At 50.2% G+C, this 132,729-nt stretch overlaps 3 protein-coding genes and 4 long non-coding RNA genes across 10 annotated transcripts; 3 read left to right on the forward strand and 4 right to left on the reverse strand.

Moving 5' to 3' along the window:
* Window positions 1-3,424: 3,424 nt before the first annotated feature.
* On the reverse strand, window positions 3,425-6,721 carry Ppp1r3d (protein phosphatase 1 regulatory subunit 3D). Its single transcript, XM_013116597.3, has one exon. The coding sequence runs from the start codon at window positions 6,412-6,414 to the stop codon at window positions 5,575-5,577; it is 840 nt and encodes a 279-aa protein (XP_012972051.1). The 5' UTR covers window positions 6,415-6,721; the 3' UTR covers window positions 3,425-5,574.
* A 73-nt stretch (window positions 6,722-6,794) lies between these two features.
* Fam217b (family with sequence similarity 217 member B) lies at window positions 6,795-14,006 on the forward strand. Of its 3 annotated transcripts, XM_040732814.1 has the most exons (5): window positions 6,823-6,958; window positions 8,828-8,939; window positions 9,746-9,831; window positions 12,574-12,601; window positions 12,711-14,006. In XM_040732814.1, exon 5 carries the CDS (start codon window positions 12,719-12,721, stop codon window positions 13,727-13,729), a length of 1,011 nt encoding a protein of 336 aa, XP_040588748.1. In that variant the 5' UTR covers window positions 6,823-6,958; window positions 8,828-8,939; window positions 9,746-9,831; window positions 12,574-12,601; window positions 12,711-12,718; the 3' UTR covers window positions 13,730-14,006. The 3 variants fall into 3 exon arrangements, with proteins under 3 accessions (XP_005074563.1, XP_012972052.1, XP_040588748.1); XM_005074506.4 differs by having other exon boundaries at window positions 6,795-6,958; window positions 12,574-14,006; XM_013116598.3 differs by having other exon boundaries at window positions 6,795-6,940; window positions 12,574-14,006.
* On the reverse strand, window positions 9,136-13,578 carry LOC121134469. The gene is made up of 3 exons (XR_005871562.1): window positions 13,493-13,578; window positions 10,838-10,962; window positions 9,136-9,306 (listed from the first exon to the last, which is right to left on the reverse strand). It is a non-coding gene; the product is annotated as an uncharacterized LOC121134469 (long non-coding RNA).
* An 8,350-nt stretch (window positions 14,007-22,356) lies between the features above and the next one.
* Window positions 22,357-73,661, forward strand: Cdh26 (cadherin 26). 2 transcript variants are annotated; one of them, XM_021229726.2, is made up of 16 exons: window positions 22,357-22,673; window positions 34,487-34,591; window positions 37,594-37,755; window positions 44,446-44,593; window positions 47,823-47,989; window positions 48,560-48,688; window positions 50,068-50,253; window positions 51,568-51,836; window positions 54,532-54,674; window positions 57,290-57,535; window positions 59,460-59,675; window positions 60,198-60,328; window positions 62,566-62,643; window positions 64,659-64,718; window positions 68,297-68,371; window positions 71,705-73,661. In XM_021229726.2, exons 1-16 carry the CDS (start codon window positions 22,617-22,619, stop codon window positions 71,855-71,857), a joined length of 2,325 nt encoding a protein of 774 aa, XP_021085385.2. In that variant the 5' UTR covers window positions 22,357-22,616; the 3' UTR covers window positions 71,858-73,661. The 2 variants fall into 2 exon arrangements, with proteins under 2 accessions (XP_021085385.2, XP_040588816.1); XM_040732882.1 differs by lacking the exons at window positions 62,566-62,643; window positions 64,659-64,718; window positions 68,297-68,371; window positions 71,705-73,661 and adding an exon at window positions 60,984-61,415.
* A 36,915-nt stretch (window positions 73,662-110,576) lies between these two features.
* LOC121134552 lies at window positions 110,577-114,115 on the reverse strand. The gene is made up of 3 exons (XR_005871642.1): window positions 112,993-114,115; window positions 112,717-112,852; window positions 110,577-110,815 (listed from the first exon to the last, which is right to left on the reverse strand). It is a non-coding gene; the product is annotated as an uncharacterized LOC121134552 (long non-coding RNA).
* Window positions 114,116-118,965: 4,850 nt separating this feature from the next.
* LOC121134522 lies at window positions 118,966-123,022 on the forward strand. The gene is made up of 2 exons (XR_005871611.1): window positions 118,966-120,873; window positions 121,475-123,022. It is a non-coding gene; the product is annotated as an uncharacterized LOC121134522 (long non-coding RNA).
* On the reverse strand, window positions 122,590-125,390 carry LOC121134523. The gene is made up of 3 exons (XR_005871612.1): window positions 125,199-125,390; window positions 124,889-124,997; window positions 122,590-122,720 (listed from the first exon to the last, which is right to left on the reverse strand). It is a non-coding gene; the product is annotated as an uncharacterized LOC121134523 (long non-coding RNA).
* Window positions 125,391-132,729: the final 7,339 nt, after the last annotated feature.

The raw sequence follows: 132,729 nt of genomic DNA on the forward strand, positions 1-132,729 counted from the left end.
CGAGGCTAAGGGAGGCCCAGGTCTCACGAGGGCTGAGGGACCCACGTGGCAGGAAGCGCTCAGACAGGAAGTCCTCGGACAGGCAAGACCTGCCACCACCCCGCCAGAGGCCAGCCAGCCCCGTGCTCCCCTCCCTCCCGTGTCACCTGTCACCCGGCCCCCGCCACCCACCCACGCCGTCTGGCTCCTTCCCACAGCCCTCGCGGCTCACAAACTCCCGGGACGGGACGGAGGGCCGTGCCCACGGGGCCAGGCCGCCCCTCTGTCCCCCCCGCCACGCCCGCCACGCCCCTGTCCCTCCCAGCACGACCCCCGCCACGTCGCGCGGCCCCGGGGACCCCACGCCGCCCTCGCACACCCCAGCCTGGCGGCCGCCTCCGCCCACGGGCTCCGGACGTCGAGTGTGGGCTCCGCTCGGCTCCGCTCCGGCTCCTCCTCAGCCGCCCCGGCTCCCAACGGAAAGCGGGAACCGCTCGTCCAATCAGCGGCCGCCCAGCCAGCCAGGCCACGCCCCCTGCCCTCGGGGGAGAATCCCATCCCACTTCCGATGACCCCTGCCCTGTCCGCCGCGGGCCGGCCGGAAGTGACGGAAGTAGGGTCTGTGAAGCTGCTTTCCTACTCCTGAGACACTCTGGCCCTCACCCCATGCGGTGATGCCGCGCTGCGGGGCCGCCCGCCGACAGGGGGCGCTGTGCGGGCGCCGGCCATGTCCCACCTAAAGAGAAGAAACACCGGCCGTTAGGAGACAGAACCTGCACGCCCTGGAGGCCTCCACCACCACCCTCAGTGAAGCAGCCCTATGTTCTTTCCAAAGGGACAGCGCTGGGACTCGTCCATTTTCTCTGCGCCCTAGATGTAGGGTGGCCCAGCCTTTTGACAGGTTGCACGGGCATGCTTTGCACACCCGTGAAACGCTGCCTTATTCATTCAACACTTGGGTTATTTCTGAGACCCGGTGGATGCTCTGCAGCAAATCAGAGGGCAGCAAATCAGAGATTAAATGGTACTTTCAGTAACATCTTGATTTCCTATCTAAAAAACAAAAAAACAAAACAAAACAAAAACTATGCTTGTCTTTTTTTTTCTTTTTAATTATCTATATGATGACTGGGCTAGGGTGCACCTCAGCCGGGGTCAGTATGCAGCAGACCCAGGCTTCAGCGGTGTCTTCTTAACTTTTCCTGGGGGATGAGATCGAATGTCTACTCACCCCAGATAGGGCTCCAGTGACAGAGACCGAAGGCAGGGTTCCACCCACATCTAGCTTACATAGCAGAGCTTTCTGGGCTTACAGGATGCAAGTGACCTCGAAGCAGCAGCGTCACCGAATAGCCTGAGCCTAGCATGGACAATTGATGACAGCTTCCCCATAGCCGCAGCACCAGAGACGCACTACTTGGGGGCAACCCTCCACTCCTTATATAATCGAGCACCACCCAAGCCCACGAGACCGCGTGTAATTAGAGCTGAATTACATATAGCTGGAGAGGGGCGTGCAAAGGGAGCGACTGGATTCCCGGGCGAGGGCTCCAGTGAACCATCCTACCCAGTCAGCAGCCTGCAGGTCAGACGTTCTTGGGTCTTCCCAGTAGTAACAGCTATTCTCGCGAAGGTGATGGCTGTTATGCTCGGAGGGTAGCCTTCCACATCAAGTGAACAGCACACATGATCCTGACTTAAATGTGCTTTGGAAAACGCTTGGAAAATACACACACACACACACACACACACACACACACACACACTGTGGACCAAGCCGTTCAAATCACACAGAAAAACCTCGGTGTTTCTAATTTTGGCTTAGCTAGAATTACAGACATCATCACAACTTTGTGACTTGTTAAACTGAATGTTGAGCTAATTCCTCCCTGAACCCCGGACCTCATGCATGCCAGAAAAGTAATTTACCATTGAGTTTTACTTCCATTCCTCTTTGTACTTTCTGACACAGGATCTAAGTTGCCCGGGTATGTAACTTGAGTTTGAGATCCTTCTGTCTCAGCTTCCCAAATGGCTGAAATTACAGGCCCTGGGAGATCCTAACTTAAAAAAAAAAAATCAACATTCTCAGTTGACAGGCTTTTATTGGGTACTCAAGACATTTAGCTTCCATTGAATTAGTTACACACAAGTACTAGGAGTATATTATTATACAAAAACGTAAGATCAGAGTGTGTCTGCCTCATGACCTGAGACTTGCATCATTATTTTCACACTCTGCTTTCTTGTAACAGACTTACCATCATCCATGATGCAATCTAGTGGTTTCCCAACTAGCAGCTTGTTAGTAGCTTGCTAGTAGAGACACAAATGTGTCTTTAAACAGTAACATGAAGGACAAAAGTATGTTACTCCTGTCCGGAGGTTTTTTGTCAATTCAACACAAACCTAGATGGGAAGATGGAATCTTACTTGAGGAAATGTCTTCATAAGATTGTCCTGTAGACAAGTCTGTGGGGCATTGTCTTAACTAACAATTGATGTGGGCGAACCTAGTTCAAAGAGCAGTGCCAGCCCAGAACAGATGCTTCTGGGTTCCATAAGAAAGCCGGCTCAGCAAGCCACGGGGGGGGGGGCTGCTGCACAGAAGTCACAGAGGAATATAAGAAAAATACAATTATCACAGCCCCTGAACTCTGGCGTATAGAGTAAAATGTTTTCATTTTATAAACACACACCGATGTACAGGACTGTCCTCCAGGCCAAGCTGTTGCTATCTTCATGAGTGTGGTTGAGCCTGCTTGCCAAAAAAAAATCACCACAGCTGGGTTTGTTCTTCTGGGAAGGGGGAGGGGCAGGGAGGGTGATAGGATCCTGGAAGCCAGTCCTAAGCCCTCCCAGCCAGCTGCTTGCAATTCAGCCCCAATTGCAATGGCCTCTGAGTCTCTGGGAAGGGCTAGAGCAGTGGCTCTTGACCTCTGAGTGGAGACTCCCACAGAGGTCACATACTGGATATTCCTGCATATCCGGTATTTTCATTATGACATGAGGAACTGTATTAAGGGGTCGAAGCGTTGGGAAGGATGAGACCCACTGGGCCACAGGTTAAGGGTGGGGAAGGACTGTGGGAGGGCACTCTATCCCCACAGCACAGCTTGGAGTCATCTTCATCACTGCTGTGTGCAAATCACCCAGTATGGTTACTCCAAGGTCACCCCTGCTCCTGTCACAGCCCCAGAACTCTGGCAAAACTGCACCTTGCCTTTTTACTGAGGTAGGAGGAGGGGTGGACTTTAAGTCTCCCCAGACAAGGAAATTTAGCAGCACACGTACAACTCCACTGTGGACACAGGAGTCCCTCCCGAGAAGGCCCAGTACTCATCCATGGCTGGGGAAGGATGAGACTTCCACATGAAATGGTCCAAACAGCAAGATGTTCCAAAACTTTGTCTTCTACAGGACACACACCAGCTTAACAAAGGGATACTTTTGCAGTGTACTTTAATATTTAGGCTTGAGTAAAATAATTTTAAGTGACAGGCAGTTAAATACATTTTGGGGACACAGCCCAACAAGTGCACAATCCATACAATTTTAACATCTCAGCAGTCTAGGTGCGTCTCAGGGTCAGAAAGTTCACCCAGAATTGTCTTACAGCTTTTATTATTTTTTTTTTAAATCAAGCAAAATTGTCTTTAAGCTGTAGATTTCAAATTGTTGGTAAGTCTTAAAAAGGCACCTTAGGGTTCTCTCAATTTTGATGATATATCATTTGCTTTTCTGTAACTAGACCCTTGGACAAATGATTGGCTTTCCCACGGACTATAAAACTCTCTGTGTTCCTTGAAGCAACACTACTCTGAGCAGTCCTAACCTTTACCTGGAGAGTCTGGGCCATTATCTTACATTCTGAACAGGGGACAAGGACAGAGCAGCCATGACCCCTGGGGTTTGCTGACCCAATTGGACAGTTCATTAAGCAGCAGAAAAAAAAAATGCCTCTGGGATGTCTCACTCTTGAATGTAAATGTAGTGCAGAGTCCCAACAGCCAAAGGCTGTGTCGTTTTTTTATCATGGTGTTTTAAATCAAAACGTGTCTTAGTCCAGGAGGTACCAGAAAGCCAACACTGTTCTTGGAATTTTAAAAGGCAGAAGTTTCAAGTATCAAAACCAAACAGGTTAAAGGGTAAGATGCATCTTTTCCATGCTGATTTAACAAACACCAACATTCAAAAACTAACCGGAGACAGGTGTCACACCAAGTCCATCATAGGACATCCACTGTCTCAAATGCAAAGGTCACATCTGGGAGGCATTGCTCACCTCCCTTGGTTTTGCCTCCGTACTAGCACCTACTATCAGAGAGACCACAGCTCAGCACCGGAAAGAATGCCAGCCCCTCCATGGGGGTTTTAAGCAGCAGGGACATCCTGCAAGGAACAGTAAGTGGTCTGGACTAAGTCGGAGGTCTTGGTTGTTGTTTTGTTTTAAAAAAGCATTTAACATTTTAAAACTGGGGGGCCGGGGGCCCATAAAATGTTAGCAACTTTCCTAACTGAAGGCACAAAGAATAAAGAGGTGGGTAGTTGTGAGGCCTGACATAACTGTACAATTTAAAACCCATTAGGTATATAAAAATCTGCGAACTGTTTTTCCTCCAGTGTCCCGGCTGTTTCTGAAAACACCATCCAGGTTCACCGGAAAGCTGACTTCCAAAATAAGAAGGCTGGAACCTTCCCATACTTAGAAATAAAAAAGTCATCTCTTTCGTGGAAAAGGGTCACTGGGAAGGGCACCCCTGCCCGGATCCCCGTGGCCACTTTGAAAACGGAAATAACTTAAGGCAAGATCTTTTCAAAGGTTCAGGTAGTTCCAAACATAAACAGAATGTGGCCTGTTAACGTGCAGACCCAGTACCAGACCAGGAGAAGACAATTGCGTGAACAGGTAGTCCCCAAAGAAAGCACTGTTTGGGCTAAACTGCAGGGCTGGAAGCTTTGCAGGCCACTCCTTCCGGGCTGTTGATGTGAGAGGCATCGCCTAACCAGGGCAGCCCCGAAGCCCAGAAAGGGTTGCATGATGACAGACGAGCAGTATGTTTCTTGACTATTAATAGTCTCCACTGTTGGAAGGCTCCAAACATTGGCAGGCAAGCACAGTCTCAGGTTTTTACCGACCTAGGGCAGAAATGCCTCGAGGGACCATAACACAGGCCACCCTGTGGGTGCAAACAGCCGACAGGCTTTCTTTTAAGCTTACTAAACAAACCTAGAGTACTCCTGAGAAAACAATAAATAACAGCTACTCGTGTTTAGACAAACTTAAGTGTGACATGCAGAAGGCCCTCCCTTACAACACACCGACCTGGGTCCTCCTGTATTTAAGGACCACAGCCCCATGCGACCGCCCTCCCACACGCTCCCCCCCACACACACACACAAATGCACTACACAGGCTCCTGACCCTCTGGCCACCAAGCTCTCCAGACAACGCGCTAGAAGGCAGACCAGGCCACGGCTGCAGGGCTGCACAGCCAGAAACCAGGCCAGACTACCGGGAAGGAGGAGTGATGTCTCCAGACATCGACCGCAGTTCTGCTGAGACGGAAGCACGCCCGGTTCGCAGCCAGACTCTCAGATGAAGTGGATCCAGCTCTCTTCGCACTCCCCGCGTGGCATGTGCAGGGCATGGCGGCGACAAGTGAGGCCATAGTCACGGCCGTCGTTGTTGTCCCAGTACTCAGCACCAGCCACACGGTAGCGCAGGGCGAAGAGTACTCGGGAGCCGAGCTCCAGCAGGAAGGGTGGCACTGGAAAGCCGAAAGCAAAGATGTCCTCGGTCCCCTCCGTACCCGCAGACCCTCTCCAGCGTGCCACTGCCTCGTGCGCACTGCGCCAGCCTGAGAAGGTGTAGCGCACCGCCACCTGTTTCTCGAAGGCCACGTTGCGCACGCGCACTGTGCCGCTGATGCCCAGGTCCGAGCAGGTGACACGTTCCAGGCACACCAGCTGCCGTGCCAGGCGATCTCCGAAGTCCGGGGCTTCGATGGGAGGCGGGAAGTCGGGAACCAGGCACTGCAGCGTGAACTCCAGGTCCTGGCTGCTGCAGCACAGGTCCGAGTTGATGGCCAGACGCGACAGCACGTGCAGCGGCACAGACGGGTCGTCTCCTGCGTTGAACACCTTGACCTGAGTCAGCTCCAGGCCCAACGCGTCAGCGAAGCGCACACGGAGCTGCCGGTTGCAGCCGGCTCGGCACGCAGCGCCGGGGGCTCCTGCAGCCTTGGCACGGCGCTCGGGGGAACTGGGCAGCGAGCGCGTGCGCCGGTGGATGATGGGCTGCAGCCGAGGTTCGCAACCCGGGGGTCTGCAGGGTCGTGGATCCAGGTCCGAGAGGCAGCTGAGGCTCCGTGGCGCGGGTTTCCGTAACCCCGGGGTCGGGGGCAGCAGGGTAGAGCCAGGGCCTCTAGACATGGCCCAGCCGGGGGGCAGGGCGGGCGACACAACCTAGTCCTTGGGCGTCTGGGCTGCACAGCCTTCCGGAGCCCCGAGGCGCCGCACCCTGCGGGGAGGCTGTGTGCTCGCGGCCTGGCTCGGGTCTCAGCAGCTGGCGATCTTGCAGGGCCGATCGCACGCTCCAGGACGGCTTCCCCGGAGCCTTGAGCCCTGCGAGGCGGCGTCTGCTTGTCCTTGCTCTTCCTAGCGTTGACGAAAAGGCAGAGGAGCTCCACCGCTCTGAGACTCAGCTGCCCGCAACTTCTCCAGGCGCAACTTCCCGGCGCGCCCCCGGCGCGCCCCGCCCCTCGTGACGCCGCCCGCGGGCGCGTCCCGCTAGCTTTCCCCGGCCGCCCCGCGTCGCCCCACGCTGGCGGAACCCCGCTGTCCGCGCCAGCCCCGCCGCCGCCTGCACCGCCCCGCCGCCGCCACCGCCTCGCGCAGGAGTCACACACCCACCCCCACCTCCGGGATCCCCGTCACGTGCGCTCTGGCCGCGGAGCAGGTCTGATCGGCTTCCTTGGTGCGTGTGCCCGCGCGCTGCACCCATCCATCAGCGATGGTTTCTGCCGCAGCTGAGGACGCGCTGGGTGCTTGCTGCGCGGGGCCTTGGGCTGGAGGAGTGCCGGGTGGGGGCGGGACAGAGGCCAGCCTAGGTTGGCCTGGCGGCGAGCCTGTCCCTAAGACTATGGTAAGCGTCCAGCCAGCCAGCCCTGGCCACCTATTTCCAGCAACCTGGACCAGCGAGCGGCCAGACTGGGGAAAGCTTTGCGGCGGAGGGGAGCATCATGCCCACACCTCCTCAACCATGCTATGCCTCCCCATTGGCCAGGCAGCCAGTTCCCTGGGGGAGGGAGGTGGAGGACGTTGCTTCCGTTTGCCGGGCTCGCAGCCGAGAGGAAGGCACTGGGAACAGGGGCTAATGCCCAAGATGGATTGTGCAGCTGCCGGAATCCAGCGTCTGGCTCTTGAGGAGCATTTTTGTAGCCAGAATGTCTTGACCTTTAGTTTTGCTGCTATTCAAGCTGAAAACATGCGTTCTCTGCCCCCCCTTCGTCTCTCTGACCGCTCCCCACCCCTCACCCCTGCGTCCTGATTACACCACAGGCTTTTATTTCTCCGATGAACTTCACATAGACACACACAACTCCTGTGTGTCAGGTAAATGGGGAGCCAGAATGGCACCGCACATTCTAAAAGTGAGTGCTCGGGTCGGTCACAGCAGACCTTCTTGGGTTCTCTTCCACTCCACAACAGAAAGGACAGAGTAAAGAAAGAGGGTGGCCGACGCACACTTTCTGCGTCTAAAAGGAATCATTAACCATAAAAGACCACGATACGATTTTTGTTGTCTTCACATGCAAACCTAGAAGTTTTTCGTGATGGTGGTAGTTCAGGAAACCTCCCACAAGCCCGCCTCTTCTCCATTTGGTAGAGGCTGGGGTATTATGAGAGAGAAACATTCTCAGCATGCTCCTCAATGTAATGGTGATTATGAGTGTCTGTGGTGTGGGGACCCGACTTCACAGTGAGGCAGCTTATAACCCATAGTGGGAGTTAACGGATGGTCTTTTACATTAAAAAAATGCATGTATGTGCCCGCTCACACACACATGTATACAGGCTCTCTGGGAGCCAGGGGAGGGTGTCTGCCTGGAACTGGAGTTGCAGGCCCCTGGGAGCCACCCACATAGTGCTGGAGCCTTAACTGGGGTGCACTGGAGAATCAGTAGCGTTCTTGACCCCTGCGCCATCGCTCCTGGCGCCCACCGATGATCTGTTCGTGGTTTCCTATGATGGAGAAGTTAGAGGAATTCGGACCCCCCCCCCACTGAGGTTTTGTCTCTGTGGGATGAGGGTCTTGTGTGCAGTCTTTGTGTGTTTTAGGCTGTCTTGTGTCGCTGGATTAGTGAATGAATGGACTCGGGAGCATTAGGGTAAGAGGTGAATTTAATTGGCGTCATTTCTAGAGTGTGTGTGTAGGTGGGACTTCAGGGTCCATTCACAGCACTTGTAATTCTGTGGTCTTATGCTTAATAGGAGGTAAGAGTTCTCAGCACCCATGTTGGGCAGCTAGCTCACAACTGCCTGTTAACTCTAGCTCGGGGAGGGGGGCTGATACCCTCATCTAAGGTCATTCACACTTGCTTGTGAACATCCCCCCATCACACACATATAATGTATGATAAATGTTAAAGCTATCAAACAGTAAACATACAACAGTACATCCCCCCCCACCCCTACCCCCATTCCTCATTGTGTAGTAGAGTTCCGAGCCACCGCAGGGCCACCACAGCGAGGGTTCCCTGTGGTACAAATACAAAGACCAAAGACACATGGAAAGGCAGTCAGTTGCCATCAGTACTTACTGTCAGTGTTCTGTCTTTTCCAGTTCCGGTGGCCGGGCGTCCTCTCCAAAGATAAGGGGAATAAAGAAGTCACCCCCCCAGCTGTCATCATCTGGCAGCAGATTGAGCAAGGCTGTTCTGAGCGCTGCAGAGAAGGTGATGTAACTTTGAGAGGAAATCCTACTTAGATTTGTCTCAGTACCCTCCTGTTTGTACGTTTCCAGTGTGCGAGGGTGTGCGTGTGCGTTCTGTTGCACTATTTGTATTATTTATGCAATGTCTAAATTATTATTGTTCTACAAACCATTAGAAGGGGGCGTTAGTAATGTACCAAACAAATAGTTTCCGTCGAGTCCGTTCTGGTGAACCAGTGAATTTATTGGGGGTCACTTAAAGGGACATGGGAGGCCAGCAGTCCCACTCCAGCATGAGGGACGACTCAGAAAAGTAGCTTCACTGGTCCGCCCAACCCCAGTCAGCCTTCCACCTCCTAGGTGCTCTGCCTCTTCTGAGGCCACACATGCTGTTGGAGAAGAAGGTATGACATGCTGTTGGCTGGCAAGGGCAGGAGGGGAGGGGGACTCTCAAGTGCAAGTCCGATGACTTTCCTCCCCAGCTCCTTCAGTGGGGGAAGTGATGATAGGCCCTGTCTCTTAAGGGTGTCCTGTGACTTCTTTCTTATATTTTTGGTTGTGAGCCTAGCCTTTAACAGCTGAGCCATCTCTCCAGCCCCTGTGACTTCTTTCTACTAGGGAAATAGGCCTGACCTTGCAAACATCTCCTGTGGATGGTGAGGTGTTCTGACTCAAGACAGTAACAGTCATGCCATGGGGGTAGGTCTGCTAGTGTGTGTGTGTGTGTGTGTGTGTGTGTGTGTGTACGTGTGTGTGTGTGTGTGTTCTTGCACAGGCATGTGAGTTCACAGCACTTTCTGATCAATACCCTGTTGTTTTTTTTTTAAGACAACCCATCAAACCTCCGATGATGAGCAGCCCTGTGACCTGTTCAAGAAAAGGAATAGGATGAGTGACTGTCATCAGAAAAGCAGGTAACTAGTTTCCAGATCCTGTCTCCTCATGCAAAAGGCAGATCCTTCTGCTTTTCCTCATTGGACTTCATTCGCGCTTAGTCCACAGCAGAAATGTCTTTAAGCATCGTTAGTTGACATTAGTTGATCTCCCAGCTTCCTTCTGGACAGGAGGCAGGGAGGCTACCGAAGGCTGGTGTGTGTGGTGTGCAGCTGGCTATGAACTGTACTCTTTTAAGCCTTGTTTATTTTTAATGCGTATGTGTATTTTGCATGCATGCACCTCCATGCCTGGCACCTGGGAGGCCGGAAGCAGGCATTGGATCCCCTGGAGGAACTGGAGTAAAGTGTCCCTGAGCTGCCCTGTGAGTGCTGGGACAGAACCTGAGTCCTCTGCAAGGACGGCCAGTGCTGTAAACTGCCAAACCACCTCTCCAATCTGCAGACAGTTCCTAACGGCAGACTTCTCATTTGTCTGCACTGCCTGCTTACGCTGACCTGACGTCCTCTGTGTGTGTTAGGCAAGCATGATGCCTTTTCAAATAAGTCATCGCTGACTAATCTAGAGAACACTGCACAGATGAACCTCCCTGCTTCCTAGAAAGTACCCACTTTTTTTTTTAAGATTTATTACATATACAATGTTCTGTCAGAAGAGGGCACCAGATTGAATTGTAGATGGTTGTGAGCCACCATGTTTTTGCTGGGAATTGAACTTAGGACCTCTGGAAGAGCAGTCAGTGCTCTTAACCTCTGAGCCACCTCTCCAGCCCAAGTACCCACTTCTTATTCCCCTTCCGACTCTATCATAAGGAAGAACTATTAACATTAGTTAAATCATGTGTGCTTGGGAAAGCAAAAAGAAGGTATTTCAACTCCCGTGAGAACCACCTCAGTTTCAAGTACTCTAGACAGGGCAGGGCAGGTGTCCCTTCTTTTTTCTTCGCCTGCCGATCCCAAGACAGCATCCATCCTGCTTTCCGTCGTTGAATTAATTATCTGGGTGCCATGTGACTTTATTTCTCACCTTATTGCGTGTGTGCGTGTGCATGCATACATTCCACAGTCCATGTGTGTTGAGAAAATATGTTAAAGGAGTTGATCCTCTCCTTCCGCCATGTGGGTCTCAGGGATGAAACTTCGGTGGGCCTCCTGCTTGAAAAGATAGCAACAAACATTTGGAAAGAACAGTGAGAAACTTCATTACTTCAGTATGTAAGGACTAAAGTACACATATCCGTTTGCATACTTTTACATACTTTGGTGTGCAAATTTTTGTAGTTGTTTCAGAGTCTCCTGCAGGTTGGTGATTTAACAGTGAAATCAACCCAGGCTAGGGATGGCTTAATGGTGTAAGTATTTGCTGGGCAGGTATGAGGACAGGAGTTCCCCAGAAACTCAGGTAAATACCAGGTCCATGTGTCAGCCCTCCTGCAATTCCAGCCTTGGAAGGCAGAAGCAGGAACCCAGAGCAAGCTGACTGGCAGGACTAGGCACGTCTGTCTGGAGAGAGGGGCTCAGTAGTTACGGGTGCACACTACTCTTGCAGAGGACCTAAGTTTGCTTCCCAGCACCCATATCAGGTGACTCACAATGTTCCATAGCTCCAGCTGAGGGATCTGATGTCTCTGGCCTCCTCGGGCTCCTTCAGTCGTAAATCATGCACATAACCACTCACCCACCATACACATACATATAATTAAAAATAATAAAAACTAATTTTAAAGGAAGACTAGCCATATGGATGAGCTCTGGGTTTGATTGAGGGACAGTGACCCAGTGGGTTAGGTGGAGGAGTGATCAAGAATGATTCATGACACCACTTCTGGGCTTTCACATGCATGTGCGCACACATTGAACACACACGGGAAGACATGTACATGCCCGCACATTAAAAAAAACAAAAAACAAAACCACCAGCACCAACAACAACAAAAAAGCAGCATTGAGCCATTGTCAAGGTGTTTTTAGTACCGGGGATCAAGCCTGGGCTTTGCATGTGCAACACAGTCACTCAGTGATCTGCATCCCAGCCACTAAACTCGAGTTGACAGCGTGTCTACACTTCCCCTAAAAATGCGTCTACAAAAGGAGGCTTTTCTGAGCATTTCCCAAGCAGATTTTTGTTTTGTTTTGAGACAAAGTAGCTCTGGCTGGCCTTGAATTCACAGGGATCTGCTTACCTTCTGTCTCTAGAGTGTGAGCATTAAAGGTGTGTGCTTCCAAGCCCAGCTGCTTTTCTAAATATTTTCAAACACTGTTGATCACTAATAGGATATCTTACAGATGTTTTTCCTGGTTTTTCCGAGACAGGGCTTCTCTGTATTGTTTTGAAGGCTGTCCTGAAACTCGCTCTGTAGACCAGGCTGGCCTGGAACTCACAGAGATCCGTCTGCCTCTGCCTCCCGAGTGCTGGGGTTAAAGGCTTGCAGCACCAATGCCTGGCCTACAGAAGATTTTTAAGAGTGATTTTTTTAAAGGTATACACAATTTCTCTAAAATTACGAGACAGAACACATTGGAAATGGCTAACTCTTTAAATGCTCACTTTTGTCATTAAGTAGAATATGTGTATCCACATTTGGGGCATGCATTCTCTGAGGCCTCTGACTAGAGTACAGGGTGGAGACTGGTTTGCAAATCCTGCTTCTGTAAAGCACCTGGAAGCCTCATATTAGTAATAGCTAAAGTGTCTGCAGGGGAGACTCCTGTTTCTCTAATCCTCAGTGACTAGACCACTGTTTTATTTCTATTTTTCGGCAGTGTGAACGCTGGCCCATCTTGGAATCAGGTACAACACTCAAAGACGTCTTCGGGAAAAAGGCAGGGTAGATCCCGAGGACCCCAGGTCTCTTCCCACCTGGGAAGCAGCCTCCTTGACATCTCCCATCCTGCACCAGATAAGCTCATGGGAACCATTTCCATGGAGGGAAGACAGGACCAGGAACGGAGGACCCTGCTCAGCCCCAGGTGTCAGGCTGCCTCTGGAAGCAAGCTGTTCCTTGACTTTCAGTCCATGAAACTCATTAAGGACGGTGCCAACGACGAGGACAGTACAAGTGACCTGTCGGACTCAGAGAGAGTGGCCATTCCTCCTTCTCCATTCACGCCCCCTGACCTCAACCTTCGAGCTGAAGAGATAGACCCAGTTTCCTTCAATCTTCACCCAGACCCGAGCCGGGCAGAACCTGAACACCGCTACCCTGACTTTCTTCCACCCCCGTTCAGCTCCTGGGACCTCCGGGACATGGCTGTGGCCCTGAACTCAGAGAGCAGGAGTGAGGCCCCGCCTCGGGCCACGGGGTTCCTCGGGAAGTACATACACAGGCTTCTTCAGCTGGAGTGGCTGCAGATCCAAACCGTGCAGTGTGAGAAGGCCCGAGCTGCCAAGGCAAGGCCCCCTGGCGCCTCTGGGATGCTGAAAAGCCCCAGGCGGGGCAAACTCCTCACCAGTGTGCTGTCCAAGCCATTATTGTCCCCTGAAGGGATTCCAACGCCAGGAGTCCTTTCTAGAAAGAAAGGTTTTCACCACGAAGAAGCCCACCCATCCTATTACACGTTTGAGACCTCACCCAGATTGGATGTGGACAGGCCCGGTCGCCCCAGGCTGTGTTCTCAGAAACAAGCCCCTGGGGTGAGGGTTGAAAAGAGGAAGAAATCGAGCAAGGTCCCCAAGCTTCACCTCCGTGCTGCACCCTGCGCTGAGGGCAGCCCCGCGTTGGAAACCAGTGGGAACATCCGAATTCCAAAGAAGTCCACAGTGCCGGGCCCACTGGACTCCTGTGGGGCCTCCAGGACACAAGCACTCCTGGACCTGGAGAAAAAGGGAAATGCACATAACTGTGGTCTCGCCTCTACATCCGGCGAGAAAAAACCCAAAACCAATGGAGGGAAGCAAAGCTCGCATAAGTTAAAGTGACCCCTGGGGTCAAGAATGCCAAAGACCCGCAGGTGTCTAAAAGTGGGGGGCTGGCCCCAGAGTGGTGGTGAATTGTAATCCAGTTGTGATAACCGACTCTCCAGTTACTCCACCCCCCCACCCCACCCTCACCCTCTACCCCGCCCCCCTCCACCCCCCCCACCCCGGCGCCTCAAGGCTTCTTTTCAGAGGTCTCAGTAAGGCCCAATAAGCTGTTCTTGGTATGCACAGCCTTGAGGGACCTAACGGTAAAAAATAAAATAAAAATAAAAACTTGTGTCTGTGACACAAAGGATTGAAACGGCGGTGCCAGTCCGCCAGCTTAGAACTGGCCCCAGTGTCCCTGCCTCTGGAGCATGGGAAACAGCATGTACCGCCTGCTTTATGTGAGGAAAACCCTGGTGTCTCAGAGAAGAAAGGCCCTGCTGGCTCACTGCCTCTTGGTTTTGCATAGACCCTCAAGCGGAGTTTCTGTAGTTGAGTCTTTGTCTCTTGTGTCTGTCCACCCTCCCCAGCCTCAGTTCCTCTGCAGTCAGGGATCACTTGAGTTTCTATTTTGAGTGTCATTTATCTGAGTCAGTTCCTTGCCAGAGGCAAACGCGTCTAGATTGCCTATCTGGTGCATTTTAAACGGCTTTTTTTTTTTTTAAGTCCAGGGATAGTGCTGTAGCCCATTTCTGAGTTCTCTTCACTGAAGTTCAAATCACTTGTGGGTTTTCCAGAGGGAATGTCAGCAGGCCCAGCCGTGGTTGCTGCTGCCTGGTAAGGCCAGAAAGAATGCCCTGACACCTTAGACTTTTGGGTAACATGAACAATGTATGGGAATACTCCAATGTAAGTTGTCAAAGGTACTGACTAGTGGCCCTTATCCTGTTGTTCTGGGCCAAAACTAATGGTCTATTTCTGTTTGCAGGAGCAGGGTTTCTAATCACGCCTGGAGAGGGAGTAGACTCATTTGCTGTGAGCGAGTGCGTGCCTGTGTGCACGTGTGTCTGGCTGTGCCTGTGTGCGGGTGTGTGCATCTGGATACTTCCCAGAGTGTTCTTATCTGCTGTGGCTTCCTGGCTGTCCTGACTCAGCTGTGCTTGAGTCTTATCTGCCTGCCGTCCCTGTGTTTCTGCAAACCTCTTCTTGGCTCTGTCTGCTTCTCAGGCAGTGAAAGAACTATTGGACTTGTTTTGGGGCGTCCATGACTCCATTGTTTTTTTTTTTCCCCACCTTTGGGGTCAAAGGGCAGCTGGAACTTCCAAACAGCCACAGGTGCCATCAATATCAGCAGAAGGTTGAGACCAGGCTAGTCTTAAAACCAGCTGCTGAGGTCAAATGTCAGGCTCTCTCTGGAAGGCCTGGTGGCAGCCATGACAAACAACACGGGGATTTTTTTTTCCCCTCCAGCCTTTTTCTTTCAGGACTTTATTTTCTGATTCTCTTTGCACTGCCCTCCTGGAGAAAGCACATCCTTACATGGCAGTCTCATGGCTTTTGTGTTTGTTTGTTTTCTTGTTTTTTTTTTTTTTTTTTTGAGACAGGGCTTTTTTTGTCCTGAGCGCTGGGATTAAAGTCATGCTCAACCACTGCCCAGCGTGTCTCATGCCTTTTTCCGTGACCAAAATATGTACAGTTTGCAGGCAGCCCACAGAGCCACTGTCCGCATTTGCCCCGTGGTGCGCACCTTGTTTTGGGGGAACGGCCCCGTTCCTCACCCTCTTCCCACCCCTGCGTGAGGCCCTGTGTACGGTGTGTTCACTTTCCTTGGAGCACAGATGATTTGAGCCATAACTGGTTCCTCTCTTACTCTTTCTCCAGATTTTTATGCAGCTCTTTAGGAAGCATGACTTGCATACACATACGCCTCATGCCTTTGTTCCCATCATACTTAATGGAAGTTGACTCGAGGTCTGGGGAGTGGAATTCCTGTTCTGCATGTAGGCAGCTCTAGCAGCCCAAAGAGGTGACTTCCTTCGCCTCTTTGCCCAAGTTGATGAACCCCCCCCCGTTAAACAGTGTTATTGGATAGGACCGGGTTCTATTGAATGAGGCAGTTTGTTATATTGCCTGCAGTTAATCAAGCATAGCTTTCTCTGTGATCTCTAAGGACCTATCTCACGCAGACAAGTGGGTGTCGTCAGACGCTGACCTTCAGACTCATTCACATCAAGGCCAAACCAGACTATCCGGCTACAGTGACAAATCAGAGCACTTCCGGAAGCACCTCTCATTTGGGAGGTGTTTATATAGCCCTCAGATCCAGTCAAACCCAAGAATAGCATTAGGAAAACAGTCTCTCGGGCCTGGTGACCCCAGCGAGAGGAGAAAGACCACAAGGAACTCTAGGTAGTCTCTGATGGCAGGACTTTGGACTCTCCCGGATGACCAAAGGGCTGAAGACCTGACTTGAAGGCTATGGAGTTCCTGGCTGCCCCAGGCCGTGGGGGAGACGAGAAACGGCACTGGTCTTCATGGAAAAGGAGGGACAGCACTGTCTTCGTGGAAAAGGAGGGTTTGCTCTGATCCTTTGTCCTCTTGGGCTCATGTTCTAGAAAGACCTATGAACGGCTTCTTACATGGCCTACACATTTGGTTTTCATTCACATACTTGGACAGTTTCGTAGAAGTTCGAACCCCTGGTGGTACGGCATTGAAGGTGACAGTGTATTTATCGTCCTGTGTGATGTGGCCTGAATCTATTCAGCGTGTTCATTTGCTGTTGTAATGCCGTATGTTTGGTTTTGTATGTTTTTGTGGACTCGGACTTTTCTTTCCTGGAGACTAATTAAACAGAACACCTATCTGGATTTTTTCCTGGCTCCGTGTGATATCTGTTGTTTTTTTTTAAATGCGTTTTTTTTCCAGTTTGTCTTTCCTTTCTCTGCTGAGGATGGGATTCTGTTACCCTGACCTTCATGCCATCACTGTTGAGGAGCAGGCACGGACTGTTGTTGCTTCAGGCTGTGAATGTTGATGGGGTGGGCAGGTGGGGAGCAGGGTGCAGATTCACCGTGTGCTTTGTACAGGACTAAACTCCCTGCTGCCATCCTCACGAACCCAGCTGCGCCTGCTTACAAAGAATCACTACAGCTGGGCTGGTTGGCTCTTGACTTTCCCTCACAGAAGGAGCCTGAGGAGGCTGACGGGACCCTCACTGGAGGAGCCAGACAATCCTAACCATAGTTTGGGAAGGATCGGGGAAAGGGCTCCATCTGTACCACCTTGGTGGGAGGGTAGCCCATGCTGGGTGAAGACCCTTTCAATGGAGCTGCTTTAAGGCCACCAACACTATTGCCTGCAACCAACATCGCCCTGTAAGGAAGCCTAGTGAACTCGTTGGTCCTCCTCAGTGAACGCTGGTGGCATCCTATCTAGGTTTATCGTTGGGACTTTCGGGATGAAACTTTAGCAGCAGTGTGGCACAATGAGCTTAGCCGGTCCATCTGGAAGGGAGTCAGCTTTGGAGGGAAGTCCTAGGAGAGGGCAGGGCCTGCTGGAAGCCTTCCCAGAGGCCTTTGCACCTCTTCCTAAGCTCACTTCTGACAGTGAAGTGTGTGACTCTGAGGATGCAGTCGTGGTGGTGGCTTAGAAACGGTTCTCTGGTATTAGCCAAGTTAACCAAGTTGGGGATATAAAATCCAGGCTTAGATTTAAAATACCTTGCATGGCCGTTATTTTAGCGGCTGCTGCCCAATCATCCACTAGGTGGCGACCAAACCTTTTGAGACCCTGGTGGATTTATCTTGTTAGGGTCTCCTGATGGAGCAGACCTTTGAACTAAGATCAAAAGGAATGGGAGAGAAAGGGACTGCTTGGTTTCTGACACAAGCAGGTTCTTCACTCACCTCTGCCGCCAGAGAGTAAATGAACTGTTAGGTGTACAGTGGAGGAGTCCCTGGTGTTCCGGAATGTTCCCTGATCACAGGCCCCGCCCAGCAGATGTGAAGTAACATAAGCCGTTTGTAAAGTCTTCACAGAGAACCCACTTCCATACAATATCATTGGATGTGCCCACCCTTATCCACTCAGTAATTTGCAGTAACAGCACCATAAACCTGTGGGAAATGTTCAAATGGATCACTGTGAAAGCAATTGGGAAGCCTGAAGAGTGTAAACTCGTGGCCTTAGGAAGCGACTCCCTGAACTGTGTGCTAACCGTCCTGTAAGGGAAAGGGGTTCCTAGGCAAGACCTTTCTGACCTCCTCTCCCCCCACCTTCTCCCCACCCTCCAGGTGAGCCATGAAAACTAGAACTGCAGGAACCAACCCAGAGACGATGTCTCCTGTCCTTAGGCATCAAAGACAGACCCGGGTCGTCCTCACGCAAGCACTTCCGCATAACAGCATACACGGGCTTCCTTCCACTGGGTCCCGGGGTCTTTTGTTTCGTGTGTATGTCCTGACCCTCACTGGGTGACCATGGGATCACACATTTTGCCTCCGTGGGGAAAACAGTAACCAACGCTTCACAGTGGCTACCGTTAAGCCCGGGTTTCATGTCGCTCATGCTGTGACCCTCCCCAGACCTTTGGGACTACTGCCTGCATTTTAATAAAAGCCCCACACACTGGAGCTGGAGAAGCCCACCTTCCTGGTGCACAGGTTTGCCTTGCTGCTCTTGCAGAGGGTCTGGGTTCTGATCCTAGCACCCAGGTGGTGGCTCACTATTATCTGTAACTCCAGTTCCAAGGGAACCAGCCCTTCTAGTCTCCCTGGGTGCTGCATGCATGCAGACACCCATCCACATACATGTGCATGCAGTCAGACACCCATCCACATACACATGCATGCAGGCAGACTCCCATCCACATACACATGCATGCAGGCAATCACCCATCCACATACACACGCATGCAGGCAAACACCCATGCACATACACATGCATGTAGGCAGACTCCCATCCATATACAGGTGCATGCAGGCAGACTCCCATCCACATACACATGCAGGCAGGCAGACACCCATCTGAAGATGGAGTTTCTGTCCCACCAGGTCTCCCAGCCCTTTAGTCCCAAATAAATACATAGAGGCTTATATTAATTATAAATTGTTTGGCCAATGGCTCAGGCTTCTTATTGGCTAGCTCTTAATTATTAACCCATTTCTAATAATCTGTGTCTTACCGGGGGATACCCGGCCCTCTTGCCGAGGGCGGCAGCTATATGGCATCTCCCTGTGACTTGCTCTCTGTCTCCTCTTCCCAGAATCCTCCTACTCTTGTGGCCCCGCCTCTACTTCTTGCGGGGCTAATGGTCAATCAGCATTCACTCATCAACCAGTAAGAGAAACACATATTCACAGCACACAGAAGGACATCCCCATCCACATACAATTAAAATAGTAAATCTTTTTTTAAAGAAATATATTTTCATGCAGAACTCGATACAGGGAAGTCAACTGGAAGCCTCTTAAAACCCCTTCCTTCCTGTTAGCCTTCTACTGCCCCCTCTGAAACCCTTCAAGAACTTTCTCTGACAAACGACTAAAGAGTTTACCAATGGTATTGTTAGTATAGAAGTATAAAGGCCAAAGGTGAGAAAGTGGGCCAGGCGATGGGTGATAGCTTAGTTGATGAAGCCCTTGGGCCTACGTTTGGCTCCCCCCCCCCCAGCACCTCTGTAGAAAGCCAGGCATGACGGGGCACACTTGCAAACCCGGGTCTTGGTGGGGCTTGGGGACAGAGGTGGGTGGGCCCTCGAAGCTGACTGTCTGTCCAGCTAGCTAGGTGTGGGTGAACATATTACTAGAGTGAGGTCCATCCCTGAGTGCTCGGCAGGACTGCACAATGAGCATTTTCGAGCCTACAGGAAAGTTGGAATGTGTACAGCAAGCACCCACAGGCTCCCTGTGTACACCCCATGGCCAGCAGGCCACCTCATCTGCTCTGTCCCCTCCTGGCTGTAGCCTCCAACTGCTGATTCCCTAGGGGCTCCAGGGGCACAGTTATCACCCAGGAATGTCTCCACCTTGGGGACCCATAACCTTCTCTTCGTGGTGGTCATTGTGCATCTAGGCTCATATTTACAGTGCTGCACCTCTGTTAGGGAAAGCAGAGTCTCCTTAACCTTTGTGTGTGTTTTTGCTTTGTTTTGTTTGTCAATTCCTGATCCGGGGAGACAGAGCGGTCAATATGTTGTTTACCACACAAGGATGAGGACCTGAGTTTGTACCCACAAACCCACATAAATGTTCATGCATGGGCCAGTGAGGGGAAGTTCAATGGGTGAAGGCACTTTCTGTCAAGCCCAGAGACCTGAATTTGATTCCTGAGAATTAGATAGTAGAAAGAGAGAACCAACTCTCACAGGTTGCCATCTGACCTCCACATGTGCATGGTGGGCACATGTGTGCCTACAAATGAACACATACAATAAATAAACACATAGATAATTGTAATTTAAGCAATTTGGAGCCCGTCATCCTAGTGCTGGGAATAGGAGACAGAAGGATCTCCGGGGCTTGCTGGCCAGACAGCCTAGGATCATCAGTGTACTCCAGGCCAATGAGAAATAAGGTAGACAGGGCATGACAGCACACACCTGTAATCCCAGTAATCCATAGACAGGCAGGCAGATCTCTGTGAGTTCAAGACCAGCCTGGGTCTACACAATGAGTTCCAGGATAGCCAGAGCTACACAGCGAAACTGTGTCTCAAATGCCACTACCACTGCTACTAACACTAATAAGGTAAATGGTTCTTGTGCACCCACACCCATTCTTCAACAGCAAATCCCAGATGCTCCCATCTGGCTCTTGCATAAGGACATCCAGGCCTCTCATCTGGGGCCCAGGGTGGAGCCCTGAAATTGCATGTCAGAAAGCAACACCTCTTCCTTCGCTCCTGCCTGGGGCAGCAGAGGTGGGGAGATCTGAGGCTGGGCTGAGAAGCAGGCGGGGACCTGGCAGGGTCAGTTCTGAAGCCCTAAGGTATTTAGTCCATCCCCGTGTAGCTCCCCTCCACCCCCCTCCCCTCCACCCCTCCCGTTGTTGCTGGCTCCCAGGATGTGATACATTGTACATTTGATGCTTCTTTATTCTCATTGGTTCTTGTCTCCAACTCCTAAGAAAGTGGAGACCACAAATGACTGTGTCCAAGCCACCTTGTCCAATAGCCCTAAAGATAAACCCAGTGAGCGACACTCTCAGAAGTGGGCTTGCACGGACTGTCTGGGGCAGAATTATTCCTCTGGGAAGAAGCGTTGGTTGTCGTCATTAAACAAGCGTTGAAACGTCTGGGGAGAGCTATGCTCCCCTGAGCACCTGAGGTGAGCATGTTGAGTTACGGGGGCCAACAGTAGCTCTCACCTTCCTTCTCTTCATCCCAGAGGAGCTTCTGGGGAGCTGAGAGCAGCCACCAAGTGGCGGCTAAGCTAATACTGTGCTTCCAAGCCCAGCAAGGTGCACTGGCTGGCTGTCATAGAGGGCACTCATTTCCTAGTTCACATCAGGGTGCAGCTGGCATGGCTGGAGCCTGACACTGCCACAGCCCAAGGGAGAAGGGCTGCCTAATGCCCAAATGGCACTGTGCCCAGGCCCACAAATGTTTAAATGTTTAAGAGCACTGAAAATTGGGTCTCTCCTAATTGATTAAAATGCCTTTTTTTTTCCCTAACTCAGAACAAATGTAAAGTAGAGCCATTCCCAGTATCCTTGGATCCCCTCCCAGAGCACTGTAACCCATAACCAAGCCTCATTCTCCTATGGGGCCTGCACAGCACTCGCCCAGGCATGGCTCATGAGACTTGACAAACTCCAAACCAGTGGCTCTGCCTGGAGGTCTCACGGGCCATGTACAGAACAGCCCATGTACTCTGAAGTGATCACAAACTCAGCTCAACCATTGTTACCCTCTCTCTCTCTCTCTCTCTCTCTCTCTGCCCCCCCCTCCCTCCCTCCACAGGAACACTAGCAGCACACTGTAACACACAAAAAAATAAAAGACCCAGAGACAGATATTGGGGTTCAACCTGGAGGAGAAGCAAAGCAGATCTTATCTCTGCCCAGCTGAAATGGCAATCCCGTCTCCAGAAATCCTCAGAAGCAAAAGCTCTGAATTCCTGTCTCCTCCTCCTCCTTATATCCTTACTCCGCCCAGCCATATCACTCCTGCCTCCACCTCCCTAGTGCTGGGATGAAAGGCATGGGATCCCAGGTGCTGAGGTCTCCTTTGTGTGAGCCATTTCTTTCAGGACTGGATCAATTTTGTGTAGTTACTATGGCCTTGAACTAACACAGATCCATCTACCTCTTAATCCTGAGTCCTGGGATTAAAGATGTATGTACCACCACCACCTAAGTTTCCATAGCTAACTAATATGACTAGCTACTTTGCTGTTTTGATCTCCAGTGGCTTTAATAAGTCATAAACAATAGATCACCACAGTCCACACCGCATACACACAGAGTGTGTGTGTGTGTGTGTGTGTATGCGTACTCACACGAGCACACTCTCTACAGTTTCCTGGGGTTGTTTTTCCAGTTTTGAGTGATTATAAGAACTGTTAATCACCCTGCTATAGAGGGATTATTGGACTTCTATTTAGAAACTGAAAACCAACCCAAGAAACAGGAAAACAAACCCCGTTTTCCTGTAGGCGTGGGCTGTCTTTCCTCTGGCTGAGCTATAATCCCTGAGGTTTCTGTGTACACACAGGACTGGTGTTTGGTATCTGAGCACTTGCTTCCCTAGACTCTGCTGGCCACAGATGAGGTCACCCCTTACCCATCAGCCCACCTGCTCCAAGAAATGCAAGCAGGGCAGAGAGGACAGAAGAGTGGGACTAAGTGTCAGGGTCCAAGTACTCAAGAGTCACTAGAACAGATGTCACTGGCTGTGAAGCAGATGCCTGGCTCCTGGTGAGGCCAACAGATCCCAAAGACTGTCCAGTACCCACCCAGACATGGACATAAGAGGCTGCACCTGGCTGCCGCTGCTGCTGCTGCTGCTGCTCCTGCAGGTGAGCTGGGAGGGTACCAGGAACTGTGCGTTGCATAGGTGGGCTTTCATATTCTAGGCTAAAGTAACTTGGCAGGATGATAACCCGACTGAACTTGGTGAGAAGCCGGCATTCTGCTGAAGCCAGGTGCTGTCCATGTGTGGAGTAATACACAGAATTAGATAAATGTGGCTCCAAAATTAGATGAATGCAGGATTGAGAGCCACATCTTACAGGGAAGCAGGAAGCAGCTGAGGGATTTGATGCCAATTTACGAAACACACAGTTTCAGGTTAGAGTGTGTCAATATGAACACGTTTCCTAACAATATTTCCACCCCCACTTGAGAGGGATTGAGGAAATCTCAGAAGTTTGTATTGAAGACAACTGGGGAAAACCAGGAGAGGGCATTGAATAACCCAACTGGAAACAGGATGAGAAAAGCAGGGGCCACCAGTGACAGTCAGCGTCCTGTGTCCCGGTGACAGTGACAGTCAGTGTCCTGTGTCCCAGTGACAGTCAGTGACCTGTGTCCTGTGTCCCAGTGACAGTCAGTGACCTGTGTCCTGTGTCCCAGTGACAGTCAGTGTCGTGTGTCCCAGTGACAGTCATTGTTACATGGAATTGTTGGGTGTAGCCTGCTGGATTTGCTTTCTGCTAGTAAAAAAGAGAAAATTGTATTTAAAAATTAATGTTTTAAGTTAGTATATGAAGCTATTGGTTTCATCCTGGCATTTTCATGTGTACTCTGTTCTTATTCATCCTGGCTCCTCTCCTGTAGTCTCTTCCTCTCACCTCATAAACCTCCTTCTGATTTCATGTTACCCATATCCCAGTGCCTTCCCAAGGTTGCTTCACACACACACACACACACACACACACACACACACACACACACACACACGAGAGACAGAGACAGACACACCACCACATACTACACACACACAGACACATACACAGAGTGAGACAAACACACACACACACACACACACACACACACGAGAGACAGAGACAGACACACCACCACATACTACACACACACAGACACATACACAGAGTGAGACAAACACACACACACACACACACACAGAGAGAGAGCGAGAGAGGAGGCAATAATCGTGGTTGGGAGTAAACACTTTGGGGTCTGAATTCCAATGCTTAAGTAACAGAGGCAGCCACTTCCAGAGGGGTCTGGGCTCAGCTGACTTGGATCCTCAGCTCTGCTCAAGCCCACCTCATGGGCAGGGTTTGAAAACCGAAAGTGTAGGTTGATTGGTTTAGTGTTGCAGCTGGATGTGAGGACTTAAAACAAAACCTTGTTATTGCGTTTTCTTTACTTGCCAATAAAGCTGAAATTCATGCTCCACTGTCTTGGTGGACATGACAGTGTGGAGGGGACCCCATGGGTTTCTCCTACTTAGTCAGTGGGTGTCTTCAACACTCCATCCTGTGCTCCTAACCACTGACGAGGGGGCTACAGTCATTCCATCACGAGTTCGATGTCCGATGCGCTGGACATTTGGATGGACACTGAATAAAGCAGCCAACAGAATAGGGAGGGGTCTGTCTTGGCATACCCACACTCTAGCTGAGCCCCATTTTTTAAAGTGGGTGGATGCCTCACCTTATGCCAATTGTCTGGAGTTAGGAGGGTTACCTGGGTTGTATTTTACCATGTCAGGAGCTGAGCTGTTAATCAATGCTTCCATCTCATCTGTAGTTTTTTTTTTCCAGAACCCTGCTTCATTACCCCATGTTAGCCTGGATCTGAATATATTGCAAATCAAATCCCATCTTCACCCTTCTCTCACACCTGCACCTACCCCCAACTAGTCTCTCAAGGAAATGGCAATATATCCCCACTCTGTTGTGCTAACACAGTGCCTGAGTGGTCACTTCACCTCCATAGCCAGTGAGGGTGGCTAGCTGGACAGTGGGGATCCCACTGTAGACTGCACCTCAGCATTTGTCTGAAGGAGTTTAGCAGCCTCTGGGGAATTGTGATAACTTAGGAGCAGGGGATTCTGGGAGGTTTCAGCAACGACAACGCAGGGGCTTCCCCTTGGTGAAGAGCTACATGTTCAGAAGGTACAGGACTAGCTTGGGAAAAAAATACGCAACTCCTCCATACCTTCAAGATGCTTCCAAATTCCGTTTGCAAGTGTCTTTGACGGGCATATCTGCCCCACACCTAATCCCCGCGCGGACAATCAGTGCTGCTCTCCTGGGGAGGTGTGTGTGTAATGGTTTCCCTCTGAAAGCCCATTGCCCTTGCTCTGCCATTCTTTTTTTTATTTTTTTTTTTAAGATCTGAGAATTTCACACGTGTTTTGATCATAGTCCTCCTTCCCCCACTCTTCCCAGGTCTGTCTCCTCTTCTCTTCCCACCCAGATCTGTGTACCTACAAAAAAAAAAAAATCAAAGGAATTTGTGCTGCCCAAATATTTTTGGATATGTGGCCTTCCACTTGGGTGTGGTCAACTTGCCAGGGGCTACATGCTTGTAAAAAAGCGGCTTTAACATGAAAGCATGAGGACCCAAGTTCAGATCTTTAGTTCCTACACAGTCAGGTGTGGAGGGAGGTTCATGTCGGGGAAGGCACAGCTCCCTCGGGCTTGCTGGCTGACAGCTTCACCTGATAGTTGATCTGGTTCAGATCTATGAGGCAGAAGAGATTTGAGAAGGCATCTGATGTTGACATCTGTCTCCTACATGGACATACATGTATACCTACATGAATGCATACAAACACACATACACTAATAATAACAATAACGATAATGATAATAATACACTAATAACAATAATGATGATAATGATAATGATAGTAAAGGCATTGCTCACAGCTATGCTCTGGCAGCTGAAGTCATCTGGGCTTCACCCAGGAACACGAGAGTTGGGGTGCTGCACAGGTGTGTGCTAGAGCTGTCCCTGATGAACCTGAGGCAGGCCATCTGGGGAAAAAGCAGCCAGACTCTGCCCTAACAGCAGCGGCTTCCTAGTGGGACTTTCTGCTACCGTATAACAAGAACCATGTTTTCCAAATGATCGCATGGGCTTTAGCACAGTGGGTTAGAAAAGCATGTGCCCCAAGCTGGGTGTCTTGAACTAAGAGGAACGTGTGGTCATCTTTCTAAAGTTCTGGCGTCTGCAATTGCACTGACCGCAGGCTCACGGTCCCTCTGGTGGAATGCTTCAGAACCGCCTCCTGGCTTCTCCGTTGCTAAGGCGGCCTGCAGCTTCCTCACTCCAGTTTCTGCCCTGGTCATCTCCAGCCTTCTTCCCGGGTGTCTGCTTCGTCTTCCTGTCGCTGATCAGGGCGCACCAGGGAGTCTTCATTGTAGCTTGATTAAACCTGAACTTTCAAGATCACGTTCACAGGTGCCAGGGACTAGGACTTCTGCATCCAAATTTAGGATGCCATTCAACTCCCAGCAGAGGCATAAGAAGGGGCAGTCTGGAGAGAAGGGACAGGAGTAGCCACTCCAGAGGATGCTCCAGTGTCTCTCATAGAAATGTGGGGGCCATCACTCCTGGAGGTTGGCACAGAGGGCTGGAATGAAAAGGGACTTGACTGTGGGGGGAGTAAGGGGGTAGGGCCTGGAGAGCCAACAGGTGACCGTGTTCTGTTGAGTTAGAGAGTCCCAGAGAAGGGATACTTTGTGAGAAAATGAGCTAAAAGGATCAGTTTTGATAAGCTGAGTCCAAATAGACTGTTAGGTATAAGAGGAACTAAAGGTTGCCTGGAGACTTTCACAGGAAAAGGCAAACACTTGGCCCTTCCTGTTCGAAGCACTTTTTATTTATATTGTTTATTTGTTTGGTGTGTGTGTGTGTGCCCACACGCGTGTGCACGCCCGCGTGTGCACAAAAGTGTGCACAGGCCTGTTCCTGCCTAGGCATGCATGTGGATTCAGAGGACAACTTTAAGGAATATGTTCTCTTCTATCACGTGCATCCTAGGGATCAGGGGTAGGTCATGGGGCGTGGCACCTTTACCTGCTGAGCCATCTCACTGACCTCCTCAAGCACTTAAAAAAAAAATTAAACAGTAAGAAGCTGGTGCTTTGAAAACACAAAGCTGTACTTACAGGGCACCGTGTAATGACCCTGTTGCTGAGTGCGTAGCAGGGTGAACATGCGTCGTCTCAGTCGTTATCATTCTTTTATGGTGGAAACATCCAACAGTCTTTCTTCTAGTGGAGGTGCTTGCACCCACAGATCTCCAGGGAACCCAGGAATGCTAAGCATACAGGGTTGTCTTTTCAATGGAAAAGATGTAAAATATGTTCTTCCGTCCAGAGAGCTGAGCGTTGGAGGTGATTAACAGCCTGGTGACCTGCATTGTATGGTGGGCCAGATCAAGCTCCACACCCAGGACTGGAGGTAGCTAGAAATCTAAATGACCCTTACATTATCTGTACAGCCAGGACCAGAGGTGGCTAATAATCCAAATGGTCTCTACACTTCTGTGTTGCCAAGACCATGCCAGACCCTTTCCTAGCCCTCAAGCTAATGCAAGATCCCATCTTTTTGGAAGAAATGGCATCTACCTTGAGTTGAGTTTAGATGTAGTTACACTTTAATGTTCACTGGAGGATTGTATTATACAAGGAAACTTTTTCCGAATTATATTGTCTGTAGCTTTACTAGCAATAAACTGCCTGGCATCGGACTCCCTGAAGTTTGATTCAAGTTGAGAGAGAGAGAGAGAGAGAGAGAGAGAGAGAGAGAGAGAGAGAGAGAGAGAGAGAGAGAGAGAGAGAGAGAGAGATGAATTGATTTATTCCAAGCATTTCCAGAAAGAATATTTCCTATTTAGGGTCTTAGTTCTTTGTTCCTTACTTTCTTCCTTCCCCCTACATTATTCTGAGAGGTGTTTTTGTTTTTGTTTTTGTTTTTTCTAAAAGCTATCATGGCTCCCCTGACCAGGTAAGCCTGAATGACACTGGTAACCTGGTCCAAGTCCTCTTCCACCTGTGAAAGGGCATGTAGGGTGGAGGGGAGGAGCTTGCCCGCCTGCCACTCCGATAAGACAGCCTGGTGTAGACTGCAGCTGGGGAAGCCAGCTTGGGGATGGTCCTATCAGCATGGCAGAGAGCATTATGCAAATTGCTGTGAGTGGCGTCCTCTCTGGAAGAACTGCCTCAATTGTCCTGGATGGAGGTGTAATAGATGCTCTTACAGGCTCATTTCAGCAGCAGGGACCACTTCCCTTTTCCTGCATCACACGGATGCAGCTATTCTCAGGCTGCACAAAAAAGAAGAGAAAGCCAACAGGAGGGAAGGCCGTGTGGATTTCAGATACCACTCTGGCAAAGTGTAAACCCTCAACTCTTTTTGAAGACCCAGTTGGCCTTCGCTGCCTGTTGGCTGGGCCCATTTGTGCTGTTATCACAGAATAAATCTGCAGAGCTGGAGAGGGGAGCAGTGAAGACTCCATCTTAGACTGAGGGACTTGAGTGCGGCGACAGGAGACTTCACACAGTCCGTGCCAATGCCCGAAAGCCTGGAGAAGAAACAAAATCAACTCCTGCATCCATTTGCAAGAATTGTAATTTCTTCTTTAAATTATTTTCATTTTCCATGTGTAGGCATTTTGCCTAGATGTCTGTTTACCCCGTGTGCCTGGTGCTAATGTCGGTCAGGAGAAGGTGTTGGATCCCCTGTAACTGGAGTTTTATAGAATGTTGTGAGCCAACCATGTGGGTGCTGGGAATAGAAAGCAGGTCCTCTGTAAGAGCAGCCAGTTATCATAACTGCCCAGTCACCCTCTCTCCAGCCCCTAGGCTTGTGTTTAAATCTCCCAGTATTAGTCAAGAAACACTCAATACCTGAACATGCTGGCTTAAGATTTGGAAAGTCAAAGACTTTTTCTTTGTGGCAAGAGACATAGTGCACCACCACTGACACGATCTCTGGGCATACACGGGGACTTGAGTTCCACATAGTGCACGCCTGTCATCCCAGGGCTTGGAACAAGAATACACACACCACACACACACATACACACACACACACACACACACACACACATATATATATATATACATATATGTATATATATATGGGATGTACAAAACAACTCTTTTCCTTTAGGTAAATAGAAATAGAAACGCAGTCTGTGGCAGGTAAAATGCCATTACTACCTTTGACATGAACAAAATGACCCAGCAGTGTCACACACCAAAAGGACACATGTAGAATGTGTCTTCATCTCCTGCGAAACCCCAAAGCCCACTGTGTCACCCCATGGTCCCTAACTAAGATAGATCCCACGTGTTCTATGTGGCCACACTCGGTGGTGACCTGGTCGAATCTGGGCCCACTCACAGTGACACTGGTGACTTCAGGTCCAAATCCTGGAAACTCTGAATGCATGAGTTATGTTCACTTAGATATGGTGTTAGAAACGAAAACTGACAAGTTTTAACCATGTTTAATTCACTAAAGAGAACAATAGCCCATCACACACGCAAATATGAATAATATAGTTTTACTCAAAATGACTGTGTTTTTCAGATTGTGCCTAATGAGAAGAGTGGTGCTGTTTCATACTTTGTCAAGTCGCCCGAGCGTCTGGCTTAGCGGCAGGCAGCTGGGCTCTCCTCCTAATCGGCTGTGAATGCTGCTCGGTTGAAGGATGTCTGGAGAGTCTGCCCTTTCACATGTTTGTACTTGGAGGGATCTGAATACTTAACAAAGGGAATTTGGGGCTTTTCTCTTTTGAGACGACACGAAAACTTGACAGTGTCAGTGTCCCAACCGTTACCTCTGATGCAAAATCTGAATATAATGGAATGAACTTTCATTACTGCCCTAACTTCCCCAGGACTACAGGAATGGCTTGGACAAAGAGGGCTGCAACATACAAAGGAAAAATTCCCACCAAGGCCAGCTCAGTGAGTCTGTGAAATTACTGGAGTCCCCCCACGGGAATAACGTGGGTGAGGGATTGCACACAGGAGCTTGGGTGACTCTTGGGCGGTTGTATCACCAATAAGCCCAACCCCAGCATGAGTGACAGCCCGCTAAAGCGGTATTACTGCTGTTCCCTGAGGGACGTGCAGTGGGCTCCACAGACCTGTCCTCTGCTCTGGCCCCTTCGGCCATGATCGGCTTCAGCACCCTCAGGCGAGATGTGTCCCGAGGGTTTTGTGATTGAGTGCATGTGTGCATGTTCATGTGTGCATGTGCTTGTGTGTGTGTGTGTGTGTGTGTGTGTGTGTGTGTGAGTGTGTCTTAAAACTTCTGTTGCAGTGATACACACCAGGGCCTGTGCAGCGAGTGCCTTTACATTCTGAGCCATCTCACTGGACCATCAAAATACCTTATATGAGAGTTTATCAACTGTTAAAACTTGTGTCCCATTTGCTTCACCATACCTTCCCCGAGTGCACGTTTTCCCCTGCTTCCGCCTTATCTGAAGTCAACACCCACTTTAGTTTACTGCTAGCTTTGGGCTCCATTGCAAAGCTTGTCTTTTTGTGTCTCCTCAGCCTCGGAAATGGTTTTTTTTTTTTTTGAGGGGTGGGTGTTTAAGGCTATTGGAGTGCAAATCACACACTAGGAATGCCGGAATGCCCAGTGAAAACATCAGGATCTGTTATTTTACTAATTATTGTAAACAAAAGAACTGGAGAGGACACGGAAAAGCCCAGTTAAGTCGCAGGGCCAGCTGACATTGGCTTCTGCACGTGCCTATTAGGCTCTGTGCTGACCCTGGCCAGAGGAGGTTACCACTGTCTCCTTCAGTGGCAGAAGAGCGGGGTGGTTCAAGGTTGGGCATCCCCACCTCCCCTGCTGGCAACGACACACCAGAGTCCTCTGACTCTTTCCCTGTGGTTAGGGACAGGGTGATGGTAAATTGAGATGCAGTGAAGAAGACATCATAACCACTGACACCAAGCACAGGGACTGGGATGTAGCTCGGCGGTGCAGTCCCTGCCTAGCACCCAGGAGGTGGCCTCTGGCTTCCACCTCTGGAACCGTGACCCAAAAAAATCTAAACGCAGAGGTTCTGTTCCGGTATTTGTGCTGCCCCATGCAGTTGCTGTAGGACACTAACGAGGAGGACATTAGTTAATGACACTAATTAGCTACTGCCATTGACAGCTTCCGATAGGAAGCCGATGGTTGTCTCCGTCCCATTGGTGGGGGTTGGGAGTCAGTTCTGATGAAAGAGGCCAGAGTCTGCCCTTTGCCCACAGACAGGAGGGGCTGCGTTCTTCCGTGCCGTGTTCATGTTTGACTGCTGAGCAGAGAATTGCAGCTCCATGTGGACTTCTGGAACCCCAGGCACTGTCAGTGAGGCCAGCGAGGTTTCCATGTCTAACTAATACGTAAGAAGCCAGGGAAGAGCAGAAAACGGTCAAAGGGGCGAGCGGGCAGGCTTGTCCTTCCTTGTTTATTAGATTACATTGTGCCACGCCTGATCCCTTCAGGGTTAGGGTGGGCAGACTGAACTACTACCTGATAAGCGTAGTGTTCCTATTTCTAGTCATTCACTTTATAGGTAAGTCACCTAAAAAGAAAAAAAACGTTTTATTGCAGATAAAAGTGAATGTGAAAAAGGGTAGTATGGCCAGAATCCATCTTGACGTATAAGGAGATGGTAGCCGTGGAATGGATATGTGAGGAACAAACCATGGGGTTAAATTCTGTCTAGATTTCCTTGCCTAGTGAACACCTGATGCCAGAATCAAACCCTAACACTGTCTGTCCAGTTCCGGTAACTTTCTTGGGAAGATGTGAGTAAGTAACTAGATAAGGGCATCAGTGATAGAAGCAAGAAATGGTTCTACCCAAGACCAGCATGGGCACCAGTTGCTCATTGAGCTCACGGACAGGAGTGTAGACGATCCACAAAGGGCTGCATCCCTGAGATGCCCCCCAACCCCAGCATGTCTAACAACGTCTCCAGAGCAACATGGGTGGAGCCGCCTCAGGTAAACGTCTGCCCCCCAGAGCAGTGGTTCTCAACCTTCCCAACGCTGCAACCTTGAATGCAGCTCCTCATGCTGTGGTGACCCCCAACCATAAGAGTCTTTTGTTGCCACTTCATAACTGTAATTTTTGTGGTGTTGTGAGTTGTAATGTAAATATTTTTGGAGATAGAGTTTGCTGAAGGGGTCGTGACTCACAGGTTGGCGACCACTACCCTAAATGCTATAACTTCCCCAAAGACTGTGTTCAGCTAGGGCACAATTGCGTGGATAACAGGAAAGAGTGTAAGGAATCTCAGGTGAGCATGCGGAGACCTTCAGGCCTGGTCTTGTTGAGGGCCTCCTCTACATATCTGGAGCTGTTCTTATTACGATGGTTCTGGCTGTTATTTCTTGAAGACCAGATTCTCCAACATGAGTGTGTGTGTTTAGTTTCTTTTGTTTGTTTGTTTTTTCTTTGAGGGACCTACCACCCAGCTCCCAAATAAATATACATGAAGGCTTATTCTTTCTTATGAATGCCTGGCCTTAGCTTGGCTCATTTCTTGCCTGTTTTTCTTAAATTATCCTGTCTATCTTTTGCGTCTGGGCTTTTGCCTTTCTCTATTCCTATACCCCTTTCTTTCTTTCTTACTCTGTGGCTGGCTGTGTAGCTGTGTGGCTGGCCCCTGGAATCCTCCTCCTCTTTATTCTCTCTGCCTGCTGGCCCCATCTAGCCTTTCTCCTGCCTTGCTGTTGGCCAGTCAGCTCTTTATTGACCAATCAGGCGTTTTAGACGGGCAAGGTAACACAGCTTCACTGAGCGTTAAACAAATGCAACATAAAAAAAGTGCAGCACACCTTTGCATCGTTAAACAAATGTTCCATAGCATAAGCAAGTGCCACAGTGTGTGTGTGTGTGTGTGTGTGTGTGTGTGTGTGTGTGTGTGTGTGTTCATATCGTGTGACACTATTTCTGGGGTGACAAGAACAATTGTCTACATACCCCAAACAGGGAACCAACATCATGCATCCTAAAGTAATGATACCACCAAAGTCCAACTTGAGTTTGTTGGAGTTACTTCCAAGAGTGTGGGTTAGGAGTACTTACAGGCAGGATGACTCAAAGGCAGCAGTCTCATTGAAAGCCCACCCCAGTGTGCCCACCCCGGTGGCGCATGAAAGTTAGAGCCCTGGAGCTCAATGCACAACTTACAAGCAGCTCGATGATGAAGGGTCTCCTCTCCTTAAGCCCTCCCCACTGCTTATATAACCTTGAAATCAGGGACGGGCTGTAAATGGAAGTTTCTCTGTCTCACCTGGTCTCACGGGCACTTCTAAATAATCACTCAGAGGCTTAATATTAATTACAAACTGCTTGGCCTATAGTTCAGGCTTATTGCTAACTAGCTTTTAAATTAACCCATTTTTATTAATCTATGTATTGCCACATGGCTGCAGCTTTTAGCAGTCTGCTGGTACCTTGTTTCTTGGGTGGCTGGTTTGCGTCGCTTCTCGACTCTGCCCTGTTTTGCTCCCTGTCTTCGGTTTGACCTTCCCACCTAGCTATATTCTGCCTTGCTATAGGCCAAATCAACTTTTATTATCAACCAGTGAGTGTTGTAGAGTATTGTTTTAAGGTGTGTTGCTTTTGTTTACGCTGTGAAATGTTTGTTTTAATGATGCAAAGATGTGTTGCTTTTGTTCATACTGGATATTTTTTTTTAACTCTGTGAAGCTGTGTTACTTTGCCTGTCTAAAACACCTGATGGTCTAATAAAGACATGAATGGCCAATAGCGAGGTAGGAGAAAGGATAGGCAGAGCTGGCAGGAGGAGAGGATAAATAGAAAGAGCAAGACAAAACAAGGAGAGGAGGACTTTGGGGGACAGCCTCCTAGCCACCCAGCCAGCCACGGAGTAAGAGCGAAAGTAAGATATACAGAAGCAAAAAACAGGAAAAATCCCAGAGGTAGTCTGGTTAATTTAAGTTAAAAGCTGGCAAGAAACAAGTCAAGCTAAGGCCAGGTATTCATAAGAAAGAAAAAGCCTCCGTGTGTGTGTGTGTGTGTGTGTGTGTGTGTGTGTGTGTGTGTGTGTGTGATTTATTTGGGAGCTGGGTGGTGGGCCTCCAAAATAAACAAAAAGCCAAGAAAGAGGAAAGTGTAAAACAAGCAACAACAAATGAGAGCAACATATTCCAGAGTACAGAAGGGTATCCCTTAGCAAGAGACTTTGTGTGTCCTGTAAGTTTCAAGGATTTCCTGTGATTTATGGGTTGTTTCCTTCCTGAACTTAATGAGCTTCATTTCAGGATGAAAAGCTTCAATTCAGAGGGATGTGTGTCTGTGTGTCTGTGTGAGTCTGTGTCTGTGTTGTCTATCTGTGTGTGCCTGTGTCAATGTGTATGTATGTGTGTGTATATGAGTGTGTATGTGTCTGCGGTGAGTGTGTGTGTCTATGTGTGTCTGTGTGTGTGTTAAAAGGGAAACTAGTAGACATTAAAACTCTGTTAGCACCAAATAGAAACTTATTTGTCAATGATTTCAGGAAAACTGAGAGACTAACAAAGGGAATGACTCTCTCTTAATTAAGTTATTTGCTTATTGTTGAAGACCACACATACATCCCTGGTAGTTAATGGTCTTCAAAACCTGCATAACACCTAAGGCTATTTCATAGACCTTGTGAAATCAGTAGGTAGCCTGGGCCTCCCTCTTGGGAATGACAGCAACCGTCAAGAGGACAGACACTTACAATGACCAAGCTCAGGTGGCTGCTGTGGGTGCGAGAGACATAACACTCAATGCTGAGTCAGCTCAGTGCCTGGCTATGAAGCTCAGATATCACGGATCCAGGCTGCTGGCCTCGCCACCATTTTCACTGACATTGTTATCCTGTGTCCTGTAGGGACAGAGCCACCAGCCTCTACGGAGATCCAAAAGAAGATGGGTTCTCACCACCCTAGAACTGGAAGAGGAAGACCCAGGGCCCTTTCCCAAACTGGTTGGGGAGGTAAGGGCATACTCTTATTTCTGTGAACAACGTGTCAACGCGTCCCTTCTAGAAGGAAGAGTGGGTCTTGAGAGGATTCCTGCTGGCATTTAATTGATTATCTCTTCAGGAAAAGAACCCGGGATCACACCACTCATGTTACAAAGGGCCTGACTCACAGCCAGGCAGGGAAGATGAGCAGCAGGACACTGGCTGCGACTCTGATGCCTGATTTCCGGGGACCATCTGAGTTTGTACCTTTGGGCTGGTGGCTTCTCCCTGTAACTCTATGAGAGTAACTCTAACATACAGGTCCACTGGTCCCATGCAGCCATTTATTTTTTTATTTCATTCTTGGCTGTAGGGAGAGATTATTTAAAGACCCACATTACGATAGGGTATGGTGGTGCACACCTGTAAAATTCCATCACTTGGAGCGAAGGCGAGATGGGTCAGTGGGTGAAGATGCTTGCTGACAAGATTGACAACCTCAGTTTGATCCCCAGGACTCAGGTGGAGAGAACTAGTCCCTGGTAGTTGTCGTCTGATCTCCACCGGCATGTGTACACACACACACACACACACACACACTCACACACACCATACACACACACTCACAAATGATGATGATGATGTAGTAATTTATTTTAAAAAGAGTAAGAGTCAGTCATGCTCATAGCTTCTCTTTGTGAAAAGTTAAATGCGACCTTTCATTCTCTTTCTCTCAAGAGAAACTGCAAACGTTTTGGACGGATCAGAATGGGACAGGTATTCTGGCACTCAGGAGTCACAGGATACTGAGTGTTGCACAGCTCAGATGGAAAGATATTCTGGAGTTCGGGAGCCAAGGACTACCACAGGTGGAATCTTAGCAGCTTACAGCCCTGCCTCAGGGAAAGGCTCCCCTGTGTAGCAGTTTTGCACCAGCAGGAGAAGGGGAAGTTGCAACAGTTCAGCTCTGCTCCCGGGAGAGTAGAGAGCAGAGAGCAGAGCGGAGCCTGCCAGGGGAAGGTTTCCCTGGCAAAAGTGTTACATCCCTGCTTGCTCTGCTCTCTCTGTTCACTCTTCTCTGCCCAGGGTCGTCTCTGCTCTGCTGCGAAAGAAGGTCTCCACCCAAAGCTCATCAAAGGGGTTTGTTGGGAGGGAAGAATCCAGAGAGAGTGGCTGCCCTTTGTCAGAGTGGCAGAGGACTACAGGGTTTGTATAGGGCTTCAAGGGTGGGGATTGGTCAGATTTTAATGCTGACCTCAGATTGGCTAGAGGTCCTGCTCGAGGATTGGTTAGTTTTCTGCACGGGTTAGGGTCAGATTTGGCTCTTTTTTTTTTTTTTCAGGGCCAAAGTGTGTTTCTTTCTCTGGTCCTTTTTAGCCTTTTGGCTCTAGTTTTAGGGCCACAGTGTATTTCTTTCACTGGCTTGATTCCAGGGACAAAGTGTGTTTCTTTGGCACTGGTTTCTGGGTCAGGATGAATTTCTTTGGTTCTGGTTGCAGGGCCACAGTGTGTTTCTTTGCCTCTGCTCAGGGTATGTTTCTTTTCTGGTTCCTTTTCCCTACAGAAACCCACTAACAAATTGGTATGTGTTCTTCCAGACACGTTGGTGCAGACTTAGGAATGTGTGCAAGGAAAAGGGACCAACCAAATGGAAATCTCCCTGGAAAAGCTCTGCCCCTAAGAATGCCTATATAAACCCTGTGTCTGTTCAGCTTGTGGCTGTTTGGCTGCCTCCTTTACCATGGCAGAGGTAGCCACCCTCCTGGATTTTTTCCCTCCCAATAAATCTTTTGATTGAGGTTTGGGTGAGACTTTCTTTTGCAGTGGAGCAGAGCAGGGCTGTAACCTTCCCCTGGCAGAGTGGAGTTGTTACACTCTGCTCTCCACCCTCCTGGGGAGCAGAGCTAAACTGTAACAGCTTCACTGGGGAAAGAAACCCTGTCCTGCAGGAGCAGAGCAGATTCACTGGGGAAGCCTCTTCCTGAAGCAGCACTGTAAGCTACTATGCTTACTGTGATCTGTGGTAGTCCTTGGCTCCTGAGCTCCAGGATACCTTTCCATCTGAGCTGTGTAACACTCAGTATTCTGTGACTCCCAAGTGCCAGAATATCTATCCCACCTGATCCACCCAAATGCTTACAATGTGAGTGTGTATTTATTAAAGGACCAAGATCACAGCTCACATGCCCTTCTGTGACTTGCCTTTCTCATCGAAGGGTGTGGCTACCAGACTGTCCAGGAAGTACACACCCTCAACCTTCTTGAGGGCAGCAGAATGTCCAAGGCAATGAGATGGGCATCCTGGTGTGTGGGTCTTTCTAATCCCATAAACGTCCATGCAATTCCCAGGTTCTCTAGTCCAGTCCAATGTGCAACCTACATCTTCATTTTTAAAAAAGACTCATTTTTATTTTAATTGTGCGTGTGTGTGCATGTGCACGTGCACACGTGTGCACCCATGTGGATGCACAAGTACATTCATGCCTATGGCTGTAGGTGTCTGTGGAGGCCAGAGGAACAGAATCTCCCTGGAACTGGAGTTACAGGTGGTTTGTGAGCCTCCTGAAATGGATGCTGGGAACCAAACTCTGGTCTTCCGCAAGGACAGAAAAGTAAGCGCTCTTAACCACTGAGCCAGCTCTCCAGCCCCAGATCGTATTTTTGTTATTTGTAATGACGTGTGTCTACGTGTCCTTGTATAGGTTTGTGCAGGATGCAGTTGTCTATAGAAGCCAGAGGTACCTGATGTCCCAGAGCTAGAGTCACAGGTAGTTATAAGCTCTGTGGGAACTGGAAAGCAAACTCTTGTTTTCTGGAAAAATGTGGTGCCCCTCTCCAGACCCCACCCCATTGTCTTTGTTCCCACACCCCTGCTGAGCCCTCTGCCTCCTTAGCACAACCCCTCAGAAGCCTGACAGCTTGCTTAGACTCCCTGAAGAGGCCTTAGTTCTTAGCCTTGGTTTTTGAAGATCACCATGGTTTATTAGCAGGTTCCTTTAATTTTTTTTATTCTGCTTTCCCCCCCTTTCCAGCTGTTCAATAATATGTCAAATAATGTGTCACTGATGTACTTGATCAGAGGACCCGGCGTGGATGAATTCCCAGAGATCGGTTTATTCTCTATAGAGGACCACCACAGTGGAAAAATATATGTCCACCGCTCTGTCGATCGAGAAGTGACACCATCTTTTACGGTATCTAAAATGGGATGTAGTCTAAGCTTGTGTTTAGTGAAAAGCTCTTGTAAGACATTGAACTTGATAAGCACTTGTTGGCTAACTATGTTGGGATCAGGGTAATTAGTACGTTTTCCAGGGTGGCACGTTTTGGAGGTGTATGTGGGGCACAGCTAACTTTGGAGTCGCCGTGGGAGTGTAATACAATGGAAATGAGGTGCTATTGACAAGTTTTCAGACCAATATCTCAACAGGACGGGGAGACTGGAAGTCACTTGGGGGATGCAGTCACAGAGCACCTGCAGAAATCTGTGATTTGGTTTCTGGTGGCTAGCATTTGGAGAGTGGACAGCAGCTATACATAGACCCCAGAGGTTGCCAGGTAGCTTTTGTGGGAGGATTTGCTGACCAGGTCTGGGTGCTCAGTGACTTCATCATTCCATGGCCTTCAAGGCGGTTGAAATTCAGGTTCCAAACTAGGAAAGAGAATTACAAAGAAAAGAGCTTCAAGCCACAGGGTGGTGTATCATGTTACAGCCTCCCCTGGCTACACAGGTTGCCATCCTTTGTTCTTGTGCATTGTGGGAACTGAGCTCTGCTGTCAGTTAACCCCTTCAGGGTGGGAATGCGATGTTTAATATCTGAGAAAAGCAATTTACGAGCAATATCTGAGAAAAGCCTCAAAATATTTACTGGCACAACAAAACAATAAGTCTTAAAGTCACTGGAAGGCTCTGACTCATTTTTAAAGGCACAGGAATGCTCCCCAGACCAAAGTCCACAAGAGGCAAGGTTGAACCTGGGCTTCTCCTGTAACTCCACCGTCTTTGTGTTCTCCGGCCTCCCTGCCTTCAGGATTTATGATGCTATCAAAAGGGGGAAGTACAAGAGGTATGCTGAAGGAGTTTCTCAGTTCTTCATAAAACAAACCAGCCACCGGAGGATCATGGCGAAAAGCGGGTTCCAGGGTGGGGAGGGCTGGCTCAGCGGGCAAAGTACTTGCTGTCCAAACGTGAGGCCCCGAGGTTGAGTCCCAGAACCCGTGTAAAAAGCTGAAAGCTGTGTGCCCCTTGACGTCAGAGCTGGGGATGCAGAGACAGGAGGATCCCTAGGGCTGGCCAGGCAATAGAGCAAAATTGGTGAGCTCCTGGGGAACGGGAATACTGTGGAGAGACTGAGGCAGACACCTGATGTAGGCCTCTGGCCCCCATGCACAGGTGCACACGTGTGCACATAGACATGAACACGCGTGTGCAGACTGCTCATTCATTTGGACGGGACCAGACAGTCTGTATCTCTAACGAGCCTTCTGTCCTGGGCTGCTGTGCTGAGGGCCATGGTCCCGGTGCCCTGTAGCAGCAGGAGCTTCAGCAAGACTGAACCAAGCGTTTAGCCCCAGCGTGGTTGTTGTTCGCTGTATGTGTTGGACACGTCACGGGCTCCGCAGGATGTTTGGTACCCGTAAGCCGGTAACACAGAGCCCCGACCCTAGGAGCTTTTTTTTTGTTGTTGTTTGTTTTTTTTGTTTGTTTGTTTGTTTTTACGGGTCAGGGTTTCTCTGTATTGTTTTGGAGGCTATCGGTCCAGCCCAGCCTTGAACTCACAAAGATCCGCCTGCCTCTGCCTCCCAAGTGCTGGGATTAAAGGCGTGCGCCACCAACGCCCGGCAGTTAGCCAGATGCAGTACAGCAGAAGGCAAAAAGTAAGGCGAGTACCCTCAGGGGCTTTCCCAGAACCGTGGTCTTTGATGGGGTAATTAGGTCTTTGTTCTGCTTTGGCCATTGGTGCCACCTGTGTGCTGGGTTCCAAGGCCTGAATGGTACTTCCATCACGGTGTCAGTTTTGCAGAGGTCTGGGGCGTGTCACACCATGACACCAAGATCACGCTTGTCTTTTTACCTTTACTGTGTGTGTGTGTGTGTGTGTGTGTGTGTGTGTTCCTGTGTATGTGGAGGTTGCATGTTTTACTCTCTTACTCTCCACCTTATTTTTGAGATAGGGTCTCTCACTGAACCCAGATTCACCTATTTTCTAGACTGGCTGCCCAGCCAGCTAGGAGGGCCTCCTTATTTCCACATCCTCAGGGCTAGTGTGCAGATGTGTGCCACTAATATTGGCATTTTCTTGGGCCCTGGGAATCCCAACTCTTTTTGCATGGTAGATATTTTACTAACTAAGCCATCTCTCCAGCTCCCTATAATGGTCCTTTGTATAGGTTTATTTAAATATTTATGTAAATATTCAAATGCTACTAGAAATCAAGCCACCTGGTCCTCTCATTTGACTGTAAACTTTCACAAGGGAAAACACGGGGCGGAGATTCTGAGCTGGCACCACCCATGCAAAAATCACCCTCTGTTCCACGACTCCAATTCCCTTCCTCTTTAGTGTCAGAATTTTCTGGAATTTGGGCACTTGTGCTTGGTTTTAAAGGCCATCTCTCCCATCAGAATGTGTGTTCTAAGAGGTGAGAGACCCTGGCTTCCCTCATGACCCATCTCTCCAGACTCAAGAGCAGGGATCTTTGTGTACTGGTGTCTCAGATACACATATTGTTATATAGGTGAGGTGCCGGGCTGGTAAAATCGAGTCTTCTCTCCAGGGTGTAGGAGTCCTAATCACTAATCACACCTAGCAAGCAGATGGGCTTGGATCTCAGTCCATGGCAGCTGTGAGTGTGTTCTCATTACACCACGGAGTCCTTGAGGTGCAATGAAGTTAAGACGAGGTCATACTGGACCAGGACTGGCCAATGCCCTGATAGGAGGAAGGCAATTTGGAAAGGGAGATGGAGGCAGAGAGGGAAATGGGCATTCGTAAGATGAGGGATCCTTAGACTCACAGTGGCCAGAAGCCACATGAAGAGAACCCTGAGCAGGCTCCACAGGGTCCCCTGCAATACTGCACTGCAATTCTAACCTCCAGAGCATGAGGACAAACTCCACTGTGATGGTGAGATTGTCACCCTCCCGAGGCAGAAGCATATCGGATGGAGATCAGCAGGCGTGGAGAATGGCATAAGCCAAGTGTCACCTGGCAGGTTTTACTCTAACCAGCCGCTTCTCTGCACAAACACTGGTTATTGTTTTGTTTTTTTTTTTGTTTGTTTGTTTGTTTTTTCACAGACTGAGAAGAGGGGACACACCATTACAAACCTAGCAAACACACCGAGGCAGCAAAGAGAAACTCCAGAAGCATGCTATTCCTGAGGAAACTTGGGGGGGGTCCTCTAAAATTAGACAAAGCATGTAGAATTTGGGTTTGGGGGTGTGAAGGGGGTGGACTAGCTTGTTAATGTTGTAAACCAAAAATCTGTAGAAATCTGACGAGAATTGCAATGTGGTTTGTGATAGATTTATAAAGAGAAGAATGTATTTTTTTTCCTGTATAGGAATCTTCTCTATTTACTTTTAAATCTTCTCAGTTTCACAGGACACAAGTGCCCATGCCAGCCCATTCTTTTACATTCTTTCAAACACTGGTGTATTGACCATCCCTTCTCCGTCGCCCTGACCCAATTCAAAGTCATGCATGTAACCGATTTCCCACTGTGCCTCTGGCATATAAGAGGCTTCCTTCTGCTAGTTTGGGTGTGAGGCTATAGCTCTTGTGCGTGTAATTACAAATGGCCATATGGTGGTCCATCATGCAAGTGCCGCGTGGTTTGTTTATCCAAGGGTGTAAATCTCCGGGCTATAACAAAAGGCTGAAAACCATTCCAAGCACAGAAAGCACCGGCGGTATTTCCTTTCTGCGCTGTGACTGAGTCCCCTGGAATTTCTTAGCATCTTGCCAATGAATAAACAGCACTCACGCTCCTCAGGCATCTGTCAGAACTAAAGGTCTCAGATGTAGCTTTTAGGATAATAAATGGAATATGAAATAATAAACACAAAACAAACACACGGTTTTATTTAAGTGGGAGGATTACGGTTGGCCCAGTCTGAGAGCGAGGAGTCAGGGTGATTAAGGAGCAGAGCTGCCAGCCCAGCCATGAATTATGGAGGACCAGGGAGCAACAGTGTGGGAGAGAGCCAATTTGCTTGTGAAAACTTTAAAAATGCATGCCAGAGTCCCTGAAGCGGAACAGCTCAGGAGTAGGCGCCCTGGAGCATCCATCAGCCTTCCTGGAGGGGGAAGCTGACCGGAAGGAGACCGAGGCTGCCCACGCTGGCTCTGAGATGCCAGGTGAAAACAGAAAGACTAGGGCCTCGATCCTGCCCTGGATGAAATGACAGACTCTGGAGATCCACCATGGAGGGCCTCACCCTCCCTGGGTATCGGAGTGGAGATTGGGTAGGGGACTGGGGGGCCGGGTGGAGAGGGCAGGGGAAGAGGGGAGGGAGAGGGAGCTGGGGTTGACCATGCTTCAGGCTCTGTCTGTCTAGCTGGGGTCTAGGTTCCTCTACCTCTTCCAAGGGTTAAGTATCCAGTCACTCTCTGGTGCAGAGGAAACAGGGCGCTCCCTAGGGCTTCTGCCAGGTTGCACAGTGTTCATCTGCCCACGCATTCCCGCTCTTCCTTAAGAAACTCGTTTTTCTTGACACCTCTAGCAGGACCCCGTGCTCGCAACCAAGGTCCTGTAGTGCAGTGCCCCTGTACTTGAGAGCACCTCCACACTGTAGCTCATGGGCATCGGGCGCCTCTTGCTGCAACTGAATCCCTGCAGGCTCTCGGCAAGCTCTGCCGCCATAGCCTGTGGCGCAGGCGCCCCGGGCAATCTAATGTATCCTGGCCTAGAGATTTAATGAAAGACAAGGCGTCCAGCCATTTGTTCTGAGAGAGAGAGAGAGAGAGAGAGAGAGAGAGAGAGAGAGAGAGAGAGAGAGAGAGAGAGAGAGAGAGAGAGAGAGAATATGTGTGTGTGTGTTTATTGCAAGGAGGTAGCAGCCTTATATATAGACTACCAGCACAGTGGAAAAAACTCAGATGTAAGAGTTCATGTTTTCATAATTAAAGGTTGATGCCAGTGGGGCAAGGCGGAGGCTGGAAGCCAGGACTAGAAAACAGGATGCACCTGTGGTTATTGGCTGACAAGCAACTCACAGAGACCATGTGGGGGCTGGGGCCCAACACCCTGCCAGCCTTCAGCAGATCAGACCCTTGCATCCTAGATCAAGGGAGACACAGCGGTGAAGCAGTTTACAGTCACTTAAAAATAAACATACAGCCCTTGCAATAGATAGAAATGTATTTGCCACTATCCAACTTTTTATTTTATAATTGATGGCATATTTTAAGTTATGTGGTCATCATTGCCTTGTTTTAATATTGTAATTAGGAACACCCTGTAATTAGTGGGCTGTGCGTTGTATAACAGTTTCAGACTTGTGAAAAGAACAGGACAGCAAGTGGCAGTTGAGTTCTCCGAGTTCCCCGCTGTCGGCCTCTTGCCCTGGCGTAGCATATTTCTGCCGTTACTGGTGAACCAGGGTTTTACATCATCACAACCAAAGCCCGTTGCTTGGCTAGTGTCTCTTCATTCAGGTGTTCTCTTGATGTTCTGCATTACATGGGTTGATAACGGTGCCCCCACCACAGCCTCCTGTAGAGTAGTTTCCCTGATTTAAAATCCCTCATGTTCCACCTGCTCACCCCTCCCTTATTGAGAACCCCAAGCTTCTTATTCTCTCCGTAAGTTTGCTGTTTCCCAGGCTCTTATGGAGTTACACTCCCATAGCTTATAGTCCTTTCAGACAGATTCTTTATAAAAAAAAATTACGTGCACATGTGTGTATGCATGTGTTTGCACATGTGTGTTTCTCATGTGTGTTTTACGTGTGTGTATGTGTATACACATGCATGTGCACATGTGTGTGCAGGCATACATGTGCATATGCATGCATGTGTTGGTGTGTGTGTGTATGTGTGTGTGTTCTAGTTTCATTGCTGATGCAGTGACAAAATACCCTGACAAGAAGTAACTTAGGGGAGAGAGGGTTTCTGTCTCTCTTACAAATGTAAGATCTTTGGAAATGTCTCTCCTTTCGCCTCTGATCTTGATACCCTCTTTCACCCTCGTCCTCTCTCTGCCCCCATCCCCCACATCAGCTCTTCTAGAGCATTGTTAATTTAATCAGTCACTTAAAGAACTGCTGTCTCGTTCTACGAAGGCTGTTTGGTGTTTTCCACTTCACTGATAATGTACTCTGATCTTTGTTATTTCCTCCTTTCTACCTGGGTTAATTAGCTTAGTTTTCACAAATGTTCTCAGCATGCAAGCTTCACTTACCAGTTTGGTGCCCCTAGGAAGGGAGGACTCCTGGACGTGCTGGAGAGGTGTGGCCATTCCTCTTCACTACATCAGAGAGGACAGTGACCCTCTGTTAAACTGACTTGTCAACAATGGCTGTGCTGGTTTCCCTGGACATCCCTTTCTCCAAAGCCTATAGCAGGCTACTATTCTAAAGGCCCAGTAATAGCCACTGTGTCTCCTTTCTCAAGACAACACTGATAAGCTGTAGAAACAGCTCACCTGCATCTTGCTTGGGTCTACTCAAATGGCCTTGATAACAACTTGAAGGGTTTCACCCAAATCTGGGCATAGCTAATCTGCCAGAGCTGGTGCTCAGTCCCTAGGGCAGCTTGGTACATGGTGCTTAAGCAAGTCCTTGGGACTGCACCACACACCTTTGCATTAATAGGTTCTTTGATCAGTGCCCTCAGGTATAAGCACACACACTATTTACAGAGTTCTCTTCTCCCCAGGTTTACTTTGATGCTGTGGATCGATCCACAGGAGAGCTTGTGGACGAATCCCTCATTTTCAACATCAGAATCAGAGATGTGAATGATCATGCACCCCAGTTTCCTGAGAAGGAATTTAACATCAGTGTTAAAGAAACCCAAGCTGCAGGTGCGTTGGGTGTGTCCTACGGAGTAAACACACCCGTCTTTGCCCTGTGTGGCTCCTGGCTTCCTGCTTTGATAACAGTGAGGACTTTGATCAGGTAACTCGGGAAGACTTTTCACTGCTCACATAAAAGGTCCCAGGCCCAGAGTCACTGGAGGCTTTGCTCTCTGTCAGCGGCATTTTGTGTTGGCAGTGAAAGGATGTGGAAATTGTGCTGTCTGGGGAAGAGCTGGTATATAAATGCAGCCTAACAACAAAGCCACACCTACAGGGACAGAGAGGGACCTGTGGGGGGCTCAGTGGACTCTGCAAGTGTCTCCTCTGCAGAGGGGCAGGAAGATGACATCTGTCCTCTGGGTTCCAGAAGCTAAATCTCTACATGATACACTAATTTTCCTAGAAGAATAATCTAGTTTTATAACAAAAGCAGTGTTTAATATTGTAAAATAGCCTTTGGAAAATTCCAAGAACTAAAGCTGTGGAAATAGAAAGCATTTTCGGAAGTTTGTGAAATTTTAGTATTTTTTTCCCTTTGCGTTTTATATGCATGTTTACACACAATTTGTGTTGGGTGTGTTCACGCATCATCAGGTTTTATATATGAGTGTAAATACACGTTTACATACTATGATAGCAGAAAATATACATGTGTTAGTACTTAAACATTTATAGACACTGGGTAATTTCTTTTTTTTTTAATCATTTATGGAGGATTCAGACCATTGATTTTTTTTTTTACAAAGATAATAAGCCAGAACAAGTAACAGAAATGCCAGAACAACTTTCTAGCAAACTGAGGGGAAATAAAGTTTTGTTTTAAACTTTTATTTTTTAGTTAATCAATTTTACATACCAAGCTCAGTTTTCCTTCCCTCCTCTCCTCCCCTCCCATCCCCTTCCCCCCTCCCTCATGCAATTGCCCCATTCACTCCTCCTCTGTCTCCATTCTGAAGGGGTAAGGCCTCCCGTGGGAGTCAGCAGAGCATGGCATCTCAACTTTAGGCAGGACCAAGCTCCTCTCCCTTGCATCAAGGCTGGGTGAGGCATCCCACCGTAGGGAGCAGGGGTTATTTCTTCCTCTATGTGCCTGCTTCCTCTAAAAAGCCGTGTTGGCTCAGTGCGATGGCTCAGTTGTACTCCAAGATCTGTCCCCAGAACTCAGACCAAGGTCGAAGGAGAAAACTGACCCCACAGAGCTGACTGTCCTCTGACCTCCACACTTTTCCTGCGGCACGAGAGCTCCCATCACACAGACATGGAGTAACAATATAAGTACTTTACCTACAACGCTTCCCTGTACATCTCGTGATGGGAGATGCCATTCTGTCAATCTGTCTCTTACTGGTTGTTGAATAAAGCACTGTTGGCCAATAGGGAAGCAAGATAGGTGGGACTAGGAGTCAAGGAGGATTCTGGGAAGAGAGGCAGAGGGACACACTGTAGACCGCCAGAGTAAGAGGTCCGGACCCTTTCTCTGTTAAGAGAAATACTTAGATTAACAATTATGGGCTAACAAGATCCTCTGAATGGATGGGGAACACGGCGAGGGGTGGGGGGGAGTGGGAGCTGGGAAGAAGAGAGGGGGAGAAGAGGAAGAGAGAGTAGGTCATGGGGGAACAGGAAGTTGAGGGGGTGGGGGTAGAATAGGGGGAAGAGGGAATCATAGGTTAGAAGACAGATCAGGCACCAGAGTGACCTGGAGTGATATAAAGGGATGACACCAATTGGCAAGCTAAGCAATAGTGGAGAGACCACCTCGAATGCCCATTCCTGATAATGAACTTCATGTCTATAACCATCTGGGAGCCTTCATCCAGTGATTAATGAAAGCAGAGGCAAACACACAATTAAGCACTGAACTGAACCCAAGGAACCCAGTGACAGAGAGAGGAGTGATGAGCAAATTGGCAAAGAATGGGTTGGCAAAACTAGCAGAGACAGCTGATCTGAACAGGGGAGAGCTCTTGGACCCCAGACTGACAGTGGGGAGGCCAGCATGGGACTGATCTGGACTCCCCAAATGTGAGTGTCAGCGAGAAGGCCTGGGCAACCTATGGGGCCCTGAGCTGTGGATCAGTGTCTATCCCTGGAATACAGTCATCGTGTGCCCATAGCACAAAGAGGAATGCTCTCTCAGCCTGGACTCTTAGGGGAGTGCCTGGACCCTACCCAGAGTAAAATGACAGACTCTAGATATCCCCTATGTGGAAGGATTTGGCAATAGGGTGGGAGGCTGGGGGGGGAAGGGGAGTGCACGAGGAGATGAGGGAGAGGGAACTGGGATTGACATGTAAAACAAGCTATTTAAAATTAAAATAAAAAATGATAAAAGAAAAAAAAAAACAATTATGGGCTAAATACTTAAGTCAGAGATAGCCAGTAAGAAACCAAGCAAACAGCCAACAGCTTCATAATTAATATAGTGTCTTGTGTGTTATTTGGGGACTGCGGTCGCAGCAGGGCCCAGGCGACTGGCAGGGAAAACTATACTCTACAATCCCTTATACCAGATATTTTGTGGACAAGTCCTGAGGTCTCTTCCTTGGTCTCCAGCTGATGAGTATTTTGTTGATGCCTCTTAAAAAATATTTTTGTGAACTGTTTGAGTTCACTTATGCTGCTGCTGGGCATCACTCATGACGCATAAGCTCAGGAGAGAAGAGTGGCCGGTTCAAACGGGCCACGGGATTGACGTGGGTCAAGTGCTCATTTGACAGCAGCACTCAAGAGCGTACCAAGTGTTGTCTGGGTATCTTTCCTATTATGGCTGAGCATTTTCACACAGTTCTCAGCCTTTTCTTTTGAATCCATGGCTTGCTTCTTTGTTTTGTTCATTTTCTGTTACTGTGTTTTGCCATTTTCTTCTGGATCACAACTTGCTCCCTCCGTGTGAGGAACGCTTCCTCACCACATGCATTTCAGATGTATTGACTCAGTTTGTTATTTTCAAATTTTGTCTGTGGTTTTTACACACTTTAAAAACTTCATGAATCTGTTGTGCCCCAAACTCTTCTACAACAGCAGCCATAGCTAGAAAGCTCTTTGAAGTTTGCCCTTAGTTAAACATCCAACTTCATTTCATGTAGTGCGTCTGTAAGCTGATTTCTCATTTAATCATCCCTCCCATTCATTCTGGTGTGTGCCCTGATGGAATTTGCGAAGACTCTTCCCTCTTTCTACTTTAGCAAACTACCTTCAGATAGCAATAACATTCTTAAAAACTTCTTTCTAGGTCAACCTGTTTTTCAGTTGTCAACGGTGGATTTGGATCAAGAAAATACTCCAAATTCTCAAGTCCTCTATTTCCTCGTTTCTCAAACACCATTACTGAGAGAAAGTGGCTTTCAAATTGATCTCATCAGTGGGGAAGTACGGCTCTCAGGATGCTTAAATTATGAGGTTATGTAGATTTTATTATTTTAAAAGCACGAGGGCCAGTGAGCTTGGTTCTGTCAGCAAAGAGCTTACTGCACTAGCAGGAACACCTTGGTTCCAGCCCCAGCACCCATGTGACCTGAATGCTGTGGCAGGGTGTCTGTTGTCCCAGAGCTACAGAGGCAAAGAAAGGCACATCACTGGGGCTAGTCAGGCTAGACAAATTGGTGAGCTCTGGGCTCCATGAGAGACACTGAATCAAAAATGAAGGTGGTCAATGCCTGAAGAACAGCAGAACAGCATGCAAGTGCACGCACGCACGTGCTCTCTCTCTCTCTCTCTCTCTCTCTCTCTCTCTTTCTCTCTCTCTCTCTCACACACACACACACACACACACACACACACACACACACACGCGCGCGCACACACACACAGTGTTGCTTATGCTTGTGCCCCAGATTGGGGTCTGCATTTGCAGCTGGTAGTCTTCTGTGTTTAAGCCTTGCTCTGGAAATTGCTAGAAGGAAATACCCTTGTCAGTGTTCCCCTCTCCTGTGTTTGTGGGCTTTAACATTCCTTTTCCTTCCCATGTAGACTGCTCCTTGGTTCACTCTGATGATCAGAGCGACAGATTGTGGAGAGCCATCCCTGTCATCCACGGCCACCATTCACGTCAGTGTGGAGGATGGCAACAGCCACAGGCCCACATTTATGGAAGACCATGTAAGGCATAGGCTGCCTAAATTGTAAGCCTCTACAGATGGTCCCAAGTCCCAGTCTTAGGCACTTCTTTCCACTGGGTCATGAGTAAGATATATGCAATTCTCCAAAGTGACATAGACCGGAACTGGGAAGTCCACCTGGGCCTGGAGAGATCGGCCAGCATGGTGAACACTTGCTCCCCACCCTCATATGAAACTCTGGTCGTGGTGGTATCCACTGAGGACAGGCAGGGAGAGTCGTGGGGTCCATTGGCAGCCATCCTTGCCTTATTTGTGAGTCCTAGATCTCGGCGGAAAACCTGTCTCCAAAAGCAAGGTTGGAGCCATCAAAATGACGCAGTGGGCCAAGCAGCAGGCTGCCATCCTAACAGCTTGGGTTCCATCCTTGCAACACAGATGGAGGCTAGATCTTACGCTTTCAAGTTGTCTTGGTAGTGATGATGGGGGCAGGGGGGGGCACACTTCTGCATGGGTATGCTTGTGCGCACACACAGATTGATTCTGAGAGGAGTTTTCTTTGATGGCCCCTGTGTCCCTCCTGGACACTGTAAGCCTTTTTGTTCTTTCGTCTTCTTTGTGGTGTTCTACTTAATGAATCTATTTATTCTGGTTTCTACCTAATCTCCTCCCCCAACTCTTGCATTCAATTGTCAGCTCATTATTATTATTATTATTATTATATTATTATTTTGGGGCCAGGGAATAGTAACTGTTGCATTAATGATTCAACCAATTAATTTTTAAAAATGTGCCATTTAAGTTTTCTTTTTAATTACATAAACCAGCGTAGAATATCTTCAGATGAAAGCACCTCATCCAAGAGTTTATACAGGTGGCAAAATAATGTCACAGCGAAATCTTGTGTCAGAATCCCTTCCCCGGCTTAGGGAAAAAAAAAATCTATGCACTCAGAAGTAAGTCTGGAAATACAAGTACCTCACTGTCCTGCTGTGCTGGCTTAGAGGCTGTCTGTAAAACTACTGGAAAATGAGCTGATTTAAGGAGCTGTGTGTGCCAGAAGGATGACCACCTTGATCCAAGTAAATATCTCCCCCATTGTGGAAAAGCTAGGATACTTAAGGCACATGGGCTGGGGTGTGTATTGCATCTTAAAATTTCTCAGCAAAATAATCCACTGAGTTGGATTTGAAGAATACCTTTAAAATCACCCAGCTTTAGACACAGAGTCTCAGGGAATGCCATTTATAGGAAGGACCAAGCCCCTGGCTTAATGTTTTTTCTACTATACCTGGAGGAATTCAAATGCTTGAAGGTCAAGGGTGTCTGGATGGGGACCCAGCCCTTCCGTCTTTCCCTGTCCCTCTTCCCCATGGTGTGTCTTTGTGTCTGTGATGTGGGAATGGTGATTATTTCTTCCAGTATAAGATTCAGATCTCTGAAGGTCAAGTCGAATGGGGAGTGTTGTATCTCCCTGTTCAAGACCGAGATTCGCCATTTACACCAGCTTGGAGAACACAGTTCAACATATTGGATGGCAACGAGGAGAAGCATTTTGACATCATGACTGACCCTGAGACCAACCAAGGGGTATTAAATGTCATCAAGGTAAAGCCAGGGCCGGGTGGTGTGGGTGCTGTGGTCCCCGTCTGAGGGACAGCCATCATGACTGAAGCGCTAGTGCCTGCTAAGCACTCACTGTGTGCTGAGTGGATACTGTGTCCTGTGTCGCCCTTATAAGAATGCAGGACCCTCTGAGCCCTTTGCATAAAGGCTGAGGGCTCCTCCTGCAAAAGCCATAATAATCAAACCTTTTTATATTATTCTTTGAATTTTTTTTTGCTGTTATTGAAGGCAAAATTCACCACATTCACATAAGGCTGGAGTTTTTGTTATTATTGTTTTTCTGATGTGATTAGAAAGTGAACTTAAAAGACTATTTATTTTTGGAGGGCAGGGTCTCAAGTATTAGAGAGTGGCCTTGAACTTCCGATCTTGTCTCTAGAGTACCGGGATTATGGGCGTGCAGCCCCGTGCTTGCTTTATGTGGTGCCGGGGATCGAACCCAGGGCTTTGTGCATGCTAGGCTAATGTCTGACTGGTTGGCCACACTCACTCTCCCTTTAAATTTTCTCTAATTTAAAAAGTTCTTCTTTTTATTCTACTGGGTTTAAGACATTTAAAACTTTGAAGTGTGAATGTTGGGGCATTTGTGTGGGTTTGTAATGCGTGATGACCATGAGGAAGCTGGCCCTGGAGGGGATTGTTATGACCTGGAGGGGATTGTTATGGCCATAATTGTGGGTGAGGAAGTCAAAAGTCAAGGAGATCCTTTAGGTAAAGTCACATAGCTGAGAACAGTGGGCTCTGACAGGGCCGGTAGATGCTGTCAAGGAGACCTGAGAATCGCCAGCACCTTCCTCACAGAGTGCCAGCCGGCTTCTGTGTGGAGCCAGGAATTCTGCCTGTCAGCTGGACAAGCTCCAGGAAATATTGAGGGGCCACAGTCCACACTGTGAATATCAAGTATCTGACAGCACGCTGCATGGTCACCTGCCACCAAGTTTGCCAACCTCCTGGCTTCTTGGTCCTTCTAAGTCCCTGGCCTCTTTGTACCCAAGTAGCGATGATCATTAGTATCTATATTTCTCTAAGTTCCTCTGATTTTTTTTTCCTGTGGCATGGTTAGCGTTTTAATGTTTCATGAGTTCTGGGTTTTGTTGCATTTTTCATCACCTTCTGATGGAGGGCAGGCGGCTCTGTGAGTCGGAGGAGGAGGAGAGTGAACCCCACCAGTGATTTGAGAGGGAGCTGAGGAAGGGCTTTTGATCACCTCCCTCCTCAGCTGGGTTTCTGATGACTCTGCTAAGCTTCCCCCAGCAGGGAGCAGCGGGAGCTAATCAACCTCTCTTGCCTCCACAGCCTTTGGATTACGAAACTCAAGCAGCCCACAGCCTCGTAATTGTCGTGGAGAATCAGGAGCAACTCTTCTCTTGTGAGGAGGGCCAGCCACAGCCATCCACGAAGGCGATGGCCAGTGCCACCGTGAGCGTTCAGGTGGTGGATGCCAATGACCCACCAGCCTTTCACCCCAGGAGCTTCACAGTCAGTGAGGAGGATGGAGCCAGGCCTGGCATCCGCTTGGGAGGTTTCAATGCCACAGACCCGGACAGGCCCGCCAACCAGATAAGGTGGGCACAGAGGAGCGGACAGCAGGCCTGGCGACAAGGCTGGCTTCCTGGCTGTTAGAGAATGTTGCTGAGACAGGTTCAGTCTCCGGGAGTAAAAATGTAAGAAGCTACCTGGTGAATGGGCTGGGTTAATCCAACTTGCACCTTGACCCTCCTGGAGTACCCCCACCCCCCACTTACTCCCCTTTGACCCTTCACAGTCCTTTTCTTCTACAAAAAAAAAATAGATTTGTTACACATTTCTACATCTCTCTCTTTGCCAGATGTCATAGCTCTCTTGCTTCTGGATTGAACACCTTTAGCAACGTTTGCTATTTTAAATGAAATATTTAATAGTCGGCTCTTTGTGATGATGTATATATGTGTTGCCAACTTTAAGAGTTCAGGCTGTGGTGCTGAATGCATTCACACGCCACCCAGGACACCCTTTGTTCAAACAGAATGAGATCTGTACCCAGTAAAGCCAACTCCCCCATCCCTTCCCAGACTCTCTGCCCACGTCCCCAGATCCCATCACCAAGCCCCTCCCCTCAGCCTCTTTTCCAGTCCCTCACTTCCCTCCCCCAGACCCCTGGCTACCACCACTATCAGTATTTCTTCTGGTCCCTATGTCTCGACCCCTCTGGTGATGGAGTCCTACAGTGTGGCCTCAGACTCTGCTGGACCAAGCTGGTGGTTGTGTGTCTTCTATGACAGGGTAGAGTTGGTTCTAATTTGTTCTGTCTAATGCACATCAGTTGAAGTTAGTTATTTTTTCATGCCCAGATTTGCCTGGAGGGCTCTTTTGGCTTCAGATGATCTGTGGATGAACTCTTTTGAGTTTCTAACCCCTGGCTTGTAGGCATTATAAAACCACAGAAACCTCTAGAACCTTCCCTAATGGCTAAAGTTGTGCACAAGAAAACAGTCTCTTTAAAAGTTACGACCTACAGACTATCAAGGAGGGATCGTGGTGGACCCCGTTGAGAGCATTTTCCCAGATTAGGAAGACAAAACCCCACGGAGAAGCTGTCCTTCTCTGCCCCTTTGCCTGAGCTTTGTGCTGCTGGCTTGAGTACAGGAACCCTCCAGAGGCATAGCGGTTGGTAACCTGGCATCGTTCCAATGGATACTGTCTGATGCCAGCCATTCTCAGGAATCCTGGAGTGTTCTGCTCACCTCCTTGTTTGTTTGGTTTTGTTTTTCGAGACAGGGTTTCTCTGTGTAGCTTTGTATAGACCAGGCTGGCCTCGAACTCACAGAGATCCGCCTGCCTCTGCCTCCCGAGTGCTGCCCTTAAAGGTTTGCACACAGCTGCTGCCGCCGCCGCCGCCGCCACCACCACCACCACCACCACCACACCACCCGACTCTGCTTACCTCTTAAATGGCTCCGCTTACCCCTTAAAATGGCTCCAGGTTTACAAATGGAGGGGTAGAAAGATGACCCTCAGGCAAGAGGATCCTTTAGGAGCTGCTGCAAAGCAGACACGCTAAGAGAAAGACCCGAGCTTCCGTGACGCACTGTGCTGGACAGGAAACCGCCGCCCCACACCTGCAGACTGGCTCTGCCACTGCACCAAGTGTTTCCCCAAGGCAGACACAGTTCTGCTCAGGCCACGCAGGAAGAGGGCACTTGCTCTAATGACCCTGGACCTGGCGCTCCACAGCAGTCTCCACTGACACCCCAGAGCCGCCCGCCCTCTTTTTAAGCTTATGAGCACTTGGGGAGCACTTGTGTGACGTGTAGTCTTCCCCGCCAGCCAGCCGCCTCTGAACCCCCAATAACACACGAGACACTATATTAATTACACTATATTAATTACACTTATTAATTACGAAGATGTTAGCCGTTTGCTTGGTTTCTTATCAGCTAGGCCTGACTTGATTATTGACCCATAATTACTTGTATATATTTTACAAGAACTTACCTTTGCTAGGACGCACTCCTGCCGCATCCGTTCCTCCCAGCTCCTTCGTTACATATGGTGACCAGCTCCTTCGTTACATTTCCCAGGATCCTCCCAGACTCCTAGTCCCACCTATTTTTGCTTTCCTATTGCCCAACAGTGCTTTATTGACACACTTGGATCTCAATTGTCTTTGAATCCCCAAATTTCCTGTGAAGGGAACTGTAGTTGTTTCCGTCAGTGTTCTGTTGCTCTGAAGGGACACCCTTACCATATTACCGTGACAGCTCCTGAAAAAGAAAGCATTTAATTGCGGCTTGCTTACTGTTTGAGAGGGTTAGTCATTGTCGCCATGTTAGGCAGACGTGGCCGTGGTCGAAAAGCTGAGAGTTCTACATCTGGATCTACAGGCAGCAGGAGGTCAGAGAACCCCTGGGCCTGTCTTGGGCTCCTGAAACCTCAGCTGTCCCCTCCCAGTGACACACGTTCTCCATCAAGGCCACACTTCCTAATCCTTTCAAATAGCACCACTCCCTGGTGACCAAGTATTCAGAGCTAGGAACCCGTGGAGGCCACTTGTGTTCAAACTGCCACAGAAGCTCCATGATATATTTCAATTTGTCATAAAAAATGTTTTTCCAGGCAAGGTCTTGAACCCTCTGTACAGTTAAAGATGGTCTTGAACTCACGACCCTCTGACTCCACATCCTAAGTGGCATGGACCACCATACACCGCCATGGCCATGATTTGTCTTTTGGTAAGGCTTTCCAATTAAAACAAAAATGTGTCTGTGTTCCTTCTACAAGATACAAACTGGTTCACGACCCAGCAGATTGGATGACCGTGGGTGAAACATCAGGAGTGGTCACCACCAAGAGGCAAATAGACCGGGAGTCCCCTCACGTGAACGACAGCTTTTACACAGTCATTGTGCACGCAGTTGACAGCGGTGAGTACCCAGGCAAAGCTGGGCACTAACAGGAGTGGCCCCTCCCTCAGGAGGCCATTTTTTCTTTTTTAGCATTGCCAAGGAAATTATAAAGTAAACCTTGTTTTCACTTTGCCTCGATGCCGGAGATTATTTTTGATAATAACTTCTGAAATGGTAAGCTAGGGAGCAATACCACCGAAAGACGGGCGGTATTCACTCTGCAGAGATGATTAAACCAGCGAGGAAGCCGCCATCGGGCCCGCCATTTTCATCTGTTGGTAAGATAATGCAGTATCTCTTTGTCAAGCCCAACGATGTGTGATAAATATTTAGCAGTTTCCTGTACCTGGGATGGCTCATAAGCCCCAGCAAATGTGACTGAGTGGAACACGGCTGTCATAAACTAGGACTGGTGGTTTTAAAAACATGCCTTGGCGCGTTTCTCCAAATCCCCACAAGGCTGAAGTTAAATGCGTCAAAGTATAAAGCTGCCTGTGAGAACATTTCAAGTAGCTTAAGAATTGCACCTGAAGAAGTCTGTGGGTGAAAACCCCGGTTCCAAGTGCTGTGGGCCTGGTTAGAACGTCGGTGACGCAAGATCCTACTCCATGTCCAGGGAAGAGAAGCGGCCCAACTGGAACTCCAGGGTGTCATGATTCCGTTGCGGGAGGTTTTGTGATTGGCATGACTTATTTTTAACTTGGAAAGATGAGTTTTAAATAATGGCAGATTTGCTGCCATCATCCCTTTCTGTCCTCCCTTGTGCTCCCCTGGTCATTGTGGTTTCTACCAGAATAATCCAGAGGCCGTATGCTCAAATGTAGAGATAGATGAGCGTGTCACAGAGGAAAGTGGGGGACCTCACGCAGTGAGAGTGGATCGTGGCCGTAGGGCCCACGGAGGAGAAACACGTGCTTATGGGTTGAGGAGAGAATGGCCAGTGGCCAGAGAAGCCACTCACTAACTTTCTCTTTTAAGCAAGCTCCATACTCCCCCTAAAATGTCTAAATAGACACTTTCCCTCCCTGGTAACTGGTGGGTCTTTGTTCTTTTACCATATTTGTGCTATGGATTGTAGTCGGTTATTGCCAAATAGTCACAATCTCTCAGACAGTTGCTGTTGCTCGCCAGATCTCTGCCTGGGGTTCGGAGACCAGAGTTTCAGTACCTGACTTTAGCAACCTCTGACTGTGAGGGAAGATCCACCCTCAGTGATACCCAAACCTGCTAGCAGATTCATGTGAGGCTTTAGCATCCTGGTACCCTTTCCCCAGCTTAACCCAGTACACCTTATATAACTGTGTAGTCCACCATCACAGGCAACATCCCCACCAGGTCAGATCTGACCCCTCTTCCCTGGGGATCCCACATGCTGCCCTTTTACAGGAACGACCTGCCCCCAACACCTCCTTCAATGGCTGAAAGGGCATGTGGCGCTTCTACACGCTGCCTCATCTATAAATGGCTTGAGATGACCAGGAATTGGACGCTCTTCCTGGATGGCTCTGCCTTTTCATATGGGCAAGATACAGCTTGAGCACAGGCCTAGGCAGTTCTTGGCATTGAAAGAGAAATGGCCAGATGTTTCAGTGAGTGGATTTATCTTGGCAGACCTGAGCATAGTCATTTACCCGGCCTGCGTGCATAAGGAGGGCTCTCTCAGTGGATGGACCAGGTCTGGAAAGCTCCTGCTACCTGATCCTTCTCTGTAAATAGAGGAGACCGTGCCTGTAGAAGAGCAAGCTTGACCCAAGTTTAGCTTGGGAAGTGGGAGGGAGAGTTGTCTGTCTTAACAGAAAGTGCACCCTGTCTTCACAGGTCAAGTCTTAGGAGCTGTGATGGGGTTATGGGTGGAGGGGACCCTGCTTTCCTGCTCCTGGGGAAACTGGGCCTCCTTTGGCTTTTGGGAAGGATTTGTAGGGCAGAGACCTGCTACAGCTTCTCCTCTGCAAGTCAGGCTCCAGTTCAACCTCCTGTGTCCTGTTAGCACACCCATTTTGCAATTTAAATAGAGAGGCAGAAGGAGGAGGGAGAAACACGGGTATGCTCCCCACCTGAGGACAGGCAGAGGCCGGGAAGGTGAGGGCAGTCTGTCTTGCTTTGCTCCGAGCCTCCAAGCTGGGTAAAAGGCTGGGGGGAGGCGGTTTCTCCCACTTTAAAACACTGCTGGGTTTTGTTCGTTTGCTTGACTTAAATTATTCATTTGGTCACAGTTCTATCGGTTCTTTGGGAATTCCATGTAGTGTGCTTGGATCATGTTTACTCCTCTCCATTACTTCCTCTCGACTGGCACCCCCTCCCCTCCACACCTGACTTTGTGTTCTCTTCTTAGCTTCTTAAAACCCATCGGGAACAGTTGGTGCTGCCCATACACTCGTGTGCTCGTGTGTGTGTCTGTCTGTCTGTCTGTCTGTCTGTCTGTCTGTCTGTCTGTCTGTCTGTCCACTAGAGGGTAGTCAACTAACTACCACATCCTGACTGGAAATTGACTCCATCTCCAGAGAGCTAGCAATTGTCATGAGTCCTTCTAGCGCAGGAGCCGTGGACGCTGCCGATTTTGTAAGTTCATTTTCGTTGTCCAGCTTTAGTATTTTAACCCATTCTGTTATCCTTGGGACTCTTTCCTTCCCAAGGCCTCCCGCCGCTGACTGGCACAGGGACCCTGATGCTCTTCCTGTCTGACGTCAATGACAACGCTCCAACTCTCCAGTCCCATTCTCGATACTTGGAGGTCTGCGAGTCTGCCAGGAACAAGCCGCTGCTCTTGGAGGCTGAGGATGCAGACCTAGACCCCTACTCTGACCCCTTTACTTTTGATTTGGACTCTGCCCAGAGAGATGTAGGCGCCACTTGGATGCTGAGGACAAAGCAGGGTGAAGGTTTGTATGAGTTGCTGGCTAACCCAGACTGTAACAGTGATTTTAGGGTGGGGACACTGGGCCACAGTTTCAGGTGACCCTTGGAGATCCTAAAGACCAGAGCGTGTTTTGTGGGAGGCCATCCAGGTTTACTTACCAAGTCGCAGAAAGGTCTCTGGGCATAAGGACTGGGTGAGCTTGCTTAGATGAAGTAATGCATGCATGTTGTCACTTGCGGATTTCCTGACACCATGGAAGAAGATGACTGTCTGCTCTGTGCTCGTCTGTCCCCAGCTTTCATCTATGCCCTTGTCCTTGTAGTGAATAGCAGTCATGACCGTAACAGTGTGCATGAGGCTATGTGAGCCCCAGAGCATGTCTCCATATGACTTTTCCTGGGAAGATGTAAAGCAGTGTCTACGTACTCTGGATAGAGAGACTGAAGACCAGAGAGAGGACGCCATCCCAGTTGAGCTTGGAAAACTGTGTTGTGTGTACAGGAGCAAGGCGGACTCCAAGGGCAGCTGCTCATCAGGGCATCTCTGGGCAACCGTGAGGCAGTTAGTACCTGATGTAATCCCACCCTCAGTCAATCTTGCATCTCTCACATAACGGTGCCAGTCCCCAGGACCACACACAGTGGGGATAGGAATCTCAGGTCAGGGTCTGGCAGCCCCTTCATCACCATAGACAGACCACCACTCTGTTACTCCACTGTATTCCATTGCTGGGACCAAGGACGAAAGACTCTACTAGGTCACTGGAGCTCTCTGCTGCCTGGTGCCAACGGGCGTATTATGCCTGGAGGACATGTCTCCACTTCAGTTGTCAACCCTGGGTGTGGTCATGACGGGATGTGAACTGGGCGTGGTCATGATGGGTGTGAACTAGGCATTGTCATGATGGGATGTGAACTTGCAATTGCTATCAGAAGTGAAACTGATCTTGGGACTTTCCCTCTAACGTTGCCGATGGCTCCTTTTGCCAGTGGCAATGATGTGGTAGCTAATATGGGGGTAGGTATGATTGAGGCATAGATCCACATTGTTAGGGAGAGAAGTTCCCTTCTCCCCTAGGGACCTTCACTCATGCAAAACCAGGATTCTTAAATTACCACAAGAAGGACTTTCAGGATGAGCCAGAGTGAAGGAGAGCTGGAGTTGATTAAAATTTTGAGAGCAATAGGCTCTTGGGCAAGTCTAAGATATACCCAAGTGTGGGTATGGGTTTCTCAAGGCAGAGTCCCTGTTAAGTGCTTCTATAGTGGGTGTAGACAAGATCCTGTGGGTCTAGGTAGGATCCTGCATGGATGTAGGCAGGATTCTATGGTCCAAGTCAAAACCCGTGGGTATTGGCAGGATCCTATATGTATAGGCAGGATCCTGCAGGTGTGGGAAGGATCCTGTGTGTTTGGCAGGGTCTGTGGGTATAGCATGGGTCTGCAGATGTAGACAGGATCCTGTGGGTGTAGGCAGGGTCTGTGGGTATAGCATGAGTCTGCAGGTGTAGGAAGGATCCTGTGCGTAGACAGAATCCTGCGGGTGTAGGTGTTTGTTCAGATACTATAGTTTACAGTAAGGTTTAAAGGTTACAGACTTTTCTTCTGACAATAAAGTTGTAAAGTAGGTTTATGAGGGGCGTTGTTTATGTTTTGGAATGAGGGGTGCTAAAAACTCAAGGCTGTGGATCATTTGTGCCCTAAGTTAGCACAGTTATCTTCCACCCTCATTTGGGGTGCCTTTAGGAAGGCACACATGGTCCTCGCTGTAGGAAATTTGGCTTTATAATGGTATCTGAGAGACCTGGGACAAAAGACCTCTTTTCTTTCCTACGTGTTCTTAGCTTTCTAATTTTCTGTCCCATGTCCTTGCAGAGCTGTGGCCCTGGAGGAATGGGGAGATACACACGGGCCAAATAGTCTACTCATGTCTTTCTGCCTTTGCAGGCCGCTCTGCTGAGCTCGTCATGCTGAGAAGCCTCCCTCCCGGGGATTACGTGGTGCCACTATTCATAGGAGACAGGCAGGGCCTCACCCAGAAGCAGAGGGTCCATGTGAGGGTCTGCTCCTGCCCCGGTGGATCCGAGTGTGAGAATCGCTCAGACGTGGGGCTCCCGTGGTGGGCCCTGTCTCCTATCTGTGCAGCGTTCGCGGTTCTGGCAGGTCAGTGCTGCCGGGAGCTCAGCCCCACTTACTGACCACGGGACAAGGGCACGGTCTCTGCATGGGTGGGAGAAGGATGAACTCTGGGCTTGTTCAGGTAAAAGGTGGCCAGGTACCACCCAACTGACCGAAATTCAGTTTCCGTCGGCAGGCAATTGTGTAAACAGTGGAATCCACAGAGGAGCACGGTCCAAGGGTGAGCATATGTTTGTAGTAACCATGGTTACAGCAGTACACAGGTGTCTAGGCATCTAGGTTCCTGGGCTTAGCTAAGGTTATTAATAAGGGCACTAGTTATTGCAGGAAACAATGGGATATTCCTGGCCAGTTAATATCAATTCAGCAAGAAGCATTGGCATCTACCTGAGCCCTGCGTTGCTGCTCAGCTCCTAAGATGCTTTAGGTGGAGCCTGACCCTGTCAGGTGGCAGTTGATTGGAAGCGACTGGAACTTGTTCCCCTGCAGTCTCTGACAGGGGTGAGCTTGCTCAATCCTTTCTGTTTTTTTTTTCTTTTTCCACAGCTGCTCTGCTTTCCCTGCTGCGGTGCCACTTTGCTTTTGGACCCAGGAGGCTCAGAGGCTTCATCCCAAGTGACAATGGCCACCAGACACTGATTGTGTACAACGAGGAAAGCCAAGCCCTTTCAGCCCAGGTAGGCACTGTGGAGCAGTGTGCTACATGGCAGCGATGTCAACAGCGCAAATCTGTAGAGCACACGTTTCGTAGATTAGCTTACTTCGTGTGCATATGTGAGCGCCCGCACGCATGTCTAAACACCAGGTATGGGCACTCCCTGCAGAGGCCAGAAAAGAGTATCGGATACCCTGGAGCTGGAGTAATGAGCTGTGACTGTTCGGGGCTGCCATGGGGATGCTAGGAACTGAACCTGGATCCTCGGGAAGGGCAACCAGTGCTCTTAACAGCTAAGCCAGCTCTTTGCTCTTAATTTGTCTTTGAGTGACACACAGGAAAGCATTTCCTCCAAAATTGTGTATCACAGTCAGATGCATTTGTGTTTTCTGTCAGTGGTTCTCAACCATGCTCAGTTCGTCCCTGGGGGGGGACACTTGACAATGCCTGGAGGTACTTAGGATGTTTGCAATTAGAAGATGCCATGGGCCTCTAGTGGGCTGAGGCCAGGGCTGTAGCCAACTATCATCCAACACAGAATTATCTGGCCCAGTGTCCCAAGTGCTGGCTTGAGAAACCAAGCTCAGAAGAAAAACAATTCTGCCAGGTTGTGACTTTCTGGGTGGCATTGCTTTGCTCCCTGGTGAAACCTGAACTCACTTCTCTACCCCCGTCAGTTATCCTGTAACAGAACCACTGCGCCCTCCTCCACAGAGGGTGAGAAGAGATCTCCCTGGTTTTACAGCAACAAGAGTTGACTCTCTTTCTGCCTTTACATCGTACTAACTTGGTGTATTTGAGCCAGCCATGCACTATTGAAGCTCACATGCCCATCTGCTGTCTGGAGTGATGGAGACGGCTCCCCAGGTACTGGATTGGAGGACAGTGCCTAAGGAAGTACCCAACACAGCTCGACTTGCATGGAGTCAGGACCAAGTGACAACCGGATGTCCCACCTGATACTGCTGAAATAGAGCCTCTTGTCCTTGCAGCTACTTTGGGCTGGGTTGCATGGGCAATGAGATGATGGTATCATGAACTCTCCTGTCTGTCTTCACTGGGAACTGAGAGTGGCTGATCTAAGAAACAGAGAAAATGTCAAAATGGAATCCTGTCTCTCTCGGTCACTGGACGTGCCTTGTATTACTTTCTTTTTGCTGACACCAAACACTCAGCAGAAAAAAAAAACTTAAGATGGGCTTCTGTTTTATTCGTTTAGTTTCTTGTTTTTCTTGACTCATGGTTCGGGAGATTTAACCCATGTCAGTGAGGAGCTCATGGCGGCTGGAGTGAGTGGGTCCATAGTGGCCGGGGCATACAGCAATGCCTTCTCTCACGGTGAGAGAGCGCAGGTCAAAACCCAGAGTCATGTGTGACCCTCAGAGGTCCACCCTGGTGGCCCACCTCCACCCGCTGTGTCTTTCACCCCCTAGATTCCATAAGCTCCCCCAAAATAGCAGCTGAGAAACAAGTGTTCTGCCCCAGTGTATTTAGTGCTCTGAGACCTGAGATCTAACCAGTCTGAGTTTCGATTTCACATTGGTGAGCATCAGCTAAGTTATTTTGCTGGCCTTGGGTTTTCCATGTATATAGTGAAAGGGAAGTCAATGTTTCTACTCCTTTGCTGTTGATTGGGCAATTTAATCAAAGCCATGTCCTCAGCTGAGCACCGACAAGCATGTAGCAAATGGCAGCAGCTGACCCCATTGGTGCGTAACACCATTTCATCAGGCACATGTCTGTCCATTTCACCTTGACAAACGACAGTCACTACAGCCCCTACACCAGGCATGTTCTGTTTTGGGGAAAGATGCCGTCTGAGATGCCACTCGCCCGCACTGTCGCCTTCTGCTGCCGCAATGATCCTGTGGAGGGCCTGCCTGTTTGTGGGGAGGCTGGTGGCAGCCAGCAGCACTTTGGGGGGTCCCTTGGAGATGATTCCTGCTGAGTGAGGATGGGATGAGACCCTAAGGGCCGTTGCTGGTGCCTGAGGAAAGATTTTTGAGATCCAGGGTCTCGTGGTATACCATGACATGCAGAGTAGAAAGCTCAACCCCCACCCCACCCCCCAGCCAGCCATTGGGGACGACGAAGAGCAAGACACCCCTCTCCCCAGACGCATCACCCGGTGTGTGGAATAAATGGCTCTTCCCAGACGACATTGCCGTTACGTGTGTTTTGGGTTGTGTAGCTCTTCGTTAGCTGATTTTCAGGGCTCCCCTCCGACCTCTGTTGTATCTCTTCTTCTGGTTTTTACAGATGCAGCCAATTAGGGAAGACCCGAGGCCTGCTCCGTCCTTCAGCACAGCTACGGCCAGAGCCAAGCCTGACGCGAAGGTAACATGTCTCTGCAGACTCTGTGTGTCTGCTGTTAGCTCTGCGGGAGAAACACCCTGGCTGCTTCTCCGGCCCACATGCAAGGTTTCTGGACGAGGAACTGGAGAGAGGGAAGGGATTCCTCACCATTCAGTTCACAGAGTAGCTTAGAACTGTTTACACACATGCCCAGTCTCCCTTTGACTAAGTAGTAGGTGCCTCCGATTTTGGAAGTCAAAAATGACTCTGGGCTCTCTGCTTAACCCTGTTCATCCAGCCCTGCTAGTCAGGGAAGCCCGCCTTGTCCCCATAACTACAACCATGGCAGGTGGATTGACTGGCATTGCTTTCTCTTCCGTTCTTTAGTCTGGAAGTTTCTGGAGGGCAGGTAATTACCTCGGTGTGACTTATGGGGCAATCCCCGGGCATGCCCACTCCCACTGAGTTCACACTAGAACTGTACCTGGGAGGGGGGAATGTATGTATTCGTTCTTTTTCTGGGACAAAATGCCATGAGCAAAGGCAGCTTACAGAAGGAAGGGCTCCATCGTGGTGGGGAGGCACGGCAGGGTGAGAGCTGAGAGGTCACAGCTTGACCGTACACAGGAAGCAGAAGGGGAACTGGAAGTGGGGCGAGGGTGTAAACTCACACAGCGCACCCCCAGGGACACACTCCCCCTCCTAAAGGTGCCGCAGCCTCTGCAGACAGCAGCACTAGCTGAAGTCTACGGGGCTTGTTCATTTAAACCACCACAGCACTGGCCCCTACTCTACAGGGGAGAAAACTGAGGCCTTTTGCCCTCAAGTGCGCATAATCTCTGGGCTTCCTTCCCAGGGTCCTGCATACACTAAGTGCATTCACAGTGGCCGTAAGATCAGCCTCTGTTCGCACTTCTAGAGTCAAGGAGCCCCTTGGGACTGATTGCTGGTGCGATGCTTTGAACTCTGTGGCAAACAAGGCGGTATCTTCAAGCCAGTGTCAAGATCCACTGACATCTGCATTTCCTTTATGGTGTGTGTGTGTGTGTGTCTGTCTGTGTTTGTGTGTGGCTATCTGTGTGTGTATGTGTGTCTCTGTGTGTCTGCATGTGTCTATGTGTGTCTGTGTATGTATCTGTCTATGTGTATATGTGTGTCTGTCTGTGTCTATGTGTGTATGTGTGTGTGTGCTGTGCTTGATGCACATGTGTACACTGTGATTGGAGGTCAGAGGTCAACCTCAGATGCCCTTCCTTAGGATCCATCTCCTACGTTTGTTTTTGTTACGGAGTCTCTCACAGGGACCTGAGCCTCAATTAGTGTAAACTTGCTGGCAGGCACCTCGGGGATCCTCTGCTTTCCACCTCCCCAGGGACTGGAGTCAGACAGACACCCACTGACCCATGATAGTCTCTCTCCCTCTCCCCCTCCCTCCCTCCTTCTCCCTCTCCCCCTCTCTTACACATATCTGTTGTTTGATAGCCCTCATCAAACGTGACACAATTCAGACCTTCCACAAACAGAAGCACTTTCTTGTGTCCATCTGAGGGCACCAGAGCTCAGTCTCTAAGATTAAAGCCTGTGAACGAGCCCCACAATGCCTGTGAGCAGAACCCTGGCTCCCACTCCACAGAGCGTCTGTATTTACCCCATATCCCAACTCTATAATTACAGCCTTGCTTGGCAAAGTGATTTTTACGGAATACTTTCAAAGTCAAAAGAAGCTATGAAGTAAAGGGTACCTGTGGACTCTCCCAGGCCCCCTGGAGAACACCTTAATATGACCATAGCATATGTCCTAGCTAAGGGGTTACCTGTGCTCTCTCAACATGAGTCTGGGGTGCACATGTCATTTGAACCTCACCCATTCAATAAGTTCCTGTTTTAATAAAAGTTTAGCTTTGTGGTATATGAGGGAGACATATTTAAGGTGTACTGCTATCTTTAGGACCCTCCCCTTCAGCAATGAAAAGTAGCATCATCCCAAGGACCACTAGCCTTGCATTGACCTCTGTCTCTGATTTATATGAAATCAACAAAACCTCATTCTTCTTCAGTTTAAGGGTCATGACATGTTCCTCGAGCCAGGAGGTATGAGAAACCGATCTTCCACCCCAGTAAGTACAGCCATGCACGGCACCATGAGCATTGCCTTGCTCAAAACCCACTAAAATAGGTGGTTTGGGAGACAAGGGTGGGGTGTGCAAAATACAGTCAGCACCCAACATACCTAGAGTGGAGTGTGTAGCATGGACTGGAAGTGGCTGAAACAGGCTCAGACTGGGAGGGGTCCAGGCAAGCATGAAGATCCCAGTGCGGGAGGGGACGAGACAGGTACATCCTGGAGCTCTCTGGCCAGTCACCCTAGCCAAACCGACGAGTTTAAGGCTTGCTGAGGGGCCGCGTATCAAAAAGTAAGGGCTGGGGGCCAGTGAGATGGCTCAGCCGGCAAAAGTGATTGCTGCCCCAGCCCGATGACCGCAGCTACGTCCCAGGAGCCCACGGGATAAACGCTAGGAGAGAATCGACTCCTGCAAGTTGCCCTCTGACCTCCACACACGCTCCGTGGCATAGACAGGACAGCAATCCCACAGAGGCATGTGCACACAAACAATGAATTTTAAAGATTAAAAAAGGCTGAATGGCCCAAAACAACTGACATTAACTTCAAGCCGTCACACATACATGCACACTCACGCATGATAGTCTCCATTCACATATGCGAAGCGAGTAGTTAAAGCACAGGTTTCCAGGGATGTGAAGGCATGTGGGCATCAGTCCTGGCTGCTGGGTTGCTGCATGCTTGGTCCTAGCGGATGTGTATCTGCGCTTGTCTTTACCCTGACAGGCGTTTTGAGAGGTTGATCTGCTGGAGATGGGGTGGAGCCATCCCTCCTCTGAGCACGTGCGGTAGCAGATTCCTTTTTTCCCACCAAAATCCTACCAAGTGCCCACTCTAAATGAGGCAGATGAGTGGCTGTTTTAAAGGGCTGCTGGGAGCGGGTATTGACACAACTCACACTTGTTAACCGGAGTGATGGATTCGGATAATGATCAGGTGAAGCCAGACGCCACAGAAATGTGGGTGCTGAGGTGAAGTTGCAGGAGTATGCTTCCCAATGCCCAATTCTTCTCTGGAAGTTGCTTTTGGAGCATCGGGAAATGTTTGATACGTTCCTGGAGTCATCCCAAATATCAACACTATTTAGACAGCCTTGGTCATCCTGTGAAAATTCTCTTTGATTTGTTAGACATGGGACAAAAAAAATCCTAATTCAAGTTTCATAAGAAGCCAATTGGTGTGGCATCCCAGACAGGGTTCAAAACGATGAGGACTGCCTTCCGCTATATTGCAGAAGCTAAAGTAGTCTGCAAACACCTAAGCTGAGATGAAACGTCCTTTTGCTGAAGACTGTTGCACAGTCTCAGACCTAGAGATTTGTCCCGAGGCCAATGGCTGAGACTAGACAGATGCCCAGTCAGGAGATGGTACCGTCCTGGTGGCCGGAGGCGCCTCCTCTAGTGCGGTGTTCGGATGCTAAGTGACTCAAGGCAAAACCAGCTTGAGTCCTCTTAGGGAAGAGGCCTCCTCTTCTGACCAGGAGTAGAAAAGACCTGAAGTTCTATGTCACACAAAGCCTGCATTCCTTCCCTTTTTTCAGAGTGCGTGTGTGTTCGTATGTGTGTGTGCGTGCACGTGCATGTGTGTGTGTGTGTGTGTGTATGTGTACATAACATATAGCATGTGCTCTGGTGTGCACATGCCTGTGGACTTCTGTTGACATCCAGAATCATCCTCCATCACTTTTCCACCTTACTCCTTCCTTTAAGGCTGTGTCTTTCCGCCAACCCAGACCTCACAGGAGTGGCTGCTCTCCCTCATCGGCTTGCTCTGCGGATCTCATCTCTACCCTTTGAGGCTGGAAGTGTAGACAGACTGCCATGCCCACACAGAATTCACACAGGTTCTGGAGATTTGAACTCTCACTGCTTTCTTGCTTTGCAAGTGCTTGAACCCCTGAGCCTTCCCTCCAGCCCCGGAGCTCGAGTCTGAAGGAGAGTTCTTAGAGAAGCACGTGGAGCTAAACTGAGGGCAGTAAGCAGTGGTGACATTTCTAATCAAGGGCTCCCAGCCCCGGGAGCAGGCGGGCAGTGTACCCAGGACTGTGGTGGCAGCCCACGCTTTGTCACTGTTGTTGAATGTGTTTAGTTCTGTCTACCTTGACGTGGTAAAGCATACACACACACACACACACACACACACACACACACACTACACACACACACACATGCCACTATATATGCATATATGCTCATGTGTAAGTGTATATGTATTGAGGCGGGTCTGTTGAGCTTCTGTGACACAATGCCTATGTGTGCCATCAAAGAGATGTAAAATTGGCCTAGACGTTATCATATGTAGGAATGGCATTTGGGACTGGGTGTCTCCAAACACAGGATGGTCACAAATCAGCTCAGCCACAACGTGCCACACGTCCTTCCTGGGCACGGGTTAGCATGCCACCTCTGCTTTGTAGTCCCCAGCAGCTTGTCATCGCCCTGTGACACCCTCCGCCTCCCCACCTCTGCCCGTGTTCTTCCCCTCCTCAGCTCCACTCACGGTGATCTCTGTCCCCACCTACGTGAGGACCCGCCAGCCTCCCTCCTGACTTGGGGCCCCCTAGAAATACCTGCCCCGTGGCCCTTCCATTCCCCCCTCATGTTCCTCCTCGTCCTAAGAGGTCTTCCTGGCTCCAGCTAGGTGAAGGACCCTCCTGTCACCCAGGACTCTTCACCTTCCTGGCTCTCTCGGGTACTGGCCTAGCACATGCGCGGATGAACTGAGAGCAAAGGTGCTTGACAGCCGGAGCCCAGGACCTGGCCTGTGGTAGTGTAAAGGGAAACCTTTTCCTTGAGAAGCCTTCCCGCCAGCCTGGTTCTAGAGCCGCATCAGTCCCAAATAAACACACAGGAGGCTATATTAATTATGAAGCTGTTGGCCTTGCTTGTTTCTTACTGGCTAGCTCTGACTTAAGTAATTACCCCATAATTGTTAATCTAAGTATTTCTCTTACCGGAGAATAGTTCTGGGCTTCCTACCCCATGGCGTTACATCTTGACTTTCCTGTGTTTCTCCTTCCCAGAGTTCTCCTGGATTCCTAGTCCCTCCTATCTAGATTCCTATTGGCCAGCAGTGCTTTATTGACAAATGCACAGGACTTCCCCCCAACAGGTAGAGCTGGAGAACCACCAGGTACAGGTTCACTCTTTTCTCTCCCCTGTACATGTCCTCCTTGGACAGCCCTTGGAGGTCAGATCGATGCATTAACACAGTGAACTCCACCCCCGTGTGCCCACCCTGGGCTGGCCACGATGAGCAAGGCTCAGGGGGAAAGATTATAAGCGGGGATTTGGGGAGCACACAAAGGTCCCCCAAGGAAAGGAGTTTTTGGAAGAGACCTTAATGCTGCTATCGGATGGACTCAGCCGCTTTCCCTGCTGACGTGTTTCTATTCATGTGTGGAAGACCTCGTGATGCCACGTGCAGGACCTCCCTTCTCCCAGCACGCAGAGGGGGAGTGTGAGCACCTGATTCTACCTCAGTGTCGAGCCTGTGCTGAGGACAGCGTGTGCTGGTGCAAGGAGCTGTATGGTAAGGGCTCCTCAGGCTAGATGCCTCTGGTTCATCTTGCAGGTCTATCTGGATCACTTGGTACCCAGACGCCCCCTGCAACTGATGGAAGGAAGGGTGGTGGAGACGTGGAACCGGGTACGTGCTCTTTTTTTGTCCTTGTTCTGGCTGCCAGCCCCTCCTCTTTTCCTACATCGTTCTGCGTCTGACCGGGGACGCCCTCTCCTAAACCACTGTATGGGTCAGCAAAGGCTGCCATAACACAGTGACTCAAACCACAAAAGATAATGGAAAACATCATCGGAGCCTCAAATCTGAGGTTTTGTGAACCCTCGTGGTGTCGTGAGCATGGGGTGCTCAACAGGGCTTCTGAGATTAGCCTATGGGAACTTGTCTTGTGAGAGCCCTCTTGATGGCGCAGACAGCTCCATCTCCAGTGCCAGAGTGGACAAGAGGCAGGGCTTCAGGGCATCAGGGCCTGAGGAAGTGAGCCCAGACTGTGTTTAGACGTAGAGCCCCTGCCAGGGTCTCCCAGCATCAGCGCCTCTGCATTTCCCTGGTTGGTGCTATATATCTGAAGCTGCCATAGACTCCAGCTTTTGAGTTCTGCAGTGTGGGCAATGCCCAGTGGCTGCTGGAATCCACCAAAGGCTCCTGAGCGGGAGACTTTGTGTCCAGATCTCTCTCTCCTCTCTCTCTCTCTCTCTCTCTCTCTCTCTCTCTCTCTCTCTCTCTCTCTCTGTCTCTGTCTGTCTCACCCCCGTCCCTCCCTTCCCCTTTCTCCTTTTCTCTTTCCCTACCCCCTTCTCCCTCCCTACCCCCTGTCTCCCATTCTCCCTCCCCCTCCCCACCTCCCTCCCTCCCCTTCCCCCTCTCGTTCCCTTCCTCTTTCCCTACACACTCTCCCTCCCTCCCCCCCATCCCTTCCCCCCCCTAGACTAGAACTTCCATAATGGAACCCTCTATCCTTACAGAGTGCCAGATTTTCGTTTCTGGCAAAATACCTGGCAGGAAAAAGGGCCCTGAGTAGGAGGAAGGACTTATCCTGTCTCCATTTCAGAGGCGTCGGCCCCGGTTGGCTGTCCCCATTGCTGTGAGCCTGTGGTGTGAGGACTCCTGGCAGTGGGGGACACATGGCACAAAAAAGGTGGCCAACTCGGGGCTGCCATGAAGCCGAGCGGGCGGAGTAACATAACAGGGAGAGTCAGAGGCAGGAGAGGGCAGCACAGCCCCAGGAGGCCCCCTTCCTCCTCCCAGACCCCGCCTCCCGTCACGACATCATTTCCCATTGGTGAAGGCGGGGAGTCTTCAGCATCCAATCACAGTCCCGAAGCTTCAGGATCCAATCACAGTCCCGAAGCCCTGCCCCTGAACCTCGCTTCTGTATACTTCAAGTCCTGAAGGGAGTAAGCAGTGAAGATGGAAAGACGGACTTGTCACGAAAGCTCCAGGAGAAAGGCGGGCCTGAAAACCGAGGCCCAGGGAGTTAGTCCACACGGCAGAGCCATGAAGGCAGAGCTCGGGGTGGACGTCGTAGGCCACCGACTCATCCATCCACACGGTGGAGCTGAGCCTTTGGCACAGGCCGCTGGCTCACTCCCACTGTCGAGCTTCGAAGGCAGAGTTGTGTCTGGGGCCAGGGCCACTGTCTCCTCCTTGTGGCAGAGGTGCGGGGACTGGATCTGGGCCTAGAACAGAGTCCAGACCAGCCCACGTGGCTATTGAGCAATGCCACCAAAACCCGTGCTTCTTAACCATGAAGGGTGGCTGGTCGGTTCCACCCCATCTCCAGAGATGCTGTCCACCTGCCACATACGTCTCCTGGTGACCATGACACCCGGGGCCCATCTTCATGCGTGCACACACCTAGCCGGAACCAAGTAGGCAGCACACATAGGGCCACGGGTCCCGTGCATGTAGGGCAGGAAAAGACTGCGTTCCGGTGCGAGAACGTCCCTCCTCCCGCACCAGCCAGGCAAGCCGCTTTGTGCAGTGCAACTTAAGCCCCGAGTTCCATGGTGTGAGAGGGAAAGGAAAGAGAAAAGAAAAAAAAAAAACCCAGATGCGAAGAGCAGTTCTTTCCCTCGTGTGAGCCTTCAGACTTAGTTGGTGGTTTGTGATGAATTATTGATCTTAGGGGACTCTGGAATCGCTGAATCAGGGCGCAGAGCCCTGCTGCTTGGCCGCCAGCCTTGGGGGTTTGAAGTTGAATTCCTGAGGTGCAGCCCCTGCTGCTGATTCAGTTTTGCACTGCACACACCAGGTTTGTCATGAATTATCTATTTAGCTTTGCCCAGAGGACGTGACTGGACTCCCTGACATCTGGGCCAGGTTCGGACCTTCCCCTCTCGGGCGCGAGAGAGCTTCCTCTCCTCTCCACCACCCGGGGCGTGGAGTGGATAACGGGCCCGGCAGCCGTATGGGATCCACTCCTGTCTGCGGGCACCAGATTCCACGCACGGCAGAGGCTGGGTTTCTGCTGTGAAGGAAGCAGACCCTCCTGTGAGACAGGGAACCAGAGAGCAGCTGGCTGCAGCTGCGCATGCACCAACCGATGATTGCTGTTAGGAGAGCACGTGGGGGGGAGGGGGCGCTGGGGTCCCACAGCTTCCCCTTCCCAGGCCTTTCTCCAGCCCCCATGTTGTGCTCTGAGCCTCCGTGATCCAAATGCTTTTGTCCTTTTGGGTAACGACATCCGGGATGGTATACTTGAAACTGAGCCACCTCAGTCAGCGATGGTGGGAGTGGATCTAGTGGAGGCACCCTCAGGGATGTTTAGTGTGATGCCTGTGTGTGTGTGTGTGTGTGTGTGTGTGTGTGTGTGTGTGTGTGTGTGTGTGTGTGTGTGTGTGTGTGTGTGTGTCTGGCCCTGGATGTGATGACAGGGGGTGTCCCAGACTGAAAGTTACGCCTGTTACCTTTGTTAGGGAGAGGGTGACACTGTGGCTTGCGCACGTGTGGGAAACCAGGATACGGTGAGAGTGAACAAGGGTGACGTCAGAGGGTGCAACGGGCTGAGACCACCCTTTCCAGGAGGCTGTGGTGGGGTGGGCAGAAGGGAAGGACGTCTATGAGTTAGAGAGGCTCCCCAAACAGGAAACGTGGTAAGCGTGAGACAAGACAGGGCCCCGGCTTAAGCGGAGACCCAGGTGAGTTATAAGTAGGACGTGTCCAGGATATGCAAGGCTGAGGATTGTGCCAAGGAGGCACACACAAGGGAGAAAGGATGGGTGAGAAGCCCTCAGGAGGCCCTCTGTCGGGACCTAGGGTGCTCACCATCGTGGTTGGAACAGCAATGAAGAAGATAGCATCTCCCCCTTCAGGTTGACCACCACAGTTGAGTGTGCAGGGCTGAGGCCTCCCTCCTGCCCCCCACGGTACAGAAGCTTTCCTCGAGTCCAGCCTAGAGGACACTGATGCTGTCCGGGAGCCCGTGACAGTGACTGTCCCCTTCCCTGGCCTTCTCCACAGAAGCTCCACACTGTTGATGTTCTGGACGGTGACACCGGCTACCAGCCTCATGTCTACAGAGAGGAGGGAGAGAGTGAAGGAGCTGAGACCCTCAGCTCTCTGACCTTCTTGGAGCAGGACCTCTCCCCTGAGCTGCCAGACTCCTTGAGTTAAAAAAAAAGTCCTCCTTCTGAAGCAATGTGTTCTGCATCAGGAGTCCCTTCTTAAAGGCATGTGGTGGGCTTGATCTGGGAGGATGGTCGCTCCTCATGGGTCCCCTCCTTTTGTTCTCTGTTCTTCAGGATGTCCTAATTCACAGTAGCTAGTGCTGCAAGCTTGGCAATCTCTTGGGAAACATCTGGGAGATGTCCCTCTGGCCTGCCGGTGAGGGGTTATCTTGTTTGCATTGGGATGAGGAGACATGTCCACTGTGGGTGGCACCATTCCTCGACCCTGGACGGTAAAAGTGGGGACAGGGAGCCAAGCCTCAGCTTTCATCCCTCCCTGCTTTCTGATTGATCCGAGCACGTCACATGACCGGCTGCCTTAGATTCCTGTCACCTTGACTTCCCTCCTCGATGGACTGTACTTTTGAACTGGGAACCATAGCAATAAGGGAGAACCTAGGACATGGTCCTAGGATGAGGGTCAACCATGGATCCAAACACAGTGTCTTGAAGCAAAGCAGAATGGCGGGCTATGTGCATTGTAAATTTGATTTGTCACGTTTTTCTGGAAAGACTTAAATCTTGTATTCTTTTGCTTCTCTTGGTGACCCAGCTCTGATGGTGAGTGAGAATACAACCCATAGATCACCTAGCTGTTTTATGAGCAGTGGGTAATTCTGGAAGAAGATGAAAACGAGTTTTTAAAAGATTATTTACATTTCCATAATTGTTGCTCTGCTTCATTTTAAGTGGGTAAAGCTAATAAACGGGAAAGTGCTTCCTAGAGCATAGGTAATAAGTACTCTCTGTGATTTAAAAAAAAAAAACGATAACAGCCCCTTCCACGCTTTGATTAGCTAAGCCAGCTATGTTATTTTGAGAAAAATAATTAAGTTTGAAATCATGTAAACAGAGCGTGCTTTGAGAATCTAAGACGTACCATGATTTAACTTCCCCACATCAGTATAGTAAAATAATTTAGCAAGTGTTGAAGGAATATGTTATGATTAGATTTCTGTTTATATAAGACCATAGTTTTTTTTTTTACAGGATTTTGTTGTCCACTTAGTGTTCATGTAAATTGTATGGTAGAAGTGGGGCAGGGTGGGACAGGGTGGGGCAGGGTAGGAACATTATTTCAAACTTATTTACAAGGACATGCGCCTTTTTAAAAGTCTGAGCAGGTAATGAGCATTGACTCAGCAAAGTTGTCCTCCGAGCTAAACATGCGCACCATGACATGTGTACCCATGCACGCTCATCATGCATGCACACACATGCATTTTTTAAAGAAAAAATAGTTTTGAGTCTGAGTTATGGACTCAGGTTGGTAGATGGTCATCAGATCTTTCTAGACCTAAGCCAAGGGAAAAAAATGAACACCATGGGGGAATCTGGCCCCCTTGTCTGTTCTTGTAAATAAAGTTTTATTGACACTCAGTACAACTTGTGGCACCAGGCTGCTCTGGGCTCTGACAGCAGAGTTTCATAGCTACAACAGACACCTCCAAGGCCAGCAAGTCTTAATATGCAACACTGGCTTCCAGGCTCTTCTGAGGAACCCAAGCTTGGCACATTCCCCTAAGCATTCTTCTTGGAAATCCCAGCTCACAACAAACACATTATGATGCCTCCATGCCTTGTGCTAGGAACACATGACTAGATGCTCCCAAGAGGTTTTAAGTTAGTGCATCTCTGATGGTGGCTCATCTCGCTTTCCCTTGGTCTTGTGGTACACATTTGCAAATTCTTGCCTTGTAAGATGCTCTCCAGCACATTGTTTCCAAAAGTAATAAAATACTCATGTGATATTCATGAATGCAGATTCAGCAATTAACAAGGAGAGCAAAGTGTTACATTGTGTAGATACTTAATTAGACATCTCTTAACACTTACCTTGCCAACCTTTTTAGATATTTGTCAGAGAAGTCCCAGCATCCCCATGCCACCAGCTCATGGTCATTTCCCCAGGCCATATACCTTGGGGTTCTGACATCCAGTCCTCTTGGTGTCTTCCTGCGTATTTCCGAAGTGTGACATGACCCCTGTTTAGATGTCAATTGGATACTGGCATCCTCTTCCTCTGCTGATGTCTGCAGGAGACACTCCTGGGTGTCATCTGGCTGGTTCTTCCCACAGGTTCCTGTCCAGTCATGAACAGAGCAATCCTGGGTTCAATCCCCAGTGCCACCAAGCAAACTTTGAAACAATGAAATCTATCCGCACCCTTGAGGTGTTTCTTACTGGGGATGCCAGCACCAGGAGGCTTCCTTGAAGACCACCCCCCTCTGGTGCATCTCCGCCTCCTTGTGAGGTGTCGATGGAGTGTGAAATAAGACAACAGTGGCGAATATTTTCAGGGAAATGTGCTTTTATTAAGGACCTCAGCTTCCAAATGACTTGCTAATCCAAAGTTAGCTACAGTCGCTGGAGTTAAAAATTCATTCCGTGCTTCATTTAATTAAATGCATTTATATTTATTTATTTTTATGTGTGCACGCAGTAACAACCTGGGCTGTTGAACTCCCAGCTCGGGCATGCGTTCTGCTGGACTTTAGGGTTGCTGCGTGCAGAAGCCCTTGTCGTCGGAATGCTTTCCTTTTCTGCCAGACGTGGTGGGGGAGCACATCTGCAATTCCAGCCCTGGGAGAGGGGACTGTGCGAGCAGGAGTTCAAGCCAGCCTGGGCTGCAGAGTGAGAGCCCATCTGAAGCACAAATGAGCAACTGTGCAAGCAAACATGCACACTTGGGAACAACAAACCCTCACTAAACTTCCCTCCTTGACCAGGGAGACATCATTTATGTCCCTGTGAAGAGCGGCGGTGGCCTGCTTCACGGATGACCCAGCCAGCTAGCTAGGATCCAGGGCAGCACTTGGTGGGGGTGTTTATGAGAGGAGCTCTCTTCTCTGTAGCACTGCCCACAAACCTGTAAAGAAGTGATTAGAATTCTGGAAGCCTAAGCCGTCAAGGACTCTGTAACTAAGTTTCAGGGGCCGCAGGAGGCCAGATACCCCCAAATACACCAACATAGGCTATCTCTTCTTGCTCAGGGAAAGAACCCCAAATCCTACCGTGAAGGAGTGGTCCATTCTGTCAGTGACATTTCCCATCCTCCAGCCAGATGCAGACATGTGACTCCATGACTCCATTCTGGTCCAAGGAAGGCCCACTTCTAGGAAGTGTCTTTGCAGGGTGGAGATGGTCTGTCTAGCCCCCATCTTGGAGGGAGTGAGAGTGTGATGGTTGGGTGGGGGTCAACCACCCCATGCATGGATCCCAAAGGTCACAGGATGGAAGGGAGAGATTCCTCGACTCCCGTGAGTCCCACTCCTTCCCGTGCTTCCTCCCTGCACCACTTTGAGCCTCAAAAAGAAGAATTAAATCCTCCTTGTTTAAGTGATTGCTGTTTTATAATTTCCGCTGCTTGGGGCCAGATTGTATCTTAGCTGACACAAAACACAGGGCAGAGTGGAGTGAGGCATGAGTAGCAGAACTTAAGGGTGTGGTGTTGGCTTAATGAATGTGTCCAGGTGGCGGGGACTCAAATACCGTGAGACGGAGCCGGTGACTCAGGCTATACAGAAACATGGCCTTGGTTAACACTGGTCCTCAGTTGTCCTTTGAAAAGCAACCTGCATTCTGGACAGAGTGCAATGGGAAGCGGCAGGGGACATTCTCGATGTAGGGCACATTAGTGGCTGCTTTTAGCACCACGCTAAGACAGGGATGGGGACTTCGGCTCACGCCAGCCAGGAGACAAGCGGGAAAGAAAGAGACACAGCTGTGCTAATGGGGCTGCTGTGGTCAGTTCTGCAATCTGTACCCGCCGCGAGCTGGGCAATTTGGAGATTGAAAGGGTTGCAAACAGGGACTGCTGTGTCTTTCAAAGGACATCTGCCATCAAAGCGGTGTCTGCAACTCAGTACACTTAGCGGAAAATAAAACCAGTGCCCCATCCTGGCTGCTGGGGACCCATGTGAGAGTCACTGTAAGTACACTTCCTCCCCGGCTGCGATATTGCTCAGGCTGGCTCAAGGTGAGTGCCTCGGTGCAGAGTAGAGACCGTCCTGCCTACAGCCCTCTTCTCTTTCTCGGGGGAACTGGGGGCGGCCATCTCTGAGGATTCCCATGGAGTTATGTCAGACCGTGCAGAGACCCTGTGGCTTTTACTCCACCGTCCTCTGGTGTGTGGACATTCTGTCCTCTTGCTGGTGCCTGTGCATACCTGTGTGTATGCCCCCTCATCACCCACCTCTTCACCTTCACAGACCTACAGCAAGCAGCCTCGCCACCCCCTTCCCGCACACCACACTCTCTCCCAGCCCCTTGGTGGCCTCTACTCAAGCCTGAGCTCCTGAAATTCCTTCACTTGTATGGTGACATGCATGTGATTATTTGGGTTATAATGTTTGGAGACAGGTTCCCTTTGATCTGCTGAATTTTAATGCCCGTCCTTCTCTGTGGGAACCTCAGAAGCCCCGAAGGAGGAGCTGTGAGCTGGGTCCCAAGGATCTTGTCTTGAATATGGCACTCTAGTTTGCTGGCTGAACGGGACACAGTGGCCAGCTGGCCCCTGTGTCTCAGAGCAAGCAGGGAAGGATGACCCCAAGGATGAATGGCAAGTCCACAGTGGGGGTGAAAGCCTGGATTTAGGACTCCAAGCGAGACCACAAGCCCAGGAGTGGTTTGCGCCAACAGCTGGCGAGGATAAGCAGGCAGAGGCAGGAGCAGAGGGGACAGGGTTCTGTTGTTCCCACGCCAGCTCCAAACATCGCGCTTTTGCTTTCTGTCTGTTTCTTTCTTTCTGTTTTCCCTGCAGCTTCATTCTCACTCGGAAAAATCACTTAGTCTGTCGTGTTAGTCAATTAAGTCTTCAGGTACTGTGGCCTCTGTTGGGCCTGATGGCGCTGGTGGCTTCGTTTGTCTTTGCCCAGCAGCTTTTAATGACTGCTGACATTGAGCTCATCAAAAGCCAAGCAGGTAAGATTCATAGAGGACAATCCAGAAACTGTCACTAATAGGTGGACAACCTGCAGGTCTGATTGCCATGGAGAGCCCAGCCGGCGCTGTTGAGTTTGATTATGACTGTTAACAGGCAAGTAAGAACCCAGGGCCTCACAACCCAGAAAGCGCTCGTCTTGGGCAGTAGTGGGTGAGGATATGTCTTCTTTAGAGCCCCGTGTTCACTGTGACACGGGCAAAACTGAAGATGTCCCTTGGTCACTTTCCAATTTGTGGGAAGACTGGGTGGGACCATCTTCATGTTGAAGACATGCCGTGGAGTCGCCTCACCAGATTGTGACACGGGGCTGCAGATGTGGCTGTTATGTGTTTTTTTTTTAACCCTTCATGGCGCAGTATAGAGAGAGTGCCTGACCTAAGTTCTTAAGTTCTGGCCTTGGAAGCTGGGACTTTAAAGTGGTTCATTAAAAATAAATATGTGTGGCCAGGTGAGGTGGCACATGCCTTTAATCTCAGCACTCAGGAGGCAGAGGCAGGAGGATCTCTTGGGAGTTCGAGGACAGCCTGGTCTTCCAGAAGAGCCCAGGTTCAATTCTGAGCACACACAAAAAACTTACAACCATCTGTAAACTCCAGTTCTAGGGATTCTGATGGTCACTCAGCAGTGGCACACACCCAGCGCATGCCTGTTCATCTCTCCAAACAAAACACCCAAACACATAAAAAATTTTTAAAAATCCTAATTTGTATTTGAATGTGTGGTGTATGGACGCCGTGTGTTTATATGGGTGTGTGCATGTGTGAGGTCAGAGGTTAGTCCTGGGTGTCCTCCTCAACCACGCTTCATCTTTTTTTTTTTTTTTTTTTTTTGAGACAGGGTTTCTCACTGAGCCTGGGTTGTATGGTTTCTTCTAGACCAGGTTGCTTGTGAGCCCCAGGGATCTGCCTGTCCCCATTGTTGCCTCCCCTGCTACCGGTGACAGTTCTGGCATTGCAGATATGCCGTGCTGCACCTGGCTTTTTACGTGGACTCTGGGGAGCCAAAGTCAGGTCTTCGCATTTGCAGAGAAAACGCTTTACGCACTGAGCCATTTCCTCGGCCCCCATGTCTTAAATTTAGCCCAAAAGTGTAACCGTTAAAAGGAAACTAGAGAGTGGTATTCACGGCTACACATCCGATAACTTCCCCCCGAGGGAATGCGAGCAAAGTTCTGCTCAGCCCAGACAGGACACAAACAACAACAGACCAAAGAACTGATTCCATCAGGGCATAGCTTAGTGGATGGGTGATTTATTGGGGTAGCTTACTAGAACACGGGTGAAGGGTTACTTACGGGAGTGTGGACAGCTGCTGGCTGCCCTACTGGAGAGCCCCTTCCCCTCAGCAGCAGGCATTACTGTTACAGGACTCTCACTCTCTGAGGGAGCATTGGCATCCCTGATGAGAAAATGCCATTTATGCTACATATGTGTATTTATACACCCAACTGTGTGCACTATAGATTGTTTCTAGATAGATGGTTAATAGTATGATTCCTTAAGACTTTTCCAGACATCCTTACTGTGGCTTAACCTCCTTGGGGAGGGGCTTCTCCAGCAGCAAGGGCTGTTAGAGGGCTCAGTGTCCTGAGGGTCTTGTTTGAATAATTACGGCTTCTCTGATTTCAGGACCTCACTGGCTTTGCTATACTCTGAGGGTGGAGAACCTTGCAGAGCAGGATTCCTTGAAGTGTATCTTTTATACACACTGATTACGGAAGGAATTTATGAAGCCAGAGGAGAGGCTGGAAGAGCCCAGGGCAGGAGCAACCTGGGAACCCAGGCCAGAGAGTCTGCACCTGGACATTGTCGTCTTCCAGGCTGTATGTGACCTGTTCTGCAGGTCTATAAAACCATCCCCTCCTGCTACAGACAGTGCTGGAAGTATTAGCAGCTCTAAGGCCAGGCTCTGTCCCAGAACTACTTGGGAGGAGCCCTGTGCTCTGGGGGAAAGGTCAGGAGGCAAAGGGTCGCAGCGGTCTGCCAGGAAAGTTTTAAATTAGCCGTGGGAACAGGCGAGGCCCAGAGCAGGGGGACGAGTGCAAGAATGTCCTGGCACTTCTCTTGACGGACATCTGTGCTGAACCTCACAGCCGAGGCCTGGTTGACAGAGGCTAAAAATACCTGCGGTGGGCCTGGAGATCTCACACAGGAAGCTGCCATCCAGAGCGAGCGGCGAGCACAGAGCTGGTGGCGGGCAGCAGGGGCCTGGATGGGCAGGATGCCTGAACTGTTTCCAAGCTTGGCCAGCTCGGCTGCGTCCACAGGGCTGCCTCTGCCAGGATCTCTCCAGCACTTGGGCTCAGATGAGACTTGGCCTGAGCTATTGGAGAGGAACTGTGAAGCCCAGGCCCCTCCCTCCCTGCTCCACCATCTTAAGTGGGCAAGCTCGAGGTGGAGCACCACAAAAGCACCGCAGCCTGGCTTCATCCTGGCTTTAAGGAACACCTTCTGAGTTGCTGGGCCATCTCACTAGAATCTGGGCAGGCTCCCTGCATCCCGGCCTTTGTGGAGTAGGTGCAGACAGACGGAAGGGAAGTTACCTGGTACAGGAGGAGCAGGAGGAGGGGTGCACCATGTTGAAGGTAGGAAGAGGAAGTTCTGGATTCAGGATTCAGAGTCAGGATGTACACTAGCCTGGATGGCCCTAGAGCTGATTCATATGCGGAAGTCAGTCAATCCCTTCACAAAGCAGGGAAACTGCCGGAGCACACAGCTTCTCTTGGTGGCTGCTTTACTGAGCACTTAGTAAGCTCTGGACGCCATGCACAGAGCTTGTCTGCATACTGCCCCGTGCTGGGCTCACCTGCACAGGCCATCCCTGCCCATTCTGCTCAGAGAAGATGAAATGAACAGCTTTCATTCACACAGCTGCTCAGCCAACAGAAAGCGGGGCTGGCACCCGGCTCGTTATCATTGGCTCGTTGTCACTTGCCTTGGTTGACTCTCCTGGGTCTGCAGCATAGCTTTCGTCAAAGGCACGCTCTTTTAGATGACTGTTATGTCCTAGGCTGCATTTGGGGAGCCCGAAGAGTGCCGGTGTGGAGTCTCTTTAAAGCTCTGGCCACCTGACTGCTGCCTTGGCTCTTAGAGGAACAGACAATCTATCTGGCTTCCTACAAAACAGGATTTCAGAGCATCCTGGTCACTGGCCAGGATCTGGGGCCAGAGAGATGCCAAGGCTTAATGAAGGGGAGCCATTGGCGAAGTGAGGTGTGTGTGCTCACATGAGTGTGTGTGTGTGTGCGCGCGCATGCATGTGCACGCACATGTGTGTATCTGCACGTGGAGGCCAGAGGTCAACGTCAGGCAGCCTTTCTCAGGAGCCATTCAGTTTATTTTTCTGAGACAAGGTCTCTTCCTAGCTTGGAGCTTCCAAGTAGACCCATCTTGCTGCCCACTGAGCCCCACAGGTCCTCTTGTCTCTACCTCCCAAGGGATGGGATTATGAACATGCAATACCATGTCAGCTTTTACACGTGTCAACATGTCTTCCTGATGTTGAAGTTGACCTGCCACTATGTCACTCTGTGATACAGGAGAGCTCTGCAATAGGACAGTGTGTCCTAGGGGCCTGGCTACCTAGCAGGGGAGCCTTCAGGCAAATGGATGAATAGAGCAGAAAACAGCCTTAGGGCCAGATCACAGGTGTGGAAGCTGCTGCCTTGTTGCTTCTCCTGACCTCGCCCTGTGGAGGCCTTGAGGCTGAGCCAGCCCCCCCCTCCCCCCCCCCCCCCCCCCGTGGGACAACTGGTAAACTGGGTCCATTTCTCCCCTTTGGTGCTGTGATGTTTGAATGGGAATGCCCCCCCCCAGTAGACTCATATATTTGTTTGCTTGGTCCTCAGTTAGTGGAAGGTTTGGGAAGGATCAGGGGGTGTGGCCTTGTTGGTGGAGGTGTGTCACTGGGGATGAGGGTTCAAAGAAAGGACTGGAGCCGGGCGTTGGTGGCGCACGCCTTTAATCCCAGCACTTGGGAGGCAGAGGCAGGTGGATCTCTGTGAGTTCGAGACCAGCCTGGTCTACAAGAGCTAGTTCCAGGACAGCCTCCAAAGCCACAGAGAAACCCTGTCTCGAAAAACCAAAAAAAAAAAAAAAAAAAAAAGAAAGGACTGGAGCCATTCCTGGTCTTTCTGTCTCTGTCTCTCTGTGTGTCTGTCTGTCTGTATCTCTCTCTCTGTCTCTCTGTCTCTCTGTCTCTCTGTCTCTCTGTCTCTCTCTCTCTCTCTCTCTCTCTCTCCCTCATGTGTGTGGTTTAAGCTGTGAGCTCTCAGCTACTGTCCCAGAATCATACCTGTCTGCCTGATGCCATGCTCTCCACCACGAGGGTCATGAACTCTCTCCCTGAAACTGAAAGCCCCAAGTACACTCTCTCCCGGTGTCCTATCACAGCAATAGGAAGTCACTAAGACTCTCAAGGGAGTGAGCTGGGCAAGAGGCAGAGCTAGCTCTCTGCATAGGGAGAAGTGTTGACCTTGCTGATGTTTTGGGACAGTGCCCTGGTGACAGGTGACAAAGTGATAGCCATTGGGAGGCACCTTCTCTCCTGAAGGGGATCCTCACAGAGGCGTCTCTGACATTATAACATGCCCGGTTTGAGAGTCCTTCAGCACAGGTGAACTGGGAGCAAGCATATTTGGGAACCCCACTGTGCCTCGGGCTCCTGTCTTCTTTTGTGTGTGCATACGTGTGTGTAGGGCATGTGAGCATGTTCATGTGCGGATACGTGTGCATTTCACAGGCCAACATTGGGTGTCATTCCTCAGGAGCAGTCTGTCTCTCACTAGGCTCTAGGAATCACCGACAAGGCTAGGCTAGGTAATGAGCCCCGGGGATCTTCCTGTCTCTACCTCCCCAGTGCTGGGATTACAGGCATACACCACCATGCCTGGCTTTTTATGTGATGCCAGTGATTGAATTTACGGGTCACCCTGTGCAAACATTTTACCTGCTGCGACATCTCTCGGCCTCAGACCCTCAACTGCACAGAGATCTGAGATCAAGACTAAACAGTAACCTGTTTTTCATTTTGTTTCCACTGTGGGACAGAGAGTCGAAAGAATACGTACACTTTAGCTTCAGATGAGACGGAGATTCGTCGGGAGCTGTGTTCACGTTCCGTTTACTCAGAGAAATGATTACTGAGCAGAGACGTTGCTAACTAATAATTCAGGGCTGGTAGCCTGCACTCGACCGTGATTAAGGAACTTGTGCCGAGTGTCGCGAGGCTAGCACGGCACTTTGAACACTGATCGCGTGATCTGCTTGCCCTATCCATCTTTCCTTTGGTACAGTGCCCTTAACTAATAATTCCAGATGGAAGGACTTCAAATCAAGCGTTCGGTGTGTATGTGTGTGGGGTGAAACCAGGGCAAACTCTCAATGGCTATAAAAATGATTTTATTGCAGACTGTCTTCAGATGGGTGACATTTATTTAGCTTGAAAGTACAGGAACTATTTTAATGTTTCTAAGGACATCTTGCTCCATTCTGGGAGAGTTTACACCTGCCACACCAGAGACCAGGGCAGGTATGAGTTTCACGGCTGTATCTCTTTCCTAGTGCCCTCAGGGATGGAAAGCCAGACTCCCAGCCGGCCACACACACATCTTCTGATGTCAGAGAGCCTCACACGCCCCCTCATGGTGCCCAGTGGAAGTACAGCTCAGATCAACAAACTGTCCCCACTGGGCGACAGCCAATTTGGCCTGTTGTATCTGGTATGAAGCAGAATCTTCCCCAGAGGGTGCTGAGCTCCAAGGGAAGGAAGATGGACTCATCAGAGTTGCCAGGAACCCCACCCCTCGATTGGATGCAGGAGTGGGCACTAGCCGTTAAGTGTTCTCTGGACCTCCTCCAGTCTGAAGATGGGGGGGGTTTGGGGACTTAGAAGATGCTTTGGGCAGTTAGGTTTCCAGTTTCTCTCTCTGGGCTGAGGGCAGAAGTAGCGAGCAGATGCGACCAGCCTTCAGAGACCAGGATGGCCTCTATCAGGCCCGGAGTGGTCAGTCCAGTGAGTCTGGACTGACAGAAAAGATAAGAGTCAAGGAGCTGAGTTTTTGGAACCAAAGTGAAGCTAGAATTTGCTGTGGGTGGCAGAGTTCTGGCTGAGGGGTTGTGGGTGAGCCGTTGGCAACACCATTAGGAATAGCAGCTAGGAAATAGGCTTCATAACTGGACCTGTGATGGAGTCTCAATAAAACTGCCCATTGTACTCCACAGCAGAAGTCTGAGGGAGACTGACCTGTCTGACCTCATCCTGCAGGAGCACAAGGCTTGGGGCCCCTGGAAAATGTTTTGTGTGGTGGAGGCCCGCTCTACACTGTAGGGAAGCCACATTCTCACTCCCAGAGAAGAGCAGACTGGCTTGCTCAGTCCCAGAAGTGAACGACTTTGGGCCTTTCCTCTTCCAGTGATAGGCTATAACTTGCTATGTTAAGAGGAGGGTCACACGAATCATGACCACTGTGTAATCACGTGGGGGACATGGATATGAGCTCTGTCTGCACCGCAGGGGACAGATGTCTGAATCAAAACGTAGACGAGAGAAGAGAAAACCAACTTGGGAGGAGCCTTGAAATTGCTGTGCAAACTGAGGCTCTCTCTTTGAGAGCTTGGGTTCTGAAGAGGCTCCACCAGCCCCACGAGGCCCAGCACAGCAGCAGGGAAGTGACTCTACAACTCAGCAGTGTTTGGGTGTCTGCCAAGAAGGAGGTGACACATTTGTGTCAAGGACCTTGTGGATTAGCAGCTCCTTAGGCAGCTTCCCAGAAGACAGGCCTGCTTAGACCGCTGCAGGAGACAGCCCAGGGCAGAGATCCGACCAACAGCATTAGCGTGGAAACAGTTCCTACAGGGTAAGTCAGACGGCACCCGTGTGTTAGCTGTGAAGGAGGGCTTTTCCATCTGCCCAGTAGACACTGGTGAGGAAACACACAAGGTGTGAAGTATAGGGTGCTGGCTGACAAGGGACAGGGGCACGTGGGAAAGGAAGTCCCCTTGTCCTCCCACCGCAGAAAGGCGGGGTGGTGTCTGTTTCTACTCCTTTGGTTGGAGATGCCCATGGCTGTGGTTTGAGCAGGTCCAAGGACACACCTGAGCAGTGCGTGTGGGACAGCAGCAGAGGAGGCAGGTGTCGGGGCTCTGTGACTGAGGGCTGCAGCCGCAGGTCTGCCTTGTGATGTGGTCGCTCCTTCCCTAGGCTGTGGAGACCCCTCCCCATGCCCTTCCCATCCTATCATGACCCACCAAGCCAGTGGCTGAGGACAGAACGCAGTTCACATCAAGGCCGTGACTGAACAGTATGTGTGACAGCCTGGACAGAGACATGACACCAGGCACCAAGAGACGTGGGAGCATGGGTCTGTGGATGCCGGGGAGAGCACAAGCTGCCCCATTCTCCCCACTTAGTATCCCCAGTAACATTCTGAAGAGGAGAGGTATTCCAGAGAGGTCCATGAGGCGGGACTGCAAGGGAGCACTGCAGATGGAGGTGATCAGGGAGTCATCCGTAGAACAGCTAAGAGGATGCTTGCTTTGATGGGGGTAGTGTGACACACTCCTTGATGTTGTGGGCCGAAGAGCCCTGACCCACAGGGCTGGGAGAGGATGCATCACTGTCTCTGTAAGAAGAGACCTTGCCAGTGGGTTGCAGATAGTGCACCAAGTTGGGACAAAGGTCACCTCAAGATTCAATAGCTGGAAGTGTTTTCACCGGCAAAATTTTCAAAATGTTAAAAAAATAATGGTGATGATGACAGTGTTGCTGGTGATGAGGTAGCGGTGATTATATCACATTCATTTGAAGGATTTATGTGTATCCCTGTGTCTATCCGCGTGTGTGTATGCACACATGAGTGCAGTGTCAACACCGGCCAGAAGAGGGAGTCATACCTCCTGGATCTGCAGCTACAGATGGTTGTAGGCTGCCCGACATGGGTGCTGGGAACTGAACGTGAGTCCCTTGCAAGAGCAGCAAGTGCTCTTCACCGCCGGGGTGTCTCTCCAGCGCCTTAAGTTCATCCTAACAGCTCTTTGTGTGTCACACACTGGGTCAGTCAGGGTTCTCTAGAGAAACACAACTAATAGAACACGCAAGATTTACTCTGCAGTAAGCATCTCAACTCACTGGGGTCCCGTGGATGAGCATCTTTGTGCTCTCAGCTGCCAAGACCTCTCCAGCCCCACCCCCGCCCCACCCCCACTCCACTCCACCCCACCCCACCCCCACCATGTGTCCTTCCTTTCAAGAGTGTCCATTCACTCATTTAATTTGCCCACTCAACGATCCATCTAACAGTTCAAGTGCTCATTGAGAACTTCTGTGTGGATGACCAAGGCCCTGCTCCCGAGGGTGGTCCAGGAGGCAAGAGTGGGTGTGTAACACCGTGGAGCAAGCCAACATCGAGCCTCAGTAGCCACTGGAAGCTTGGGGGAGGGCGGGAAGGAGACTTGAACTTGGGGAAGGCCTGGGCCACAGCAGGGAAGAGGCCAGCCAAGCAGAGGGCTCCTGGTGTGTCATACATGAGTGTATGTTTTTTTCATCTTTCTAGTCTTATGAAAGCCTAAGATATTGAAGTCTCCTCAGTGGGGAGGGCGAGTTACTCTCCACGTGGCCTTGTTGTCTTTGTGGCCAGCGTCCTGCACTGTGGTGCTGTTTGGGGCTTATTGGATCTTTATAAGACTTCTGCTCTGCCACCCCGCCCCGGATACCACCCATGGGATGAGAGCCCACCCCTGAGTTACGCATGTTAAACGTTAGAAGCAACTGGGATACAGTCACACGGGAGTCCTTATATGGAGTCTGTGATTTGGAATGTCACACTGTCACCTAAACTATGAAACCATTTTATCATTATGAACAACTGTGGTATTTGGCTGATTTTCTCTTCTCTGACCGAAGCCCTGGCAGGAAAAAAAAAAAACTCAAGGAAGAGGTTTGCCTTGGCTTGTAGCTTGAGGGTGCAATCCAGCATGGTGGCTGCTGTGGTTGGGGGAGCTACACTTGAGGGGAGCATGAGGTGGCAGAGAGCTCAGGGTCAGGCATGAATCGCATTTGGCCTTCAAAGCCCATCCCTGGTGACTCACTTCTGGCCAGGCTACAGTCCTGAAGGCTCCACAGCCACCCCAGCATCAGCAGCTGAGGACCGAGAATTCAAAACCGCATAAGGCAGCCGGGAGCATTTCACATCCAAACGATAACTGCTAACAATAAAACGTTCGGGGAATACGAGAATATGTTTTTATACGTTTCTAGTTTTGTCGGAGCCTAAAGTGTCTGTGTGAGTGCGAACGGGCCAGAGAGAAGTGTACGGTAAAAGTGTTCGTGGTGCCCGTTGCCCAGTGCCTGGATGCTCCATCGAGTCTTTTCTACCTCCCCATGGTGCGCCCTACACTGTGCCATCCGCAGTCAGAGACTTTGAGAGGGCGTTCCGTGAGACCCAGATTAGCTCCGCACGCACGCCAGGGTCACCCATCACACACCGGTCGGCAGGGCATGGGCAGGTTTAGGAGTGTGTCCCCTGTGGCTTCCCTGGTTTCTCTCTGGGGCTGACAGTGGTGGCCAGTCTGCTGTTCCACGGACACATGGTGTCTGTTCGCCTCTTCAGAAGCATTTTGCTAAAGAACCATTGCCAACAAGTTTTCATCTACAATTAAGCAACTAAATATTTAAATTATGGTAGCGCAGGCCTGGTGGCTCAGCTGCTTGCCAGGCTGACCAGGAAGTCACAAGCTCAACGCCAAGCCGAGCAACTTAGTGGAACCTGTCTCCCTCTCTCTCTCTCTCTCTCTGTCTCTCTCTCTCTCTCTCTCTCTCTCTCTCTCTCTCTGTCTCTGTCTCACTCTCTCTCTCTCTCTCTCTCTCTCTCTGTCTCACTCTCTCTGTCTCACTCTCTCTCTCTCTCTCTCTCTGTCTCTCTCTCTCTCTGTCTCACTCTCTCTCTGTCTCTCTCTGTCTCTCTCTCTCTCTCTCTCTGTCTCTCTCTCTCTGTCTCACTCTCTCTCTGTCTCTCTCTCTGTCTCACTCTCTCTCTCTCTCTCTGTCTCTCTCTCTCTCTGTCTCACTCTCTCTCTGTCTCTCTCTGTCTCTCTCTCTCTCTCTCTCTGTCTCTCTCTCTCTGTCTCACTCTCTCTCTGTCTCTCTCTCTGTCTCACTCTCTCTCTCTCTCTCTGTCTCTCTCTCTGTCTCACTCTCTCTCTGTCTCTCTCTCTGTCTCACTCTCTCTGTCTCTCTCTCTGTCTCACTCTCTCTCTGTCTCACTCTCTCTCTCTCTGTCTCACTCTCTCTCTCTCTCTCTCTCTCTGTCTCTCTCTCTGTCTCTGTCTCTCTCTCTCTCTCTCTGTCTCTCTCTCTCTCTCTGTCTCACTCTCTCTCTCTGTCTCACTCTCTCTCTCTCTGTCTCTCTCTCTCTCTCTCTTTCTCTCTCTCTCTGTCTCACTCTCTCTCTCTCCGTCTCTCTCTCTCTGTCTCACTCTTTTTTTTTTTTTTTTTTTTTCGAGACAGGGTTTCTCTGTACTGATTTGGAGGCTGTCCTGGAACTCGCTCTGCAGACCAGGCTGGCCTCAAACTCACAGAGATCCGCCTGCCTCTGCCTCCCGAGTGCTGGGATTAAAGGCGTGCGCCACCAAAGCGTGCCACCAATGCTCTTTTAAAAGACAGTGATTCTCCTGTGGTGTTTTGCCTGCCTGCGTATATGTCTGCGAACCACGTGTGTGTGCCTGCTTCCTGTAGAGGCCGGAAGAGGGCATCAGATCCCTGCCACTGGAGTCACCAAGGGCCGTGAACCACCACGTGGGCGTTGGGAGTTTATGCTTGTGTAGTGTGGCAGAGACTCCCGGTTCAGTGCAACACCCGGAATGGAGTGCAGACTGTGGGGTTGGTGCTCAGTCTACACCTGGGGTCTCTCACTGTGCCACAAGCGGCTTCTGAGGCAGCCGCCAGACCTGGACATGGACCCCGGGAATCGTGTCTCATGTTATGTGAAAGCTGTGTGCGCCCATCTGACCCTCCAGAGTTTGCCCCTTGTGGACAGGTTGTGCGGCCAATAGGACAAGATCACCCCATCACCTTCAAGGTAGCTCTGCTCCTGGGTCACAGCCCTGGTCACATGGTACAGGCCAGACTTAGCTTTAGCGTCTGTGTTCACAGCCACCCTGACTCTATCCCCAGAGCTGTTTCCTTGCTGTGTGGCTTTGAGCAAGTTGCCCGGCTTGCCTGTGTCCTAGACTCCTCACTTAGGGGTGAGAATGATACAGGTTTATGCTTGCTGTGGACTGATCACGCTAAGCACCGTCCGGCTGCTTACTGTTGCTGTTGAGATTATTGCTGTGAGAGGACAATGCCGCCACCTCCCATCCACTGACCCTGCAAAGTCCTGGCTTCCCCGTGGCTTTCCTGCCTGGAACCTTACTGTCCCCTCCTGCTGGCTGACCTGGCTCTGTCAGCCCCCCTCTCCCCCACTCACTTCCCCCGCCCCCAGCACTGAGACCACAAAGGCAGCTGCTTTCCTCACCTCCAGGCTGACCCAGCAGGAAGCTTGTGGCTTCTCTTCACATCTGGCCCAACCATCAGCTGCACAGCATTGCTGCACGCTGTGTCTTGTGAAACAGAGATGGACCTTAGCACCCAGTCCCCCTCCCACGTCTGCTTAGTGTCCTCGGTGACTCCAAAATGACACACTGGGGGAAAGGCCTTCTTCTGGGGCTCAGGTCTCTTCAGGCCCTGGGAGCACGAGACTACTCTTCAACAATTGGACGGATGGCGACGTCGCAGTGTGATGCAGAAGGCATTCAATGCTTTTAAAGAAATGGGAAATGGGGTTTCCGTTTGTCTGCTGGTGCTGAAAATGGTGGTAATGGCAGAATTATTAAAGACAGTCTTCTCTGCCTTGGACTAATTGCTTGTGGCCTGTGAGGCTTGCAGGAATCCAGATGGGAAGCACTTATCCTGGGCCCGGGAGACAGGTGCCCAAACATCCCAGTGCTCATCCCAAGTCCGGGAGACAGGTACTCGAACACCTAAGTGCTCATCCCGGGCCCGGGAGACAGGTGCCTGAACGCTTAAAAGTCAGAAGCACAGCTGGGTAAGGATCTGTGACAGATCAGCTCCGAGGCAGGACACCTTGGGATCTAACTGGATCCGGTGGGTGGGTCTCAGGTCACATCTGCAGGAAGCCCTGTAATTTGCAGAAGGAGCTGGGAGCCCCAGAGTGGCTTACAACCACAGGGTTGGGAAGGCTGAGAATGGGAAGCAGGTTTGTCTCTTTCTCGGGACTTCACAGAGCCCTTAAAATGATGGTGACAGACATTTGTGTCCGAGAGCGTGGACGCTGTGTCTCAGTAGCCCGTGTGAGGAGGGAAGCTGGGGCTTAGAAATTAAAGCTCACCTCAGCACTGTCTGCTCCGGCCACACTGTCCACTGTTGGCTCAGGAGGCCCAGGCAGAACACAGGCTCCAAGCTCCTGGAAATGAAAGGGGGGACTCCAAGTGTCACGGTTGTTTCTAGTCCTGGGGGACGATCTATCTGCTGGGGTGAACTCTCTGCCTGAGGGTGAATGCACCCCCCCCTCCGCCCTGGTCATGAGATTGTGGACAAATTTGTGTCTTCAGCTCCCTGTGGCTAGAGCTCACGTGTCAGCTGCACCACCCTGCAGCTGTGTGACTCTGCAAACTGTATTCAAGCTTCCTGTGTCTGAGCATCGTCCAGACTACAGACAAGTATTGAGCACAATCCCAGTTAATAGACAAGTCTGGGGAAATCGTAAAACTTTGGGCCAAGTTATAAATGACTCTCACACTCACGTAGAGTCTAGGGTCTGTTCCTTTAGACTATCTTGAGGGACGGGTTGGCCTTGTTGTACACAGAGAGGGTGATGAATACAGCCCCCAACCACCACAAGGAAACAGCTGAGGGCACTTCTCCAGTGCAATTCGAACAGTGACCAGCAGATGGCAGAAGCAAGCCAAGAACGGAGCTGGCCCGGCCTGACGGGTTAGAGAAATGTCTGTCTGGAGGTTTTCTGATGTAGAGTTAGCTCTGTCAACTTGATACATCCTAGAATCTCTTGGGAAGAAAATCATAATGAACAATGGATCAGGCTGGCCTGTGGGTGTGTCTATGGGGGACTGTCTTGATTGTGTTAATTGATGTGGGAGATCCACCCACTGTGGGCAGCACAATTGTCCAGGCAGGCACTCTGGGGCTAAGAGTAGGGAACTTTGGTGGTGTGCACCTTTAATCCCAGTACTCAGGCAGGAGGCAGAGGCAGGTAGATCTAAGTGAGTTCGAGGCCAGCCTAGTTTACAAAGTGAGTTGCAGGACAGCCAGGACAGTTACACAGAGAAACCCTGTCTCAAAAGAAAACAAAACAAGGAGGAGGAAGAGGAGGGGGAGGAGGAGGAGGAGGAGGAGGAGGAGGAGGAGAAGAAGAAGAAGAAGAAGAAGAAGAAGAAGAAGAAGAAGAAGAAGAAGAAGAAGAAGAGCAAAAGAAAAAAGTAGGGAAGACAAGAACACTAGCAAACATTTCTCTCTGACCGTGAATGACTGGGGATGTGATGTGACCAGCTGCTCAGGTTTCTGCCTTCACTTACCCCACAATTACGGAACGTAACCTGAGATTGTGAGTTAAAACGAACACTTTTACCCCTAAGCCGCTCTTTGAAAAGCTTTACTTATTCTGCGTGCATGGGCGCTTTGCCTGCATGTGTGTCTGTGTGTCGTATGTTTGCCTGGTGCCACAGAGGCCCAAGGAGGGCGCTGGATCCCCTGGGACCTGAGTTATAGAGAGGAACCTTCAAGCGGGTGCTGGGAATTGAACCCAAGTGCCTTGGAAGAGCAGCCAGTGCTCTTAACCACCAAGCCATCTTTTCCTAACAGCAGCCTTGTCACAGAAACGGAAATCAAATGAGAACTGTCATATGGAGACCTCCTGTATCAAGAGCCATCTTTTATTCAACCTACGCACAGCCAGCCGGGGTCCTGGTCTGGAGGGTATGTGCCCGGCTGGCACTGATGCCCATGTTTGCCGTGGCTCTGCCTAAGACTGGAGTTCCCTCCCTGGGCTCTGAATGCAGAGATGTGCTTAGTCCATGCCTCACGGCCAGGGATGTGAGTTGGGGACAGCATGCGTCTGCTTAGTGGGGAGTGTTTGTTCCTGAATGCAAGGGTCCAGCGAGTGGCTAGCTACGGGGCGCCTTGTTCTCTCCCGAGAGGACACAGCATCAGCATCATTGGGGCCTGCAGCCCAGCCAGACAGAATGAGAACGGCCAGTGGGCAGTTAAACGAGACAAGGTAGAACACACGGGTGCCTGGTGAAAGGAAACAAATATGGGAGAGATCGATCGTGGAGGAGAGTGGGTGGGAACAAGGAAGGCTGAGGCCTGGTTCCTGGAGGTGCTGCAGAGAGCATCACAGGCCGACAGAGGGCCTGCGCTCGCACTGGGAGAGCTGAAGCTTCTCATGCTGATGAACTAGAGGACAGGCTGGAAAAATGTAACCTAGGAGGAACAAGGGGGTTGAGAGCCAGGCTCACCTGTAGGCTGGCCAGGTAGGAGAATCCCGTCTGGAGAGAATGGGAAATCACTCAGAAGTTAAACAGAGCCGTTCCACATGGCTTGGACTGTGTGGCTAGAACAGGTCAGTGTGGGCGCCCTGAGCCCTGAAGGCCTTTTGCAGGTGGATTGCATTGCCTAGGGCAGCTGGGGACATTTACACCACACAGGACTCCAAGCTGCTTCCACCGACATTACCCTCCCTGCCACGCCTGGCCCTTGTGAAGTTGCACACCCGACTCCAGGGAAGCTGGGGGCAGACTGTTTGCAAGCATCTCCATCTGCCCTGCCTCCAGCTTGTCCTGACTCCTCTCTGGGCCAGGCTTGAAAGCCTAGACATGTTCTCCACATCCCAGCAACTAATCGCACTGACAATTCCTCCCGGGCTCAGGTTCAAGTCCTCATTAAGCTGTTAAGTGGGTGGGGAGATTTGACTTCCTTCTGGTGGCCCCGTTTCTTGCCTTGGAACTCAGAGCAGCTGTTGAAGCTCAGAGCAGCTGTTGTCAGTTTTTACCTGAGGTCTCTTTTTGGGTGGAGGTGGGGAGGCGTGAAGAGAGGGAGCCAGGGCAGGGATGGAGTGGGGTGAGGCCAGGGGAAGCCAGGGCAGAAGGCTGGGCATGGCCAGTGGATAGGGATCAAATGTCCAAACAAGAATTGCCACAGACGCTGGTTTCCTGCTTGGTGGGCTCTTTCAGGCCATTAGTCCATACACACACCAATACACAGAAAAACACACATGTCCACACACATGAACACATAGACATGTGTATGAGCACATACACTACGATACATATATGCACATGCATACACATATGTATAAACATACACCTGCATATGCATGTAATACATATGTACACATACATGTGCACACAGGTACACACTGATGTCATATATGCATACACATGCTTACAAACATGGAGCTATTGCTCAGTGGTAAAGCGCTCACCTGACTACCACCTGTGAACCCTTGTGTTCCATCCCCAGCACTACAAACAACCCTGTTTACAGATACGCCTGCCACACACGTGTGTGCACACAGGTCTGTGTGTATATGCCTGTGCGCACTCATAGCTGTACCACATATTCTCATCTATCTCTGCACTACACCACATGCAAATACACAGCACGGGCTTGGCATCCATGCAGTGAGCATGCACATAACTGTGCCTATTCACAAAGGCACACACACGCATGTGGACATGCACACTTTAGCATATGTATTCGTGCACACACACACACACACACACGCTGACACAGTGTGAATGCATATGTCCCTCCACAATTGGTACATTGCAGATTAAACCCCAATATGACAGTGTGACAAAGTGAGGTCTGAGGGGGGACGGAGTCAGGAGGGCAGAGCCCTCACCAACGGGATCAGTAACCCCACATGGGCTGGAGGCGACCGATCTAGATCCTTTTGCGGCCCCCTCTGGCATGTGCACTGGCCCCTTAGGAGGAAGCAGAGACAAAGGCCATCTTGGAGGATGGAGGCACTGGTGTCAGCTTCCAACTTTCAGGACTGTGATGTGTAGGACTCCACAGTCATTATGTGTCTATTTTGTTATAGCAACGGGAAAACGCCCCACACATTCATGTTCATATATGTAAATATACACGGACACTTATATAAATACACAGTTATATAAATAAATAGTATGTATGTATGCATGCACATGTAATGTATACACACATTCATATATACATATGCGCACAAGCCTACATGCATGTGAATGCATACACTCATACATACACATGCATGTACACACAAACATCCAAGTACACACATTCATACATACACAAATTCACACATACACATACAGGCATACCATATGAATGCACAAATATTCATGAACACATGTATACACACATTCACTCTCATGTGCACACAATTGCACCACACATGTAGAACACATGTATGGCCACATATGTGAACACAAATACACATTTGTATATACATGTGCATACACATACATACATACATGCAAATATGCATACCCACATAGTCACTCACATGTACACACATACATGTACTCATGTACACACACATGAAGGCACTTGTGCACACATTCTCATATGCATGCGTGAACATGTGCATATACCCGCACGTGCACATGCATACACACCCCTACACACTCCTGAACATACAGACACACGTAAGTACATACATGCGTGCACGTGTGTCTTCTCTCTACCATGCTCATCCATTTGCTCATGGCTTAACGTATGGCAGACGCGTGCTCTTCCCTCTCACTGTGGCCCCCATGGCAGATACTGGGACACGGGTTCCAGGGCAAGCACGGCTTGTGGTGCTGGAAGCGTAGTGGTGAAATGGGGCAGAGACGGGGACGGGGCGGGGCAGAATGCGTGAGAATAAGCAGGACAATGGCCGAGGACGTCGGGGCTCGGCTCCGTGGGGGGGGGCAGGTGGACTGAGAGAAGCTGCGTCCACACGTGCCAGGGTCAACAACCCGAGGACGGGGAAACTGGATGTTAATGCTTGTTTGACCTGTGCCACTCTCGGTGTCCCTGGCACTTGTGAATTTCCCTGGGTGAGGCAGTGAGCGTCTGCAGACAGGAGGCTGGGGTCTCTGTGGGCTGCTGGCGGCCTCATTTAACTCTCTATGGTCCCCGCTTAGAAGGAGGGAAGCGAGGTCTAGGCTGACAGATCAGAGTCCGTCATGTGTGGAGTCACGCGTGGAGGACGGGCAGGGTCGGGTTGGGTCCCAGGTTAGAAGGACTCGAGGATGAGCCTTGGGCAGGCCCGGGGGTGTAGGCCTGAAACTTCAGCTACCTGGGAGGCGGAGGCAAAGGCGGGGTGAGCTCAGAATCAAAGGTACAAAGAGGGCTGCTGTCGGCATGGTCCAGGGGCAGAACAGATGCCTAATGTGTGTGGCACTGGATTCCGTGCCCAGCCCTGAAAAGTGAATGAATAATAAAGCAAAATGTGAATCTCATTGGAGGTCTGAATGTCCGAGTTCCATCCAGGCACGGCGGTAACAGTGGGGTGTGGTGACGGGAGGTGGTTAGGACCTACTTTGGGCACAGAAGGGAGTTCATTAAATGACAGCTAGGGTAAAGAGCTGGGGGGCAGCAGAGTGGATCCATTCTGTCCTGAGAACTTGTGGGGACACCGCCAGACCCCTCTGGCTCCATTACTCTTGTACACTGAGACGGGCAGGAAACTCATTAACCAGAGAGCTGGCAATACCTCCCAGCTAAGATCTGGGCTATGAACTGTCCTGGGGAAGCACATGAGTGACGGGTGGGAGGGAAGTGAGTGGTGTGGTGATGGGTGTATGTGTGGTGGCACTCAGCTTCCTGGTGTCTGTGGCACGCCTTGCAACTCTGGGCTTTCTAGTGGCTCAAGTGTCATCCTGGTCCTTTCTAGCATGGTCTCTGGCCTGTCTTATACCAAGAAGCACAGTGCAGTCACTGCAAGTGACTCCGAGTGACCACTTTCTTCAGACCCTTGGTTCCCTCCTCCCTCCTTGTCCTTTGGGCTTAGCCGTTTGCCTTCCCTAGGACTACTCCTGGGAGGTGTGAAGATATGAGACCCTCCCAACCTGGTTCTAGCCGGCTCTTACTTTAAGCCTTTGTCTCTTGCACACAAGAAAAGCACGAATTGTACCCAATTCCGTTCTGCAGTTATGTCTTGCATATTAAGACAGACACTCCCACCCCTGTGAGTTTGCTTGATGCAGACAAAAGGCATTTTAAAGGATTTTATTTTGCAAAACCTTCTCTGTGTGTCACCTGTAAATGTTCTGGAGTGCGGAGTCCTTTGGTGATGGTTTGGAGCCTGGCTGCGGTTCTTTGAATGACCTGGGAAAGCGTCATTGTTCAAACACTTTGCAAAACCGAGTCAGCTACCTTGTCTCTGAGAATTTGCTCTCTGAAGGGTTTCTAGGAATTGGAATGCTTATGCAACAAAGGTGTCTTTGTCTGGCTAGCAAGCCTAAACTTCAGATGATCTAAGAATCTAGAAGAATCTGAAGCCACAAAGCTCTGGCATCTCCAGTCACTAACAAGGAAGACAGATAGGTCCCAGGATGCAGTCTAGTGAGTGGGCAGAGAAGACCCTGTCTGGGAGCTCCAGGCTGGAATGCAGAGCTCTGCCTTGTGCATGGGACCAGCCCTGGTGAGTACAACGTGTGATTAATTAGAGCCACGGGTGATGGTTTTTTCTCAGGGCTGGTGCTGGAGCAGTGCCTGGGAGGCCTGTGGATGTGTCTTGCCGGTGTGCTGGCTGGCCTGTGTGGATTTCTCTGCAGTCTTTTCTGAAGCAGAACAGGCAGAATATGTCTACCACTCACCTCCTGCCCAACTCCACAGATCTGAACCTGCCAGCGTCAGCCCGCATTCTGCCAGACGATGGGAGGATGGTCTGATGCTTCTGGCCGGAGCAGCGTGTGTGCTCTCTGTGCTGAGCCACAGCTTCTACGCTGGCAGAATCAAGGCAAACACAATCTGCTGGCTGCCTCCTCGGTGGTCCTCCTTAGGCCTGCCCCGTGCAGCTGCCAGGAGAGCAGCTCGCGAGGCTGTTAATTAAAACCATGGCACTCTGGGCAGGGCGGAAGTTTAAAACTCTGAAATCATTTCCCTAATAGAAATTGTGTTTTTGGAGGTACTCGGGGAGGTCAGGCCAACTAGGAAAACCCACAAACCACAAATGAGCTCAAATAGGTTGATTTAATTTGTTTAACTTTGTGCCCACGGGCAGGGTGGAGAGCAGCGGGATCTGCCGTCAGCCTCGGGCTGCAGCAGCTGTCCTCATCTCCTGGACCCAGGGTCTGTGGGGAGAGAGCTGGACTCTCAGAAAAGTGTCTGGAACTGCTGAATAGATGCTCTGGGGTTTGCTGAGCAGGCAAGGGTGAGCACAGCTCTGTGGGCAGTCACCTTATCCAGCAATCTATAGTCCCATGGCTGTTTTGAGTTGGCGATGCATTTTAAGGTGGTGACAGTGGTGGGGGATGCCCCTGAAACCCATCAGTCACAGAGAGTTCCCTTCCTCCCACTGACTTCCTGGCCAGTGCTGCTTTTGAATGGTGAATGCTGCCTCCTGGGCCATACTGCACAGACCCCCAGACAGAAGGTGGAGGGACTGAGAAAGGTGAGCTGAGCATCAGGGTGACAGCAAGGCCACAGGTGTAAGGCCCCATGCTGGCTGCCCTGAGGGATCCAGGCTATGCTGTGGGTGGAGTTGACTCTCTAGGGGTCCTGGGCTGCTCTGTGAAATTACAGCTTCCCATGGGGCTGAGAGGGGGTGGGTCAGGATGATCCCTTGGATTGTGGATCTACTCTGTGTAGCCTAGATTGCATCCTCTCTCGTTCAGTGGGCCATCTGGAAGCCAAAGAAGGAGGGAGAGGTATGAAGGGCCTGCAGTTGCTGTGAAGACATTCTTTCTGCCTGCATCCTGCTTCAGGGCTCTGGTTGGTGGTGAGTGTTATACCAGCCTACAGGATCTGGGAATCATCTCGGAGATGGATGCCTCAGCATGTGTGTGATGGGGTGTCTAGATTGGGTTAATGGAAGTAGAAGGACCATGCTAAATGTGGGGTGGTACCAATCCACAAGCTGAGGTCCCAGACTGGGGAAGAAAGAAGAAAGTGAGTTGAGCACTGGCGTTCATCTCTCTCTGCTTCCTGACTGTGGATGCAGTGTGACCAGCTGCTGCAGGCTCCTCCTACCTGGATCTCCCCAAACTGTTCGTTGTTTACATCACTGTTTGCCAGGTAATGATCATAGCAACTTTTGACAAGCAACCGGCACTGGGATGCTACAGTGTTACCAGTTTGGAGTAGGCCACGCCCCCCCCCCAGCTGGCTCAAGCCCGTGTTCCACTCTGCCTCTGAGCTCATGCCTGCCCTTGGTCCTGAAGTCAAGGGGAACACAGTCTGCCCCACAGAGAGCCAGGTAGTACCTGGCTAGCTCTGTTGTTATGTAAGAATACCTCCCCTTGGAGGTAGTACCTGGATACTCTGCTGTTATGTAAGAATGCCTCCCCTTGGACTCACGTGTGCCTCCTTCTAGATTGTTCCCCACTCCCGCAACTCAACTTCCATCATCTCCATACTGGTGGGGGAAGTCCTTCTGTGTCAGGGCCTGTATATTTTGGAAATCTATTCCACCCTGCCACGAGTTCAGGAGAGCCCAGAGTTTCTATTGTCTTTTAGATGTCAGCTAATAGCTGCTGGGTGGCCTGGCCAAGGTGGAGAATGACTCCTATTCCAAGTAACAATAGACTTGGGCCAGGGCGAATCTACACCCACCCTGAAGGCTAGTGAGACATGCTGGGGTGAAGGTGCCTGAAGATCTGAGTACATTCTGCAAGGGAGTGTCTTTAGGATGAAGGGAAATAATTGCTATCAGCTCTTCATACATGATAATAGATGTCTTCTGCCATTGCCCCCACCTTTGGGTGTCACGGTCAGATGTCTCTGTCTTTTCTTTAATGTCGTGGGATAGCTAGCCTTCCCTCATCCGCACTCCCCCACTCAGGGTCAGACCCTGGGTTGTTCGGCTGCTTTCGATTGCAGCCCTGAAGACATCAGTCCTAGATACTTCTGTATACATGTTTCTCTTATTGGTCGATGAATAAAACAGTGTCTGGCCAATGAGGCAGGAAGAAAGGCAGGACTAGGAGACAAAGAGAGTCCTGGGAAAGGTAGGCAGAGAGGGCCTGTCAGAACAGTCTCCACATGAGCGGCCAAAGGAGTTAGAGGTCCGGACCCTTCTCCAGTAAGATAAGACCATGTGGAAATACTTATATTAATAGAAATGGGTTAATGATTAAGACAGAGCCAGCCAATAAGAAGCCCAAGTCATCGGCCAGCAGTTTTATAATTTATGTGGCGTCCGTGTGCTTATTTGGGGCTGAAGCAGCAGTGGGACAAGCTGGCGAGGCGGAAACTTCTAGCAACATCCATGCTGACTTTGTTTTACTCCAGGAGTCTTGGGCCTCTGTCCAGGAGGGGGCTCCTCACATGCTGAGTACAGTTTGTATCTGGAGTGGCCCCCAAATCTCAAGTACTGAAGGCTTGGTCCCCAGATGTACTGCTAGCAGAGGCCATAGAAACTGTAGGAGAGGGGAGCTGTGCTGGGGAAGGTAGAGTTACAAGGATTGTCCTTGGCTGGGGGTATTAAGATCCCTGCCATTTTTCTTCTCTGACTTTTGCTTGCTGGAGCCGTGAGACGGGCAACCCTGCTTTGTCACGTGCTTCTTGGCATGACACTCTGCCTTGATACAGACCCAAGGTGATGGGACCAAGCTATCCTGGACCAGAAGCTCAGAAGCTCAGAAAAGCTGATGGAGACAGTATCCGTTGGCTGCCCTGGCTTGATCCTGCTGTATAGCTCAGGGTCTGGGCACGCTGCCCTCCAATGACCACCGAGGGTCTACTTCCAAGTCTTCCAGGATCCGGCTGGTCTTTCCCCCTGGCTTCTGAAGTCTCTGTCCCCTAGGTCTTCTCTGGGGACTTGGAATGTCATTGTTGTTGCTGGCGGTTACTTACTCCACACCTGTGTTTGTACCAATGAGTTAAGATGGGAGCGTGAGCTGTAGTTCCCACCCATATGTCCAAAAGATTCCAGGAGGCTCGTTCACTGCTGAGTGCCGTGGTTGTGGAGAGTTGGAAAGTTCTTGGAAGGAGCCAAAGCGCCCCAGGGCTGTCTGTATCCTTAATAACCATTTGTTTCCCACATCTGGGTTTTGCCCATCATCCCTGTGATGTCCAAGAATGGCATCAGACCGTGCATGATTTGCAACATAATTTCTCTTTGTTCTGTAACTATAAAAACACCAGGAAACCATTACTATGTTGGAGCACAGCATGTAGGCGACCTGAACCATGCTCCTGACCCAGGGCCATTCATATCTGGCTCCCTTAGAGGTCAGAGCTGCTTTTGCCTGAGCCAGGAAATCCAACCAGACCACTAGGGCCTGAGGCTTTGATGCAGGTGGTGGGTTTGTGCGCTCTGGGAGAGGGGAATGGAGGTAGAATTTCATCTCACTGGACAGCACTGGGTTCCAGGTTCAGGAGCTTCAGGTTAGTGAGTGAATTGATGTAATGGTGGGGGGGGGCAGGCGGGGAGGGAGTAGGAGTAGGGTGTGGCGATGAGGTAGGGGTGGGGCATGATGGGTGGGAGCTTCTCACCCAGGGACCCCGAAGCCCTGAGTCTGGCCCCATACAGCACCTTCCTTGAGTGTCTTTACCAAGCTCTTGTGTATATCTGGCAGATTACTTAACCCAAGGAGATCATGGGGCTCAAGTTGGAAGACCTGGGAACCCCGAAGCTGAGGCAACCTGAGCAGCGTGTGAAGGGGAGGCGGTTGGCGTTTTTGCTGACCTGCACCCCCACTTAGAGGTGTCCTACATGCTGCAGGATCAACTTGGGGCCCTAGAAACAAGAGACGCTAGGAGGGAGCCTTCCTGAGAAGCCCCAGTGTCGTAGGGCCCTTCCCTCTCTTCCTCACCCCTCTGCCTCCTCTTCCCCCTTCCTTCTCCCTTCTGTCCTCCATCTCCTCTTCCCGGTTCCCCACCCTCTTTCCCCCTCCCCCAACCCCTCCCTTCCCCTTTGCTCCCATCCCTTTCCCTTCTCTTGGTGGCATTGGGAATCGAACCTAGTGCCTCCTGCATGCCAAGCAAGCGCCCTACCCTGGAGCTACATCCCCAATCACCTCTCTTATTTGGAGACACAATGGCACTGGGTTGCCTAAGCTGGTCTTATACATACTCTGTAGCTCAGGAAGGCTTTGAATCGGCAAGGCCCCTGCCTCAGCCTCTCAAGTCTCTGTGATTCTAGGCTTGTGACTCCCGGCTCAGTGGGCTTCTGTATTTATGGAAGGCAGATCTGAGAAAGAATGATGTGCGAGACTCATTTTCTCACCAAACACACACATCCCAGGCAGAGAAAAGAAGCAAGAGGGGAAGAGGCAGGATATTGACAGTGTCTGTCCCTAGAGCAGGGAGCAGGGAACCAGCAGGAAGAAGGCTGGAATCTGGGGGAAATTTACAAATTAAGGAATTGTGCGGCCCTTGCTGGGAGAGCCAGGGAACTAACTACTGGGAGCAAAACACCAAACAGGAGCTGCTAATTACTCAGGCACTGGCATGGCACGCCGGTGGTGGTGGTGCTGGTGATGGTGCTGGTGTCGCCGCTGGTGGTGTTGCCGCTGCCTGCGGTGGTGGTGGTGGTGGTGGTGGAGACGGTGGGCCAGCTGCAGTTCCTAAAAAGCACCAGACACTAAATGGAATCTTTGTTCCTCTCATGTTGTCTTGGGAACCCAGATGTTATCCTCAAGGCCGCTCCATAAACAAACAGTGCCCAGCTGCAGGGACTGGCTTCCCTGGTTGTCCCCTCAAGGCTTATCCTGGACTGGGGCTCTGACTGCTATTGCAGCCCTTTTGGGTCTGCAGAGGGTCGGTGACAGGCACACGGAGGGAGGCCAGGTCATCATTACTTCCTGGTGGGAGCATGACTTACCACAGGTCTGTGGAAACCTTTGCCTGAGGACCTGTCCCGTCGAAGGTCTCTGGTCCTGCAGGGCTTGTGAGTAAGAGGTGAGGATGCCAACAGCCTGGACTGTCGAGTGCCCATATGCTTGGCTACTGCAATAAAACTCAGTCCCATCAATGTGAATAGGCCCAGTGAATAAGGTTCTTGGGGCAGTGAGTGTGAGTCTTCCAGACGTACAGACACAGGTAACGGTGTCCATGCGTAGTTTTGCATCTTTGAGATTTAGCCAAGGGAAGCTAAACAACCCTCCAGCTTCATTTTCTCTGAGCTGACTTAAAGGTCACCCATGAGGGAGGTCACGTAACCGTAACCGGCAGTAACTTGTTAACCCCGCTTGCTTCCTTGAGGAGGAGGCTTCTGCCACTGGGTTATGATAACAGTTGCCTGGGGTTTTTTTTCTGGGCTCTCACTCTTCCCACGTGGCTTCAGGTGTGACCTGGCATGCCATCTTTACATCAGGTCCCCTTTGCTGCCTCGCTGGTCTGCACCGAGACGTGTCCTCATGTGGGAAATGTTTGTTCCGGGTCCCACGCAGGTACTCACAGCTTGTTAGAGCAGATGGCCCCTCCTCACACCCTTCGTCTCCCTTCAGCAGCTGCAGAAGGTCACACCCTTCAGCCGTCATGAAGTCCAGGCCAGACCCGAGCCCCAAACCCAGCATTTGTGCAGGATTGCTCAGCAGTTTCCGGGACAAGCTGGCCATCTGCTGACTGACTCACCTGTCACTCAAGAGGCAAAGCATCTTTTGAAACTGTGCCTTCAGCCGGTGGAAAATGAGCCAGCTTCCGCCTGCGCAAGTCAATCAAGGCAATAATTCTCTGCAGAGAGCTGTCAGGTCTCAGCCTGCTGCCTCTTTCCAGGTCTACTTGAAGATGGGCCACTTGGACCAAAATCCCCGTAAATCCTTGCCTATATTCACAGCAGTCAATTCTCTTGTCATTGTTTAGCCAGTAAGTTAGGAAGAAAATACTCAGTTTTGAGATATTTGTTGGATCTTTGGCTTGAAGATGGCCATTGTATTTCATATTCTACCTTTTGGAAAATGGCTGTTCAGAAACTTTACCAACCTCTTCATTGACCTATTATTTTCTCATTGATTTATGAAATCTTTTTTTATATTGAAGATATTAATTCTCTATGACAGAACCATGAAATTCTTATTTTTGACTCTGGTGGCATTTAGAAACATTCCAATGTTTTAATACATTAAATATATTAATAATATGTTAACTATATTTTAATACACTTAAATACATTCTAATTTAGTATTGTTTTATTCATAGCTCTTCTTTGTGCTTTCTGATTCCTGTGTGTTGAAATGGCCAATGAATCTCACATTGTCATACTGTAGATACCCTCCAATATTTTCTTTTACCGGTTTTTGTGCCTCTTCTTTTCATGTAAATCTTTTACAAATTCACGATGTAGTGAAAAATGAATTTGCATCCAACTTTACATTTTAGACATCTGTATTCCTGCTTATGCACTAGGACTGGCCACTGTATGGTACACTAAAAATCTCTGTTTGCGGGGCCTAGTCCTAGCTAGCATCATTTCTTTTCCTCTGGGCTATTTATTACTATTATTATTATTTTATCAAACGATGCTGCTTTACTGAACTGTCACCAACTAATGAATTTTTAACGTCTGGCAAGACAAGTTCCTCAAAACCACTGATCAAAGCACTCTCTTGGCTGTGGCGGCCAGTGGTTTACTGTTCATATAAATTAATTAAAAGCTGTTTAAATTACATTGGTTTGTGTGTGTGTGTGTGTGTGTGTGTGAGAGAGAGAGAGAGAGAGAGAGAGAGAGAGAGAGAGAGAGAGAGAGAGAGAGAGAGGGAGAGAGAGTGACATGCTTGTGAAGGTCGGAAGACAACTTGCAGAAGTCATTTTATTCCTCCTAGCACGTGGGTTCTGGGGATCAAAGGTCCTCAGCCTTGGAGGTGCCCTTACCTGCTGAGCCATCTTTCCATCCCCCATATACATTTTGGACTCTCTCTCTTTTTCCCAAGTTAAAATATGTTCCACACCAGGATTTTATTGAATTCATAGACCAACAAGAAAAATGATATTTTTGTAATTTTTAAGTCTTCAGACACAATAAAGTGGACACACGTCTTCCTTTATTGAAGTTTAAAGATATTATTATTAATGTTATTTGTGTTGATGTGTGTACACACATTCCATTAATGAGCACACCCATGCGTGTATGTGCGGAGGTTCGAGGTCAGTGCCAAATGCCAGCCCTCTCCTCTTTGTTTTTTCTTTTTATTATTATTCTTTTAATTTCATTTTACATTCCAACCAGAGTTCTCTCTCCCACCCCTTCTCCTGTCCCCCCTCACCTCACCTCACCGCCCTTCTCAGTCCCATGGGGAGTTGACAAAGTCTGGCACAATTAAGTTGCTGCGGCAGGATCAAGCCCCTCCCTCCTGTGTTAAGACTGAGCATGGCATCCCCTCATAGGGAATGGGCTGGCTCGTGCACTAAGGATAGCTCCTGGTCCTATTGCCAGGGGCCCCTCAGATAGCCCAAACTTCATAACTGTCTCCCACATATAGATGGACTAGTTTGGTGCCCTGGAGTCTCCACAGTTGAAGGTCTAGCGTTCATGAGTCTCCAAGAGCCAGCTGTGTCTGTAGATTTCTCCATCAAGGCCTTGACCTCCCTTGCTCATGTGTTCCCTCCTCCCTCTCTTCGACTGGATTCCCGGGATTTGGTCTGGTTCTTGGTTGTGGATCTCCGCATCTGGTTCCGTCGATTACTGGATGAAGTCTCTATGGTGATAGTTGGGATATTCGCCGATGTGACTCCAGGAGAAGGCCAGTTCGGGCACTGAAGCAAAAATACAACTAAAGGAAATCCAGGGGATACAAACCAGAGAGGAAGCAGTCAAGCTTTGAAGGTGATACAATAGTACACATAAGTGACTCCAAAAACTCTACCCAGGAACTCCTAAAGCTGCTAAACACCTTCAGGAATGTGGTAGGATACAAGATTAACTCCAAAAATTCAGTAGCCCCTCTATACACAAATGATAAACTGGTTGAGAAAGAAATCAGAGAAACATCACCCTTCACAATAACCACAAATATAAACTATCTTGGGGTAACTTTAACCAAACAAATGAAAGATCTATATGACAAGAACTTTAAGTTTCTAAAGAAAGAAATTGAAGAAGATATGAGAAAAAAGGGAAGATCTCCATTACTCTTGGATAGGTAGGATCAACATAATAAAAATGGCAATCTTATCAAAATCTGCCGCGCCTGCTGCGCAGCCTGTGTCTGAGAATGTGCGGAGGGTGTCAGGATTGATGACACAGTGTTGGGGACTGCTAGAACCTTGAACAAAATGGAGTCTGTCAACCATTTCTTGGCCTTCTGCCTATGTGACTGCGAGCACACATGCCCTTGAGACAAAGGAAAAGGCTAACCATAAAAGTTAAATTTACACAGGGCAGCCCACCCACCTAGCCAGGGGGAAGTAACCCTTATAGAGCAATTGTCTTTGTTAACAAAAGATTAAAGTGTTCCGTTGAATACTTCCTACCCCTCCCTAATTCCTGCACCTGACTTACGCTGACAAGCATAATACCAGCTCGCCCCAAAAATAAACGCTCTTGATCAGTGAACGTTGTCTTGAGCCTGTTTCCTTTAACCTCTTGAAGTTTACTTTTAAGATAGGATCTGCTCATGGAGACCCACCAAATTAGTAGCGACCCTATCACCTCATCCCTGCGGGTCGGGGGTCCCTTCCGGGGGTCGCAACACAGGGTGTCGGAGGTGCAAAGAAAACTTCAAGAAGGCTTCCAGAAGGCTCCTCAAGAAGGCTCTACTTTATTCCTACCCTGGCTGGTTATATATACCCTGACACCAGAGGCGGCAGTGGGTGGGTCAGGAAGACGCAGTTAGTCTTTGGAAAAGGTCAAGATTAGGGTGTTCCCATGGGCAAGGAACTTATTGCTCCGGGCACCTATTGTTTTTAGTAAACATAATTTTAGTAAAAACATTGTCTTACAGCTGCCTGCTCCCAGGCTGATGGGGAAGTGGGCCTCCAGCCAAGGTCTGTTGTTCCCACAAAAATCAATCTACAGATTCAGTGCAGTCCCCATCAAATTCCAACACGATTCTTTCCAGACCTTGAAAGAACTTTACTCAGCTTCGTATGGAAAAAAACAAGAAAAAAAAAAAACAATCCTGTACAGTAAAGGAACTTCCGAAGACATCACCATACCTGACTTCAAACTCTGCTATAGAGTTATAGTAATAACTTGGTTTTTGGTGAAAAGACAGACAGGTGGACCAGCTGAATTGAATCAAAGACCCTGATATTAATCCACACACCCATGAACACCTGATTTTTGACAAAGATGTCAAGAAGGTACAATGGAAAGAGGAAGGCATCCTTATCTTTTAAGATAGTCTCTCACTGAACATGGAAAGTGGCTTTTGCAGTTAGGCTGGCTGGCTAGCTGGCTAGCAATATTCCAGCCCCCCTCGTCTCTGTGCAACCAGCCCTGGGACTATAGGAGAATACTACTGACTGCCTTTTACATGACTGCTGGGAATTTGAACTCAGGTTCTTGCTCTTGCACAACAAGCACTTTGTCCACTGTGGAAGGCACCCAGACTTATCTTTGGCTTCATACGGTGTCCTGCATTTTATTGTTACATTTGTCTCTAGGTGTTTTAGGACTTGATCCATTGCAAATGACTTTCAAATTATGTTTTTTCCCAACTTCTTATATTTTATGTATGAGAAAGCCATTGATTGTTGCATATTACTTAAAACTGATTATATACCTCTGTGTATTTATTGTTTTAATACTTTTCTGTTACTTTGGCTTTCTCCGGGAATACAACCTTATTATCTATAAATTAGAATGGTCCCATTTCTTCACATATTCTCAACAGCTTTTTAATGCTCTTGTCTAATTGCTTCCCTCGCCGCTTTATTTTACAATGGTGGCAAGAAGCCTTCTTAAACTGTTTCTAATGGGATGCCTCTAGTATTTTTACAATTAATTATGAAGGTAATTTTTGGATGGAAATGTGTATTTTTTTTTAAAAAATCCTGTAAAGAGGTAACCACCCATTTGCAAGCATCAGAAGTGGATATTAAATTTCTTATTACATGTCTTTATGGCCTATAAAAAGACTTAATGGTGTGGCTTGCCTTTCTTCCCACCAAGGAACGCCACGAAGGTGTTTTCAGCTTCTAGACTGGAGCTCTTGCAGGTTGCGAGTCTGAACTCATCATCACCATCATCATCCATCTGGGTGTGAACTGGCTTCTAGCTGCCAGCACTTCACGTGGGCATTTGCATAAACCTTTTCTGTCTGTAATTACCTTTTCCTGGGACCTGGCAGGCGCTGGCATCTGGTTTGCACTGACATCATAGAAACAGTCAAGAGCCTTTTGTCTTTCTCATCTCCCTGGGTCTGCTTCCATTCCTGTGGTACAGGAGTGACCAGTGCCTTGAAGACTCCAGGAAATAAGACTCTGGAAAGCTCTGGCACATTCTCTGCCGGGAGGGACTATAAGGCATCTCAGCCTCACTGCTGGTGAATGAAATGCAAATACCTGGTTAGGTCCAACCGTTCAGTCCCTGCTGTGTCTCTGCTTCAGAAGGCATCATCTCCTGGAGGAGTGGGGGAGATGGAGGAGCCTCACTGAACCGAAGACCTCTTGGGACGTAGGACTTCTGGCCAGGTGGTCTGGGCAGAACTGATTGCTGGGAGAAGAGGCTCTTCCTTCGAGGGGCTGTCTGCAAACTGTAGGAAAAAGGGACCAGTCAAAGAAACACACCCTGAGCAGAGCCAAAGAAACACTTTGTCTCTGGAATCAGAACCAGTGAAAGAAATGCACCCTGGCCCTAAAATTGGAGCCAAAAGGCTAAAAAGGACCAGAGAAAGAAACACACTTTGACCCTGAAACCAGAGCCAAATCTGACCCTAATCCTGTGCAGAAAACTAGCCAATCCTTGGGTAGGAGCTCTAACCAATCTGAGCTCAGCATTGAAATCAGACCAATCCCTATCCTGAAAAAACTTCCCCACCCCCAAGAATCCCTATATAAACCCTGTGTATGTTGAGCTTGGCTGGTCCAGCTGCTTCCTTCCAATAAACCCCTTAGATGAGCATTGGGTGAAGATCTTCTTTTGCAGTGGTGGTGGCGGAGCAGAGATGACCCTGGACAGAGCAGAGAGCACAGGGCTGTAACACTTTTGCTGGGAAAATCTTCCCTGGGCAGAGTAGAGTTGTTACACTCCCTCTCTATTCTCCAGAGCAGAGCTGAACTGTAGCAGCTTCTCCCAGGAAACCTTCTCCTGCAGAGCAAAACTGCTACACTGGGCAAACATCCCCAGCTGGAAGACTCTCTCCTGCGGGAGCAGAGCCAATACACTGGGGAAGCCTTTCCCTGAGGCAGGGCTGTAAGGTGCTATGCTTACTGTGGCCTGTGGTAGTCCTTGGCTCCGGAGCTCCAGGATACCTTTCCATCTGAGCTGTGTAACATTCAGTATTCTGTGACTCCCGAGTGCCAGAATACCTGTCCTATCCTGATCCACCTGAAACGTTTACACAAACCACACAGGAAACTCCAGGGAAGCAGCATCCTTGAGTTTTCACATGCTGGGGGGGGGGCGGGTTTGGAGGTGGACACATGTTCCCTAGTCACCCACTGCTCCTCGGTAAGCTCAATTGTTCACCAAGCCAGACGCAGGTGGCCTCTCCTTGGTATTTCCCTGCCCTCTCTGTATCTGGGGAGAGCAGAGGGCTCACAGCTCGCCCTCTCCACGGCACGCACAAGCATACCAGAGCTACAGTTCTCATCATCACGCCCATTGTGTTGGTTAACAGCTCAGAAATGACCAGAGTGTTCTTTAGTGGTGGAGGGGATGAGGTGATGGTCCATGCAGCTCCGTACTTACAGCCTTTTTAATTAGTTCCATCCTGCAGAGCCTAGTCTATTCCAGCCATTAACTTGACACAGCCTAGGGTTATCTGAGGGAGACTTCACAACGGAATTGCCTTGATTGGATTAGCTTGCTGACGCGTCCAGGAAACATTTTCTTGATTGGCAATTGACATAGGAGGGCCCAGAACATTGTGGGTGGTACATGCCCAGACAGACAGTCCTGGGCTGTGTAAAACAAACAAACAACAAACAAACAAACAAACGGTAGAACATGCGTGTGGGAATAAGCCAGTCAGCAGTGATCCTCCATGGTTTCTGATTCAAGCACTGCCTTAGCTTCTCTTGTTGACGGACTGTGAATCACGTAATGCTTCCCCCCCCCCCCCCCCGCCCCAAGTCCTCTGTTCATGGTGTCTATTCCAGCAGCAGATGGCAAGCTAGAACTCCTCCTCAACCTGGGAAATTCCTAACAACTTGATGCCGACGTGATGATGAGAAAGGGAGTGATGGCTCAGCCTGAGAAATGTCTCACCAGGCAGAGCTGCTTGCTGCCAAGCCCGAGGACCTGAGTTCAATCCCCAGAACCCGCGTGGTGTGAAGACTCCTGCAAGCTGTCCTCTGTGCTCCCTCCACACGTGCTCCACTGCAGGAGTCCCCACCTTCCATGCACACAGAGATAAATGGATACATGCAATAAAAGTTTTCAAAACAATGTGAATGTGGGCGTTCTCATCATGAGAGGATGAGAACTTTAGGAACCAAAGCGTCACTAATCTTATGCACATAGGTGACCAGAAGGACCATGGAAAGATGCTCACTGCCTTCAAGGATCAGCATCCACAAACACAGAGGTGGGGCAAGGGGGAGAAAGGGAAACAGAGTGATATTCACCAGATATGGCGCTCTGAACTGTCCCCATAGGGCTTTTATGTTTGGATACTTGGTTCCAGTTGGTGGAACCGCTTGAGAAGGATTAGGAGGCGTGGCCCTGTTGGAGGTGGTGTGTCCACTGGGGGTGGTGTGTCTTTGAGGTTTCCAAAGCCTAAGCCATTCACAGTGAGCACTCCATGGCTCCCCCACTCCCATGGCTCCTGCTTAGAGGTGATAATGCAAGCTCTCCACTGATGCTCCAGCACCATGGCTGCCTGACTGCTGCCATGTTACCCACCACCATGGTCATGGACACACCATGTCAAACTCTAAACCCCCAATAAATGCTTTCTTCTATAAGTTACCTTGATCGTGGTGTCTTTTCACAGTAATTAGAAAGTAACTAAGGCTGGGCAATGCACTCAGGGGGGCATAGGCAGGTGGATCTCTGTGAGTTTGAGGCCAGCCTGCTCTACAGAGTGAATTCCAGGACATGCAAGGATATACAGAGAAACTCTGTCTAGAAAAAGGAGGGAGGGAGAGAGGGAGGGAGGGAGGGTGGAAGAGGGCAAAGTGGCCTGCTGTAAATACTGGGAGTGTGAGGTGCTTTAAATCCCTAGGATGCAGGCATTCTATTTCTTCAGCCAACTACTTACCAATCTTCAGTCTGGCCTAACCTTTATCTGGGTCCTCAGTCAAGTTTTTTACTGCTTTTCTACCATGCCTATTATCCTTAGTAGTGGAAGCAGATGTTACACATCATGGATGTTGGACACGGCACATCATGAGTGGTGGATGTTGCACATCATGGATGGTGGATGTTGCACGTCAAGAATTGCTGTTATTGGGTTCCTTGCCTCAGGCAGCACAGTGCCTGGCACACAGCGGGTGGTTAGTCATGCTGGAATGCATGTGGAGGGTTCCCATCTGAAGGGCGCAATGACATGCTTGTCACCCAACTCAAGGAGCTCACGTTTACATGTTGAGTTTTGGATTTCTCTTAGCTGTGGTTCTGGACTGGGGCAATGCTGTATTCTGGGGATATTTGGGGACATTTTGCTACCATACCTGGGCTTAGACATGGATAGAGCAGGGAGGTTGCTGGTTGGTTTGCAAGACACAGAGCAGCCTCCCTCCTCTAGTGGGGAATCATCCCGTTTTTTTATTCCGTCATTTGTTAACACATGCTGTAGAAATATTTCCTCGAAATTAAGGGATTGGTTTGGGTCTTCGTTCTGATGCCTTCTGTTGTGGTTTGAAGGAAAATGGCCTGGGCTGGGGTTGGGGGTTGGGGGTGGGGCTGGTGGAGGGACAATGGGGGGCAGCTGGAATTGACATTTGAAGTATGCATGTTTCTAATTTAAGTTTAAAAAATCCAAAAAAAAAAAAAAGAAAGAAAGAAAATGGCCCCCAAACAGAGTGACACTACTGGGAGCTGTGGCCTTGTTGGAGTAGATGTGATCTTGTTGGAGGACGTGTGTCACAGTGGAGGTGGGCATAGAGGTCTCATACACACTCACGCCGTGCCCAGTAAGACAGACACTTCCTGTTGCCCGTGAGACAAGATGAAAGAACTCTCAGCTCCTTCTCCAGCACTGTCTGCTTGTATGCCGTCCTGCTCCCTGCCATGGAGATGACAAGCCAAACCTCAGAACTATAAGGGAGACACCACAATTAAATGCTTTTCTTTAAAAAAATTATTTATTTACCGACAGCCTCCAAAACAATACAGAGAAACCCTGTCTCATAAAACCAAAAAAAATTATTTATTTATAATGTATACGATGTTCTGTCTGCATGCATCCCTGCAGGCCAGGAGAGGGCACCGGATCTTATAGATGGTTGTGAGCCACCGCGTGGTTGCTGGGAATTGAGCTCAGGACCCCTGGAAAAACAACCAGCCCTCTGAGCCATCTCTCCAGCCCTAAATGTTTTTCTTCAAAGGAGTTGTCGTCGTCATGGTGTCTCTTCACAGTGATAGAAACCTAAGACACCATCCTTCATCTAAGCCTTCATGGCCGGCCCCGTATTACACCTGCTGTGAGTCAGCGCTGGTGCCAGCTGCTCCCCTCTGGTTCTTACAGTCCGCACAGCAACCTGGTAGAGAGACACGTATGTAAGCACACACATCTCTGGGTGCCATCTCAGCTGCATTACCGTTTGTTCTGCTTTCTCTGTCTCTCGTTTCATTTGTCTTCTTGTCTAAGATAGCACTTGTGAAAGCCCGAGTGGCCTCAGACACTTTGCTCAGCTGTAGGCTGACAGGGGACAGTAGAGGAAGCCCCCCCTCCCCGGATAGTTCTCACTCTGAGGGTCTGGAAACCACAAACCCAGGGTCTCTGAGTCTTCTGCTGGAGGGTTGCCTGAAACAAAGAGCCCTAATGTAGGGTCACATGAGACAGACAGTCCTGATGGTGGCTCACCTGGGACAGAGGGTCACTTGGGATAAGGATCACCATCATTCACAGATGACCATTCTGTCACATCGTCATGCCCTGGGAATCCTTGAGGCCCTGGACAACTTTAACTAAAGGGCGTGGCCTTAAGCAGATGCGTCTCTCCTATTGGCCAGAGCCTTCTGTATAACTTCCTTTTTGTTGCTTGTCTCTCTGGAGGCATTGATGGCCTTGGGATGGCAGGATAAAGCCTTCGAAAGCCAGCTGTGGCTGTGTGAGCGGCCCTATGCAGGAGGTTGCACAGGTGACGACGCGTGCTCCTAACCAGTACGTAACAACGGTCTGACTTTCCCCAGACTTATCATTTAGATCAATTTAACTAATCTGTCCCAATTTGTCCCCTGAGTCTTCAGGTCTCCGTTTACATAGGGGGAGAATATCCACGTCTGGAGTGCGAAATCAAGAACAAGCAATAATGACCCAAGGGACCAGGTGGACTTGGCCCAGACGGCTGCCTCTGAAAGACGCTCTCATTACACCGTCACCCGTGAGCAGCCCAGAGGTGTAATTGGCACATTTGGCTGCACATTTCTGGGGCCCTTCCTAATATCTCCTCTGATGTGATAAAATTAGCTGCAACCACAAAGGAGAAATGAGCAGACTTTTTAAGCAAATGCGCAGAGAAAGCCCCTATTTGTCTGGATCAGTTGAAAGCGGTCCCATCTGAAGTCAGGGTGCACACTGGGTGACCTCTCGAGGCGGCATCCAGACTTAAGATGTTAGATTGTCTCCCTTTAGATTGGAAGGAAAAAAAAAAAAAGAAAGAAAAGAAACAAAGACATGGGCACTTCAGAGTGAATCGGGCACAAAGGAAGTCGGAGCCAGGGATGGGTAGGGGGGAGAACAGAGCTGTGCGCTCTGACCCGTGGGGGCTAAGGTGCCCAGGATGGGAGGGACGCGCACATGGATTGTGGTCCACAAGGGGCCCCATTTTATGCCACGAATCTCACCTTCCTCATCTCTACCCGGGCACCACCCGAGAGGCTCACCCCGGCTTCGCCCGTGATTCTTCACTGCCTCATCAGGGAGGAAGTGGCCGCCTGGGGGTCCCTCGTGGCGCGAGGGAGAGAGACCCCAGTTTCACCCTCAGTCACACTCACTAAGCTGCACCGGACAGTGGGGCCAAGGGAAGACGATGCTAGCTTGCGTTTCCTTCCTCACCAAAGAAAAGTCCCAGGGGCCTACAGAAATGAACTAAATTGAGGCCCCTGGGAGTGGCCTGGACTGGCTCTCCACCTGACGTGGCTGGTGGAAGCGCAGACCTCCTTTCGCCTGCTGGGATAGGTCTTGCTCTGACGGAGGCTGCTGTGGAAGGAGGTCCGGCAAGACCGCAGAGGACCCCAGGAATGTCCCGGAAGTGAGCGCTGATCAAGTCACCGCACAGGGAGGTGAGGCCGAGGTTACACTTGACTGCATCACACTTGACCGGTACACGAGCCACCACCGGAGGGGCAGATGGCGGAGGGGAGGACCACGCGGAGCTCACAGTTAATCAGCGTCCAGTGAAAGACCTGCCCGCTCCTGGGGGGGGGGGGTCCCTACCGCATTCTCAGCCTCCGCTGATCACCAGTCAGGGAGCTGGCCTTCAGAACCCCCAGATACCGTGCTGTTCACAGTGGGATGCCTGCGTGGTGGTCGTCTCAACTTCTGAGCTCCAGCTTCCTCACCGGGAAAACAGCTGAAAACAAAACTCAGTAGGGTTAGGAGCTTGTCACCAAGCCCAGTGACCTGTGCTCCATATCTCTAGCCCACAGGGTGGGAGGGGAGAACCAGCCACCGAAGCAATACCGGGACGTGTATGTGTGCGCACATACATACCAAGACTAAACACAGAACAGGCGAGGGCAGGTTGCACAGGGACACAGAGGACCAACAGGCGGCTTCCTGGAGCAGGCCAGTGACCTCGGCCTGCTGATGGCTGAGCTTTCTCGGGCTCCGTCCACGAAGGGCTCTCCGGGTACCGGGAAGTCTTTGTTCATGGAAGTCACCTGCTCCCCTGGGCTCCAGGAGACAGCAAACATGAAGGAGGAAAACACTTGGTGAGGCATGCTGACAGGCAGCTTACAAAGCAACCCAATTAACTGTTCCCATGCTGGTTACTCTTCCAGTTGTAATCTAAACGTGTATGTGATCCTGACTCATCTGGAGCTAAGTAAAAGATACTGGGACATGGACTCTCTCATGGGAGGCAAGCTGGAAACGAGAACCGGTTTGTCCAACAGAAGCTAGCCCTGGCAAGTCGCATAGAGGGGCTGTGGAAAGGGACTGCATTCCCCAGCCCCGTAGCCTTTCCCCCTGCAGTCTATGGAACCCCGTCTACCACTCGGAGGGCCCCTTGGAGGGCTGCAGCCTTATGCAAAGTTGACTTTCCTGGCCGGCTGTTGATATCAGCAGCCGTCCTGAATTGCTGTTTGGGAGACTGAGCATGGTGAGTAGTGACCGTGATTCTGGTTAAGTGTTCTCTCTCACATTTGCAGGGGGTAAGTCAAGCGGGGCAGTCTGTCTGTCACAGAAGTGGGATGTATTCTCTGGGTCCTACAGCGAACTCACAGGGATTGGACCCTGGGTTTGGCAGTGGAGAGATGTCCTGAAGACTAAAGGTCATCAAGAATGAGACTTCCTGGGGCAGCAACCGTGCCCAAACATGTCTGAAGTCCTTGAGCCTTTGTAGGGATCAGCACTCAGCAGATGCCTGCAGGGCTGCTTCAACTAGAACTCTCTCAGGATTCCCACGGTGGGTGTGTTGTGCTGGCCATGCCCAAGCCTTGAAATTCCAGTTCCTGGGGCCATCAAAATGACTCAGTGGGTAAAGGAGCTTGCCACCAAGCCTGACGACCCGAGTTCAGTCCTCGGGACTCAACGTGGTGGAAGGAGAGAGCCGAATCTCAGACACACCCACATCCTAAGTGATAAATGCATGAGCAGATGCATTTTTTATTTCATATATTTATTTATTTTTTTTTTGGTTTTTCGAGACAGGGTTTCTCTGTGGCTTTGGAGGCTGTCCTGGAACTCACTTTGTAGACCAGGCTGGCCTCGAACTCAGAGAGATCCGCCTGCCTCTGCCTCCCGAGTGCTGGGATTAAAGGCGTGCGCCACCAACGCCCGGCTTCATATATTTTATTTTTTTAAATGAGAACAAGTATATGTGTTCATGCATGCGGATGCAGGTGTCTGTGGAGACCAGAAGAGGGTGTTGGATTATTTGGGGTCACAGGAGGCTGTGAGCTACCTGTTGTGGGTAGTGTTCCTAATGAAGCAAACCATAAAGCTGTTCACGTTATGAATAGTGAGAAGGTGACCCAGGAACACCCCTGCCTCCAAGTCAATCTTTGAGTCTGACGGGGGTTGTTTACTTTTAAAGGGCAAGTGGCCACCCAGTTAAGCTGTCCTGGTCTACACGTGGTCCAGCCCATAACTGTTCCCGTCGTTGTCTGGGCTCCACTCTCTTGCAAGGGGACATGACAAGGTGCCAGCCTGTGTGGGCTCTTTCCAGGAGACAAGTTCCCTCTCTGGTTGGCATCAGGCGTCAGCCATTTCCTTCTCCCAGCATGAGACACCTGGAGGAATCCTAATCTCTTTGTCTCATCGGTCTCAGAGCCTACGGGTGGGCACAGGTGTCTGTATTATCTTCACTCTTGCCGGAACAGCGTGAGTGAGGCTGCTCATCCCTTGGCTAGGAGCTGGAAACCTGCTGATCTTTCTTTCTTTTTTTTTTTGGTTTTTATGAGACAGGGTTTCTCTGTATTGTTTTGGAGGTTGTCAGTCCAGCCTGGCCTCGAACTCACAGAGATCCGCCTGCTTCTGCCTCCCGAGTGCTGGGATTAAAGGCGTGTGCCACCACCGCCCGGCCCTGCTAATCTTTCTGCTGGTGGTTTTTCCTTGGCATGGTGAGGATGAGGCTGGCCTGGTGCTGGACCACTGTGGTGGGGGTTATTTGGCTTGCTGGACCCACCGTGTTTTCGCCGCCGTGTGACTCCTGTTCCCCAGGCTTCCTGGCAACCATAGTGAAATCTGGAATCCTCATTCCGAGGTTCTTCTTTTCTCTGCTCCCCTCCTAGTCCCTCCCCATGGCCCCTCATCACGTCCTCCCCTGGGTCCTGCCTCAGGCCCTTGGTTCCTCCACCCATGTGGTTATGAGGGTCTTCATTTCCCTGGGGGTCTCAGCTGAGGGTAGATCTTGGTCAAGAGACCCTGGACATCCTGGTGGGCCACTGGGGAAGGCCAGGGAGGTGTGAGGGTTCCTGCCTACCCTCCTCTGGCCCTTGAGGTCTGGTTTGAGGGGTGACACCAGACACTGGCTTCTCCTCAGCAGGCATCTCCCTGGTACCATAGGCATCTGTCCATGGTGTCAGCATCCCTGTGACCTTCACTGTGGCTGGGAAGGACACTTGGACTTTTGGGGTCATTTGCTTTAGGGAGAAGGCTGGATGGCCATTTGCGCCCCATGCACAGGGAGGGAGCTTGGTGACAGGAAGGAAGGAATGGAGGATGAAGAGAGAGGATCTAATGCTGCTGGCTCTCACTAGCTATTTTTTTTTCTTTATAGAATCTATTATCCTCTATTTATAGGCTTATAGTTACTGCACAGAATTTTGCTGGTAATGAAGTTATATAGAATTCTGAAACCTGCTTATAAAGGCCACTGTGTGTGTTTATAATTCTCCCGATGCTAAAAGGGTGGCTTTTACGGGAAATTTAGAAAATACATTTTATGTAATAAAAATAAGAATCACCCGTAATAATTTTTTTTAAACATTTTCACTCACCTCATTTAAGATGGGAGGATGTTTGCATTGCTGACCTCTGGTGCGGTTTTTAAAATATATATATATATATATATATACATATATATATATATATGTAGCAAAGTATGCACCATCTCTACCCACTTTAACTGAGGCAGGATGACGTGAGGACAGCCACACTGCTGTTCCAGTGATTTCTCACCCCCCCACACACCCTGAGGCTTTTTCATCTCATTAGAGCACAGATCAGCTTCCATGGAGGGCAGGGGATACATGTCTCCCAGCTGACTTGTGACTGGCCACAGCATGGCATGACTGGAGGGTCTTCTAGAGGCCACTGATGTGGAAGAGGCTGCCTCCCTTTGATCTCTCCATGCTCCAAAGGCCTGGCCTCAGGCTTAGCTACTGTTTGCCTGTTTTTGCAGCCCCTACCCCGTGTCTTCCCAGCAAAGCAGGTGGCCCCTGTGGTGACCAGAGGTGACCACGAGAGAGCAGGCTGAGAGTTTGATCTGGTTGAAACGTGGCTGGTTAAAAAACAACAGTGAGGATTTTACAGTGAACTTTCACAAGAATTTCAGGCCGTTGGAGGACTGGGGCCCTGCCTATCCTACTCCAGCTGTCCAGGGCTGGGTTGAGAAGTAGGCATGAGACACCAGCTTTTCCTGTGAGTGGCTGTGGTGGTTTGAGAGAAAAAAATGACCCCCCCAAAGGGAGTGGCACTATCAGGAGGTGTGGCCTTGTGGAGTAGGTGTGGCCTTGGAGGAATCGTGTCACCGTGGAGGTGGGCTTTGAGCTCTCCTATATGCTCAAGGTACCAACCAGCATCTCAGTCCCCTTCCTGCTGCCCGCAAGTTGTAGCGGCCGCAGCTCCAGCACCGTGTCTGCCTTCACGCCTCTGCGCCCCGCCATGATGATACTGGACTGAACCTCTGAAACTGTTAAGTGAACCCTAATTAAACGCTTCCCCTTATAGAGCTGCTGTGGTCTCTGCGTCTCTTCACAGCAACAGGAACCCTAGCTAAGCCTGCGGCCCATCCTCTGCTCACAGAGCCGCGTGTCCCCTCTCTGCATTCTTGATCTTCCTTCCTAAGGGAAGGCAGAGAAAGAGTCCCGGTTTTAGGACTGCCACGTTGCACCACGGACACACACTCCTGACACCTTTAGGGGTCCCGGGAGGCCTTTCTGAGGAGATGGCATTCACACCCTAACCACAAGAAGCGGGCAGCAGGATGGAAGCCTGAGGGAGCCACAGCTGGAATGGGCGAGGGGTGGAGAGTGGAGAGAACGGATGCCAATGTTGGGGTCAGGGTCCAAGTGTCACCTGCTGGACCATATCCCTGGAACACCAGGCTGCATCTCCATCCAGGATGGCCTAAAGGGGCCCGGCAAGGTGGTGTGCTCGGTCAGGCAGCGGATGCCACCGGAGGCTGGCCTGGCCCCAGGCTCACCTTGGTGCTCTGACCGGGGTGGCTTCCTGTGGTGTAGGTGGAGAGTAATGTCTGCCTCGGTGCTGCCACCATGCTGAGCAGAGCCGTGGGAGCCCTTGGCCCTTTCACCTGGGAGGACACACACGCTGTATGTCTCCTTTGGAATCTCCCTTCTCTTGCTTGATGCGAAGCCTTCCAGCACCATCTATTCTCTTCAAGTGGCGCAGCTCAATTTTTTTTCTCTCTGTCTCAGTAATACTCCATGGTGTATATTTAACTTTTTTGCTTTACCCATTCCTCTGTACCTAAGCAACTCAGCTGAGTCTGTGACTCGGTTCCGGTGAGCAGAGTCTGCAGGTGTCTCCGCTGGCTGTCCATTGCAGACCATGGGCACAGACCACAGGCATAGGCGAGCCAAGCAGGAACCATGGACCCACAGGCTGGACACACAGACACAGCAGACTTCCCATCAGGGTCTGGAAATGAAGAAAGTGGCGTATCGATCTCTGTCTTTTGTCCATGCAAGTCTCGAAGCCATACCCCTCCACTCTACTCCATATAGAGCACAACAGACACACTGGCCACAGGAGTGGTGTAGTGGCATCTTATCTTGCCAGTGAACTTGTAGTAGTGGCCACACCCTTTGGGTATAGTTTCAGGTACAGACGTGGCCCATTAAGGTAGAGGAGGGGTTTTGTGCCTCAGCTCACTAGTTGATCCTTGCAAGACAGCCAGGTGGCAAGTAGAAAATGCTCTCAGGAGTCTGAGGCCAGGTCTTGCTGCCCTTACCCTACCTCAAAGGCCTTCCAGTCAGCAAACCCCTGCCCTTGGTGTCAGGGAGCTAACTTGCCATCTGATGAGGAACAGGGCTGGAGGGGAGCTTGCTGGGTCTCAGGAAGTCAACTGGAAACTGAGGGCTTCCTGGAGACCACAGGTTTTCCTAGTTCCCAAGCCCCTTGCAACACTGAGCATGTGGTGTGAGAAGATGTGAGTGGCTCCCAAGGGTTTGAGAGTCAGTCACAAATCCATCGCTGCTGAGGCGGCCATGGTGGGACCAACACTGCCGCTCCACTTTCTCGTGACAGGAGCCATCACAATCGTGGCTGCAGGTTTCTCCACCTTGCCATGCCCCCTTGGTGTGAGCTCTGAGGGTCCTGGAGGATGGCCACGGCCAGCGGATGGACTATGAGCTACTCGGTAGATGCAGCCCATGCTGCTAACAGGCATTGCTGTGCCGGCAGCCAAGGGTTATTTATAGGAGCTGGACCTGTCATCAACAAGGCCAGAGTAGAAAGCCTCTTGGTTGTCAGTCCTTCTGTTATCCCCGGGAGACTGGTGAGGGAGGTGTGCTGTGGAATATTATTTTAGGATGTGTCACATTTGTTGAATGATGCAAAGATGTGTTGCGTTCTTTTATGTTGCACTTGTTTAACCCTGTGAAGCTGTGTTGCTTTGCCTGCCTGAAACACCCAGTTGGTCAAATGAAGAGTTGAACGAACAGCCAGTAGCTAGGCAGGAGGGAGAAACAGGCAGGCCTGACAGGCAGAGAGAATAAATAGGAGGAGAAACCTCAGAAAGTGGGGTGGAGGAGAGTGGGGGTGTGGGGTTGGGGGAGAGGAGAGGTAGGAGGAGGGGAGGAGTGAGGAAAAGAGAAGGAGAAGAGGATGCCTAGGGTTATCCATCCAGCCACCTAGCCATCCACGGAGTAAGATGGAAAGCAAGATATACAGAATAAAGAGAGGTTTAAAAAAAAGTCCAGAGGCAAAATGTAGTTAAAGGGAAATGGGATAATTTAAGTTAGAAAAGCTGTCTAGAAACAAGCCAAGCTAAGGCCAGGCATTCATAAGTAAGGTCAAGTCTCTGTGTGTTTATTTTGGGAGCTGGGTGGTAGCTATAGAGTTAAAATAATAAGACCACCTACAGAGGTGTAGAATGCCAACAGGGTCAAGTACATCCGAATGGATGCGAGGCTGGCAGTGTGCTTCAGGGATGGGGGTTCAAGGGGCTTCCTCTCCAGATGCCCCTTAGGAAGGAATTTCTCAGAAGCCCCATGGCTGGAGAGAAAGCATGCCAGGTCCCCTGATCCTGGTTGTGCAGAGGGTCAGTAGCTCAGTTCCTTTTAGTGGTAATTTCGGCATGAGCTTTTGGTAGTGTTCTGGAGCCTTCTGACCTATGCTTGGTTTCCACGAGACAGGAAAGCTGTGCCTGGTGCTGTACGTCTCCTCTCCTCAGCTCGGTCTCCAGTGTGCTTCCATGATGGTATGGGTTCTCTGTTTCTTCTCAGTTCCAGCTGACATATCCTGGCCATGGTTTGTCGATGGGAGATGTTAATTCTGTATATGTTTCTCTTATTGGCTAACGAATAAAACACTGATTGGCCAGGCAGGAAGACAGGCGGGGCTAGGAGAGGAGGAGGATTCTGGGAAAGGTAGGCAGAGTGAGCCCTCTGGACAAAGTCACGATGCTGCCTGAGGAGTAACACCATGCTGGGCATTACCAGGTAAGCCACAGCCTTGTGGAAATACATAGACTGGGTTAATAATTGAGACAGAGTCAGCCAATAAGAAACCCTAGTCATCGGCTAATAGCTTCATAATTAATATAAGTCTCTGAGTGTTCATTTGGGGCTGATGAGGCTGTGGGACGAGGCAGGCAGGAAGAACCAACTGTAACAGTTGATGTTGTAGGAACAGAGTCTCGACTACCTGCTTCCCCTAGTACTTCCCAAATGATGGGGGTGGGACAGAGAGGAGACCACAACAGCGGGGTAGTGGAGCAGCTCAGAGTTTGTAAGTACAGGTGATGGGCCTGCCTTCGGGATGCCCTGACCCTGTCGGTAGCAGTAGGAGGAGGGTAACAGCTCCTCACTGTTCCTACGGACCAAACACCCAGGTGTACTAGGCATCTGGTGACCCACTGACAGCCTCAGAGACTGTTCTTGACGGCCCCTCCCTCACCGTCAGCAGCTTGTAGAGCCTAGAACCCCGAACTGCGGGGCTCTGGCATCTGATCAAAAGCTGTTCTAGCGAGGCAGGTTAAAGTGGGGGCCCCTCTGGCCACTGTCCAGCCTCGCCCCTTGAGAATGTTCTGTCCTAAGCCCTGCCTGTATAGTGGGTGACTCTCCTTGCCTCTCGTCTCAAAGGACCAGGAAGCAAGGGAGGGTTTCCCAAGGAACAGGACAGCCAGCCAGTACCACAGCCCTTGGGTCTGCAGAACCGCAAAAGGCTGTAAAAAACGACCACCAGGCTGACCAGCGGCAAAACCCTAAAAGACAAAAAGAGCAGATAAAAAAGCCAAAACAACAGAAACCAGTCAAGTACTCAGGACACGATAAGAGGTGTGGGCTGTCTCTTTAGAGAGAGCCTGGCCACGTGTCCTCCTCGGTGAGAGCATGGTCACCTGTATGGAACATCTTACTCATGGTCTCCATTTTTTCTTCTGGGCATCCCACCGGGTTCTGACTCCCAGCTCACAGACGAGAACATTACTTCTCACCTGGCTGAGTTACTCAAGATCTCAACGTGGTAAGCAGGGTCGTTGGTGTGTTCCCCTGAGACCTGGGAGACTTTCTCTAACTAGAAATTCCCCCTCTATTTGATCGCAGCAGGCATAAATTAGTCCTACTCTGTCATAATATTTCTATATCGTCGCTATGATACTTGCTGAGTCAAAGACACCGACACCAACGCTATCTCTAGCCCTGGGACCAAATGGCTCTCCCCCACTCCTGTGTGACTCCACTGGGAGCTCCTAGGATCCCCGGGAGGCCTCCTTTTGGGGGGGTGCACCCCTTTGTACTGCTCTTGCCAAGTGTAAGCCTGAGCACTGGAATCCAGGCTGTGATACTGCTGGGCAACCCCACCCAAAATCCCACTACCTTAGTTTCCTTATATTTTAGAAGAAGCTAGAATACACAAGTGGTGAAGGAAAATTGGTTTATTTATAGCTCGGCTGTGCTAGGTGTGGACAGGGAAAGGAGATATTCTTTCTCCTCCCCCCCCCCCACATCTGCCACTGTTTACAGCTTTAGGAGCCACAGACAAAGCATTTAAATGTGAGGCAGGTATCCAGGCTTCCACTGGGGGCAGGACCCTGGCTCTAAGTTGCCTCATTTCTCTGTTACAGAGGCAAGGTTTTATTCAAGCTTCAACCGAGGAAAATGGGGTCTCCCATAGCCGCCCCCACCATGTTGGAAGAGTAAAGAATCAAGTTTCGTGGGATGTAAGGCTTCCCTGTGGGCCTGGTAGAGTTCTTATCTGTAAGTCCGTTTCTCTGATGGCTGGAGCACAGCCTTCTGCACCGTGGCTGTGAAGGCGAGGTTCATCTTCAAATCCTCTCAAGCACACAGACTTCCCTGAAGGGAAGGGTTTGTTCTGAACCCCACTTTTATTGGATCCAGCCCATCCATTGTGAGGCAGCAGGTAATCCCCGAGTCCCGAGTCTCGGGAGATGGAGAGGTAAGTGCTTGGAACTCCACCCCCTTACCCGTTGCTCTTTTGACCCAGTCGGCTCCAGGTCAGGGTCTGATTCTTGGGTCCCTGAAGAGTTAGCATCAGTGTCAACTTGACAGTCATGGTTACTGCGTGGGAGACGGGCCTCCTCGGGGCATGCCGGTTGGTTGCCTTGTGTGTGTGTGTGTGTGCGTGTGTGTGTGTGTGTGTGTGTGTGTGTGTGTGTGTGGTTATCTTAGTTACCCAGTGGTTGTGACCCTTACGGGCGGGGATCCTTCCCAGAGGCAGACATGAGAAGTGACTCAGAGGCCTGTGCCTGCCCGCCTGCCCCCTGAGGGTGGCTGTGATGTCTCTAATCTTCACACTCCTGTTGCCTAGACTTCCCTTATAGGGGACAGCGCCTTGAACACTGTGAGTCGAAATGACGTCTTATCACAGTAAAAGAGAAGACACGACGGCCGTATCCCAGAGCCAGTGTTTGCTGCTGGAGTGTGACCCCACGGGACCTCACAGGCAGTTTCCAGCCAAGGATCAGGAGGTGGGCGCTGGTGACTGCCCTCAGCTCTGAACAGGGAGGGACAAAGCAATTCTGAGTGCAGACTTTGGAGTCGGGCAGGGACAGGTTTGCTTCCTGCCTCCCTGGCTGATGAGTGGAGGCCTTCCTCGGAGTCTTCTGCTGCTCATCGGTCTCCCAGGAACGACAAAGCCGCGGGTCGGTGGCCTTCAGCGGACTCTGGTGGCTCAGATGCTCCGGACAGTGTGGATATTGTTTCTATTATTCTTACCGTGGTTACTTTTATTAAGAACTTGCTGTTCTGCCAATGTCCTCTCCCATCCCCCTGGCCTAGGAGGAGTAGCCCTTCAGCAAGCGCTATTCAAGGGATGCAGGCTCCCATTCTCCTCTGTTCACTTTCAATTGCCTTTTAATGGGGGAGAGATAAAGTGAAATTACAGCCTTGGGTAGCAGCCTGCCTGGGCAGCTGGAACGCTCTGGCCCTGTATCATATACTATAGCTGTGTTTATGGTCCCCAGAGCAAAGACAGGGCGCAAATCAGACCCTTTATTGCTTCTGCAAGCTCAGCGAGGAGAGCAATCCAACGGGGAGAGAGGCAGAGGCCCTGGCTATAGCATAACACTTTGCTCCCGGGGACTCTGCGGATCAGAGTGGGCTCTCCAGTGACATTGGCTCACACAAACAATAAATGACGGCCAACCTGTGAACTATTGGTCTCTCTTTCTCTCTGCTATATCTCTATCTGTCCTGCCCAATCAATCAGCCTGTGTGTAAGTTTGGAAGGGTCTTTAACCAACAATCTATAAAAAATAAAATGCAACTTGCAAATCAAACAAGCAAATGGAAGTGGCTGGGAACACACGAAGAAGCTAGGGCTTTCTCACTGTCTGCAGCACGGAGAGAGGGTTTCCTCATTTGCTTTTCAGGGACACTTTAAAGTGTCATAAAACCCAACAGCTATGCCATATCGGCATTGGCCTCGGTGAGTGACTCCCCCGGGAGACTCTCTGAGTACTGGTCGTCGGCAGCCTCTGAGTTCCTTCCGTTCACATCTCCTAGGGATATTGAGATTTGAACCCGATGAGATTTCGGCCGGTGCCGTTGTGAGACTTTTTTGCTGTGAGACTCTCAATCCCAGACAGAGGGCGCCTCCAAATTAAAGGAGGCTTTCTGTCCATGCCCTGCCCAGCTGGGGTTTCCTGGGCTTTGTTACAGATGTGTGTGTGTGTGTGTGTGTGTGTGTGTGAGAGAGAGAGAGAGAGAGAGAGAGAGAGAGAGAGAGAGAGAGAGAGAGAGACAGAGAGAGACAGAGAGAGAGAGAGAGAGAGAGAGAGAGAGAGAGAGGGAGAGAGAGACAGAGAGACACAGAGAGAGAGAGAGACACAGAGAGAGAGAGAGAGAGAGAGAGAGAGAGAGAGAGAGAGAGAGAGAGAGAGAGAGAGAGAGAGAGAGAGAGAGACTTCCTTTGGATCACTGCACTATGGGAGAGAGTTCTAGGGCACGGATGATCAGAAGAGACTCCCGGGCGGTATACTAGTGTCCATGCTACTGCGGTCCCACCTGAGTCTGCTGTTTACTTTTCATACAGCCTAGGTCAGTGGGGGGGGGGGCGGCTCATGATCATTCCACCTCCTTCCACAAGGGAAGGTTAATAGGCCAGGTCTCATGAGGGGCTCCAGTGGGTGATTGTAGCTTCACTTCTCTGAGGGTCTTATCCAGTTGGGAGGACACAGCTGCATAACATATAAACCCGCAACAGGTTTGACCTAAACCTCATCAGTTCAACTGCAAATAGCCATTACATCAAATACCATATTCTGTCACATAATTACATATTACAAATACCATATTCCATTACATATGTCCTATAACATATATCTTATTAGTATCATGTGTATGTATTCATTAAACGTGTAATGTGTACCTAACATTATATATATTGTGTCCCATAACCCATGGCTCTTAATGCCTCACGAACAGGGAATCATGATTCTGAATCAGGCCCAATAAAAGTATTTCTATCAAGACACCCAGTAAGCAGGAGTTGCATGAGGCTACCACCCACATACCATGGCTGGACATTTCACAACAAACTTCTTTTTTTATATAAGTACAAGAAAAGCCCTCCAAAATGATGATGAGGTGCGCATAATGACAGTGTTATCAGTATTGCTGCTGCCGCCAGTGTCACACTTTGCACAACTCACAGGGCTGTCATGGCACCAGGTTCACAGAGGCGTGTTAGCCCGGCACCACTGGAGGTGTGTGCAGGGCTGCAATGGCTACAGGGTCCTTTCCAGTTGCATATGCATCGTCTAATGTGGCTAGAGTCTCATGTGTTCCCTCATCTACTCAAATGTTGTGGTTGCAACTAAGACCTTTTGATGCTGTTGGGTTTCCCTGGGCAGACCAAACCCTTTGTGCCTGGCTTCTATTATTTGATCTCCTCCTTTCTGCACAAGGAGCCTCCATTTTATCTTGTAGGCGTATCTCCACTCGGGTGCATACGGACACACTGAGCCAGGCTACGTGATCTAGCACCCCCATGTCCGGGTCTAGGCTGGACTCCTTACCTGAGACAGTCCAACAGGGCAAGCCAGAATGTGGGCGCCGGCTTCCTGCCTGACGAGTTTATGTGGCTGGCAAGGGGCTGGCTCTTGGCTTCTTCTGAGAAGAGAGGACCTGAAATGACACCATCTAGGGCTATGAAACTGGGGAAGAGGCTATCACTCCCCAGGGGCCAAGTATGAACCCAAGTCTAGCCAAGACTGGATTTTTCATCTGTGGGACCCTATGAACCCCCTTTTCTTGTCCTCTTTTCTGAAACCCATTTGAGTCGAGCCTTTGTGATCAGCAGCTCAGAGTCCTAATGTAACTACTCACCTCCGTGCAAATCTCCCTGGCTCTGGATTTCCAGACTCGGAGCTGGGGGAGTCTGAGACATAAGCACCTGGGCTTAAATGCCGGAGTCCAGCTCCGTGTGAGCCGCAGGGCTCTCAGCAAGTCATTGCTCCACTTAACCGGCATAAGTCAACAGAATTGAACTAGGGCTTACACAAAATGCTGCCACATTAAGTCCTGTGTCAACAGGAGCTGCAGCTAATGGTGGTGGTGGTGGGGGAGCTGAAGTAAACTAAGTTACCGTGGCAGCTGCAGAGTTGTTCTGGGTGGAAAGATGACCTTGAATGGCTCTGTCTGGAGGATTCCAAGGCTAGAGTGGCAGCCAAAAAACAAAGGTTTAGTCCATACTCACACCACAGAGTAGACCCTAATACTCTTAATACTCTGCCAAGCCTACAGCCAATCTTGTTCCACACAGAGGCCAGCACACAGAGTATAGAGACCCACATACTTCCCAGCACTGAGAGGATCAAAGTGCCCGGAGCCCATCTTGCCTTCGCCGCACTGCTGGATAAGTTTAGAAGATCAAACTTGGAGAAAGAATTCACCCATCAAGCTGTCGTCCTCACTCAGCTGTCCCACGGCCTGGCAGCCTAGCTGTGAAACGTCTGCTTAATATTCCATTTGTAGGAGGATGTGCAGCTCGGATTCATGCTCACCCAGCCGCTTGTCAGGAGCAACCTGAAGTGAATAACAAAGGAAGCCAGCAAGAGCCACCAATCAAATGTCCTACACTGTCACCTGCCAGAAGCCGCTTGGCGGAGAGCACCCCACGCCGCACCCCATGCAGGGCTTTCTCTGAGCTGCTAAGATGCCCACCGGTAGTCTACACTCTGCCCTGGTGATATCGTTCATTCTCAGCTCTAGGACTGAGGCCAGACAGCGGGGGGGCAGTCGCCTGTGAACACCAGGCAGGTGCGTCGGATCGCACGGACCGCCAGCCTCAGCTGAACTGTAAGATGAGAGCTACGTACCCATCACCACGGAGACGCCCGCCAAAAACAAGTTGTGGAGGCCCGTTCTGCTCACCTGGAAGAGGTTCTGAGGAGAGAGGGGGGCCGTGACACCCCCGGTAGACTTCTGTGTGTCCCAAGGTGCTTGTTACCCAGCTCAAGAGCCATGACTGACTGCTACAGTGTTTGTTAATGACGGGTAACCGAAAGCCCACGTCATACGGCAGGGTACCGTGCAGCCTGGCCTCTGCAGAGCAAAGAGGCAGGAGCCAGCCATCGTCGGCCGCTTCGGTTTCCTTGGTGTGTGTCGTCACCTGTGAGTGGTACACAGGTGTATGTAAATGACATACAGCTCATCCCCAGACACTGGCGACCTTGTAAGGCATCTCCCTGGTCACCGGGCATCACTCTCAAACAGCAAGGCTCAGAGGCAGTGTCCCGGGGACTGACACAAGGCGTGAGCGACACTGTCACTGCAGAATTTTGCTGCCTACCCTTGCCCTACTTACACACAGCCCCCAGCGTCACTGTCTCCAGCAGAGTGGAGCGTTTGCTGCCATGGATGGGCCTATGTCAAGTCACTACCAGGACTAGGAGTCCAGAGTTTGTACACGGCACTGTCAAGGTCTAATTCCGGAGGTTAGAACGAAAGCACCATAATGTGTGGCTTCTGGTGTGACACAAGGAGCCTCTGTTGTCATGAACACCCTCTGCTCCTCCCTCCCCAAACCCACCCCTCCCAGGCTTTGCCTTCTCCCTGCTTAGCCTTTTCTGGGCAGTGACAGATCTGGAAGCCCATTGCAGCAGCCTTCTGCCAGGCCTTGGCCACCCAGTCACGTGTCCTTTTGTCTTCTGTCATCTTACTCAGTTTATCTACTGTGGAGGTCAGACGTGTTTGAGGGGCGTGAATGTCCACTTTGCGTTGCATTTTCAGATGCGGTTTTCCTGTCCCCCATGCTTCAGGGTGTGTGGCAGCTGTGCGGCCTGTTTCCCCGCAGCTGAAGCAGCCCCAGAGTCCCAGGAGCCTTAAGACCAGGAAGTAACCAACCTCCAAGGAACAGATCACACACATAGGCCTCTCCTTTCCCTTTTGCTACACCGGACCAAGTAGGAACCACCTGCAACTCCCATACCCTCTTCCTCTGCTGGTCACAGTTCTAAAAATTAAAGTCTAAAGTGTGTCTTTGTTTCTTTTTAGAAACACAGGGCCGTGTGTGTGTGTGTGTGTGTGTGTGTGTGCAAGTGCGTGTGCGTGCTCACCTGTGTGCGTGCATGTATATGCTTGCATATACGTGTATGCATGCATGTGTGTGAGTGCACCTGTGTGCGTGCATGTGTGTGTGCATGTGTGCATATGCACACATGCATGTGTGTATGTGCATGCACGTGTGTGTGTAAGCATATCTGAATGTGTAAAAGTACATGTGTGTGATGTATGTGTGGGGGCCCAAGGTTAATGGTCCAAATCGTCCCCCTACTCTCTCACATTATTCTTTGAGGCAGGAGCTCTCCATCAAACCCAGAGCGCACAGATGTGGCTGTCTCCCTAGGGAGCTTGCTCTGCCCGCTGAGGCTGGGATTACAGGCAGGGCCACCAGGCCTACCTGCCATTCACGTGGGTCCGGGGATCTGAACTCTGTCCCTGTCTGTGTGGTCACAGCTGTCACCGCTGAGCTGAGCCACCTCCTTGGTGATGCCTCTAATGGCGAGGGTTAGGAATTTCTCCTGAGCAGGCCGGGGGAAGGACTTCCTCACCCCAAGGTCACAGACAGGTTTCTGGTGGAAACAGGGAAGGCTCTGTGGGTGCGCTGAAAGCTGTGTCAGAGGCATCCGGTCGGCCACCTGGACCGCCACAGTGAGGCACGAGTCCCCAGGTCGTCAGCAATTTACTTTTCAGGAAAGATACAAAGCCCATTTTGCTTTCCCGTTTTTCCTTTAAGAAAGAAAGGGTGTTGCTCCTCGGACCAGGGCTTAGCAACGCATTAGGAGCTGGTTGACTTTAGAAGATTCATGCCTGCTTTCTGAGCACACACTTGAATTAATTTGAATTGACAGTGGCAAACAGTTGGAAGGGCATTGAAACATGAGTTGGGCTTTGGGGAACCCTGGGTATCTCTTTGTGTGGCCCCGGGAGCTGCATGCCTTCCTTGGAATCTGGGGTTTGGGGACTCTGGCTTCCAGGAAGAGAGGTTTCTCGGCTCTGGAATGTGCCCTGGTGCTGTGCAAACAGCTAGAATTTGGGGGTAATTTTCCCTAATGACAGAGCTGACTACGGGCTCAGTTCTCTTTAACCACTAAACTGGTACCACCAGCTACACAGTCTTGGGCAAGACGCACTGGAAGAATGCAGAGGTTGGAAGAAAGGGGAGGAAGTGAGCCCTGGCCTCAGCCATCAGGTGCACTTCAGAAAGGGGCCACCCGTGGGGAACAATGCTGCCACCAGTGGCTTCTCGCCTTCTTAGTTAAATTTAACTCGTAAAGGCTGGGAGGAGCTTGCGCTTAATTCTGCATAGCAGCAGCAGTTTGGCGCTTTAGAAGATCAAGGCCTTGACTTCTCCCAGGGGACATGGTGCGGCAGCCCAGCTCACAGAAACTCCCGTGCGCATCAAGAGAGCACCACAACTTTTCGCTCCAGAAGAAGTTTATACATGTTCACAGGTGGTTGAAAAAAATTGCTCTGAAATGGTTTCCTACACTGTGGGATGAACTAGTCCGTGCCTTGTCAAGGTCAAAGGGCTTCTGCTGGCTTCTTGCAGACCCAAATAAAATTTCTTTGAAAGGAGTTCCTTGAAGTAAACTCTGTGATTTTGTAGAGCCCTGATGGCAGGGAGGGGAGAGGAAAGAACCAGCGCTGACTGCAACCATGTGTAAGGATGTTTCATGTGACCCACAGCAGGGCTCTCAAGGGGAAAGCTTAGAGTGTCCTGGGATGGCTCCAGTGTTGACTGGAGACGCCAGAGGCTACGGTGAAAGTCCTCAGTGTCTGGATAGACCCTAGGGACTCGTGTATGCTAGGCAGCTGCATCGCCACCAAGCTATATCTCTAGCCCCATGTCATCATCTAGAACGTGCAGGCAGGGCGGGGGTGTACACACCATGTGTTTACACATCCACTAGGGGCAGGGGAGTTGGAATCTAGGCACTGAGTGTCTACACCTATGACCAGTACCCAGAAGTGGATCCTGGGCAAGCCATGTCATTTTTTTTTCCTGTGCGTCTCATAGTTTCAGTGGGCACTAGCCCTGGTTCCTGGTGAGAAGCCATCCAGGGACTGGCTCAGGACCTGGCGCAGCGTGAGCACTGGTGACAGCAGCTCTGATCCCTGCTGCTCCACACAAGGACTCACAGATGCTAAAGAAAGTCCAAGAACAAATTTAAAGAGAAATGTGTGGTTTGTCTTAAAGGAGCTGGGATGGGGGGGGTGGTTCACTCCGCAGCTGCAGGACACAGCACACGGACCACAGCCAGCGTGAGTGACACAGTCGCCTGCTAAGGCTGCACATCCAGCGATGCTGCTCAGAGAGCAGCAGGGGCTGGGAGGATGCATGAGGCTCTGGAAGATGCAGGGAGCCTGCTGAAGGAGCGGTAGATAGCAGGAGTAAAATGGTAATTATTTGCTGTGTGAAGATCAAACAAGGGTAACGATGCCCCGGAACTAGAATTCTCTTTCTAAATTTTATTTTAATTGCGTGTGTGTACGTGCGTGTGGAGGTGGCCAAGGACGCTAACTAAGGGCGTTGGATCCCTTTCAGCTGTATTGATAGATGGGTTTGTGCTATCTTAAGTGTGCACTGGGAACTGAACCCAGGTCTTCTGCTTGACCCATATGTCTACATTTTCTCTCTTTACACACACACAAACATACACACACATGCACACACATATACACAGGAACACACACATGCACATATATGCACACATGCACACACATATACACACGAACACAAACATACACACACGAATACAGACATACACACATGAACACACTCATGCACACATACAGAGAGACAGACACACACAGATAGACACACACACACACACACACATACACACATGCACTCACAGAGAGAGAGAAAGAGAGAGAGAGAGAGGGGGTGAGCAGGCTTTCTAGGACCAGCAGCCCCAAACCATGACACAGAGACTTCTTATTAGGAATGCTAGTCCTTAGCTTAGACTCATTTCTTGCTAGCTCTTATACTTAAGTTACCCTATTTCTCTTCATCTGTGGTTTCCCTCAGGGATTTTTACCTGTTTTTCATTTTGTATGTCCTACTTTCACTGCTTCCTCTATGTCTGTCTGTCTGTCTGTCTGTCTGTCTGTCTGTCTGTCTGTGTGTCAACTGCTGCCTGGCTGGCCCTGGGCATCTTCCCCTCTCTTTCTCCCCCATTTTCTTATCCCTGTCTCTTGAGCATAGATTCCTCCTCCTACTTATTCTCTCTGCCTGGAAGCCCTGCCTATCCCTCTACTACCTCGCTATTGGTCATTCAGATTTTCATTGGACCAATCAGGTGCCTTAGGCAGGCAAGGTAAGACAGCAACACATCTTTACATAGTTAAACAAATGCAGCACAGACAAATGTAACACACCTTTACATAGTTAAGGTAATATTCCACAACACATACTCAGACAGACTCACAGACACACACATACTCAGATGCACTCGCAGACACACAAGCACACCCATACATACATACATACATACATACTCAGACACACTCATAGAATACACACAGACATACTTATAGACACACATATGCAGACACACTCTCAGACATACTCACCGACACACAGACATACACATATGTAAACATATACAAACACACGCACACTTCACACACACACACACACACACACACACACACACAGGAGTAAATTTTTCCCTTGGTGACATGCCATACTTCCCCATGTTCACTGCTGCCATCTTGGCCAGAGCAGAGAAATCTGAAGACTCAGCCCACTCCTCTCCTCCTCACCACTGTTCATCACACACGCTCCGTTCTTCCCATTGCCAGCTCCCGCACCCTGCGTCTGGCCCTCACCCTCTCTCCTCACCGCGTGCAGCCCTGTCATGTGCAGACACAGGTGCAAGCAGCGTTTGGCCAGGCACAAACAGGTCTGCAGGGTAGGGGCTCCCAGATAAGCTTCACCCTTCCCTGGTGCTCCACACTTTAGGGGTTCCGTCTTTGAGAAGCTTGAGGTTTCAGGTGATGGGATAGGCCAGCCATCCGAGGCCTGCCTTTCTGCTTTCCTCTTGGCACGCATGCTCCAGCCTTCCTTTGTCTGTTATCGCTGCTGAAGATGGGGAAGCTGAGGTCTCCAAGAAGAGGAGAATCAAACTGGAGCCCATGAGGGCCGGCCAGAAGTAGATGTGGCCCCCAGGCCTGGCTGAAGGATGCCCATGCACATGCCTGAGGCCTCCAAATCCCAGAAGTTGGGCCTAGGGCTCAGTGAGGGTGGGAATCCTTGGCTGACTCTCAATGTGATCTGGAGCAGCGAGATTTAGTTAAAAACAAAACAAAACAAAACAAAAAAACCTGTCCTGGCATTCACTGAAAGCAGAGCAGCACTCAGACAATGTGAATGTGACTCGGGCACACGGATAATGCCACCAGTGTGACCCGAGCACTCAGATGATGCCAGTGTGGCCATGGCCCTCAGACGATGCCAGAAGTGTGACTCGGTCACTCAGAGCTACCTGGAATGGTGTTGTGTGGCTTTTCCTGGGGAGGCAAGAAGTGTGTGTATTCACCCCAGCTAGAACAGGATCCAACCGAGCAAAGAAAGGACTCCATGCTCTGGACATGAGAGAATCTATTGAGGCTGCCTACGGGAGCGGAGACATGTCACAGCAGCTATGCTACCCGGAAGTACCACTCCCAGCAGTGTGACCCCGGGGGGGGGGGGGGGAACCCGTGCCATCTAAGAGTCCCCGCCCCCAGGCAACTTTCCCCTCCCTGTGTATGCTAGCCCTCCAGAGGACCACACTGACTGACAGGAGGGAGTGGGGGCATCTTGGGACTTCCCCTTGCTCCCCAGCGCCCCCTTCTTCCGTAATAAAATGTTAGCAGTTCTCTCACAGTTACTATAAACACAACCATACCATTCTACTCATTTCATTTCCATTACTGGGGCCAGGGTCTCCATCGCTTGCCTTCCTGTGAAACGTGGGTTTGGGATAGGATGCCACCCAGCTTTTCTCTGATTTGCCGTGGCCGCCATGCCCTGCACCAAGTTTACTAGACTTGGGGGTGTCCTTGCATGCACATTGCTTCTTTGTACTGGCAATAAAGAGACACCGTGAGCTCAGAGAAAAGAACTCGGCTGCAAGAATAGGGCAACTACACTGATCGGCCTGGCTTTGTTCGTCACTTAGCAACCACCAAGCTTCACAAACAGTTCCATTAGGAAAATCCCAAGTTTAGGGCAAGCCTCTGGACATTTTTAAGCGACTTACGGCTTGGTCTAGGGGCCTGAACACCTTTCTACAGCCTGTTTTCTTTCTACAAATGACCTGACCGTTTACCTGTCATCCAGGAGTCGAGCCACGTCTGACTATTT

The sequence above is a fragment of the Mesocricetus auratus genome, unplaced genomic scaffold, assembly GCF_017639785.1.
Source record: "Mesocricetus auratus isolate SY011 unplaced genomic scaffold, BCM_Maur_2.0 Super-Scaffold_100028, whole genome shotgun sequence".
NCBI lineage: Eukaryota > Metazoa > Chordata > Mammalia > Rodentia > Cricetidae > Mesocricetus > Mesocricetus auratus.

Bases quoted from the DNA above. Each gene is read 5' to 3' on its own strand.
- Ppp1r3d (XM_013116597.3), bottom strand. From the start codon at position 6,414: ATGTCTAGAGGCCCTGGCTCTACCCTGCTGCCCCCGACCCCGGGGTTA.
- Fam217b (XM_005074506.4), top strand. From the start codon at position 9,806: ATGAGTGACTGTCATCAGAAAAGCAG. The intron at 9,832-12,573 runs GTAACTAGTTTC...ATTTTTCGGCAG, and splicing joins GACTGTCATCAGAAAAGCAG to TGTGAACGCTGGCCCATCTT.
- Cdh26 (XM_021229726.2), top strand. From the start codon at position 22,617: ATGGACATAAGAGGCTGCACCTGGCTGCCGCTGCTGCTGCTGCTGCTG. The intron at 34,592-37,593 runs GTAAGGGCATAC...CCCCCTTTCCAG, and splicing joins TTCCCAAACTGGTTGGGGAG to CTGTTCAATAATATGTCAAA. The intron at 48,689-50,067 runs GTAAGGCATAGG...TATTTCTTCCAG, and splicing joins CCACATTTATGGAAGACCAT to TATAAGATTCAGATCTCTGA.